Below are 144,179 nucleotides of genomic sequence, written 5' to 3'. Positions count from 1 at the left end.
CAAAAGCAAAGCCTCAAACGGTCCAGAAATTGGAAACAAAAGTCATGTGGTGGAAATGGAGTTTGATTATTGGTCATAGAGTCAACAAGTAAAAAGACAACAAACCTCTCCATGTACTTACTTACTTGTAACTTGCAACTTGCACTGCTGATGCAGTTTTTTAAACCCTACGCAACACTGCTCACTGGAATCCATTCTCCTTTATTTTATCGTTGAATATTTTGAATACCTATGCGTTCTTATGCTTTTTCTTTATTTAGTGGGAAATGTTCTTGAATGTGCAGAATTAACACCAAACACTACTTGGATTTAGTATTTTCCAGTTCTCTTCCCAAGAGCACCATTTGTTGTTGTTCAACAAGTCTAGGATGTTACATCAGTTATATCTTACAAGTGCTGTAATGATCCTGGTAATTAGAAAAGGTTATGCATTTTATGTGGTTCATTGAAACTTCTTGCATCAAGTGACCCACAAATAAACCATGAAATTTCAGTGAAGTGGCGTGGCTTTTTTTCTAAGGAATCTAACTGGGCAGTGGTGATGCAATATTCAGATTGAACTCCGTGAACTGTGTTTCTCCACCATATTGTCTAAACACAGGCAGGTAGCCACCAAAAGACATAGAGCCACAAAATAAAAAGTGTGCTAATAAGACTGTGAGCCGCCATGACTGCCAGAAACCAGCAGCCTACGCTGGCATTGATTCTGTGACCATCTGGACCTCTAATGGTGGAATGCAACCCAGTTCTTTCACAGGATATGGCACCATTTAGTGCTCTCTTGATGGGAACACAAACTGCTGGGTCAATTGCCACTCCAATAGTGCTGATTTGAAGAGGTGTACAAACGCCCTGAAATAGCCGTCAGCACTGTTTCTACTTATGTGAAAGCAATAATCAAGCAAAGCCAAAATCTCTTGCTGAGGCAGATGGGAGCAGCAGGAGACAGAGCAAGCGTAGCTGAAAATCAATAAAGACATCAAGATAGTGTCATCAAGCGCTGCAAGGAATTACAAAGTAATTGCCAGCTGGCTCAATGTTTGTCTCCTGGCCCAATATTTGTATATAGAAAACATGTGTTTGGCATCACAACCTCTTAACCACTCACTTTTAGTTTTCAGTGACAGGGTTTCATAACATAAATCTGATTCTTGCAAAAATATATCAATGCAAAATCAAAATACTCGTGGTGATTTGCTGCATATAGCGGGGCTGGGTGTTTTCTTTTGAAACAGTTTGCATTTTTATTCCACAAAAGTGGCGTTGGGAATCCACGTCAGAATGGCACTTCACTTGTTTCTTGTACACACTATCAAAAGCCAAGGGCAGAATGCAAATGGTGTAGCATGCCAGCCGCGACAGTGGTCTACCCTCTTCTTGCATCCACCTCCTGTACTGCCCCCCATTGTTTATCATTTTGCTAAAGCTTTTTGTAAGGTGTTATGGGTAGCTAAATAATGGCAAGTTCTGAGCAAACATTTTTCTGTTTAGAGAGAATCAAGGAATTTTACACGGTGAAGCTTTGTACTGAAAAAATGGAAAATACATATGGAAGGGTCCAAGGCGAGGGTACAAGGTAGAAATGGAATTCCGCACATAACTGGAAGTGCTTTCCACCTAACGATAAACTTAAACGAACCGTTTAAGAAATTACATTCTTGCAGAGAGTTAGATGAGATTGATACTACTCTGATACCTTTAAGCTAAATATGAATCTGCAGCCAGTAGCTACTTAGCTTAGCACAGAGACATGAAGTAGCAGTAAAGCCTGTTTAGAGGTATTTAGAATTCATATTTAATGATTAAAGACTAAAATGCATCACATTGGCCTGTGTGGGTGATGTACATGAAAACAGCTGTGTCTTCACTATATCCCTGCAGCTGCTGGGACGGCTGACTCACAGTGCTGTGGTTAGTCTGTACTGGCTGCTTCACCACCTTTTAAATCAGCTTATGATTATGTCTACTACTTATAACTGCATTTTTTTCAGACTTATGGCTGGCCAGCAAATAACATTAAATTTTTTATAATTGCAAGGACATTTTGTACAAGTATTAATGGTTCTAAAGGATTAAGGCTACTGACTTTGACGATCCTCAGACATTTCCTGAGGGTGACATTTTTAGTGAAATGCCTCAACAACTACTGGATAAATTACCATCATATTTCACAATTCTTTAGCACAACAAGGTCAAAATTTTACCAGTTCTTTGGTTTATGAATTAATATCTGAAAAATTAATGACGTTCCCATCAGGCTCAGCTGTACTATTTTGTGGAATGTTAAAGGGTTTGTGACCATGGTCAACGTTATATCTGCTTAACATCAGCATGTTAACATTAGTGTTTAGCTCAAAAGCATCGCCGTGCCCATGTACAGCCTCAGAGAGCTGCTAGCTTGGCTGTAGATTTTTGGTAGGTTGTTTACTGTTTAATAGGAACATTTCCATTATACTGTATTTTATTATTATGATATTATGTATAAGTACAAGTCCATTTATCATATTATTATAAGACCCAGAAACATCACGGTAGTGACAATTGTTACGTCCTAAGGTCTAGGGGTATCCTGGACGCAACATAAAGGTGTTGCTTCATACTCTTCCCATTCCCAAGCAAGGCCAAAACACAGGAAATACAATTTAGCAGTTTTTATTAGCTTCAGAGATGAGCAGTGCCCAAAACAACAACAACAACAACAACCAAAACACTCTAAGAAACCTAAAACTTTCCTAAACCAAAAAGTAAAGAAGACAAATCTCTAAACTAGGCTTCTAATTCCAAAAAACAGGGGGAAAAAGTATGCAAACAAAAAGGGCTTACTCCTACTAAACTGCTAGTAGCTGAACAACAAAGCTACAACAAAGAACATCTGTATATAACAAAACAAAAATGGCTAAAGCCAACAAAACAAGGTTGTCAATGACAATAATAAGAGTTACAAAGTTAAGATGTTCACTACACAGGTTTACTTACAAAGTCTGAGATGCTCACAACAGTTCTCTACTCCTAATGACCACAGACCATACACACAGTACAGAGGCTCAGGTTGGGAGAGAGAGGGAGTTCCTGTCAGTGGGGCTTAAAATGGCTGCTGTCATCCAGGCGACCAATCAGGAGGCATCAATCAGATCTGCAGGACCAATCCAGTGTGCCCACCTGTTCTCCATTACCTGCATACACTCACGCACACACTCTAAGGGAGGAGAACATCTGACTGTGCAGGGTGAGATAAACAAATAACAAAATATGACTCCAGGGTCAAAACGCTATGCTTAACATGTGAAAAAAGAAGCCTTTTGGGGCAACCACAGAAGGCCAATCCCCGCATCCCCTCGGTACCTTTGGCAATAGACATGTTGAAAGACCATATCTACCTGATAAAGTTGGATACCTGATCACCACACAGATGTCTTACAGCAATGACAATTGGACAAGCCCTGTATACTGTATGAATAATGAGATAACACTATGTGCCACCTGTGCATGCTGGTTCTCTGATGAAAGACAGAGATAAATAAAGAGAGAACTGAGGCTCAGCTCAGATTTATTTAGGATGGTTGTCTATATAAAGTGCAAGCTAAGTCTGTTGACATGGGGCACACATAACCCATCTCTCCTTTTACTGTCACTTTACCCACCCCCACTCCCAAATATACACTCGCAAACACACACAGAAATGCTTGGTATGTTTATAGTCCATTCATTTTGAAAGTGCAGACATAAAGACAAACACGCTTTTTACTCATGTTTTCACATTAATATGTACATTTGCACACAAATGCTAAAATGTGACAATATGGACTCATTAGCAGTGGAATTTCTCCATTTCTCTCTTGCTTTTTTGTTTCTGTCTTTCATATACATTGAGTCCCACCCACAGTTTGTTTGACAGGCCACATCAACCACAAGTGGATGTGCCTCTGGGGTATTATTATGGGATGTAAAGGATTTACATTCCCAGTTTAAAGATTAGCTCCTGCTAATGATTTAACTTAAACAACCCATAAGATAAGATGGAATAAGGTGAAATAACGCAACATAACATGAGAAGGCTCCATCTTGGCTTAACTTTACTTACAGCTTGTCTACATGTAATCTGAAAAGAGTCGCTCCTAGTGGCAGATAATTATCACCCCTCGGCTCTACAGACCATTTTAGAGTCTTTTAGTTCAGTGCTTGTATGGCTCACAACTTTAGTGTTTTATTATCTATTAATATTCTCATAGCATTCTTTTCAGCTGCAGCAGGCAACTATTTTCAAGTAAAAAGCACTAATATGCCCAGCACCAAACAGCAGACCATGAATATTGGACTTTTGTTTGGTGGACAGAAACGAAGACTCCAAATGAATGCTAATATGGTTTGTCTACTTGATTTTGAACAAGTTTGCAATATCAACTTAAAAGGTGATAATGTGTTAATAATATAGGTATAACTTATCTGTAAATCTGTAAAAACAAAAATCAGGGTCCTCTGGCTTCTCCTACAGCTCATGCCATTTGGATGAATCCACTGCTCCTCCTGGCCCCACACAGACCTTCGGTCTCATTACGTTTGATGCCATGGCACTCATATCGATGAGTGGTAAAGAGGCATGATAACAGTGGGGAACACCTTTTGAGGGGGGGCAGTGGTGTACTAGCCTCTCATACCGCTGTTAGACGTTGTCACAGCGGCTTCTGTAGCCTGGGGCGCTCTGTCCCGGGAAGTGAAGCGTTGGAGTGGCATATTTGAGAGGGCAAGTTGAAGCGAGAGGGACTGTGGTCTTGGCGATTCTCTCGCCGTGGACAGCGAGCCCTACGCACAGTGAGGTTTCCTGGGGCAACTGGTTCCTCCTTGTGGGCTGGGAGGGGCTTAGCAGAGAGATATGAGCAGCATAGAGGGACATGGGAAGGTTTTGCATTTTATGTTCAATTGTTACCGTGGTGCCGTGGTTAGCACTGTTGCCTCACCGCAAGAAGGTTGTGGGTTCAAACCCCGGTTGCCTCGGCCTTTCTGTGTGGAGTTTGCATGTTCTCCCCGTTTCTGCGTGGGTTCTCTCCGGGTGCTCCGGCTTCCTCCCATCATCCAAAGACATGCAGGCTAGGTTAATTGGTGTCTCTAAAATTGTCCTTGAGTGTGAGTGGTTATTTGTCTATGTGTGGCCCTGCGATGGACTGGCGACCTCTCCAGGGTGTACCCCGCCTTTCGCCCAATGTCAGCTGGGATAGGCTCCACATTTATCGTTACACCATCATTACCACCTGTGGCCACAGTGATTGCTGTTTACCGCCATCACATAACTTGTCTTTGATTTGATTAGAGAGGTAACAGGTGAGAGAGGGGAAATAACATACAACAAAGATTACAGTATACGTTATGCATGCGTTTAACCACATGTCCACCTGGATACCCCCATAACACAAATTAAAACATCCCATAAGGTTATAGATGACCTCATAGGATGACATCCCAGCAGCACCTTGGTGAACCCCTTTCCTTTCTGCTACTACAACATACTTTGCCAAACCCGGCTGTTACAGCGCTCTGCCAAACATCAGCATCATGGGACTAACATTCAGACGACACCAGACAGTCTTTCGTGCCATGACATCACCACAATGTCCTCACCCCACTGTTAACTGTGTAATGATGTGTGAATGGTGATACTCATGCAGGTTTGACTTCAGCTCTGTGACATGTGAAATTATCACCAAAGCCACATTTCACTAAAACATTAAATGTTGTCAAAGCAGAGAAATATTCCTTTAAATGAATTTTCAGGTCTGGACAGGTGGAAGACAGCTGTCATGATCAAAAACAGAAAGGGAGATAATGCTGCTGATGTGTCTGGCTCACTCTGAGGTTATACTGTCAGTAAGAGAAAAAAGAAATAGAGAGGGAAGAGATGGGACAGGGCGGGGCTCCTCAGACATGACTGGAAAATTTCAGGCACACAGATACATTAGACGAAGGTGGAGCTCATTGTTGGAAAGGCAGCTTTGTTGGTATTGCTCCACCCCCTTCTCCCCCTGCCCCCTCCCAATGCACACACAGATACGGTTTTCCTATATTTTCTCCACAGCCTATCATGTAATAGTAGAAACATATGCGCACTGCTGTGCTGACATGTGCGCAGCGCCTGGGTCCACAGGGAGTGTGAGGGATACATGGTGCACTGAAAAAATACTATTAATTCTTCTCCTCCTTTCCTTTTTTTCTTCCTGTTTTCCTTTACTTTATTCCCTGCTGTGTTGTTCTTTTCACTTTTGACTGGGTGCATAAAATTCTCTACATCACCCTCCCCAATTCTAGCTCCTTCCATATGTAACCAAACTTGGTGAGCTCCACTTTGCCTTTCTAATTTCTACTGGCCTGCCTCATTCTGTTTGGTCATTTCCTTTTGCTTTTTTATCAATCGTCCGTGTCTCATTTTGCTCTCCCTTCCCATTATTATTTTTCCTCTCTGACTTACATTTTCGACCATTGCCTTGTGTGTTGAAACAAGTCGCACAAAGACCGAAAGATGTTTTTAAACAGAACAAAACTCCTTGACAGCTGTGCATTTGCCTTGGCTCTTACTTTTGAGCAAATTCCATCCCACCCTTTTGCATCACTCACAGCTCCCACGTTTTCTCTTTCCGTCAATTTTTTCTCTTTCCTCCACTCCCTCCCTCCTTTCTCTTTCTTCTCCCAAAAGCTTCTCTCAACTCTCCCCTCTTTTCTTTCCCCCTACTTTATGACCCCTTCCTTCCAGATCCCTCCTCCCTCCTTCTTCTCACCTCTCTTTTGTAATGTCCCTGCTTTTATTCTCTGTTACCCATCTTGAAAGTTGGTTTTGCTTCCATTTCTGTCTTGGATGACAGAATTGTCATTTACTGTGACCATGACCCAATATCCTACTGTCAGCATGATTTATATCATTCAGTGTAAAGCGTGGTGTGACTGTGACTCCAAGGAAAAACGGGGGGAGGGAACGGATATAAACAATCAGGATAGAAAATTTGGACTGTCATATATAAAGAGACCAAGAGACCTTCAATCAGTTAGCGTAGTGCCTGTCACAGCTATGTCAGACATAGCTCGATGGCGGCTCATTTTCTCTCGGTTTTGTCTCATGAGTGTATACTTTGGCTGGGTGGGTGTTCACAAAAAAAGGGAGGATGACTCTGGTCTCTTGGATAAGAAACAGACATGCCCTTTGCTTGTTCCAGAGGGGAATGTAAACAGCAGTATTTTACAAGAGTATGTCATTATGTTCTACAGACTTCCTCATAGTGAAGTTACATGTTGTAGTAATAAGATAAATTCCAATATCACTGATGCATTGAGAAATTATATAAATGGCAAACTTCAATTGCTTGATGTCCTCAAGGAAGCTTTGAGCATGTGGTTCAGAACAATATCGCAATGAGCGTGGTGCTTAATCTGTCATTGATCACATGTAGTCATCCCCTTTTTCAGTCAAAAATATGTCTTCTATTAATTTATTCTTAATAGTTTTTGTTATTAAAATAAAGAAAAAAAAGTTCTTATGGCAACATTAGAAATTCTCTTTTTCCTTTCAGCTGCTGGAGAGGCACGTTTGTGTCTGTGCTTGATTAACAGCAGTTGGCTGGCTGAGCTCTGGCAGGGGAGCCTATTTATTGCACTATTGCAGCACAGCAATTGAGACAGTTTGGTAGCTGTTAGGAAAATTCTCTCAATCTGAAAGCTGCTTCAGGGTCTTTATGAAGGCCTCTGTCCAGTACCATACTCTGTTGCACCAGGCAGTGTAACATCACCTACTGTAGGTTACAACATTATGTCTTCAAATATCTCCCTGACTGCCACACCCCCTTGACCACATCTCATATTATGTAGTTATATGTGTAGTTATTATAAGTCATTCACTGCTGCATGCTGATATTTGAAAGCAGGACTAGAAGCTACACTTTGAAGTTATTCTTTTTTGAAAAAAGAAATATAATATATTATATCTACATATATATATATATATATATATATAACATATATTCTAACATTTTTAATATATATATGTATACATATATATATTAAAAATGTTAGAATATATGTTTTATATATGTGACAATCTCCCTACAGAGATACACCTTTTTACAAAAAGAGAAAGATAATTTTTGTTTAAAGTGGCGGCCTGGAGGGGTATCAAAAACTCTGTAAGTAGGGTGGCGGTGAGGAGAGGCAGCAGGCAGACGTCTTGTCACTGTGTGTGCTGCAGTTCGGTGTATTTCTCCACGAGTGTTCTTTAGGGCTTGCCACACTAACCGCTAGGCAAGCATGATGACACGTGTCACATAGTGATGCAGATAGGTTATGGAAGTAAAGGCTGGACTACAGTCGAGGTGTTTTCAGGCAGTTCAGGAGCAGTGTTTTCTTTGGGAGATGGTAACTCCCTTAGGGGTTAACCTTTTGACTTTACAAACCTATTACATGCACAAAAAGATATATAACACAATAAAGTAGAGGGAAAAAGAGAGAGCCAAAAAGCATAATATGACAACTTTAACCAGAAAGTGGTTGCTATATTGCGCAGTTCCTAGTTAAGGACTACTAGCCAATCAGAAGCAGAGAAAGGCGGGTCAGCGAAAAGACGGTAAACAGCTTCGATTCAGCTGTAAGCTACATGTTGCCGACCAGGTTGGCAATTTGGACTGGAGCAAGAGTTTCAGAGTGGTGAGTTATTAATCCGTGACAAAAGTATCTTTCAGTTTTAACTGAGCTCTGTCTCTACATCACAGTAACAACTTTATGTCCATTGACTGCTTGGAGGGTAGCTAGTGTTTGGAAGGGAGAGGAGAGGTGTGCTGCAGCTCAGGGTTTTTCCACCGGTGTTTTTGAGGGTGTGTCGAACTAGTCGCTTCATTGTGACGTCACAAGAAAGGGAAGTAAAGGCTGGGCTACAAACGAGCTGTTTTCAGGGAGTTCAGAACAGTGTTTTTTGTGGGAGATGGGAACTCCCTTTGGGGTGGACTTTGGGTTTTTTCACTTTGCAAACCTAGTACATGTACAAAAAAGATATATAACTCAATAAAGAAGAGGGAAAAAGCCAAAAACCATAATACCACCTTTTTAAGCTCTGAATGGTTTAGGGCCAAAATACATTTCTGATCTTTTGCTATGTTACAAACCATCCAGAGTCAAAATTAACATTGAGAAGTTGTGTTTAGGTTTTATGCACCTTATATCAAAAACAAATTCCCAGAAAACTGCAGGTCTGCTAAAACTACAACAAGGCTTTTCTTTTTGTTGCTGCCTAATATTACTAATATCTGACACTGCACTGTAACTTTTACTCCTGTTTTATCTTTTTTTTGTATTTTCTATTTAACTCTTTTTAAATGTATTTAAATGTCTTTTTATATTGCTTTTACTTTTTATGAAAGGACTTTGAAGGCATTTCCTGGTTGCAAAAAGTCAACATGGCGGTGACCTATCGGCCAAACTCGGGGCTTCAAAACAGCAGTCCACAAACCGACGGGTGAGATCATGATGACTACATGATTACAGTGAGTAATGAACAGTGACTGCAGCTCTCCAGCTTCTCAAGATTAAAGTGGTGCTACCCTGTGTAACAGCCCTCTACACCCGCAAAAAAACATATGATTCGACTATCAGTCGACTATAGGCAAGACTTGACAATTCTGATTCGACTATAGAAATCCTTAGTCGGGGACAGCCCTAATTTGGAGTGAGTAGCGGAGTATAATGTGAGTGTCTGCAGCGAAGTTTCTGGAAAAAAAATGCTATATTAAGTTACTATTAATGCAAACTGAATACTTCCTACAGGTGCAGCTTCACACTAAATGCATTTAACTGGCGAAACACATGTGGACTTATTATGAAGCTTTTAGGTGTAGAGCTGCAGACGAGAGGCTGCACACCCGCAACTTCTCAGTGTGGTAACCAATCCCTCATTGTACCCTGCTTTTCACAGACTCATGTCATAAAATCAGATTTTGAACTGTGATTGCTGTTACCACCTTTAACTACAGGTGTCTCACAATCAACCAGGGCTAAAAAACTTAAGGATTAAAACTTTAAAGGGGCTGTATGTAATTATATATATATGTATATATGTATATGTATATATAGAACAACCAATCTCCATCTATTTAGGGACCATTGTCAAATTTAGTGAGAGGTTGAGGGTTCATTACTTTTAGGTTTTGGAGTCAAGTGAGAGTCTAAATCATGCTCTTGTGGATGCTCATCTTTAACACTGTTCTGAAGCTGTGGTCAGAGTGGATGGATGTGGCCAGGATGCTGCCTGTTTTATTTTGAGCCACAGCTTTTGGTAGGTGACACTCAATTTAGGTGTCAGGTGACATCAAATTAAAATTGACTTATGGAAACACTGGGCCTGCCAAAAACATTTATTTTTAGGTGGGTCTGACCACAGCTTTAAAAAGTAATGTTAAAGTCTCTTCACTCTTGCTGCAAAAGCTGTCAGAGAATGGACTTCATTTTCATGTGTCAAAAGACATTTCTTATTTTCTACTCTATCTGAGCCGTAGGTGGATTTTTGGATTGAGCTTGTCCCTGCTCTATCTTGTCCAGCAAAGCCTCAGGTCAAGGCAGACCACAGCAGGTTTTCAGGTACACCATCCAAATCCACAGAAATGATCTTAATGCAGGAAAGTATACCTTTATTTTCTTTCAGTGCTGACAAAGTGCATGTTACTTTACATTTTTAAGCTTTTGAAAACTGTGGTTTTCTCAGGAAACCATTATGTACTTAAGTAGAAAAATCTCATGAGGGGGTGCTATTACCCTGCAATAAAGTTTATTCCGTGATTAAGCAAGCTGGTTCTATTCCAACATCCAATTATGGAGGTCACATGCAACTTTTCAATTAAATAAATTAGTCAACTGGAAGTTATATCAGTCAGTCATGGCTAAAGCAAAAATGCTTTCACTTTAGTTGCTTAAAATCCTGTCAAACATTCAAAATCTGTATTGCAGTTTTGTTTCTAATTTACCCCACTCTCTGACGTAAGGTGATAGGCATCTTGTGGCTACCTTGCCTCCATATTTGTTTTGTGTGATGTGGGCTGTTTCAGGCATGTTTTCCCCTCATTCTGAAGTTCTCCAAAGCTCCAGGACATGGTCTCACCATTTAATGAGCCTCAACATCAGCTGCCTTTTTACAGCAAGCCGTAAAGCCAAACAATACAACATCATTAGTGTATTTTTTCAGGAAATACATGGGCTTAGGATCTATTTATTATATAACAAGAAAAAGGAAGTTTGCATGTTACATGTCCACAAGATACATTAATTTCATTGTCCACAATGACATTCTAACAATAGCATTACTTTTTCTCCTCTTTTGGTTGGCAAACAACAAAATCCTCCCTTAATAGCATCATCTGGTTTTGGACAAATGTGGTTGAATACTCTGCTTGGTCAGATGACTGCATGAAAATGATTTGATTGGTGGTATGAGCTGTGCCCAATGCAAAGCAGGGCGCACAGGCAAGTGCTACTGAATGAAAGCGCCAGAAAAAACAACAACAAAAAACTTTATTTTAGTTTAACATAAAATAAGGCTCTGGCAGTCATGCTCCTTGGTAAGAACCCAATTTGGGTACATAAACCCTAACAGGTTATGTCATGAACAGCTAATTGGTTGTATATTGAAAGATCAGAGACAAACAAGGTCAAAGTTGAAACTGAATGCAACAGCAAAGCATTAAGTTCAAGCGGCACCCTTTGCAAAGGGTAGTGGTGTGACATCTCATTCCATGAGAAAATAACACATCATGCCAGTGAAAGAGATTCAATGGCTGATTACATATCGTGTTCTTACCAGTAGTAAGAACTCAGCCCTCTCATTTATTTGAATGAGGCTACTCCGTTGATGAAGCAGGGGTGCCAACACAGAGGACTCCAGCAAAAATATCATCTGTGAAAAAAGTTTAACCTCACTCAACTTTTGCTAGAACGTAATGCAACGTCATTTGGCAATGCGCTGTGTTGCCAATTGAATATGTGCAATTGAACATAACTGGTAAATTGTAGATAGATGGGCACAAATACATCAGAAAGAATCTTGTTAAAAATACTTGCACATCAAATGTATTAATTAAGTATGGATTAAGTAGCTTAAATATGGGTCTGACCTTAAAGGTACAACGTGTAAGATTAGAGTAAGAATTTTAGTTTAAAACGTTAATGGAGTGGATGGAGTTATACTTTAAAGTATAACTTTGCTATTTTTAAACATGGGCCCTATTTCTTCACATGTTTTGGTGTCAAAAGTTTTGAAATCCATACAGTAAATGGTTTCATGCCGGTGGAAACGAGGGAGAAGAGTTTGTTGTGTACATAGAGGAGCTGCTAGCAAGACTTTATTTCCAAACGCTACTTCAACACAACAAACTCCTCTCTCCAACTCTGACTCAAGTTTTCACCGTCATCTTCCTGTAACAACTCGCCTCTCACAAGATTTCAGAGCAAGAATATTCCTTGAGCGAGACCTCAGTTTCCTGTTAAAAACAAAGGGTGTCACCAGGAGTCACTCGTAGGGATCTTTTCCATGATGTTGTTAGACACCTCGAGTAGCAATGTAGACAATGCACAGTTGCACCGAAGGAATAAGTGGCAGCCACTGCAGCTGATTTGCGGCTGCCGGATGAAGCCATCTAATGCACAGATTCCAAAACATTTTGGACCTACTAGTCATTTCGACACCAAAATATATGAAAATACAACCAGGTTTTATCGAAATTACCCTTTAACCCAGGACACCACTATTCGAATCCTGTGTGAAACCAAAATTAAAGGATTTCTGGGAACTTACATAACTTACATTTTTGTGCACCATGAAAGCACCATGCTGGATACATAAAGTAATGCATGTGGGGATCAAAATGGTTTATAAGTAAAGGGGATAGTAATGAGACAGGGTCCCACCGGAGAACAGGAAGCTGGTAGTGGGGTGCAGGGCTGACAGGCCCTGTTTACAGAATCCACATTCTGCTAAACACATTAGGGCCCTCTCCCCTCAGCTATCAACACTTCAAGGAATGTTCATGCATAATGTCCGTCATGCCAACTCAGACTAATGCTCTTACACACACTCACAGACACGTTAGTAGAATGAGTACAAATATAAAGGCATAAACAAACTCACTATACATGTATTAGAAATAATATTCCCAGATATGGATTAAAAGAGTCTTGCAGATAGTAAAGGAAAGTAAATCCAGACTGTAATTAAAAGACCCAATGGGCTTGTGGGAGAGTGCTGACGTGGATGTTTTGCCTGGAAAGAGATGCTTTACAGCTTAGTCATCCCAGGCAGAGAGAGCCATATCCTGGGCAGACTGGGGACCTCTGACCCCTCCCTGGTTCTCCCCCAGGCGTCTTCCTCTCTGCCTCTGATTTACACCATGTTTCCAAAAAAACTCTTAGCTGATACGCTGGATGCCACCCCTCCTGGGAGGTCATCCCAAATCATGATGAAGAGTTGGCCCCCCCAGTAAGAAGTTGGCTCCGTGTGGAACTCGAGAGGGTCTCCTCTCCGGGAGATGCAGGCAGACCATTGGTTGCTGCTGGAAACAGCAGACAGGTGTGGGTCTGTTCCCCATAAACTGCCTCAAACGGGGCCAGAGACCCCCAGAGGAGGCCTGACACCTACACATGTGTGTAACTACAGGCATACACACACACATACACACACACACACACACACACATAACACACCTGGCTGGGTGGGCCTGCTGTTTACTGAAACAACAGGAAACATCACGCCTGTCAACATTTCAGCATTCTGATTGTTTGCTTCTCTCTTTTTGCATTAGTCTCACTTTTAAAGAAACAGTCCACCCAAATGACAAAAAACGTATTTCTAACTTACTGAGTGGTACCCAGTCTTGCAGATAGTTTAAAGGTTTTGCTGTTCAAAGCATTTCAAAATTGCATTAAGAAATTCTACGTGTCTTTCCAGCAACAGTGTCCGCATTGCTTGGAAATGCCTCCGTGATCTTGGCAGGCAGACATTTTTCCATCTCCATCAGGCCCCTAAAGTTCTCCATGCAGAGGGCTTCATTCAACCTACACCATTTTTTAGTTTGATGTGAATAAATCTGCCTATCACTTACTCTGTGTGCAGAACTCATGTCCAGATATTTCAGGATTATGGCCCATTTACTACAAATCATGCATAATTTTATTACAACTCATCATTTTGCAAACTATGCTGTTGTGTCTTAGAATTTTAAATGTCTGTTCTCTGCTATTTCAAGCATTCACTGGTTTCCATTCATCAACATACAGTGTGGAAATAATTTATCAGACTTTTGAAATTGACTTGAGTTGTGAAATCATGATTTTTTTATCCAGTGCTTAAACCTGCAAACACACGTGTGGTGGTATTCTTCAGTATTTTTCTTATTTTCAAAAAATCGCACAAAAGACCTAAAGCAACAATGAATTGATCCTGTTAGCAAGTATTGGCTGTGTATCCAAACCCTGATATTGTTTAATTGTCTTTACCATAAAACTCCACCACAAAACAAAACTATTTAAAACACATCAATTCATCATTGCACTGAATGACATGTTACTTTATTACAATGAACACAGGCAGTGTTGTTTCTTTTGAGTCAGGCCCACATACACCATCCTGCCATAGCTCACCCAACCTGGTAAGGGGTGGTTGCTCTATCACTTAGCATCTGACTAGCTTAGCTGCAGCTTAGAATGGATCCCTCTATAGCAGAACTTAGGTAGGCTCTTTAAAGGAAGCCGGATCCTTTGGTTCCTTTCCGAGAGTCGGCTCTTTCGGCTCCCAAAAGGTTCTTCAGTTAGTACCACTTCTGCTGTTCACAACATAAGTTACATTCTTATTTGTTACAAGAAATAATTATGCAAGATTCTTCATCTGCAATACAATGAAATTATCTGTCATACTGATGGTTAAAAAGTGTGAAATGGCAAGAATAGCTATCCTATTTGTACAACAAAAATAACAATGAAAATGAAATTGTATTGTTACTCAATAATTACACAACTCTATACAGGCACATACTGGACCTGATTGCTCTGTCAAAACGAGCAGGTTCATATTAGCTTACCCTAAAACTGTGGTGGGAAAAGATCGGTACATATATGACTATTTGTTTCTGTGATTTATACATCACTGGCAAACTGACCAGGTCCTCCTTGCAGGACAGGCACTACAAGTGGTTATGTTTGTCATATAATCAGTAACCCTGTTTTTAGCATCATTAATATTAAAAAATTTTAAATTTCAGAAATTCATAAAATTATCTGAGCTGAAGAAATATCTTACACTGAACTTCTGACACTGACCTCAAACCTCAGTTAAACATGTCGGCAGGAGGTTTAAAGGTAGGGTATGTAATTATATCTGTGAATATCTAATGTGCAGTATGTGTTAGCATTAGAATTAGTATTAGTGAGGGGCTGGTTGGGTTTTTTATTATTACGCTTTGACAGAGCCAGGCCAGCTGTTTCACCCTGTTTCCAATCTTTATGCTAAGCTAACTATCTCCACCCTAACTAAGCTAACAGTTTCCTGATGGAAAGATATGAAAGTGGTATGGATCTTCTTTTTCTAAGGGAATAGGTGTATTTCCCAAAATGTTGACCTATTCCTGTTAAGTTTTACCTAGTCTGGACAGCAGTGAGCTGACTCAGACCACCTGGCTGCGATGCCCCTCTTCTTCCAAATGACTGCATTGTTCTCTCAGAAGCCAATGCTGTGTTACAATTTTTCTGCTCCAATTGTTTCTCTTATGTCTAATATTCAAGGTCAATGCATCTTTGACATTTTTTCTTTCTTTTTTTTTTTGGCCACCCACCTTCTTCCTCCCTTTCTGTCTTTTATTTTTGCCATTCAATACCTTCCATCTCTCTGCGGTTTGCGCTTTCATTGCCCTCCTCCCCATCCGCTTTACTCCTCCTCTGCTCTGCCTCTCTCCTTCTCTCCATGTGTAAACGGTGGGTGAGGGGTTTGGGATGGTGGGAAAGCTGCTTGTAGGAAGTTTTTTCCCCCTCTGTGTTAACGTGTTCACCGGCTGGGCAGCACATTCTTTCCACCTCTGTCGGCCTCGCGGGTCAAGCAGAACCAAACCTCCTCCTCTTCTCCTCTCTCTCTCTTTCTCTCTTACTCTCACTCTCTCTCTCTCTCCCTCCCCTGGTTAATACACTGATCTGACTCTGCTAGGCTGCTGGAGTGGGAGCCTCACATGTGGTGGGGGGTGGGCAGACATTTTCGGTCGAATCACACTTTCCAGCGGTTTCCCCCCTTCTGTGTTTTTCAGGTGCTCTCTCTGCAAAAGAGTTTTAAAAAGAGGAAAAGGCTTTAAATATAAACACATGTGGCACACCAGTAACGTGAGTGTTTCCATTCCAGACACTTGATTTATGCCAGCTAAAACACACAAGACACGGGATAAAGATGGGGGAAGGGGGGAGGAGGGGCGAGGTTGGATGAGATAGATGAATTGTCATTAAATCACAATAAAAGCAGGCCTTTCTGAAACATGTCTTTTTCTGTCACTCACACACTCATGCACACATTGCAACACATGCTCGCACATGAGTATGAACAAATCCTCTCACAGCTGAACAGTCATTAAGACAAGATCTGGATAGTGTTGACCGTCTCCATTGTTAACATCTGTAGAGCCTGTGCAGCCAGTTTGTTTACTTTATTAGAAGTAGGATATCTCCTTCTTGTTCCCTTCAGAGCGCACACTGCCGGAGAAACTGCGGAATTAGAGCCATCATGAGACGTACTTGTAAGGCATGACTAAACTGTAGGGCTACAGGAGTTAGTCATAGGGTACTTAGGGAGACATTTCCCTCATTATGGGTTTTAACAGTTAATCACCCCTGGTAAGCACCAACATGGACACGAGCACAGACACTGACTAATCCTGATGAGAGGCGATCCAACAGCTGCCGCATAGAAACAATCAGAAGAAAGCTAGACCCTAAATACTGTGGGAGGATGGAAAAAAACACAGCCCCTTGTTCTGCGGTCCATTGTACATTTTCATGAAATGGTTTCGATTAATTTTTGGACAAGACGAGCTGGTCATGAATCTGTGATGTGGCAACACGGTGAGGTCATGACACAACTTTGATAATTGATACATCAACCTGGAGGAGCTTGTCATCCCCAGGGAGGTGAAGAACACTCACACACACCTCAGTCCTTCACAAGACGATTTGAGTCGATGGACACCGGGTCTCCCAGACTTTGAGGAACTTAGAGGAAGAGCTGTGGGGCATGAATGCCTAGAGGGGGGTGAAGATGGTGCATGTTTGTGGTTCAAAGGGTATTTGAAGTGTAGTGCGGTTGTGTGGCTGATATCTGAGGTAATTTAAACCTCTCTTTACACACACTGCCTAAACCTGAGGAGAAGTATGGAAAAGGGTGAGCTCATTTGTTTTTGCCTTAGGTCCTGGATGACGAGGGGTCAGGGGTAAGCTCTCAAGTGAAATGGGGGATGGCTGAAGGTAAAGCGGGGGTTGAATGACAAACGTTCAGCAGGTAATGAGATAGCTCTGAGTTCCTTTCTCTGCTTTTGATCTCAGTCATAAGAAAGTGAGGATGCTGTTTCTCCACACACAAATGTCTTCATAATCTACACTCAGACATAAACCCACTCAAACAAGCACGCACTTCATCATTTGCTATAATAACACATAGGAGTTGAATGACATGCATCTAACTGCCGACCAAAACTGTTTAAAGTTACACAACTTGACGTGTGATTGTAGGACGATGGGCGGTAGTTCTCCTTTAAGAGTAGGTATACCGTGCTTTTGTTTATTTTCAAAAGAAATCAAATCCAGCAGAAAAGCCTTAACAAAAGTGGTCCTTGAAAGGCCCAAAACATCGGTTCAGATGTCTCGGAGCTGAGAGGTCCCACAGATTTGCGGGGGAGTAGGTATAGAAAAGAAAAACAAAAACGTTGCTGAAACACAGGAGATGGGTAATTTTATAAAACTTTGGCTGCCTACAGGATTCTGTTCCTTCCACACGTTTGTTGATTGATAATTGCTGCCATCTGTATTTCTATGGCAAAGAGGGCACTAAACAGAATTGGTTGACGATCCAAAACAACCTGTATGCACTGCTACAAAGAGCATTAAAACAATCATTTAGCCTCCATTAGACTCAGCTTCCATTTACTGTTAACTACTTTTTTAACTTTATTTAATCCTAAAATGAACCTCATCAGTGCAAGAGCATTTGTAATTTTGGCAAGCAGCTTTGAAGCACATGCACACTTGATGATATTAGAACACAATCTGTTATCACCAATAGCAGTGTACAGCCGATATACAGTAAATGCGGCAGGGGGTTAATGATGGACTCATAAGATTAATTCACATACTGCCTGCCAAAGCCAATAAAATGATCTGTTTGGAAAATCCCCTGCCTCATCCTGCTCTCTGGCATCCACATAAAGGGATATTGATTCAATCATTGCTCAAAAAAATAAAGCTTGATCCCAATATCCTTTACAATTAAGGTTCCAATGTCAAATTTTCCCTTCATTTCTAAAGTCTTGGAAAGAACATAAAAATTAGCTGATTATCTCTCCACCGCTCGTCTAAAGGTCTTTCCATAGCATGATACTGCACTCAGCTGTAGAATGAAAAAATGAACAATTTCTTGTCCTGCATTCCAGCTGTTCTTCACTTTTGATCCCACTTTATCTGAGAGCCATATTTTATACAAATCCCATCGCAAATTCCACTGTAATCTGTATCCCCTCTTTGTTGGAGTCCTGTCTTTGTAACTGAGTTATGTACATGTTCATGTTCTTTTTAAACTCCATGTTTGATGGTGTATTGCAGGGTACACCTAAGTTAACTATTTGCATGCTGGCCCTATTTTCCTCTTTCTTAAACATTCTGTATTTATGTCAATCTGGATGACACATAAATCTACACAGCTCATTATGACCTGTGAGCACAAGAAAATCTGACACAACTATCTGTTAATGTCCTGGCTTTTTGTCATTCAAACATAACAGATTCAGGTGTCTTTTACGTTAATGTTACTTATGGCTTCATTCAGACATAATAGGGCATTGAGCTACTGTATATCTGGCACCTGGTGAGATAGAGGAAGCTGAGAGAGAGAGGGAAAACAGCGGTGACACAGAAATGTCACTAGGTCCGACCTAGTAAGACTGCTGTCGTAGCATCTAAGTAAAAGTGACTGGGATGCTTAATTAGACATGTTAAAATACCATCACATTTACGTAGAGGTGCTGACTTTTGCGACCACTGTAATGGACGCTGTAAGTGTAAGGCCCTTCCCCTATTAACACGCCACCTGTTGCCAGAATCCCTTGAAATTATGAGATCAATTTTACTTCTATGCTGATGACATCAAAATCTATGTACACATTAACACTACTGAGATGTGTGTCTAGTCAAAAGTTGGATATAGATTGATCACAACACTAATACAAAGATGTTTATCACTTCTACAATAACTAGTGTAGTGGCAAGGATAGTGAGATTCAAGTTCTTCATTTGGCAAGAGCTTCTCAGGTTTTTCTATGAGATCAACCAACCCAGACAACAGATCCTAGTTGCAATCCTGGTACTCAGTCCTTTATCCATTATTAAAATCTGCTATACTGGTGTTTTTTATTCTTATAGGTATTGCAAGTCTAAATCGGTCCCTGATGGGATGCTTGTAATGAAAACCATGCGGGCTCTTGCCTGGGCTCGGAGTACCAGGATTGAAAACTAGTGATGTAGAGTGTCTACAGAGTTCCTGCAGTTTGTGGTCACTGACTATTTATAGACTCAATATGTAGGAGGTGTAGGACAATGGCAACGTAGGAAGAGCAAGAAACTCGTTCTTCTTTAGGACAGCAGCCAATGACTCCCAAACCAGCTTATCACCATTGGAGAGTACCAGCGACAGGTGTACCAGATCTTTGTTGCCATGGTAACAATAAACGTGTGGTTAACATTGTGAAATAGTCACAATTTGGTTAGAGTTAGGCACCAAAACAATGTTGTGAGGTTTAGAAAAAGATCATCGTTTGCGTTAAAAAGTAAGTTATGTTAGTAAGTCACAGTAAGTAACTTCACACTATGGCAAATTTCTTGTAAGTGAACACCTACTTTGCAATAAATCTAATTCTGATTCTGTATAGGTGACATGACATTTGTCATTTTTGATCATCATTTTTAACATATCTGACAGGTTTGGAAAAGATGTTGTTCACTAATATTGATCAGTGCAGACAAATACTTGATCTCCTTCATTAAGTGTAGATATACTTTTAAACTAACTGACATATTGCAACATTATTTCAGAGTGTAACAGACAAAGACTATAAAATGTCTAACTACCCAGTCTTCATTAATCCTTCTCTGTGATTCAGGGATTCTGTTATTTGGTCCAAGCAGCAGTGACGGACCTTAACACCTAGAGTCTCTCCTGCTAACCCCAATTGCGTCCCCATTTGAGTCTTAGCAGACCCTTCTGGCTGGCACTGAATCAGGGCATTACTCAGCCTTCAACACCAGACAGTCGCTGCACATTTTCTCCCTCCTTTAACAACAAAATGCCGTTTTTACAACTCAGAATCCCCCCATATGAATGGAGGAGTGGAAAATAGCAGAAAGGCGGAGGCAAAGTGCGGATTGTGTTGTTTGATTGAAAACAGCTTGTTGGTCTTCATTACCATGATGTTTTGAGGATAGATGAAGGCAAGGCTGACTTAAGACTGCAGCTGGGAATTATTTTGTTCCTCGGCCTTTGCTGATATTCTCAGAGATGATTTATAAACTCACAGCTGTGTGTAGGCTATTGGACATGTTTCTTTTTGGATGGACAGAGCACTGTCATGTTCAAGACATTTGTTTAATAACTAACAAAAAGGTCAATTATGAAAATAAACTCATTTGCTGTGCACAAATAATGCAAAGTGTAGCTAACATTGCCAGTCAGTTGCCATCAACTACTTACACGTCTACAAGTGGAAGTTCAAGCCAAGCAACATGAAGAATCTTGCCCAAGTCTAGCATGACACCACTGTGTGAAGCCTCTGCAGAAGCCAAGCTCTGACACAAGTGTTTTAAAGCCTACAACACCGACTGAAGCGTGATAAATCAACAGGAATAAAATCCAATAACATGGAAAATATGAGAAAGTCTAAAATTCTCAAACAAGCGATATAGGGAAAAAAGCATGATTCCACATGTTTTAGTATTAATAGAGTTATTATATTCTTTGGACTCTAAAACTAAAAAATAGAATATTTATCAGATCTTCTAAAGATAGTATTAGCTGACATTAGCTTTTATTTAGTTGGTGCATTAAAGCCAGGTTTTATTTATTTTAACTCATCGGTTATGGCAACTTGTGGCAACTCATGCTAGTAATGGTTTCCTTGGGGAATTCTTCAACATAGGAAAGGAATTTATCACCCTGTGAGTCAGAACCTTTTCCACTTTTTCCAGACTGAAGAAAGGATAACCCCATGGGGTGGAGGCCTTGTTCTGACTGTGGGCTATATTTCACCCCTACCCCCACCACCTTTAAATGACTTCAGCCTCTTTCCTCTACTCCCCCCCAGGAGAGATTCATGACCAAGTAGGGCAGATGATGGTCATGGAAAAAATGGAGCATCAAAAGTGGAGTGCACCTCTTGTGCTGCACGGGAACATTCTAGACAAGTTTGTCATGATGGTCAGTGTAGCAGTGATCTGATGCAATGGTACCCAAAACAAGACAGGAAGAAGGAGGAGAAAGAAGGAGATGAGGAGGAGGAGGAGGAGGAGGAGGAGGAGGAGGATGGACTGGTTATGTGGCATGGCAGTGTCTGTGGCTCTGGTGGTAATGCATCCTAACTCAGCGGAGTTCAGGATCAGGGTTCTGCAGAGCACTGCACTGCTGTGGTCCGCTGTGCTCCGCAGGCCCTGCTGGAGACAACAATATCACAGGATCTGGATGAGTGGGTCACGCTACATTCAGTTTTAAGAGAGAAAGAGTCACCATCATCTCCTAAACTTACAGTACACATGGGCTTTTCTTTTCTTTCTCCTCTCTTTTTCTGACCTTCCATTTCACGTTCACTTGAGTAATATACTTGCACGCCCTTCTACAACTTGCTGCATTGCCCCCCCTCTCATATCAACTTTCTCTCTTTCCTCCTGACTGTGAACTCTCTCTCCTCCTTCCATGTCAGTCATGAAAATGATGGGGAATAAAACCAGACAATAACAGGGTGATGAATAGGAAATAATAATGGGGGGGTTGTGTTTTTGAAATAATTTCAAAATTTTGTGTCAGTTTAAGTAATTTGCATCCAGGGAGAGTGGAAGTTGATCATAAAATACTAAATGAGGGGTTAGGCTCCAATTTTGTTTGCCAGAGCATGTTTTAGTATTGGAACAAACATCTGGCAAACAGCTTTCTCCACAGTCCTTCAACCATCGACTTCCTTCTCTTCTTCCTTGTACTTGCTCCTTTCAGCCTTTCACATCTCTAAAGTTTTGTATGAATGTGAAGTGGAAGTTGAGATATTGTTTAAATATGTGTGTACCATACTTTGGGCTGTTCCCATTTGATTTGCCTTTATCAGATTTGTACGATCCAATAAATGTACTCTCATTAAAGTCAGCATGAGAACCGCATAAATCAGGAAGTCTGATTAATGCTATCTCTCTTCTTTAGCAGTTTTATAACAGTTATAAAAGGCTCCAGTTCTCATGATTTGACAGGCAGTCGCTTAACATGAGTTCAGATCACCAACTGTAACACTCAGTAAGTGAAGTGTCCCCCCCTAGTGGTGAGAATGAAAAGCAAAATCATGACAGCGCCATATCTCCTTTCGCTCTCTTGCTCTGTCACAGAATTTACAGAAGTACAACATGTAATATGCATAAATATCAAACAGACTAATAAATCTGGTGTCACTCTTTGGTTACAGGCGACTTGTAACCTGAGTGCATATCTTAAAAAAAACTGCATCGTCTAAATAAATTTAAAATTTAAAATTTAAAACCTCCCACAGTACTTCCTTGAGGAAGAAAATCATGTGCTTTTGTTCCCCAACAAAACCATGAACCAGTGTGTGTGTGTGCGTGTGTGTGTGTGTGTGAGTGTGTGTGTGTGTGTGTGGCTTTGAGTTGCTCTGCACAGGCCATGGTTTCTGATTCATTAGTACTGTGGCAAAAAATAATGTGTTTAAACAAATTGGTCAGACATCTCATCTTTGGCTATGTTCCTAAGATAAACAGTCTTTTTCCTCTTCTTTCTTTCACTTTTCCCCCTTTTCTCCATATTGCTGATGTGTCACCAGCCCCCCTATTTTTCTGCAGCTCCCCTCATCACATAGACACACACACTCGCTCTAGCGGTTCCAGATGTGCACAGGGATGATGTCATGGCAGACCGGAGGCATAGGACTCCGATCCCTCTCTTTTTCTCCAGAAAACATTCATCGCAGACGAGGGAGCACGAGGCGGAAGAGCTGAGATGATTGTTGATAAGTTCCCAGACAACATTGTGAGCTTACAATGCTCAACTCTGAACTAGTCTAGTGGGTAGGTTTTTCTGAGTCATAGCCTATTTGTCATTGAACTCCCATGGTTATCCACCATCTGACCCTATAGCCCTGGGAAAAGTGTGTCTGCATGTGCTTATTTTCATTTTTGCACATATCAAACCCCAGGACTACCAATGGTACCTGAACATCCCAAAACATATGTACATCTGTTCAGCCCTCAGCAGATGTGGCTTTGTTAAAAATTGGGTTAACTACCAATGAATGACACAGAGAGTAGAAGAGGAGGAGGAGTTGGTGAGTGTTGTGATGGTTGCTAGACTGCAGCGTAAATAAATTGCAATAGAAAAAAAGGGGCCATGTACACTCTGGTCCTCAGTGTGAGGCCTGTCTGAAATGTCTGGGGGGAAAAGGGAGATGACTCGTGAGTGATAACATGAGGTCTCCCTAACCCCATTAGAAACCCCAGCTGGACCCGAATTTGGGCCAGCTGGAAGGAATAAACTCACCTACCACCTTTGAAGGTTTCCACTGAAAATTATTTATCCATAAACTGCATTAAGGCTCCTACAACCTTGTCATACTCTTGCAATAAAAGTGTGACAGTAAAGACAAAAATTCTTTAAAGGCCTGTGTGACAACTAAAACAAGAGCAAATACTGTACCCATACTGTATGTGTAAAAATGAATAAACATCATGCAATACCAATTAAATTTACCATTTAATTTGTCTTAGTTTTCAGACACTTTACAAGTAATTGTTTTTTAATAGACTTTCTTTCCTAGTTAGGCTACATTCTGTATTTTCATATTTTTTGTTATCTATGATTTGATTATTGATTTCTGTCTTCAGTTCCAAACTACATACAAAATATAAGCAGGTTTTGAGTATGACGTATTTTTATATTGAAAATTTTACTAAAAAGGTATACTCAAAGTCAGTATGCATATTAAATAGAGTGATGCTTCATTCTTATAGCTGCAATCATCATTATGGTTGTGTCAACAATAGATCAAATGAGATGTATAATGTGAAAGGGGTCACTTTTATGGATGAAAACCCCTGACCTTCGAGTTCACGTCAGCTTTACTGAGTTTTTATTCTGTCTTTCAGCTCGTTGTTTTGAACCATTTTGGTTCAGTTTCACCAATCTGATCAACGGTGTTCACCAACGTGACAGCAGGCAGCTGTTTCAGAAAAGTGAATGTACGCTACCTACCCAGCACCTCACAGCAGACAGACAAACATAAGTGACTAGGTAGCTGGTGAACATTGCTGCTAAAAGCCAGATTTTTACCTCAGGAGTTGGTGGAGAGCAAAACAGAACTAGAAACAGAGTGAATATTGGACTTTCATCACAACTTTATATGAACGCTGTAAATAGACAACTGTTTGTAACATGTTCACCATATCAACTTAAAACTTCTCTTTGTGTAGTTTACTTATACTTGCTTTCTAAAGTTGTAATTTGATATGCATCTGTCAGTGCACACATTGTCATTTCCCGTACCATACAGTAAAGTAGGTTGATTTGTTTGTATTCTAAGTGCAAAAACAGGATGCTGTGACATATAAATGGTAAATGTTCTGTACTTGTATAGTGGCTTTCAAGTATTTCCCACCACTCAAAGTGCTTTTACACTACATCACATTCAGCCCATTCGCACACTAAGGTGCCTCTGGCATCAGAAACAGAAATACACATTCATACACATTGAATCAACAATTTAGGGTTTAGTATCTTGCCCTAGGATACATGGACATGCAGACTGGGGGAGCCAGGGAGCCAGCCCCCCACGACCCTGTACGCAGGATAAGCGGTTGGCGATGGATGGATGGATGGATGGATGGATGGACCTAATGGAACAGAGGGATCATTAATGTAATTAGTTACACCTGTGCCTCTTCCACCACGTCAAACTCTCCTCGATGAAAAAAACCCTTGAGTTTTGAATCTATTTAGTTTTAATGTAGCATTCCCATCTCCAAATTTCTTAGTTAATTTTTATTCTGTATCACTTTGACCTACGCTGTTAACAATGTGATGTAGCATCGGCACATGACTCTATTCTGTATTAGCCCCAATGTGTTTAAAACAGCTGAGTAGATTAATTTAGCACTTAATCGCTGACTTTAATCAGATTATTTCACTTTAGCCATGAAGTTTAAGTCCCTAGCCCACCCACATAAATTACAGTCTCAGTCCACATCTGAAACGCTTCTATTTTTCTATAAAAAGATCTTGTGAGGACACAAAACTTAAAACCAGGGATCCAACCAGCCCACTGACAATTGCTTTTGATTCTCTGTTGTCATTAAAAATAAGACCAAATCTTGGCTTTATTTCCCCTAAATCCAAATCCCCTCTCTGTTTTTCTCTGCTGGGTGGTTTCACTACAAAAGGCAGTGTGACGGATCTCCCAGCTGAGGCTAATCTGTCCCGATCTGTGTGGCACCTTTGCGTGCACTGTTATTCCCAGCTACAGCTCACAATCAAATTATGTTATGGTATTCAATTGATTTAAGATGTAATCTCTTGACCCCTCTGACAGGATGGCTGCTTTTTCGTCCAAAGTTTCAGGGATGGAAAAAAGGGGAGATTCTCACACCTGGCTTAAGTTTCTCGTGATAGTGAATAGTGAATAGGCCAAAATCTGCCTTTGAAGTTCAAACCTCATGGAGTCAGGCTGTAGAAATCACAACTGCACAAGCAATTGCATCAAGCATAAGCTGGAGAGCCACTGGGGCACTTTTACCATGCTTTCTTTAAGCACACACCAAGCTTCATATAAGATTATTGAAACGCCATTTAATGTCCAAACATTCTCAAGTAGCTTTGCTCCATTTAATAGCACTTTGCCTGTATTTTTAGTGGGAAGAAAAAAATCTATTTGTAAAATAAGAAGCCAGCCAATATAGTCTGACAGTTTAAGAAATGGGCCAATATCAATAGTTCACTTATTAGCTTTTTCCAATAGGCCGGGCGGGATCTGATGCAGTATTTTTTTGTACTTCTCTAAAAAGCCATTTCAACCACAAACATTTGTATTACTCACATTGCACTCTTCTCAGTTGCAATGTTATTCCATTTCAACTTAAATCACATTCACCACACATTGTAATTATAGTGTTACAATGGCAGCGTTCATAAATGTTACGCTCCTATGCTGGGAATAGTTTTTACCATAGGTTAACTTTTTTGTAGCCTCCTCATGTCATCCAGTGTGGAGTCAGGTAATTTTGAATCTTTTTACATGAACAGAATGTAAGATAATATAATAACATGCTTCTGTTTTTCTTCACGTGAGATGAGCATGTTTGTCTCCATGATTTATATGTAAAAAGTACAACAGCAGACCTCTCCAGCTTAATACAATTAAATGGTTCAGTTAAAGCTACATAGTAGACTTTTTCACTAGTGGCACCACAGAGCAAGACCAGGTCCCATCTCCTGCACACGCTTGCACAGATGCACAATTATATGGCAAAACGTGATAAATATTCCTGCCGATGGTTTTGCGCTATGCTACTGATTGACAGTTAGTGGCAGCCAAGAAACATAGCACTGGGTCAGCAAAAGGAAGAAAAAGACTGCTAGCGAAAAAACTTGTAAACAATACTTGTTCCAAAATATCCACAGCTTTGCAAATGTTTTTATGAGGACTTCATTCAAAATGTTTGTTAGACCTCAGGAATACAGACAATGTGTTTTGGTGAGAAACTGTGAATGTAAATATAACTTTTGTGTGGTGGGAAGAAAAGTCCACAGGGTTCCTTTGAAACTTCCATAAACAAAGTCAAAGAGATGGTTTTGTTTTTTTCTGATGAAATAAATAGAAATAATAATAATAGAATTGGGGTCTAACATTCATGAATTTAATCATTTTAACCTGAGTTACCTCTTCTCATGTTCAATTTTGCTTGTTACTTTGTCCACAAAAAGCCTGTTTGCAGTATATGTTTGGGTTTTGTACACGGCCCACGTTTGAGGTGCTATGAAGCCACCATTCAACACCACAAAACCTAGTAGGAGACAAAAGAAAAGGGAAGACACCGGGGAACTAGACACAGGGATCCTGCTGGCTGCTGAGGTGGAAGACAAGGAGGATGTTTGTTGTAACCCACTGATGAAATAGTTCTTAAGGCTGAGACAGGATGGAAATGCGTTCATGTTTCCTGCACTGCTGAGTAATCTCACAATGCTACTAAATCTTGACTAGGTTTGACATTTCTGACACAGAACACTGCTCAGCCAGACATTGCGCGGGGCGATTCTGGGAGAAACAAAAACATGAATCAGTTTTTCTAGGTCAGTAAAGAAGAGGAAGCATGTATTTCTGGAGACGCTTCCCAGATGGAAAAATGTGCTTGTTTTGGATTTTGCCTTTATGTGACTCTCAAAGAAGAAAGTATTAAATGGATTAATGCCGCAAAAGCTCACCTGCATTTGTAGCGAAGAAGTTTTCATTTATGTTTTGATGTCCAAAAGAATGCTGTCATATTATCAGGTTTTATTGCTGTGTAAAGTTGTGTGTCATCTGCATAAGAACGGAAGTGAACAATCTAAAGTTCCTGGATAATTCCTGAGATGAAAATGTAAGAGTGAAAATTCAGATGTATCTCAGAATAAACAAATATTTTACCAACAACGGAAGGAGGAAGTTGAATCTATCGCTCATTAGTCAGTCAAATTATTACTAAAGCTGAGAAATAGCTTGCATCATAGTTCAACGCTCTGTCTAAAGCCCTTTAGCATAGTTCAACACACATGGGGAAGCCCATTAGCGTCATTGTTGAACGCTAAATTTAGGCAATTATAAAAACAGAAGAGTCAGAGTAAGGAGGTGGGTGGGTCAAAAACAGTTTGTTTCCTGTGTGAAACAAAAAGTAACGATTGATTGTTTTTAGGTAAGTTTTGTTACTTAATTTACGTACACTAATTCACATAAGTAAAAAGCGATGCCAAGTGAACTTGACCAAGCATCTATATGTGACGCCCTGGGATGAAAACAAGTTGAATATTCTCTTGAGTAAGTTGCTTTAACAATACACGGTAACCAGACTGAGATCAAGTTAAATATGGGGAACAACAAACATGTCTCCTACTGAGGTACAGTGCGTAAACTTTTTATTTTACTTTTATGATAAATTCTGACATGCTAAACCATAGCGTAAAAGTAGCATAAGAAGAGATGATTCATACTGACTTCAGTGATGTTAGTTACACATCAACATCTATCATTAGCTGACAATTAACCACCATAAGCTACTGATCATACTATCCCAGAAGAAGCGTTTTAGCCTCTTTAAGCTAATTTGTTTGATTTCTCTGGCCAACAAATTCTGTTCTCCTCTCATCAGGTTCAGTAAAAGAGCTCTGAAAAACCCACTGTTCCCTACCTGACCAGAACAAAATGGTAGACAGACAAAGTTAGAAACTATCTGGTAAACATAGTAGAGCATTCAGCAGCTAAAGATGTCCCTTATAGGTGGAGACCAAAATAGAGCTAAAAGATGCATGTGTATTGGATTTATATTTGCCAGGTGGCAAGAAATATGACTTCAAATGATGTTGCTACATATATGCTGGACATGTAAATAGGCAACTGTTTGCTTCCAAGTTTGACATGACTTTATAATGTGACAACATATGTCAATGTTTTCTTTACTTCTTGTTGGACCCCCAAGTGGCCAAAAGCTTTGAATAAAAACCCATCTAACTATAGGTCATGGGATATTAACCTGAAGCTGATATAGTAAACACCGGTAACACTTCATAATTCAGTCTGCAATTTACAATGTAATTCTGTTGTATGAATCAATATACTTGTTGGTTCCTACTGGTGCTTAAATATAGTGGAAAATAACAAGACATTAAGGAATAAGTACCCCATAGGTACCTGGTATTCTAAGAAATACAAGTATAATTTATTTGTCAAAAGCCTTTGTTAGGCCCTTGTTCCCCATAATCTTAATTTAAATACCAGTATTGGGTATGTTATTGGTGACAATGGAATTTTACTTTGAATCGCAGACTGTATTGTAAAGTGTTACCAACATATTTTCACATTAAACTTCAAGTAAATCTTTCACCAGCAAGTTCTTGAGAAAGGTGGTGTGGAGGCTATTTGCAAAGAATTCTGAAAGTCCTGTGAGAGAATGAGGAAGAACCAAAGCAGGTATTGGACATAAAGATAAAGTCAGACAAATTCTAAATCATGTATCCAACCTTTCCTCTCTTTGACTCTCAAAGGACATAGAGTTCTAATAACAATAAGTAAAACCTCATTTAAATGTGTGTAGTCATTTGCTTTCAGCCAGATTTTCATTAGTGCAGCCTAGGGAATTCGTTCTGTGATTGGTAATCAGTTCAGAAATTGGACAAACCCGCGGTGAGAGTCATAAATTATCTGGAGAAGAGAGGAGATCTGCTGTATTTCAGGTACCTTGGGATTTCATTGGTGACAGGGCCTCTTAATTAAATTGTGTTTTTGGGTCATCCAGGGTGGAGGCCATCTCTCAGTAGTAGACAGATACTCCCTCAGAAGCTGGACCGGCATCCAGCTTTATTGTATGATTCATAAAAGCAATGCTGAGTAATCTATAAAAGCGCCTATTCGGTCACGTTGACTTCTTTGGTATTTTATTAGAATATAATTTCCCGTAGGACTCCTGAATATGGGACATTGTCCACTCAACTGGCCTGTCAACTATTTTCTTGGGAAGAAAACTGAATATAATTGAAACCGCGTCAAGCACAATAACATCAGCAACATGTTTACTGAATGTTAAAAATGCCTTTTAGGTGTTATTTGTGCCGTTTGCTTTTCAATTTACAAGGGGTGGACACCATAATGCGAACACCTGTTGGATTTAATGCAATCCAGTGAAATTCGTATTTTAACTGCATCAGAATGGTGTTAATTAAATTGAGTTTATGGTTTAGATGAAGTATTTGAAGTGGGAGAAACTTTCATGTAGGAAAGGAGTAGAGTTTTGTATACAAGCCTCATCCATTAGGGTTTTGCCTGTCTGTGTGTATCCATGTTTTGAAGGGTTAAGGAGGATCCATGCACTTAATTACCCTGGATTCGTTTCTGGCTCCATGTGAGCACGGTTGGACCATCTCTGGTTGTGAGATGAGTTCTCTGTGGCACGGCTGCTCGGAGTCAGCGGTGGTCAGATCGTCTTGACTTATGCCACAGCTGCAGTCCCACCGGGTAGAAAAAGACCTTATGAAATTGTCCAAAGATTAGAGTGGCTGGAGCAACAGACGCTCCTTTGTTCTGCGGTGAAGCCATTCCTTACACTCACACGCTGTGGTATTCACTGTGAATATGCGCCGTTTGTTTCCAAATGTCATTTTCCATAGTGGTGTGTGTGTGTGTGTGTGTGAGCTTGTTTTACTGTACATGTGGGATCCAAAAACATGGGATTCCACCATACTAATGCTGGACCTAAATGCTGTACCCGCTAGTTCAAAGGGCTTTTTGGGGGTCAAGACTTGGTTTTCGGGTTCAGGTTAGAATTAGGTTTAGGGTAAGGGTAAGAGTTAATTTTAGGCATGTAGTAGGGTCAGGGAATGTATTATGTCAGTGACAGGTCCCGTGAAGATTGTGCCACAAGGCAGTGTGTGTGTGTGTGTGTGTGTGTGTGGATCAGGTTACAGACCCGAGAAAATAGGCATTTCTGAAGTCCATCAAGACCAGTCATGCGGGTGTTTTTTTTAAATTATTGTGTCAGACGTTTGATCTCCTTTGGATTCCCACTAATTAATGTGATGCTTGTTTAGCTTCTGTTAATAGAGTGCATTCAGATCATTCAGAGAAATACTTCTACTTTCATGTGAACAGAAGTGAAGCACCGCTGAGCTTGCCACTCTGCTAGGGAGCTTTTCCTAGCTCAAGTTTTCCCCACTCAGTGGCAGCATTTTTTCCAATATAGCGCCAAAAAGTAAATGGGATCCATCATAATTTTTGCTGATGCCTGGGGAGAACAAAAAAAACAGGACAGAAGGAAAGTGAGCGGGAGAGTGCACCCAGAGCAAGAGAGATTTTCTGGTAGATTGTGAAATGTTTTATGGTCTCTGACCCACAGTTGTACGTCTTCATCTCTAATTAGCAGCAGCTAATTAAAGAGCAGAGATGAGTGGCTAGCAGTGACCAGGCTTGCTGCAGGGAAAAGTGAAAAGTATCTGCTGACACATCCCCAGGCTCAGTGTAAACATACAGCACACAGCAATGGTGTCTTAACCCCCTGCTGTCACAGCTCTGAGAAAGTTATGACTGCTGAATTTGGTACGTGACGTGAATCCATTCAGGAGCACGTTCAAAACAACCTATAGCTTATTTTTCTCCTCTCTTGAATCAATTTAGTTATCCTTTATGCTTTAAAAAAGACAATTGTTGACGATACTGGGAACTTATATTGCCAGATGGCAGCCCAACAAGGTCAGAGCGTTGTTGTGAGCGGATTGTACAGTGCTGAGTTGTCAGTTGGGTTCATAATGTGCAGAATATTATCGAAAACTGAAGCCTCAGTCCAAGTATTATCTCAGCTCAGCTCAGGACGCGGCCTGCTGACAGCATATCTATTCCAGATGGAGGAACCAGCTTCCCTCTGACCTCTTTTTTCATATTTGTCATTTGTCTTGGTTTTCAGAGACCTTCTTTGTCACACTGGCAAAATGTCTGTGGTTTCATTTTTGGAGGAATCATTGTGGATGCCATTGTGTTTGTTTCTAATATTAAAGCATGGCCTATTAATGCCATGTCTCTCTGTGACTGTGAAGTTTAACAGGCGGCTTGAGGTGGCCACTGTTCTCATACTGGATGGATTCAATATATTTTAGCTCTGAAAATATTCACCAAAGCTGAAGAACTTTCAGTGAAGAAGACGAAGCTGCAACAGGCCAGCAGCTGAGTGCTGTTCACTGTTAAAAGATGTTTACTCATTCCTAACTTGATTTGACATTGCCATCACAAACACTGTGAATAATAGACAGCCTCAATCTGCACACCTGTCCTGTATCTATGCTGTAACTTGAAAAGAGGTCCACGAGGCCCTCAGGGTCTTCTGGCTATCACTGCTTACAGGACTCAAACAGCATGGAATCGTTTTAATCGTCATTGATAATAGAGTTTGATAATATGTAGTGACAGCTCCATTCGGGAAGTTCAACTAACTTGTGGCAACAAAAAGCTTGCATGCATCAAAATAGCTTAAACACAGTTAAAAAATTCAGGGACGCTTTGAAAATAAATCTTAAATTCAGTCCAGGAAAAAAAAAAGAAAAGTTGTATACAGACCATACTGCTGTTCTACCATTACACACACACACACACACGTACAGGGCATGAGGTGACAGGCCCTAGATGCGTTTAACAGACAGACGCCAGCCCCCACCGGCCTTTAATGACGAGACAGACTGGGCTGATCTCCAGAGGTGTGCTTTCCCCATCAAGCCGCCTGCTCTCACACCAGGCCAGACAGGAAGATACCAGTAATGGAACAGACTGAAACCAGCAGGTAAAACACACTACGGTGACCAGCCAAAATCCTATTACAACCTTAAAATGCTGAAGTTTTATGATTTACTGAGAAAGATGAACAATGACTTCAGGTAAGAATGTCTGCGTTGATTTATTTTTTGTGGAGAACAGCTTAAAGAAGTTAACTGAAGCTGGTACAAATTCACTCGTTGAATCTAATATGCATAAATGCTCATGATTTCCTTCTATTTTGTCTTTATTAATTGTTGGTTGTGAAAACTTCGACTTCGACTTGTTTGTGGAGTTCAGTCTGAAGTCATCAAATTTGTGGTTTGAGTCGGACTCAATTCCAAGTCATGTGGCATCAGTCCGTTCCAGGGGCAGCTGCTGTATGTAACAAAAAAATCACATTATCGGTTGTTAAAGGTATTATAATCTGCAGCAAATTGTTCTATCAACACTTAATCAAACTCAGATTAACTCAAGTAATGTACAGCCCTTCACGACAAAGCATATTTAGAAGGACTTCACATGGATCTAGAAGTAACTTAAAAATAAAACTGTAAGAAATGCCTTCTTCCTCTCTCCTTCTCCAGGATGTTCTGTCTTTTCTTTTCCTTTTTTTGGGGACATGGAAATTGTAGTTAGTATTGTACTGTATTGTGCTGTACTGTAACAATACCTAGTACTGCAGGTGGAAAGGGATGTGTTGTCTCAGATGGAGTTCAGTGTACTCTCACTATCTACAGGTTGTTCACACTCTACAGTGCAACAGACCTTTTAACCTGCATGTTCATATCACCTGAAGCCTTCGGCATCAATACAGCCCTCCCAGCACACTGAGGAAAAAACACAACAACTGGGAGCTGGCCACAGTGCTATGAGTAATCGGTTGCACACCAGAAAAAGAAGAGCACTCTGACTGTTGTCTCTACTTCCATAAAAGTGTATGATGAGCTGTAGCTGTTTAAATGTGAAGCCACAATCTCATATCATTAGTTTGGTTTATACTTGCCTCAAGAGACAAATATCTGGAATTGAATTACTGAACATCTTGAACATGTCTCTGCAGATCCAAAGGTGCCATTCATTCAACCATTCATCAGCGACGGAATGATACTTAGTCATAAATCTGCAGAGATGGCTCTCTGATTTATTTGGGCCTAAAGACATATTTATTATTAATCTGAGCCAGGTTTAATCAATCCTGTGTCCTCTTTTAAAGAAGGCGTTTGTTGCCGTGGGATGTCCTGTTAATCTTCACACAGAACAGATGAAGTCGATATCGAACCACTCAAGGTGTAGGACAAAGAGGAATTGGCTGTCAGCCCACTTAAATCCACTTTGTATGCTGCTTGTAACAGTAATGTTTTGTGTTGTACATCCCTCTTTCTGATTTCTTCTTGTCTGTTTTTGTCTTCTTGTCATCTTTTTGGTGTCTATTTTAGCACTTTGATGCCTTCAAAGATGACGCACATGGTTGCAAATGTCTTCGTAAAGTTTAAATATTGCAAACTGTATTCATACAGTTCAAGTTTAAATAGTAATTTTACCCCTGCTAACTTTAATAACCGACCGGGGACTACAGATGGAAACGTGCCATTCTAGGCTCCTGCAAATAATGCAAAATGATGAGAAGACTGTCTTTGCCAAATAAACCAATTAAGAAAGCAAAGTGAAAAAGCTGTGAATCATGTTGGAAAGGGAAACTCACTCGCCCCACAGGATTCACTGAAGCAATTCATTATCTTTAGCCATTTGGAGGCACTCTACAGTGCAGCTTGTTGGGTTCCAGGGAGCAAAGGCCAATTAGGCTGTTTGAAAGTGTGTTTGGAGGAGGTTAGTGCTGCATCTGCTGCACAGCATGCGTCTGCATATTTCTGTGGGGCAACAGGGACTGATCACAGCTGAAGCTCAGTGGGCCAGAATCAACTGGCAATCCAGGTCTGTCTTGTGTGCCATGCAGATCAATACATGTGAGTGACTTGTCTGATGGTCAACTGCAATCTAACAACAATAGAGGGATTAGCAAGAATAATATCAGTGTGTATAATAACACACACACTGAAGAAGACTTTCACTGAGACTTTAGCATAATTAAAAGACTAAAACTAATGCCAACACAGAGGTAAGAGCCTTTTTTGGGTACAGTTTGCATTATTCACCAATCACCTCTGGTAGTTTTTTTTGTGTCAAGCCCTGAAGTAAAGTGCTGCATTGTGACTGAAAATTAGTGCAATAAAAAGAAAAGAACAAAAGGGAAGAAAAGGCACTCTTGGATTCTCCTTTGTCATTACCAAAGTTAGAACTTTTGGTGGAACATGAGTACCATCTGATGGCTAACAGTGGGAACTGCATTCAAATCATGTTGGTCCAGAGCTGATCATTTGCTTCAACCACACAGTATTTAGCCTTCAAAATTAAGGCTAGTAGTGTTGCCTTTAAAGTTAAATCCCTGAGCTGCATTTCATGACACGCCTTTGTTTCGTTACATAGCCTTACATAACCATATTGTGCCATTACAGTATGGTAAAACATGAATGTTTTCTATATACTATATTGCAGCTCTTTACCGTAGATGTAGACTGTTACCAAGTATACATGAGGTGAAAATAATAAAAATGAATCAATGAATATCTATGCAAAACAGGTTTGTGCATTGTTCGTTTTTTGACTGTATAGATCCATATAAATGTCAAGGTTATATAACCTGTCAACAATGCAGTAAGTATTATGTTCTTACCAAGTCTGTATGGTAACTACTTGCACTGAAATGATGAATAAATTTATCAATTTGTCATTTAAGAGAAAATAAATGGACAACTATTGTGAGTCTCAAACATGAAGATTTGCTGCTTTTCTGAGTTTCATGTTATTTTAAGTGGACTATCTTTGAGTTTTGGACTGTCAGACAGAAACCTTTCAAGACATCACCTTGGGCTCTCAGACTAAACAAGTAATACATTATCTTAAAATTAATGTAAAAAATATATTTGTGGCAACACATATGCAAGAGAGTCATAAAGAGCAGGGACTTTTGGGCTATTTGTGTTAAGAGAACTCTCCATATCTTTATCATCAGACTTGATCAGCCTACAAACACCAAAGTGTTTTCACAAAGCACAGAAATAATAACAGTGGATAATTATGCTTGCATTTGTTGTCAGAGATTATTGATGCTATGGGCTCTTAATTGTGTCTAAATCTCCAAGAGAATGAAAACAAAGGTACAAATAACACATCATTGACTTTCCAGGCATATTTAATTGGCACAATAAACACAATACAAAGTATTCAGTGCTCCAAAACACAAGCATAGGTTACCAAATGGAACACAAACAAAAAAGTGCAAAAACACACCATTTGGTAGACCTTACAAAGGAAAAGAAGTCTTACTTTGCAAAGCAGATAAAGTAATGGTAAGACCTCCAATAGTTAAAATAGATGTTTTTCCTTTTTAAACTTTATTTATATATTCATATATATTCTCTCTAATTCCAATGTGCCATTTCCACTGTACAGGCAGGTTATTCCGTGGTATCGACTAAAAGGTTTGTGGTGGTCTCATTGCAAAGAACTGGCAGGCAGATGGCAACTATAAAGCTACTGCTGCCCTCAAAGCGGTGATCTGCGCCTCATCAGATTTATCTTGCCATTAATGACTGAAAACAATTAAAGAAACAAAAGTGGCTCGTTTGATAGCTTGATGTATCAAGCGATGTGTGGTGAAAAGCAAACATAGTTTGTTGAAGCTTGATTCAGCAGGGATTTGATCACTCCTTCCATCAAAAGTCCAAGTGGTCAATGTGTTCATCATGCCATCATTTACCAAGTGTTTCACAATTTGCTGCATCAGATGAATTTTTTAGAATGGCTTCATCCAAAACAATGTAACTGTTACTCATATTTGCAGTTAAGGGATTTTATTCCCATTCAGGCAGAATAAGCTACAACATAGATTTACAGCTTAAAAAAAAATAAAATAAAAAAAGCTGAATCTCAACTCAACATCGTCAAATATAAAGCAAAAATATTAAAATCACGTACATTATGTGCCGTTAAACAGGGATGAATCAGTGGACATCATTTCTCTCGTCTGACAGTTTCATGATTATAAAAAGTCACAAATTTGACCCCAAAAACTTTTGAGATAATCACATCTTAAACCTTTCACCATACCACAGCTAGCATCAGCGTCATCCTTTCTCCCAGACACCCAGTTAAGGCCCACAACAGGTGATTCCGGGTCACATTTCAGCCACAAACTCAAAGGAAAATGTGGATCACAGTATATTTTCATATACATTAGACAGTTAAGTGGACCATCCTAAAAACATCATGTGTAAATCATATCGTCATAGGTTTTATTTTTTGGGTAAATTGTTGCTTGGACCGAGTGGAGGCATTTCCACAAGGCGATAAATTGTAAACTAACAACAACTTGCGTTAGACTCTCTGATCAAAACATACAATACTAACATTTTTACATACATAATGTACTGTGTACTCAAAGTAAAACAAACACACAAGACATCCATGACCTACCTATGCATAAGATCATTCAGAAAACAACATTTCGGGTCCCTATCGTCCTTTACTGACAGTTTTGAGATTAAACTGGGGAACACTGGGAGGAGGAGTTCAGTCACGCGCTGTTAAAAACAGGAAAACATGCTTTCTGAACCAACAAAGGAAAAGAGATAGGAAAAAAAAGAAGATCCACAGGCACTGAACCCAAACAGCAGCATTCAGGTTAAATCAAACAGTATGACCAGGCAATGGGGGTAAACTGAACAGAAAGGCTAGAGGCAAGGGGGCATAAGCTTACCCCCACCACCTCCTCCAGGTTGCCAGCAGAGGGGCGAGGAGGAAGACAGGGCAAGCATGCAGCACACCACAACGCTGAGAGGCCCCCGTCCCGAGCTGTTGCAAAAACAAAAAAAGGGGGGCTGCTCAGAGCAGCCAAGGGATAGCCTGAGCCGCCTGAGGAGGGAATGGGTCGTGGAGGTGAAGAGGGTGGGGGTGGTCAGAGAGAGGAGCAGACACCAGTGACAAGACAAGAATTTGTAGGATGAGTGATGGAGAGTTATGACCCATCATCATCATCTCCTTTCCTTTCAGCTGGTCCTGGATATGTCGGGGTGATCGTATTGTGGAGAAAATGTGACATTGCAAAACACAAGACCTTTAAAGTAAGACAGACACACAGGCATTCGGATCAAACAAACACACAACCAGAAGCACATAACATACAGACAGATGATTAGCACCTTCACTTCTTCCATTTCCAGTTGGGTGAAACCTGCAAATATGGAGCTGATTTTAGTGAGAGGGGTGGACATGAGTGTTTATAAAAAAAACCCTGATGCAGGTAGATGAGCCCTGGATGATTCTCCTCTGAGTGAGTGCAGTTCAGGACTCACACACATACACACCGCTGGATGAAGGTGTTTGACAGCTGGCCTTATTGTCCGTGCTGGTCCCCGTCCTTTCTCTGACCACACCCTCTGTCACGTGTATGCAATGGGGGCAAAGGTAAGGAAAGAGAGAAGTGGCAGAGCCGGTCGGGGAGGCGGGGGGCGTTCAGAGCGAGGAAGCCAACAGCCACGTTCATGACCGCGCGTGGTGCAAGCGGAGTTAGTCACATTAAGAAGCAAAGCTTTGCTGAAAACAACAAAGAGCATATTGTAGACTGTGGTTGTGACTGCTGTATGGGTGTTAAGAATGGAAAAGGTTATGAGTGCTAAAATTTAGATGGATTTTTCTTATCATCGCTTCTTACATCTTAAGTTGTGACAGCTCTGCAGTGGAAGCGCAACACTGCCGATACGCTTTATTCTTGTAATGGTTTGGGAAATTGAGATGTGTTCTAAAAGGCCGTCTCTCTCTTTTAGATTCAGGTCATCTTTCGCTTTCTCTCTCTGACTCTGTGAGCGCGTGAGGAACATGGTGGTTTCTCCGAGGCTGCTTGCCCTGCCATTCCTCAGCCAGCCTCACACTTTTAGGAATCTGCAATTCAAAAAAAAAAAGGATACGAACAAACAAACAAAACAAAAAAATGAGAAAAGTAAAAGTTAGACAGCTTTAAAGGAAAATCGAGTAAAAGACAGCAACCCAAACATTCAAATATGGAGAGAAGGAAGAAGTCCTTGTATATATGAAATTACTTGAAAATGACAGACAATACTGTGGTGTCAGCATGAATATAATCTGAACACACTGCATGTGTGAAAGATCTGTGTTTATCTGAGAACCTTTCAGCTTATTCCACTTTAGTTTTCGTCTGGCTTGAATACATGTTAGAATGCAGCCGCTTTACTTTGTCACAACATGCTGAAATCACGTCATGACAAGGACAAACATCCCACAAATGCTGCATCATGCACCGGAATGCAAACACTCTTCAATAAAAATTGACATGAAACGTGTATTTACAGCGCTGCTGATGTAAAATGGCATCCCACACTGTGCTGCGCCAGAAACAAGCCACAACAGCTGATTAAAAAGTGTGAAAGTGAGTTCAGCAAAGGCTTACGTCATGATTTACGAAAGAGATGATTTCTGAGTCAATGCCAGTCTTGTCTTATTGTAGCAGTGAAGTGAAATGACATAGAGGCCACACACACCGTGCTTTTACAGTAAATGCACAGTTCGCAGGGGTGCTGCTCAGAGACACATGCAAGAAACCACAAAGCTTTAAAGTCGTGACCAGCTCCATGTCTCAGCCCAGTCTCACCATATAGCTTAGCACAGCTAATTCTCAGTCCTTTATTCCTTTACCACTGGCCTGGAAAAAAAGGACCAGAACAGCCCAACACTATCATTATCAAAAGGTGGATTAAAAAAAAGAAAACACAATTTAAGGGGGCTATTAGTTTCTAATTTGATTAATCATTTTATTAAATGACTCCTAACCAGGGGAGAATAATTCCTTTCACAACCCTTCCATGTAACAGTACTATGATTAATCTACAGCATGCAACATCTGAGGGGCCGAGGCGCAATTTTTATTTCATTTTTTTTCTGTTTAGCCTACAAAAATATCTTTTTTATATGTATTCATATTTTACAGCAGATTTAAATTACATTTGCATGATTGCACATTGAGCATGCTTTCTTTTTAGGTACAACAAGTGACCAGAACACAACAACTTGCATGATGATTCCACTTTCACTTGATGTTCATTGCCACTTCAGATGCTGCATACATTCACTCAGCAGAGTTTACTTCATTTCTTACCATACTGCCTCAAATATTTGCCTGAGGATGTGGATCAGATTCTAGATTAATGTTAATTTAAGTGGAACACAGTTATCTGAAGTTCTAAATCCTAACAAACTACAACCAAAAAAACACCCCCAAAAAATATGTATAAAAAAACTAAAAATCAAGTACTGTGCATTTGAAATATACATGTGATCATTGTGAGTGGGGTGATTTATCCCATCAAGCCAAGCTTTGACTGGGGATGTGTCACATTTATATTTTGTACAGCCACTAGGTGGTACTGCAGTGAATTGGAGGCGAAGGAACTAAAAGCTTCTTTTCACACACTTCCTGTACACAACATCTGTCTGGCTCAGCTTGCATTCAGTGTAACGTCCTAAACCAAATGTTTTGTTCAGAGCTCAACAATAGTGAACAGTTACACACACTCACACTATCTGCCACAACTGTCCCAACTCATTTGAGGCACAAATCTGACTGGTCCTTCCCTCTGGGAGAGACAGGAAGTTTGTGAGTGTGTGTGTGTGTCTGAGCTACCAGTAACAATCTTTAATCTCCATAACTTGCCCCAGTCATACAACAGTTAATGGAAACTTACTGATTCACAGAAACAAATACACACTTGCTGAGTTAAATGTATGTCATAGCACCTTTGGCATTTGTTTCCAAAAAGACCTCGACGTAGGACGTGGGGACGTAGCCCTCCTCATCCTCATTCCTGCGCACTCGTGTCCAGCCGTCTCCTTTGTCTTCTTCTATGACGTACAACAGCTCGCCCTCCGCCACAGCGATAGTGCCCTCATTATGACCTGGAGGAGGAGGGAAAGAAAAGAGGAGAGAAATAAGAGAAAAGGGCAAGATAAGAGCATGAATTCAGCGAATAAGAAATGTCCACCCTGTACACTTGGAGGAACTACCTTGAACTAACTTCATGCAGATAACAGCTTCATTTGTAAATCAGATTTCCTGGAAACAAAGGGGAAGCAAAATCATTAGCCTACAGAGTGAGTAGGCCAACCTGCACACACACCACAGCAGTCTGGGTATCAGATAACAACATCCTGCAAAAGGCCCACAGTCCACCTCTTATGGAAGAAAGTCGTGACTTTTTAAACTCCAGTTTTGGGCAAAACTATCACACGCTCACAATCACTCTTACTACTGTGGTGTATAATATATGTGCATTTGACGCACACCACACTACTTAATGACATTTCTTTATTTAATCTGTCCAGTAATAAGTAGGTAACTTGTTTTATTTATGTATACAATAGTGGCTAATAGAATGATTGTCTCAAATTCATAAGAAAATTGGGTATAAATCTTTGTGGATATTTCTGAATTAGCAGCTGCAGGACTGCACGGTTCTACCCAACTAAATACTAAATTAATACACTGGACCAGTAGTTCCCACTCTGTGGGTTACACCAGATAATCACAGGTATACAAATGATTATGTTAATGTTCATTTTTTTCTTACTTCACTATTTTTGCTTTTTTCTTGTAGAATACTGCATATTTATCCTTAAAATGGATTATGTAAAATACTTGAGGCTTATTAGGGCCTCTAAAAGTAAAATACTGGATAGTCTCACCTATTAAGACTTCTAAAAATCCTTAAAATACATAAGATACTTTCAACTTTTCAGGCCTCTAAAATTCCTTCAAATGAGACAAAAAAATGGATGGAAAATCACTGCTCATAACCTCACGACCTCATGAGGGGGTCACAATAGCTTCATTTCAAACTGTCAAAAACCATAATGGAAACCACTACATTAGACAATTAAGAAATTACATATGATATTGTCGCAGGACTAGCAGACAAGTTGCATATACTTCCTGTTTCCTTGTTGCTGACTCTCTAATGCTCTCTCATCCAGTGCTTTCAACAGCCTTTGAGAATTTGCCAGACTTTCAAGAATTTGAAAATAGTGTTTCAACGACATGACTGTATTCCTCTCCACTCTACTCCTACACACATTTCCTCAAAAAGGTCTCGTCTCTACTCCTCCTCATTCAGAGCAATCTTACCCCCCCTGCATCCACAGACGTCCGGACCCTGTTCAACACGTTTCCAGAAATAACAGCTGACCAATGAAGGCCACGTGTACTTTGACACATTTTACGTGACGCTAGTATTCAGTTGCGTGGGGTTTGATCCTTGTTGTTAACATTTACATTACACTGGGGCTGTAGTTACCTTCAAATGGGTACAAGGCTTTGCAGGTGCCGATGGTGGGCAGGGTCTCCTCATCGTCAAACTCATCGTCGAACTCTGGCGTGGTGGAGGTGGGGATGGGGTTGATGGTGGCCTTAACCTGAGTCTCTGAATTCTGTTCCTCTGTGTAGCTGCCATCCGGGCTGCTCAAGGGCCAACACACACACAGTAAATATACTGTGAAAACATACATAGTTTTCTTCCGAAAAAATAACGTGTGTAACGTGTGTAACGTGTGTAACGTGTGTAACGTATGTAACGTTGATAACGACAGGTAATACAGATGTTTGGTCGTTTGTCAGAGTATACCATACCTCTCTCTGTCCTGCGCACAGTTGTTGCCCACTGTTGTGCTGTTCTGGGTCTCATAGATACTTCTTCGCTGTGTATCACTCTTGGATGGCATCCTTTCCTCCACCTCTGCTAACCAGCCCTGAAACACACACAGCCATTATGTATGTTTTGGCTGCAGCTTATATTCTTTTGTACGTTTGTAAGTTGAAATGTATTTCATGGATCGTGGAATTCTTTTGGTCTGTGAATCAGATGGACTTTCCAGGAGGAACACCTCAGCCTTCCACTCCAGCGTGTTTGCCATTTCTTTACAGGGTTAAACAAGGCCACTGCTCAGCGCTGGAACATGCAGCCAGACCCTCCAGCTGCATCACATCTTCTCCTAATATGGACGAGCAGCAGACGTCTTTGGAACGACCCCAGCTGGAGACGCGTGTTTGAACTCCTCATTATTTACTGTCTCATGTAAACCAAACAAGATAGCTTCGCCAACACTAACACTCAAGCAGAAATGAGAGCGCAGAGTGGCACTGAACTAACCTCAAATTTCTGAACTTCAGACTGGAGCTTCTCGATGTTTAGGCCTATTTCTGTTAGCCTGGGGTCTACGCTTGACGGGTCTCCCATCTGAGGGTTCTTTATGTAGACATCTTTCATCTTAGTTAGAGCGTCCCTGTGAGAGCAAATGAAACAAAGTCAATATAATTCTTTGAGTCTTTGTTGCACATTAACACAAATATCGCTCGTCATATCCAGGAGGGAAAAGCTCTTTAATTTATAGCTTACCTCTGGTCCATTTCTTTTTGAATGTCCTTATTCAGTTCATCTAGCTTCCCCTGCAGCTTCTTCCTCCTCTGCTCTGGTGGCAGGTGGCTGAAGTCCTCTGGTCCAGAGCCCTGAGAGAACAAAAGGGAGGAAGAGAGGCAGAAAATGAGAAAGAGGTGGAGAGAAACCATGAGTCGAGGAAATACAAAAATTATTGGTTGTGCTGCTGTTTTAACAGGGGTCTTTTCTACTTCGGTGCAGTATCTCCCTTTGCTGTAAACCCCGTGAACCAAGACTCAGGGATAAATGGATAACATCTCCATAAATGGAGCCTCCTGTTATGTTCTACTATATAATTCACCTGAAGGAGATACTGCAGCCGCTCTCTAACACACGCTCACAGAGAGTTGGATTGGATTTTTGTCTCTGTATAGACTTGAGGCCTTTCACCTATTCAGTCGCCACGCCTAATCGATCTGCTCTCTGTGAGAGCATCGAAAATGTAATAAAGTATTTGCTACATCCTATTATTGTTCTTATAGTGTTTCAGGTTGAGCTGGCTAATGGGTCTCAAGATGTTCTCTAACAACTGTGTGTTCTTAAAGGAGGCTGTGTGAGGGAGAGGTTTTTTGGCAGGCCAGTAGTCATATTTCCTGTTGAGAAGGTTTCCAGTCTGTAACACTGAACTGATGAGTCACACTTTTCTCTCTGCCTACTGCTCTACATGGAGACCCAAAGAGTTAAATATGAACAAGTAAAGTTAAATATATATATATGAAACCTCAACTCATTATTATGAAATTAGTTTTCTTACTTTTGTCGGAGTTTGTGTTATGTCATTATAGATTTCTTTAAATCTCAAAAGTCTGTTTTTGTTTCATAAACACAAAAACACAGACACAATGACCTCTCCTTTTACTTACGATGCTACACATGCTACCTACCTAGTCAGCTAAGTGGTTTGGTTTGTGGTGAGCTTGTTTTTGATACTCAACATGTTTTTCAGAGAAAGTCACGCAACTGTGTGCAGAGCAAAAACTTTTTCTTTGTGGTCTAACTGCAGATTCTGCATTCATATACAGATATCTGTTTATAGGTGGTAAGGCTGCTGAGGCGGGTGACTGACTGACCAAAGTGTTGCTTTGACCCCAATGCTAATGTGGGCATGCTGACATGTCCACAATAAACATGAAAAATGAACTCCAATAAAATCATATTACTATAAAGATAATAATGATTAATATACATTACATGATAATAAGTTGAGTTATAATAATTGATCACATTATAACTTCTTACATTAAGACCTTATGAAGTATTTCTTTCATAAAGTCTTATTTATTTGTTCAATATAGAACTTTTTGGGGCTCCATATAATCTGTCATTGAGTTTTTTAAGTGAACAAAATAAAGAGAAAGAAAATTGTATCATAGCACTGTTGCTTCAGTCCTGTCAATTAAGAAAACACGTGCATACACTGAATAGATCAAGGCCTGATTGGATCTCATTGAGATGGGGCACAGCGGCACCACAGGATGTATCTGCTGGAGCTACAGACTCACTGCACATGAGCGGGGTCGAACACAGCGGACAGGTTACCATGGCAACCTTACCCCTTCTCCCTGTGTCAGCACGCAACACTTACCAGGCATGCAACATAAGAAAGATTTGTCAATCATCATGCAGAGACATGCGCCTTTCTGAGTGATAAGCTACAGTACAGAGGTCATGTATTAGTCTTTACGTTCTCTATGTACCCCGAGACAAATGAAAACACTATTATCAAACTAAAACTATGGGCAAACATTAGGTCATTTATTGTTTGTAGTATGATACGATGGAAAATAATTTATAAATTGAGGGTTCTGTATGGAATCAGGTATACATTTACCAAAAAACTACTACGGAACATTGAAATTACAATAATCATGAAAATCGTAATATTCATTACAATGTCAGCTTAATTTGACATTTTGGGAAATGCACTTATTCACTTTCTTGCAGAGAGAACTCACATGTCTGCACGTTAATCTTGAAGTCAGTGGGCGGTTTGCTTGGCTTCGCATAAAGATTGGAAACGGGGAAACAGCTAGTCTGACTCTGTCCAAAGGTGAACCGGAAGCAGTGGCTTCCTGTTCAAAACTTTGCTCACTTGTAAGCGGTAAATTGAGATTTCAGACACTTATTAATCGTCATCTTTCACCCAATTATAACATTTTTAAACTGCGACGCAGTGCCTTGGACACTGTTGGAATTATTTTATAACATACACATTTTTATGTAGGGCTCTATATAGAGATTACATTTCACAGTCAGAATCTGGACACTTCCTAAAATGGTGCAAGGTAACAAGATATAACGTATATAATGTAAATTTTTGTACCTCTGGAGTGTGCCAGGCTAGCTGTTCCCAGTTTTAATGCTAAGCTAAGCCAAACATCAGCTGGCTGTAGCTTCATGTTTAGTGCACAGATATGAGAGTTGTGTCAACCTTCTTATTTAAGTCTAAGCAAGAAAGTGAATAAGTTATATCCCAAAACTTTAAACTTTTCCTTTAATCCTCAAAGTGACTCTTTTGATGAGGAAAATATAACTGAATAGCTGTTGTGCTGTGGAGGCCTGCCATCATACAGTTCTCTTATGTTAGCGTTACAAAGAGCATTCTATAAACATGATGAAATTGGCATGCAGTGTAAGGACATGAGTGAGACACTACTACATAAGTTCAGATTAGTATTTGTTACAAGTACATACGATCTGTCGAGACAAGAAGGACTACTGGACATATTAAGAGACGGACAGATAAAACACAGAGTAAATCTGATCACCTCAATGAGATTCCGGACGTGGGAATTGAGTGTTATCTGCACCACAGAGACCACAGACACAGTTTGGGAGAGACATGACGAGAACACAACCACATAAAAACAAAACAAACAAACAACAAAATAACACACAAATGAAACAACGACACAAATCTGGGGTCCATCGTTGTGTCACAGCAAAATTTAATTATTAACTTCAAAAATAAAAAAGAACAACAGCAAAAAAAAAAAAAAATAACGGCGTACAGAACGTTATTAACAATGTGTTACTGGGAGGACGTGACATGCGTGCTATGGTCATGCCGCTATGGTTGTGCAGTTAAACGGTCATGCTTACCAGCTTGAGAGAAAGCTTCATGGGGAGAGAGGAGAGAGAAATGGCGAGGAGCAGGAGGGAGAAAGAGACAACAGACAAAAGTCAACATCAGCAGAATATTGCGGCCATTTGTTTCATTTTCCTTTAAATAAAAATTGTTTATTTAACGCTTTGCCAAACTTCACCATTTAAGGAAAAGAGGGTATAGAGCTTAATTCCTGAAGGATTTGGATTTACATTGCAGCTGTGTTATTAAAAAAAGGCTCTTTCAGCACACTCTTTTCTAACGTGGTGAAGTTTAACATTTCTAATATGATGGATTTATGAAAAAATTAGAAATAAATTGGCAAAAAAGGCCAACCGAATGCACAAGCATGGAGAATGAGTAAAAATTAAGGGAAGACAGGTGAAAATAAATGAAAAGAAAGAAGTATGGGGTAGTGACTGCGACAGGGACGGATGTACCCTTTACTTCTTGATCCCTCTCAGCTGCCGTTACAATGACACACACGAGACAGCAGAGGGCGCCAAAAGCATGTATCACATTAGCAGATCCATACGTTGACATGAAGGCAGATACTGAATATACAAGCTGGAGAACTATTGAAACTGGCTTGTTGAAAAAAAATCTACCCCTATCCAGGTATATATATATATATATATACACATATACATATATATACATACATACACATATATATACAGTACCTCAAATGAAAGTGGCTGAATGAAGGTACAAAACAAATAAAAGTAATCATGGCCTATAAGGCGAGGATAGTAAAAAAACAAGTAAAAAGAACAAAAGACATGGTTGTAAAAGTGTTTTTAACAGCTCATTTACACCATTTGCTGAGTGATTTTTGAGAGGAACATTGCTAGGTTATGAATATAAAGAACAGAGTAGAAAGCAGTTAACAACCTTTGGCTGGCAGAGCTGGAGCAGATGACTTGTAATCCTGTTAGAGGCTCACAGGCTGGTGCACTGAGGAGCTCTACTCACTTTAGTCCACTAATCAAGTCATCCACCTGGAATGGCCTGTTACGGTCCTCGCTATGACACTGTATTATTCTTACATTTCCAGTGAGCGAAGCTTCAATTACAGAGCACTAAAAAAATGATTTAATTTACACTTCTACACACAGGGTGTTTTCTGTCGAAGTATACGTAATAAAAGTGCTTTATAAACTCTAGGTTAGGATCTAGTTTGGGCCTTGTTTATGTTTCTAGTGGTTCAGATATGGTTATATTCAAATGTACTGGTATTTGAGAAATTATGAGGTCTTGGCTCCTGGGTCTGTAGTTAAGTTTGGACATAAATCTAAGTAAGAAAGTTCTTCTAAAGAAGTAAATCTAAAAGTAAAACTAAAAATACTACTTAAGAGTAAAAGCTATTTATCACATTTCTTACAATTTAAAAATGGTTTGCTGGTTAATAGAAGATCTTAGATGACTGCAGTACAGAGACAGAGGTGCGCTACACCTTCTGTCACATGTCTTTTGTGGAATAAAATACAACTAATTAAAAGGTTGCAGAGTACATACTTGTCCCTGATTGGCTAGTCCTGCTCAGCGCATGCATGTGATAAATTATGTGAGCTGCACTTTACTGTAAGTAGCATGATAAAAATGTTTTATTCTCCACTTTCAGCGAATAATTCTTCACTCCTAAATTGTCTTTCTTTAGTGCGATGATTAGTGTGACAAATACAGGCCCTGGTCCACAGAGCTACCTGGACTCTTTCCAACCACCAAGACAGACATAGATATACAGGTATAGTATGATCCTTACAGACAGATAACATTGTTGCAGTATGGCACACCAGCACAAAGAAAGCCCTGGAGGGGTGAATTCTGGGTAATGTAGGCTGAACCCAGATCCAAAGTGTGACCAACACCTCACCTAATGTAACATCGACCTGACAGTGAGGTTTAAATAGCGAGGAGGGGTGATTGCTGAGATGAATAGCATCCTCACACCCATAATCCCCCACAGCCTCAGGTGCTTGTGACACTTTGTGAATTGACCCCTAATAGATGCTCAGTGGGGAAGCCCTGGAACAGCTGCAGGACAACGGCGAGCAACAAGAAACCTCAAGCTGATACATGTGATGTGGGATGAAGTCATCATCTTCTCCGATCATTCGCCCCGCTCCTACACGTGTCAGAGCCATGTGATCAATACCGAGCCAGGCACAGACACTAGCCTCCTTTGTGAGGACATTTCGCCTCGTTAATTGTGACGGAACAATCTCCTTGTGGAGACCGAATGTGTCACACAAAAAAATTATTAGTAATGAGGCTACTGTATGTGTTGGACGTGGCTTTTAGTAATCACACACGGCCGCACACACTCAATATTCAGTCACACTGTTTTCCAACTGCGTCCTTGCTCACACTCACAGAAACACACACACACACACACACACACACCGCTGGTACTCACTGACCCTCATCACACACACTTACAACATATTGCCTTGCTTCGAAAGCATATGTCTGCCGGCCCAGAGTCCTCTTCATAAGCTCTTTGTGACAAACGAGCGAGCGCGGGGATTGCTGCTGTGGTGGTTGTCAGAGAGAATACAGCTTTGTCAGTGAGAACTCAGAAAACAGCACTGACGTCTCAAAGCTCTTACTGTATATATATACTGTAATTCTGTATACGGCCTTAAGTTGACTCCCAAAACACATATGCTTTATCTTTTTTCCTCCTGCACAAAAACACACACGCGCGCACGTACAAAGTTAACTGTGGATGGATTTAGACAGCTAATACGCACCACACAAAGGCTCTCCTGCAGGGGTAGACATCCCTCCACGGTGCAGAGAGCACGACACCCCACCTCCACTGGCACAACTACTCTAATCCCTAATGTGATACCGTGTTCCCTTTGCAGGAGGTGGGGGAAGAATAAAATTGTATTTTCTAAGTAGGTTTTTATATGTTGCTTTTGGTTTGTTACATCTTTAAACAGGGTTTCTGCAGGACTCACCACCTTAAGTTTACAGCATATATATCTATAAATATATATATATATATGTGTGTATATGTGGCAACTCCTAATGATAAATTATTCACATTAATATGATCTGGATGTGGCTAAATTCCTATAAACATCCATTATGAGACTATGAGCTTCTAAGCTATTGTGGCCAGCAGCTAGGAAGCCGTGGTCTAGTCGTTTTGACTGAAACTCAACAAAAAAGGATTAAACAGCCTCCTACGAATACAATCCAATGTCGCACCAATCACACCTTCAAATTGTGTCCCAACACATCTCCTGACAGCCCACAATCTGATCCAAAAACCTTTTCTAACATTACTTCCTACAGCAAGCAAGAGAAAATAGTCTTTAGACTCTGGAGATTTAAAAAAAAATTGGGAGGAAACTGAATTAAAAGCTTTATGAGACTTTTTCGAGACCTGCAGATACCCCAGTAAAGACAAGCCTTCCTTCTTAAAATGAGCATAAATACTGTAGTACTGGTGACAAAGTGTTGCTAGTTATCTTGGTTCGACTAAACAGATGCAGGCAGGTTTGTGAAAGAGCTGAGGAACTACCAGCAGCTGTTCAGAGGCATTAGCCCAAACAGTCTGTGTCAGTAAGGCAGTAGGGCTGGTGTCCCTAAAAGACTTGTTCTTCTTCTATTGGATTACCCATGCACCTTCTGTTACCTTTAATATCTTATATCCATCCATCCATCCATCCATCGTCAACCGCTTATCCTGCGTACAGGGTCGCGGGGTTAATATATTATATAATAAATTAAATTAAATTACTGTAAAAGTGTACTTTAAATCAAACAACATCTATATATGTGAAAAACATAAACTGGTTACCACCACAAGACATGAAAATGTGTACAAAATAAATGTATTCATGAGATATGGAAAGAAGTACAGATACATTTAAAAAAGTTTGTAGTTCTCTAAAGGGCTTTATACTCTGATCTGATACAGTTTCTAACCTCTCATAGACTCAAAGATGTCATTCAACCATTTTAGTGTGCTACAAAATGTTACAGTAAGGTCAAACTTCAATCTTTTGAATCTGTGTACATTTGAAAACAATGCATCTGACTGAACTCTGTACATTTTTATATCGCTCTTCTTGAGAGCTGTTCCAGCACTTCCGCTTTCAGAAACGTGCACTTCCTGCTATATCTGTCCGGCGCTAGAAAAAATACACACTTCCTTTTTTTCTGCCAACATTCAATCATTTCCTCTCCTGCATGCTCTGCACTGTTGCAACTATATTGTTTGCCTTTTCAGATGTCATTTTAACACCAATTCATACAAATGTTTTCACTTTGACTAACTACTGCCCTTTCAAAACATGAACGTAAACAAAAAATGTATTTGTGAGGTCCGGAAGGAACCAGTCAGCTACCGCCCATTCCTGAGGTCAGGGAGAGCTGGGGAGGTCCATTACGGGAAGGCGTGATATGACCTGCCCTGGCCCAGCGATTCCATAACAACGCACACTGAACTTTACAGCGGTAACTGGTGATGACACCCACCAGGACCCTGGGCTGGTGCTGATAAGGCTTCTAAAATTACTCTACTGGCCTTTCCGCTCCACATAGAGTGACTCAGTCAGCCTAGCTGCCATATCCAAAACCCATTACTTTGTTCATATTGCTAGGTTTAACTTTCTTCTTTGTGTTCTTTTCCTCATATCACATGCAATAAAACCAAACAAGAACAATTCGCTCCCAGAGTGGACTGCAGAGAAGTGTGCAGGGAGCTGCTGCAGTCTCCATGCTACTGCCAAGACTGCTCAGGCGTCTTGCTGATTTCTGTCAAAGGGGGAAGGTGGGTGAGAGGGATCTGTCGTTGTGAGCACAGAGTTAACATGAAGAATGAAGGGACAGGATGGAGAGACTGCTGGTGAGTCAGAAAAGTACCATGGATTCATAGTTAAGCGCTACATAAGCATGCTAGAGAAGCAAAAAAGAGTGAGCAGCACTGTATGAGTGAAGGTAAGAGGCCTGTATATTATCCTGCTGGTATTTTAGTCTTGTAATCATAGTACCAATTTTGAAGACAGTTTTTTTTTTATAGAAAATGTGATATGGATTGCTGTAATGGGCCAATGAGAGCGCTTCTTTCTAATTGCCTACATATACTGTAGATGCGTTCATTTCCTGGTAACAGAGGTAAAGCTCAGTCACCTGCTTTAAGTATAGCATGTAGGTATTATGACCTACAAAACAGATGTAAAGCATGGACACAAATATTCTACCTTTGTCTTACTTCACCCATACAGTGTAGCAGGTACACAGCTCAGATACAGGTGTGGAGACACACACACACACACACACACACACATGTCATATTGTTGCAGGACACACACACTTACCCCTCGCCTCAGGCTCCGGAGGCAGTGCATTTTGGGTTTGGAGGTCATGAAGTCGTTGAGGCGGTGGGAGAGGGGCTCCTTTTGCTGCTTGGGAGACTGGGGGTCGTTGGGAACAGCAGAGGGTGAGGGTGGGGATGAGGCTGGGGGGGCAGGTGGGGGCTGGTGGGGGGACGTTAACAGGGACATAAGCTACCAGTAAGAGAGGGAGCCGTGACGGAGAGGAGGAAAGACATGGAATAAGAAGAAGAAGAAGGGGGCAAGAATCCAACGAAAAAAGACAAGGAAGGAGGGAACACAAAATGAAATAAATAAGCCTCCTACAAATATTAAAAAATAAACACTTAACAGAAAACCCAAACGGAACATAAAAGACAACTGAAGGAATGTCAAACCTGCTGTATAAGTTGTTATGTTGTGGAAAAAATGTCAAACATATAAAACATAAAAAAACAGTTAAAAAGAAGAAAACAATAAGAGTGAGTAGGAAGCGTAAAATGTGTTAAAGCAAGCGGCTGCACCAAAGCAAACAGCAAAGAGCTTCAGTCAAAGCACATGCAGGCTTCCATTTTGGAAATCCTTTTTTCTTTTTTCTCTTTCCTGTCCTCACCACATGCCAGCTAGAACAAGAAATTCACCACATCCCCGCGGATATCGGGAGCTGAATTTCAGGTCATCATCAGAGGAATCTAATTGCTTATCGCTGTCCTAAAACATCTGACTGCATAATTCATCAACCAGTAGTTGAAGAGTTAGAGAATGAAGCAGTGATGACGCAGTTCTACGGCACCACACAAAGCGCATGCAAGTGATTCAGAAACCCACAAGTCACTAAAAACCCTACTTCTTCAAGGCCTTAATGGTGCTTTTCTACTCAATTATCAATATAATGTTTTATTGTGGTATGTGTATCTGTTACGCTTGCATGCAAGGTGTGTGCAAGTGTGCATGTACTATAGAAATAGCTCTCTATACGGCTGTCTGTGCTCCCAAACACTTCCTATAGAAAATGAATGCCGAGTGCATCGAGCACGGACAAAAGAATCACACTGCTTTGAGTAAGTATGCATTGCTTTTTGGGAGTTTGCAAACAGTGGACACACCACAGTCTGTACATATATCGTCATTTCACTGGGGTTTCTCATCTTGCATTGCACACACTTGCTCCCAGCATTTCTCTCCCACACACACACACACACCCTGTTACTCACTCATGCTCTTGTCTAATTCAATACCAACAGTGCCACCAGTCCATAAGACGGTCAGAGATCAGTTTTGCTGTTCAGACACAGGAAACTGTAGGAGGCTACTCAAGGTTGATAACCAGTCAATGGAAAAAAAAACGTGAAGGGAGACTGTTATTTCAGATCAAGTTAATATCTGCCAGTTGAGTCCATCCACAGGGTGAAGGTTGAAATGCATTAGTGTGTGTTACAGAAGGGGGGCTCCTCGGTGAAGGTGATTGCCAGGGAGGGGGGAAAAGGGTGGCGAATAATAACAACAAAAATGGCAGTAGTAACATGAACTAGCAACAAATTTCTTGAGCTTAACAGAAAGCCAACAGATCTACACAAAAAAAAAAAAAAATTAAATACATAACCAGCGCTAGAAATGTAACAGATACTACAAATGTGACATTGAACACATATATTTGTGTAGCCAGTGTATTACAAGACAGAACCAACATTACATAATACAACCTAAAACATCCCTCCAGCCCTCCGCCCCACCCCAACAAAAATCTCCCGAAAGTGCAATGTGACCTCCGTGTGAGGGAAATCGTGTAAAATGAAATGCACTAAAACCAGCGGGCCTTTGCTGTACGTTTGACTCTAAATGAGGCTCTCTGTTATGTGTGCATTCATGCGTTACCTTGTTCTTGTTCTTAATGAAAGGCCACAGTTTGCCCTTGCTCTTGCCAGCGGGCTTCTCCTTGGCCTCTCTAGAGTTGGACAGGCTGGTTTCAGACACCGTCCTCTTCATGGCCTGGCCGTAATCCTCAAACTCCACATCTCCAGGGGGCTCGAACCCGGACTTATAGGACTCCACCACCTGCTTCGAGTCCTAGAGGGGAAGAGAGGTTGCAGCAATCAGTGACAGCCATAGACTGTACAAAAGAAGTGGACGTAGTCATCGTGACTTCACCCGTTGGTTTGTGGACTGTCATTTTGAAGCCTCGAGTTTGGCTAATAGGGCCGCCGCCATGTTGATTTTTTGCAACCAGGAAGTGCCCGGAAGTGACCATATTTGGACGAGACGGAGGAGCTAACGGCCATGTGTGGAGCTAGCTTGCTTGCTTGCTTAGCTAGGTGCATCTGTAATTCACCTTAACAGTCATTTTAACAGGGCTGACAACTTTTGTTTAGTGAACACCATTCTTAAAACTAAAGGTACTCACCAGAGAAAGTGAACAGCCAACTCCTAATAAGCTTTTTAATCGGCATTGGTTAAATTTACATAGTGCCCTCTAAATTGGACCATAGAATAATAGAATAGAATAGATATACTTTATTAATCCCGCAAGGGGAAACTCAATGTTTTCACTCTGTTGTTAATCGTTAGTATTTTACACACAGGTCTCTAATACACTCACATGCACATGCACAAACACGACCTATAGGGACAACACATGGAGAGAGTCAGAGTGAGGGGGTTGCCACTTGGTACGGCACGGGGGTTCAGGGGCTTGCTCAAGGCCACCTTCGGCAGTGCTCAAGAGGTGAACTGGCACCTCTCCAGCTACCAGTCCAGCTAATTTACTAACATCATGTTGTATTGAAGAAGACCTGAAACTAGTGATCGAGACCATAAACTCATTACGAAAGTGTTTACTGAGGTAATAAATCAGCTGAGAAGTAGGGTCATTTTACCATTATTATTAATGCATTTTGCAACCAGAAGAGTCGCGCCCTGCTGGCCGTGCGATGATGGATTGGATTCAGGTCTCAGACCGGAAGCTTCCCGCTTGGTGACAGCGCTGTCCTTGATACATTTTGCCCACTTTTTAATTTAAATATCAGCTGAAGGATCACAAAATGCAAAGCAATGACTAAAAAAGAGGGGGGCTGTCTGTTTGTTTAGACTGTCTAGCTAATCAACAGGTCTTGAGATAAGTTGCAACACAATAGTGGCCTGGTGACTCTCTTGTTTATTCGTTAGTAGTTTTTGTCTGATAACAATTTGTGAGTGCGTTACGAAAGGAAAGGGAGAAAGACTGTGGTTATTCAGTTTGTGGGCCACAGAAGAAAGAGGAAAAGACCTAAATCTGTCAGGCAGGAGTTACGACAAAATCACTGAGGTCAGGGACATAGCCAGGCTCACCAGACACAGGAAGGAGCACATTAATCAAGTGCAGTGTGCATCGGCCTAACTAAACTGATAAGGGCAGAGGGTCTGTTTTGAGCTAGGATCGGGGGTCAAAGATCTGCTGTACATATGAGAGAAGGCTATGAGAGGAAGCGAGACAGAGAGAGGGAAGGAGCATGTGACATGTTATTCCCTGTCACTGTTTACAGCAGCAGACACTCAAAGGCCGGAGTCATCTGCCTGGAGCTGGGCCATGCACACACAACTGGACACAGACACACACATACTATGCAATCCCTGGGGTCAGTCTTGTTTTTTGTCATACGGCAAGCGGCCAACACGTGACATCTCAATATATCACACGGCCCATCTTCTCTTTAAGGTGAATGCTGCCTTCCATTTCAATATCCAAATCATAAATAATAATAAGCCACAGGACAGAACTTCAGCCAACAACTGCATATTAGCTTTGTGGAAGTGCATAAACCGAAAACAGAAAGGCTCTCAGGAGCGCTATTCAACAGAAGGATTAGACTACGGGAAACACACTGATTCAACTTCCTCCTTTTTCCATAATGGGTACAGGTGTTAATGTTCCTATCCAGACACGTTTTAAAGTATGTAAGAATACTGTGCAATGACTATGATTTTCCAGCATAAAAAGGAAAAAACAAACTCTGAAATGCTCTGAACCTCTGACTCTGAAAGACCAGTGCGCATCAAGATGGCTAGCGTTGGAGAAATTCAGCTTTAGCCTACACATGACTCAGATGAGCAGTCCCAATCGGTGATCAGAATGGTAAGCGTAGTTAGCATCTTTTAATTAGCGTTAGTGGTTGTGAAACATTCAATAACACCTGCTGCGATGACGCATTGTTATTACGTAGTAGACAGTGGAAGGAAGCTCCAAAGTCCACAGGGGGTTTACATCCAAAAACTGCACACTATAACGTGCTTGCTGTCAAAACTTTCCCTACACTAGTGCACTCTCTGTACTGACAAGTCCGCTCTACGCTGAGAGCTTCAGGGTTTCTTTGCTGGTGGCATTTGCTAGACAGCAACTGGCTTACGAATTTTAGTTTTTTTTAAAGTGCCAAATTTAGCTTGCCCAGGGTAAGTCTGAATCTCAGATTTTAGTGAAGTGTACAGACATCTTCCCCCTTCAGTTGAGGGATGTGAAAACACCTATCTAGTGGCAAACTAGTACAAATGAAAGTATAAATATAAGTCAGTAAAGTCAAGGTCTGACATTTTATGGGACAACATTTTGAGTGGAGGGGATCTTTTAATGAAATAGTTTAACATTTTAGGGAAATAACATAGCCTCATATTAGCTCACTGATTAGCATTAAAGGGGAAATTATTCATGTGTTCATATGAAGCTTATTTGTCATAAATTTTTGAGGGGAATTATGGCATGTATTTTTAGGAGTCTTTCATGCATGAAATAAAACGTGTGCTTGTATCCCATTGGCTTTCTTACTATGAAGGGGAGGTCAACTCATAGATTGACTCATTTTGTTCAGCAACACTGTCCTCCCACAGCACGTTGTTCTTCACAGGTGGCTGTTTTTATTTTCATTTCCTTATGTCTGTTATGACTGACACCCTGGCTGAGAGAGCAATATGACCCATATGGTGCTGTGTGTGTGTGTGTGTGCGCACATATATCTTATTCTGTATACTCACAGTCTTGGGCTCGATGGATTCAGCGGCAGTTGTCATGCCGTCTAAACATTTCCCCACGATGGGCAGCACTTGGCGGTCCACGTCTGCAAACGTCTTCATGCACACTCCTAGCCTCTCAATTCTTCTCTCCTCCATGTCTTGAAGTTTCTGCATAAAAATACAGGCATGTTCATACATGAATACAAGATTTACTACAATGTGTTAATAAATAACAATAAGAGTTGAGTGGGCAGGGCTTGTGTTGAAAATGATACACTGTGAGACTGGAATCAAACTGTCTGAAAGAGCTGTTTGATATTGAGCATCATAATCTGACAAACCATGTGGGAAATCTCCTATGTATTTTACTTGTTTTATGTCTGACCCTACTTTTAAAAAACATCTCTAGAGAAGTGAAAGATCCTAAATATATATGGAAAGCTTCATTTTTGTATTTCAAACACACAACACTGTGATTCCAAGCTCACAATATGTCATAATTTAACACACCAAATAGTTTTGTACAAAATAACGGCACCCTTGATAATGATGGCTTGTTACCCTCACTGTTTTCCGCATGTTGAATTTATTAATAGCAGTCGACTCAGAGGTGAGTGGGGGTTGGTGGTCTGCAAACAGCATTGAGTTCACAAGCTAACTAATGAATGCACATGAATGCACAATTCTGGCAGACTTTTCAGTCTGTTGGCACTTTTAGCTGCATTTGCACACAGCGTTTTGAAAGACAGAAATGATGAACACAAACTACAAAAAATATATTTCTGGGTGGGACCTAAATACATTTGATGTATGGGAAACACTGGTTACCCAAAACAACTTGCTAAGTGCAATTATCTGCAACAAAACTAGATGAAATAGGCCACATGTTGAGGTGCTGTTGGATTTACCTGGAATATGTTGGGAATAACTTGAAAGTAATGTTCATTCTGCTCCTGGTTGAACTTCTGCAGGTAGGAGGAGTATTCGCTCTTACTGTCGGCAGCCATCTGGTGCCTCATCTGAGCTTGCTGTCGTGCCTGAAGAAGAAAAACAAACCATGGACATCAGACACTCCCTTTCCTCACTAAATCTCAGCGTCCACTGATTAACACAGACATATGGGTTACACACAGCCACACTCACACACACACAGCCAGAGCATAACAACCTATATGAGTTGACACATTTGTGCATTCGAGTGTACATGCATACACATGTACACACAAACACGGAGCTCATTGACACGCGGTCACAGGTGCAAACCCAACTTGAGCAGCAACAACAACCATTGGCATTACACTGTACTGTACGTAGGCCAGAACAAACATATAAAAAGAGACATAACAGCCCGAACTGGCTGTAAAATAGAGGGATTTGTATTTTGATTGCATGCCCTGTCTGGCATATCTCTACTGTTGATAATGTTGATTATTTTAAGCTAGTTCAGTCTCAGGGAGGGATAGCAGGCAGTCAGAAACGCAGCAGGAGCAGCCTATTACAGATCCAAGGCAAGCAGATGGAGATGAGATTATCTCAGCTAGACAGCATGTGGGGTGTGTGTAGGTGCATTGTATGTGTGTGTGTTTGTGTAGCCAAGTTCTCATATCTGTTTCCTCTTTCCATTGGATTTGAGGCCTGTCCATATGTAAATAGTGGTTTCATTTGGTCATCTATAACAAAGGGTCACCTTATGAACCCATTTGGTCAAGTGAATGCAGATGCACATAAACAACTGCAGCCATGTAACTGGGCGGGGCAGTAGAGGGAACTTAACCCTGAGCTGTTGCAGTCCTGAGGGAAACATTTAAAGGACTGCATCCAGTTTTCACCCACACACTGGAGCTGAGGCAAGAGTTCTCTCACACACACACGGGTAAGTAATAGATGACAACAAAAGGAGGACATCAGAGCAGAGACACTCGTCAGACACAAAGGCACATTATTTCCAGCACAGGAGGAATGACATTTAATACTTTGTGGAAAATGATAGTCAGTCTACAAAAAAAAAAGGAATGTGAAATCCAGGAGAAAAGCTAAAAAGCACATGTGAAAGTCCAGCTGTTTAAAATCTACGTGCGTGCCTGTGAGCATGCATGTATGGATATGTGCTATGCTGTTGTAGGTGCATGCAGAGTGCACTGAATGTGTTGGGAAATGACGAGGATGCCAAGTCACTGCAACGGTAACTTAGCAGATAATGAAACCTCGTAACGTAAGCTGCCGTGCCTGCAGCCACATCACATCCTGTTGTCATATTCTGGAAATTACCTAGTTTTACAGTTATTCACACTTCTGTACATATGCATGTCTATCTATCTATCTATGAAATACATTTCTTATGGAGGACTGGGAATAAAATGAGAATGAGGAACAAAAAGAAAATCAAAATGAAAGTTGGTATAAAAGCTGTCGCCATACGCACTATATTCAGCATTTCCCTCATTTCATTATTCTTACATCACACATATAAACCTCAGAGGGAGAAAATATTCAGCAAAAGACGTCGAGACAAGCCACTGCACGGGGGGAGCAGTTCACAGTCAGACAGGACAGGGTGTGTGTTAACAGTGACCCAACTGAGGCTGTGTGTGTCAGACTCGGCAGGCGAGTATGCGTGTGTTTATCGAGACACAAGTCGAGACAGTGTGTGTTCCCACAGATATCACAGGCTCTCTGGCCGCTGGACCTACCTTGTGGGAACTTCGCTTCAAGGCATGGAATAAAATAGATATATACAAACACACACAAACAACAAAAAAAGGATTGTTAGCTGTTTCCAGCTAAACAAGATGTTGCCATAGATGCACTTCCTGGACCACCAGGCATGTCATCAAGCAAAAGGGGAAGTTGGTATCACAGTAAAAAACAATCACCATGGAAATATTGATACTGTAAACCGCTGTCCTATGCAGTTAGTAAAGGCAGAACACCAGTGGAGGGGAGGGCACTGTGGTATTTTTCTAATGCTTTATGACTGAGGATCTCCGAAACAGGGAAATCTATGAGTGTGTGTGAGGGCTGGGGGTGCCCCAAAGAACTGTAAGTGGCTTTGTGGATATCTCGGCTGTGAATCCAAACCCCAAATTGAGGGATTTTTTTGCCAGAAGAGGAGAGGGAACAGTTAGAGGTTTGCTCCAGCTGCAGAGAAAACCACAGCACCTCAGCTCAACAAACAGCAGCTTCTTCGCATTACATGGAGACATCACAGACAAAAGCCTGGAACTTGACAATATATATGTCAAATATTGGGGGATTCTTTTTTTATTGCTACTGACAAGTAACTTAAATGAGAAACTTAATTACTTCATTAGCAGCTTCAAATCCTGCAAAATACTATTGTACAGAGAGAAAAATCCACACACAACTATGACTACAAACATGCTTAAACTCTCTGTTTCTTCACCTCTTTTCTTCTTCTATCATGCATCTGTTCTGTCCAATCCAGAACCCCAATGCTTTAACTATTACTACAACCCAAACACAAACTAGGCTGAGGTTGTGACATGTCATTCCTTCCAGTGATAAATACTCAGAGGCCCTCTAAATCATGAAGGAAATATGCTTCTGCAAAGATCACGAGCCACATGATCTGTTCTATTCAATGGCTTAGTTTTATGACCAAATCTGTAAAAACAAACTGAGCCCTTTTCTTATACTCCATTTGCAGAATTGCTGTTGATAGAATTGATAGCAAAGGTACAATACTGGAAACACACACCAATAAAGGGTCTATTAGAAAAACATAAGCAAAAGAAGAATTCTAAAATATGTGTGGGATCCAATCATTTTCTACAGTGACTGATATGAGGGAATTCAGTATTTTCTATTAAAGGTTCTCCTGAACAATGGAAAGAAAAGAGAAATGAGGTTGGTCAACAAATAACAAATACAGAGAGGAAAAAGATAATTAGTATTGGTAAACAGGGAGTGATACTGAGAAGCATACATATTCATGTGTTATATTATATATATGGTACTGTTGGCCACAGCATCTTATTGTATGGTCTGCTTGAGAGACATGCACAAGTTTCAAAGGTGTGTTACGGTAAGTTACTGTTTCTACATGAAAGCACCATAAAGAGACAATTCTCATATACTCTACATTAGTGCTTGTCGTTTTCTAATGCACAATAAAGGCTTCAAGATTGATTTCCTACTTTCACTGCAGCCATTAGCTTTTAGCTTTTACACTGTAGCTTGAAAATCAACTTGCAGGGACTACCCTGAGATAATGTATATAATCACTCATGGTAAGGGTCATTTTGTCACCTTTACTTTACTTGTTCTAGGATAAATCAAAGGCTTATCTGAGAGTGAGATATCGAAAGGCTCACACTCACCACCTCAGTCTTCTTCTTATAAATGTGGCCAATAACGTCACCACCTTCGTTATAGAGATTTAGAAAGCATGGACTCGAGCAAAGGAGCTTATATTGGGCAAGCAATGTAAGTCTCCTAAAGATTTCCAAATGAACTTCAGTTTGACATAAATCCTTTCAATAGTTTATTTCTAAATCTGTTTTTTCCCAATCTTTACAACAAAAGTGGTGAGTGAAAAGTCATCATGACCAGTAGTCAGAATGGTCACAATGGTGAGAATAAGACCCTGGATGACATTTTTCCCCCTTTAATAGATTAAAAAAAGACAAAAATATTGACATTGTATAAAGTCATAAAGTTGTAAGAATAATGTGGTAGAATAATTTAGTAGACACATTTAGTACTTTCTTGCTTGATAGTAAGTGGCTGCTCTATATCAAATATTCAATCACCCTTAAAGCACCAACAGGGACTAAACAAAGCTGAATTTTAGTGGCATGATTGGGAACTAAAAGTCAATACAAAATGGTCAGCAGGATGTAAAATCACAGTTTGAAGAATCCAGCTTATTAAAGAGCTGTTTACATTATCAACTGTTTACATTTACACAAACAGTGATCCTAACTAAATGAGAGCAAAAAAAAAACAGTACTGAATTCATGCTTCAATAAATGAAATAACTGTATTCAGACACAACATCGCTCTTGTTTCAAGACTACTTTCTTGAGCTGCTGTGCTGTTAGCCTAAGCCTATTGTAGCTCTTTGGCTGTATGTCCAGAATGCTGAAAGGCTCTTTATTCCAGCCTATATTTGCATAATAATCGGGTCTGAACTGTGTCAACTCTGAGGCTGAGCTCTGCTCCAACAGCTGATGGAGCAGTAGGAGCACGCGCTGCTGACCCATGATGCCTTGCAGCCGTGGGAGCTGTGTGGGTTAAAGGCTGAGGTTTTAGAGGGCTCTTTTAATTGGTTATGGCAACAGGAAATTACATCAGCTACAGCCCCCAGGGGGCTCTGGTCTACAAGTCCTGAGAATTGGATGATTGCTGCATGTGTTGATTTATTGAAGAGGACATATAATCACAGAAAGACCAAAATACACATTTAGATTTTTCACAGGAAGACGAAAAAGCAAAGACTACTTAGATGTATAATCCACAACTCACATAAACACACACACGCACCACCATAGACACATAGTCCTCTCTGTTGCTAAGGCCCATACAGCACAGCAGAATGTTTGGTGGCTGCTCTACAGTGATAATGAGGACTTGGTGCTGTTATCAGCTTTGTGTAGCAGCAGATCACTGTGCTGCTGAGACAATGCCAGCTTTTACACACAGTCCCTGGCATCAAACACACGGTCACTCAATCTTTGCTGTCTTTCCGGCTCAGCGGAATGAGGATTTGGGGCTGGGGTGCATGGGGGGGTGGGTGCAAAAGAAAATGTTGAGAGAAAAGGGGAGGGTGCATGGTGGGAGGGTGAGGAAGGCCAGGCAATTGTGTTGGCATGGAGGGTATAGCACAAGCTTGCCTGATGGGTGGCTGCTGCACAGGAGTGAGATGACACATACCTTTTCCACGTCAGCCTTAGTCACGTTAATGTCAGCGTCCATCTTCTCAAAGTACTGCTGTGCTCTGTCTGCCTCTTTACAGTCCCTCTCAAACCTTCTTTTACACTGAAGAAAATAGAGGAAACAAACCAAATTTAATCACAGACATTACATCAGTAATGTCCTGCCACAAGCTATAGCAGGAAACACTATATAACTTGACCTTTAAATAAGCATAGTAATAAAAGTCATAACATTTACATATACGTCATATACATTTCAACCACAGCGCTGTCTGTGACAGAGGTCAGTTCATGTCATTGACACAGCAACAGGGTCTGTCAAATTCTGCAGCCTGCGGATTAAACAAATGTTCATAGTGGTCATTTGTGTTCAGAAAAAACAACCATTCATCCAACCCTCTTTCGACCCCTCTAACGGAACAATTAGTGTTTGTTGGGCCAGCATGCACTCTGAACTATGCCTATCTGCCTCACACAATGGGATCATTGAATGCACAGAGAAGTTTGAGGGGGACAAGGCAGTTATGCATCCCTCTCACTCTTCAATCTTTCTCTCCAGGGGCCAGGCAGAGATAAGGAGTGGTATTCTGTGTAAACTCACTTTTGGCTCCTTCACAAATAAAACAGACACTCCTGGATCTGCTCTTATCTAGGTTTATGTTCTCTGGTCTTCTGTCGACGACTGAAAGTATGTGAGGATGTGAAACTTCCATATAGTATTTTCTTTCTGATTTTTAACATTATCTGCCTGCTACTCAAGGAGAGGATAACATAAGTCACACAAAAGCATCAGTAAGCTTTAAACTTACATTATTGATCTATTATAATTCCATCCTGATGTGAGAAGCTGTTCAGTATATTCATGCCATACTTATAACCATGCTCTATCTCCATTTCAAGCAAAAAGAAACGGCACATTGTTTCAGGTTTCTGGTGGAAAACAGGTCCCTCGGGCTCTGTGCATGACCCTCTGCTGATGTGCTCCCTCATTTTTTTAATGATGATATATTTAATAGTCACACTTTAGTATCATGTGGCATTGATGTTGATCGCAACACACTATCTCTGCCGTTTTATATAGGTTTTTATCTCTAAGTTTCCAATGTTAGACCTTTATGTATTTGAGGTACAATTTAATGAATACCTAGCTCAAATGTAATTAATGTAATGTCTTGTGTATGGAGTTCTCCTTGAAAACATAGAACATGACATAGATAAATACTACATTTTATGTCATGACTAAGGTTAGGTTCCGAAAGCCAGTTTCATTTTGGAAAAATAGCAAATTATCCGCATTTGTTCGCACTGACTAACAAGTCTGGATAATCACTTTGTAATACAGCTCTATAACCCCAAATGGACTGTGTGTTTTTGCAGTTCAAAAGGCCCAAAAGAGTGGCGATGTAGTGAACAGATTGTGTCACATGCAATCAAAATTTTATGAATCTCATATCGGTATTTTCACTTTATCTATTTAACAGCTATGCATTGAAATCTACAGTATTTGAAAAAACGTAGCTCATGTTTTCTCTACTAGTTGTGAACATTAATTAGGCTGCAACTATATTACAGATCTAAATAGAAACTTTGAGTTTTAGTTATTTCTAACTTTAGCTAAATGCAATTGATGAAAGCTTAACCTAATTAGATTTGATCAAGGACTCAAATGCATTCAGATTTGATTCATTATATCAAACCCAAACTGTAGTTACAGCTTTATATTACTTCTAAATACTTTGTGACTACATACTAATGAAAGTAATGTAATAAACTAATATATTTTAGTATTTCATAAACTTGGAGTAACAGCCCTCTGTCTGATGTACCTTAATTTCTGGTAAGATAATTATACTAGAAAGGAAGTTGCAGAGGAGCTTGAGTGATTGAGTGAACCACAGAATAAGCCATATATATATATATGATATAATTATTTATGACATGAGGTTATTAGATTCTAGTTTTGTCTCTCTTGATTTTAGGTCACTCTATCAACTGTGACCAATGGCAACTGCTACTAGTGTACCAAAGAAAAACTCCCGCACACTGTCTAACTTTTATCCATAATTTTTTTATTTTTTTGTCTGATGAAGGTCTAGTCCTGAAACTTTGTGTCAATATATACATATTTTGCAAGTTAGACAGTGTGTGGGAGTTTTTCTTTGCTACCTTTGACTCTCCTGTCCCCCTCCGATGCACCTGTCTCTCGTTATAGAGGTGCGAAGTTATTTACTGTTCTGAGCTGCTACTAGTGAACAATTGTGGTGTTGCACATTCATGCGGTCACTTACCGATTCCAGCTGTTTCCACGAGCTCTCAATGTGCTGCTGTGCCTTACGCCCATCATGGAAGTGCTGTCAGAACAGTTGGGGAAAGGGGAGGGGATATTATCGCATTATTCACAAGCTTAAGGGATTTTAAAGCAGGTGAACCTGACCTTGACATAGCAGGATAATAAATTTGAAACAGTTAAAGTAAGAGTCTCAACCATACCAATAAACATTATTCTTATTACCCACACTGTGATATGAATGTATTACAATAATGTGAACTGAGAAAGTAGGGCAAACTCAAATAGATACTATACTGTAGCTACATTAACAATAATGACACATAACCCATGGGCTTTGATTTGATTTGCACAAGCTCAAGCAAATGGCTATGAGTGTATCTGATTAAAGATCAACCAGATCATAGCCCATCAGTTCAACACAGGTGCACCAAGCGTTAGCTTTGCTAGCAGCATGGCTCTATGGATGGCAATGTCAGCTTATCTGTCTTTCAGCCTGTCGGTCCACCAATATCTCAATCACCTGTACCTTAAACATTAGGTACAGACGATTATGGATAAATTGTAAAGCATCATCCAGTCAAAATTTTAAAAAGACTCACCTGTACTTTGTTTTAGTACTAATTAGAAAATGTTTGCATGTTAGCACACTAAAACAAGATGGTAAGCGCGGTAAACGTTATAGCTGTTTGACATCAGCATGCAACATTTTCTTATGTATGTATGTTAGCATTTAGCTGTTTTGTTAAAGAAACAACACACACACTCTGACTGTAACAAGACAGGTACAACTGATGAGAACGTAGAATAGGAAACACAGAGAGGCTAACTGATTGTAAGAACAATGGTTGGACATGAAATGAGATGCTTAAAGTGAACATGCCATGAGATAAAACATGGAAGGAGCCAGATATTGTTATCTAGGGGGAGCAGACATGTCACAATAGAACTTGGCACTGCCGAGTGTGGCATATTAGAAAAGGCTAGGTGGCAGTTGCTGGTCTTAACTGTTTTTGTAAAAGGCCTCACTTGGCCTATCTCTCCAGGGGACCAGACCACTTGGCCCAAAGGCAGAGCACATCTCTCTATAGCTCTCTGTATGGATCACAGCCAGATCCCCAGGAAACATAGCCAATTTTAAACTTTTGTTGTTTTGAAATTAGATTATAATTACTTATAAACCATACAAATAATTCCTCCATTCCCTGTGGTCACATTAATCTGCTAAAACAATCCAAAAAGAATCTAATTTAAACAAAAATGACATAGAGACTTGACTATCAATGAGGTATCCCCTGGTTATGCAGACTGCAGAAGCTAGGGTCAGAAGCTGAGCTGAATGTTGATGCTGCCATTCAATGACAGACCCAGGCCATTATAAACAACAGAAAGCTGTTGCTTGTACGTCTCTTGAATTTCAGCCCTTTGGCCAGCACAAGGAAGTCCTCAGTATTCTATGTACTAACTCAAACACACAGCAAGAGATGTGAAATTAAGACTGATGCAGAAGGCCTAAAAGGTTAATCTCACCTGAATAACACTGGACATGAGAGTAGTTAGTGAGAATGTGCGCTGGTTTGCCTCAGGTAGTCACACTTCTCATTTCCCAAAGTTTCGAGGGAAGCTGAGTAAAATGAGGAAGTGCTCCAGTGTTTCAGAGGAACTATTTGAGCTCGAACAGAAAATGGGACACTGTGGAGCCGGTGAAGTCCTGTCGAACCAATGTATAACGAAGCATTTTTTCAACTGTTGTTAAGACCCTGACCTTCAAATTCTTGTTTGATAAGAACAAATCTTATTCAGTGATGAACTATCTCACTAAATGACGATCAGATACATCGAAGATAGCGTAAAGCCTTTCCACAACACACCGCACCAGACTGGCTGACATCATTGTTACTATACAGCATTCTTTCAACCAAATATTTGTCTCCATAACAACATATCTGAAAATATCCAGCATCTCATGCTGTCTGCATCAACAAATCTTCCATCACTATGAAGAAAAACAAACTACGCTGACACTCTTCTACAAACAGCTCCACCAGATTCACAAGATCCTGCTGGAGGATGTAGATCTACCGACCACATCATGTTTGCGTTACCAAACCAAGACACATGAGCTCACTCGCTTTCAAACGCGTTTTAAAAAAAAGAGTTTTCATTTTAAAAAAAGAGTCCATCATTGTTTGTGACTAACAGCCATCTGTGATGAAGGTACAAATGCTGCAGTAATTTAGGCAGATGTTATGCAGTGTTGCACACTAGTGTCTCTGTGTTTAAATTCAGAGGCTGCAGTGATTCACTTGGTCCTCTTGGTCCATGCAGCTTTTGTGTTCAACACAAGAAAGAGTAGACGCACCCCACCTTCCTCCACACGTCCCTCTTAGCGACAGCATGTTACTGCTGGCACCGTCAGGGACATCTGGGGTACTTCAACAGGTCGGTGCCCTGAAGCTGCCACTCTCAGTTACCCAGGCATTTGAAAGACACGGTGAGAGAGAAAAAAAGCTGGACATAACAGGCTAAGAAATTCTTGAACTTGAACTAACTGTAATAAAAATGAGATTGGAAAATATGATCATTATGCATCCAAGCACATTAGATCAGAGATGGGAGAATATTTAATAATGCGAAGCAGTATTGCTCACTTTGCTATGACTACATTTTCATAGACAAAGGAATTCCACGTTTCCTGCTCTTACGCACCTCCTGGTTCAACACAGACCACCAGACTCCCCCCAGGGCATGTAAGAGTGAAAGGACCTAGGTGTAGTAATAGATTCTGTGAAGTCTTGTTTTGACAGATTTCAATCGCTATAATTACAGACAGAATATTTCTCTGAAACACACACACAAACAATCTCAATCTTAAATAGCTACTTTCCAGTGCCCACCTGGTATACCTGACTGAGCTGTGGTGAGACAGACATGCTCTAATAGGGCTGAGTGTGACATACACTCTGTGTGCCTCCGTGGCTGTCCCCTCCACGTATATCATCATAAACAGTTTCGGGCAAAACAAACAATCCATAAACACCTTCTGCTTTTGACGAAGAGAGGAATGAAAACTTCGCTACAGCACTGCATTTGAACTTGTGTGAAGGGGTGCACTTGGACATCTGTGCGCGCACACAAGCTCCAGGTGATCTGTTAGTCATTCATTGGCGCGACCTGGTTCATAGGAATGTGCACCTGCAGTCCTGTACAGTTGTCTACACACATAATCATTAGGTACTAGAAATAGCCACAAGTCGCACAAGATCCAGAGACTAGAGAGATGATTAAACCTTACGAAAGCTCCACTGAGAGCTCATGTTTAAATCATCAGGCGACGATTCAAACAGAGAAGTTACAGCATTCTGGTGTGAGATGTGCATGCAGCAACATTGGGAACAATCAATTCTCTGTCCTTCCTGCTTCCTATTTGTCTTACCACTCAACACAAGAAGGCATGTGAGGCCACTCTGGAGATACACATTGTACTTACACTGTTACACTGTGGCTGGATCTCTCTTCTGCTTCCAAGAGACAAATGAGGGCAATATCCTCTGCCAAACCCACCTAAAGATGTTTAATAGAGCGTTATAGTTTTCAGCTGACTTTTCACTAAATGCAATGCTTATTTCCTTGGCCCTGCCAGCTGAAGATGGGTTTGGAATTTTTATTTTTTGTCTTTTTTTCTAGCTGGTTAAACATGTCACACTGCAGCAGGATAAGATAAGATAAAACTATGTGCTGTGCTGTGGGTACAAGTGGATACAAAAGAGCATACACTAAACTAACCCTCAAGCGGACTCCCTCAGTAACACATGTTGAAATACAGTATACAATAAATACAGTTGTGATATTTACATATGTTACAAATGTTACAGCAAATGGGCAGTCTCTGGAGGTCTTAGTGTTTAAGGGTCTTTATCAGACCTCATTAAAGGATATCTAAGCCCTGTGATCAGAGGCCTGGTGAGGACAGCAGTATGCTGACAGAACACCTTATTATGATTCCTCAGCACAATCACAGTGAGACTTAGGCTCTTCATCCCATATTAACCCTGCCTGCTCTTCATCATTGCCCATTATACTATTAGGCCATGAACAACCAATGCCTGGCAAACAAGTTGGCATCTTATTGAGGTCAAGATCACATTAAATCGAAAAGCCTGACCTAGAAAACCAGGTTCCAATTTTGTGCAAACAAGAATATGTGCTCTCAAATAAAATCCTTAAAAACCACATTCTTCACCTCACCTCCTGTGTCACACCAAGCTGAGCTTAGCAAGAGGTTCACTCAGGGTAACAGCTAAGTCAGGTGGGGAGTTACACATACAACCCCACATGAGAAACTTATGAGGTATTATTGTTTTTCTCCTTGTGATTTGCAGTGTGGGTTTTATCTGTCCAATAAGATCCCTATAAATCCAGGAGTGGCAAGCCCTGACCCTCCTGTAATCCCACTGTCTGGGTCTGCCTGCACATCTTTGTCTGATATAGACACAAATCAAAAAGCTACAACAGAAAGAGCACTGAGTGGTGGTTACAATTTAATGAGAATGCAACCAGAGAAAAGAAGGACAGGAAGTCATGAGCCATGACTTCTTTATGAAAACATTTCAGAATATTACACCTTTTCTAATAGCGTTAGTGTTAGAGACTTAGTATGAAACCTTTTCTAAAAAAAAAGGTAAATTTCCTTGTAGCTTGGGGTTACTGTCATTCTGAGTAGCCTTTTCAACACTTTAAACAGCTCATCGCCATCATTCATGTGTGTTGAATCAAAACTGAAAGAAAAAATAAATAAATAAAGGCTACATTTACCCTACAAGGACACTTTTCTGATTACCACTGAGGAAACTATTTGCTCAGTGCCTTTAGATGAAACGATCCTCTGTTCTGAAAAGACACTGTGAGTTAGGGGTTTGTTATGAAGGGAAACCCCGCTGCCCCGGCTAACTAAAGAATCACTGTTGTAGGTCTTCTTTAGTCAAAAGTGGCAGGCACAAACCATTCACAGTATCAGCTGCTAAAAAAATGCTGCGAAAACTGAGAAACCGCGGGGTGCAAAGGTTGTGAAAGAGAAACTATGAGGAGATATGGGAGAAGGACAGGGGGAAAAAAGAGATAAGTCGGGATATTTATGAATAAAGCAGAGGAAAAGGAGAGGAAAGGCACAGAGAAATGAAGAGGAAAGGCAGTGTCGGAGTGACATCTGATCGGTCAACGGACCCTCGATCTGGACACTAGAGATACAGATGCTATGCCAATCCAAACCAAGCCGAAAGAACAAACAAGGCCTTGAGGGGGTGGATGATTCCCTTTCCGGGGCACTGGAAATCCCCCTTCTCTCTGCATTTGCTGTGACTAAAACCAAGTTGAAAATCAATAATCAAATCAATAAAATTAGTAATAATGTGACCAAGGGCTTCCTGTATTCAGGTAGAGTAACGAACGGAGCAACATGGTTGTCACCAGTTGTGCACTTGTAATTCAACAACTCTAAAAAATGTCACTATGCATTTGAGCAGCCCTCTGGTTTTGGTTTTCCACTCCAGTTCCCTCAGCTGGACTTCCGTGACACAAGAGTCCATGCCAGCTGCGTAGCTTTCTCTCTGCCCCTTCACCAGCTCTATGGATTTAATGGGCACCACACTGTTATCTATGAGTCGTGTGCTGCAGTTCCCCTTGCTCTTCCAAATCATTTTATAATGGCGAGGAAGAAAGTGACTTCAACATTTAAGAATAGTGTGCGGTGCTCCAATCTTTTGTAAGTTGGTTTTAAAAGACAGAAAATAGCCTGTAATGATAGAGAGCCGATGACTTTATTCCATAAAAAGGACTCAGTCAGTCACGTTTTGCACTTCTGGAGAGCCTTTGGGTGTATCTATATTTACTCAGTGATGACCTCAGTTCATGCAGAATAGAGTAGGCAGAGGGAATGCGCTACTTAATTTCTTTTCAGCCAGTATGTCTCATTTCTTCTATCATTGGGAGAATGACGTTAATGTGGACAAAACTGAAACAAAGAACTAGAAGTAAAACGATGGATACAGAAGGTTAGAATATAAAACGATGTCTCACCGATTTTCTCTCAGTCTTGATCTCCTGCAGGTAGCGCGAAAGCTCGGAGATGATTTGGGACGTCAAGTTCTCCGCTATAACCTCGTGTTGACCGGCGTAGTCATTTAACTCATTAAGTGACGTCAGGAAGGCTCGACAGAAGGTGTACCTGGTGAGACACATCAAGTGATGTCAGAGAAGAAAAGAGTCAAAATTTTTCTTACTTTTTTTGTGTAAATTAAAAATCCTTTAACTTACTTGCTCTCTTCCTCTTCTCGGGAGTTCTTCTTGGGTTGATATTTCTTTGATAAATTCCTGTAAGAGCAAAGAGTTCAGCTTCATCAGACATTTCTTACAGTATCTTCCTAAGAGCACAGTGTGCAGACAGGTAGTGCACCATTCACATTATATTTCCCTGACAGCGCCCTTATGGTACTGCCAAAGGATCATCCAGAACACCATTCAATCCAGCAGAGTGCTTTCTGCTCCTGCTACTACATCCCCTTTCTTCTCTTCAGGTCATAAATCATTGCCCCCGCAGGAGTAAGCATGCAGAACCAGTCACCAGAAACATCCATGCTTTTCTTATGCAGCCAGTGCCCTTGTTTTGACTCTGGCTGTATGTTAGTGGCACCAGATGAGTGCAGTGTGAGGAGGCGAAGCAAATATGAGATGAATGGTATACAGGGTTGTGCAAGGATGAAAGAAAATATGTCACTGCACTAGATGTAGGTTAATAGGTATTGTTGAGAATAGGCTGCGAATTAACAACTCTTTTTATGGTTATACAGTCCTTCAATGTCCTTCTCTCAACCTAGCAATCATTGTGTCGTTTGACAGGCTACGGTACATCATGTCACGTGAGTTTCATCATGACAGTGTGACACATTCACCACCGCTGATGCTCTGTTTGACGGTTACTCCTTCAACAGAACATAATAACATGCACTATGTTCTGATGGACTGGGGGCACATTGTGTACGGGTAATTAAAGAGCACTGGTGAAAATGAACAACCACGTGAAAAAAAGGGATGACCACAAAAAAGACAAGCCATTTATCTTTTCACTAAAACTAGAGCTAATGTGTGCTTATTAGAAATGTATGTTGAGTCACAATCTATAATAAACACTACAATAATTTGAACACCTGTCCACTTTTCAGTTCACCTTTAAAAGAGCTGATAACAGTTGGTGGTAGTCCTTGTTGTGACATTACAGTACTGCATTTACTGACGAAATCTAAATGCCTCAGCATGTACATGTCGTAAAAGAGCATGCTAAATTCATGCTAAATAATGCACAAAAAAAACAACCTGCATATAAAGTGAGCCTGCACTCCTTCCTCTCTCTGCTCACATCCCCCACACCCCTCCTCCCTGGTGGTGTTTGCACTGTTGCTAGGCAGATCTACTGGACTATCTGTCTCCCTGTCCTTCTCACCTCCCATTTCTAATAATAGTGCTAGTTCCCCTAACTCATTCATTCACTCAGAGCCAGAGGTCATATACACTCACCTCAATAACATAATTAGGGTAGCAAATTAATTAGGAGGATTAAGCAAGCATTGTTAGGTGCATGTTTGTTTAAGTGTGTCAGGTTATGTCTGTGTGTGTCTGTCTGGAAGATGATGACTGCAACATATTGGTTGATCCTGTAACCACAGTAAAGACACACACATTTTTCACCCTCTCCCCGTCTCTTTTGTTAGCAGGACTTTATTCCTACTGTGTTATGGATTATGCCAGACTGGAATTTGGGGGAGGAGGAGGAGGAGGCATTAATGCATTGCCCTGCAATGACTAGACTGAAGCATTGTGCATGCTTACACCAATGCAGGGGAAGAGGATTATTCATGGATTAGTGCAGTACGTTTAGTATGGTCATTGAAATGGTACAAAGTAGTGTAATAGCCATAGATGACATTCAATTGGCGAAGAATGTAGGCTATTTCATACAGTTTTAAAAAATGTTTTTGCAATTGTATGACAACTGCTTAATCTCACTTATATAAGCGCTACACAAATTAATTCAACTTACTTGATCAATTACTAAATGGCCCAGTTCTGTTTGCTTTTTTCACAGTAGCATTTTGACTTTTCAGGGAACACCCAAGTGTAACTACTAACATTAGGGCTGAAACTAACAAATATTTTCATTATCGATGAATCATTTGATCTATAAAATGTCAGATAATGTCTTGTCCAAGTGCTTGTTTTGTCCAATCAACTCTCCAAAGCCCAAACGTCTTTAGTAAGTCCAAAGCAAGCTGGAAGCACAAAATGTTTGGCCTTTTTGCTTGAAAAATAACTGATTATTTTAACAGTCAATTGATTAATCTACTAATAATTTCATAACTCCAACTGATTCATTGTCAAAGTGAGCCATACCAGTAAGTCAGCATTACCTAAACCAGTGCTGTGAAACTTGCATAGTTATATGGAATGCCGCCATTATTAACATTTCTAAATACACCTGTGCCTTATGTGTTAAGACATGTCAAAAGGCCTGTTACCTCTTTAGGGAAAGGAAATCTCCCCAACAACACAGATGAGAGAATAGAGGACTAGATCCAAGGGCCAATTGAATTACTTTAGACCTAACAGCCCCGAGTTTCTTTTGGACTGAGCGTGCCTGTTGGATTAAACCTGATTTCATGAGCTATGCTGATTCCAAAGGATAATTAGTCCTGAGGTATCGCCAAGTAGCACCACAACAAAGAAGAACTGTATACTGAGAACACAGGAAAAATCTTTGACTCATGCTATCCTGTCTGTACATCCTTTCCTCATTTTGGCCTTTTTCTGTCAAGTGTGCCAATCTGTGTGTGTGTGTGTCGTGTGCCGTTTGACAGCGGGCCCTCTGTATTAATAAGCATAGTGACTAAAAACATCCGCACCATCTGTGGAGCCTGAACTTCAATAAAAGCTAACCTGCAAAGAGTCCCCCCTGTTCTTTTGTCAAACATACTGTAGACAGATGCTGGCTTATTGAATTATGGGATATCTGCATGTGTTCAAATGCAAGTACGTTTTTACAAGTACATGTTTTGAGGCCACAATATTTGTTAAAAACACTAGCAAACTAGTGAGGCAGATATTGATTTGCATTTACAGTAACCAACAGCGCTGAATGTGCATTACTTCCCCCCGCCATGCAGCTATAGAGGTCCTATTAGATGACTCTGTTGGACTGAATATGGCCGGACCGGAAACAAACACAAATGATTGATAGAAGCCAGTTTGATGTGTTCACTGGGGGGCTGCTAGCTAACTAGCTAACCACCAACCGCAGATAGAGCAGCTGTTAGCAATTAGCTACTTTAGCAACAAGTAAAGTCATATGTCCATCAGGAAACTCTGGGTGAATGTCGTGATATTATTGGATCAAATTAGTTGGTTCAAGCCTACATAAGCCCACGTCAGATTTAGTTTAATCGGAAGAAAAAAAAAAAAAAAAAAAAAAAAATTGGATTTGATTTGATTTGATTTTTTTTGTTTGTCTTGGCATTTACTGTTAAGTAGGTGCACAACCTGACCAGGGATGTGATCTGATCTAAAAGGGTTAAAAGACCATTTTTCATTTCATCTCGACTTTAAGCATCATGACAGAAGACATATGAGTGCACTGAATACTTTCTGTTCAGCATTTCTTTTTAATAAGTTTGGCATTGCCTCTTAATTAAAAAGCAAAGAATGAGAAAGACAGTAGAAAATCAAGACATCAAAACAATCTACAAATATAAAACAGCATTTTCGTGAAAAAATTGATTTCTGTTTGATATGCGTCTGTCTTTAAGTGTGAAAAGTTCATGGTTCAGGGATATGCTCTATGGGTAATGCATGCATGCAAAAACAGACTACTAGTCCTATTATCTCAAGCTGAGTTAATTCTCATAAAGATGAGTGATGTGGTCTGTAGAGGGTTTGTTAAATGGGGTTGCTATGTGAATACTGGATTGGTATTGGCTAGTCACTATGCAATAGGGGGTTGGGGTCTATACTTAAGAGCATTAGCCATATTGCCAGGCTTCTTTAAAGATGAGGATTGTGGATTTGGGGAGTATCTCCTACTGTGTTGGGATGCAAGAGGCCTTAGGAGATGGATCTTCTCCGTGCAGGACTGCTCATGCTCCCATCACTGCCTTTGAAAATCAGAGTCTGCCCCAAAACAGAGTTTGTATGGGAATAACTGGAGGGGGCGGGGCAGACACTCGTAGTTGGAGGGGGAAAAAAATCTGGGTCAGACCTGGTGTTGATAATGCTGATACCTTGTAGTCTCTATGGAAACACAGGCTCCACCCCATCCCCCCACAACCTGACTTCCTCTTGCCTGAAGCACAAGCAAGCAACAGCGGATAGCATGCATGCACGAGAGAGTGAGCGAGGCAGCCAGAGTGACTCCTTATAGACAAAAAAAAGTGAAAGATGGAGGGGGGAATATACATCCTCTTTAGCACGACTGATTTGGCACTAAACTTACATAAAGAAATTATGCCTCAATGAAGAACAGCAATGCCTCTATGAAAATATGAACATTTTGTAATAATTAATATAACACTGCTAATGTATTATTTCCCACATTCAGTCCCCCCCCGTCCCCCCCCCCCCGGGGGGGGGCAGAGGTCATGGTCAGCTACATAACGAGCTGGTAAGTAGGTCAAATCCTGCCATAGAGGGGTTTCTTTATCCAAGCCACCAGGATGGAGAGTGACCCTAATTTCCACCAGGCAACCCTGAATATGGATCATAGATCAGCTTGCGTATACTCACCTAATTTGTTTTGCATAGTTGATTTCAATCTCTGATCTCTCCTTGACAAATTTGGTGTACTTCTCCACATATTCGATCCCCCACTGTGTATGCTTCTCCAAGTTGTCAAACTGATCCTGCAGAAAGGAAGAAGAAGAAGACGTAATGTTTAAATCATTCAAATACAAGGGAGATAACAATCTGTCCTGATCAAGTATACTGAAAGGAGAGGAGGAGAAGTCAAGCCAAACAAAACATTACACCAACTTGGTGTGGATTTTATTGTACATACTGTAGGACCTAAAGCTGAATTTACATTAAATGCCACAGTAAATTAAGTTTATTCTGATATTACCACGTATCCATCTTAGTATTTGAACACAGCCTAGATACAGATTCTTACTAACTGAAATGTCTAAGAATTCATCTAATACTCCCACATTTGTTGTGACCCATCAACCAAAGTAATTGGGCATATGTGTTAGCTCATATGGCTATTCAGCCAGTAATCAGATAAAAGCATCTGACCTACTCTCATGGCTACAATTCTTACGTTAAACACCTTCAAAAGTCTTCCCATGAAATCCTTAATATCATCTTAAAGTGATGTCTGTCACAGAGGATAAGTGCGGTTCATAGTGAAAACAGGCACTCACAGTCTACACTACTGATAACCAAATACAGCTGTTGGGGCTGAACTCATTATTCATGATGTGTTCATGACTTGTGAGGAAAAAATGAGCCTCCTGTTGGCTGAGGTCACGTCTTGAAATTCATCAGTTCAGAAAAAGGATACCAATGAACACACGCACATGGCACAGCTCACATTTACTGACGATTATGTGGCTACGTCTGAACAAACTTCTTACTACAGTGTGGGTGTAATTTTAAAGAACCAAAAAAAAAAAACAACCTTGGTGTTGCTCCAACAGTCCCCCATCCTCTCCTCTACCATGTCTGGAGTCTTCTTAATAGTCCAGCTAAAGGTTCTTCTAGCATGACACACTAAGCATGTGAAGTGTCAGCTCGAACATGTTCGTCTGATTCTCTGAGCAAACCGTGAGATGTGCTCTACAACAGCTTGAAACATCTCTGCACTAAAAGCATTGACATTATAGACACAGGAAGTGGTTGTGGTGATGAAAAGTTTGAGAGTTAGGCTATGCTAGCCTACACAGTCATGCAGCATTTTGGGGTATCTTTAGTTTGTTAGAATTAAAGCATGTGGAAAATTCAGGTGGTGAGTCTTCATCTGTAGTTGAAGTCTCATCATGTCATTTTAAGTGTGATAAAGTCTCTCAAACAACTTTGAAATAGAATCCACAAATTAAACGACTTCTTTGAAGCACTCAAGGACAACAATAGAGAGTACTTTGAGCGAGAGGGACTTTCCAGTCTGCATTGTCAGTTTCAGTGAGCAATCACTCATAAACAAGCCATTCAATGGGAAAATTGCAAGATAAAACCAAACAATTAGACATTTCACTGAAATAATGAGGAAACTCTTGTTTATTTCCTTCAGTTTCTCTGCATCTAGAGACCTATCCACTGTTTTTCCTGTTTCCACATCAAGCTTCCCCTACCTTTATGCCCAAGAGCACGCTTACTCTCATACCTATTTGCCAATTAAAGTAATCAAACAACATTTACTTCATTATCATTAGTAAGCATCAACCATTCTTGGAGAAAAGCAATCAGCACACATCACTGCAGCTACATCATGCACAAACCCTCCCCCTCTAACATACACTCTTCCACACACATAACTCAGATTACCCTTTTATGCAGGGGCACCATCTTATCCAGCGTGTCTCCGTGTGGAATGTGTACCCTTTTGAAATATCCAAAATGTCCATCCAACTGGCCCACCCCCACCCCCCCTCCAAAGCAGCTCAACAAAAGGCTGAGGTTAGGTTAGAGAATGCATCCACAAGACCATTTCTCAGGTATCCAAAGCAAGTACAGATTAGTGAGAGCGTGCCTGGGTCGGGAACAATGTCCGCTGACCCCACTCCCACACAATAACAAAGAAACTGCACAGTCGTGGCAAGTAATTCCTGATTGTCTGGAAAGAGCAGGAGTCCCAAAGAACAAGGCAGGAACCGATGCAGCACACTCTGCAATCTGAGGTCACGGCTGCTCACAGCATTCAGGCTCAATGCTCCATCAGGCGTAAGGTGGAATAAGTGGGATGGGAGAGGAGGATAGTGAGAGAGAGCGGAAAAATGGAGGGAGGGGGCTTGAAAGGAGTAGAAATGACAGAAGAGGCGGGATTACACGGGAGGGGATTAAATTCTGGGTGGGGGTAGGAGGCAATCCTACACTGCTGCGACCTCATAAACTTTTCTCTTTACCATTTATAAAATATATATAAAATAAAGGTAATGGGGAGTCATTCTGTGCTCATGAATCTTTGCTAATATCAGATGGGAGAGAAGAGGCAGTTGACTCGAGTAAAATGGAAAGTCATCAATGCAATTCTCCAGCTACAAGAGAAAGAGCAGATTAATAAATTATGAGTCAAAGTGAGGGAAATAACAATACATTACGTGAAAGTGTGTCAGACGCGAGCATGCAGTCTTGTAGTCTCCATTATCTTGTAAATGGAGTGGTAGTTTGTAAAGAAAACTTTTTACAGAAAGTAAATATAAATCAACATTTCTAGTGGTATTACTGGCTATGATCTTGATTATGAAAACTATTTCCAAGACAGACGTAAAGACAAAATTTTTTCCCAACTTTTATCCCATCAGTAGGACAAGACGAATTTCAAAAATTTGTAAAATGAATCCTCTTTCCAGTTACTTGAGATAGTGTGCAGTGTTTCTGCTTTACACAACAGAAACACGATGGATATTTTACAAGCACAGACCAGGTAAAGCAACAGTGAACAGCGAACACACAAGTGCATTTGGTACCACGTTGGTTTCGATCATTCTGATAGGCTGCTAGGTCATTAACAAGCCTCCTCCACATACGTGGCACCTGCTGCTGTGAAAATGGTGGAAAAACACGAGTTCTGCATCCTTTCCACAACTTTAGAAAACAGACTGCTGATAGAGAACTTCAGCAGACCAGACGCATACAGGGAGAGAGTGAAAGAAAGTGGCGGGGCAATCGGTGTGTTTGTAAGAGACCCGAGGTGCAGGTGCATGCACCTCTGGTGCGTAGAGAAAAGTAAACTGGAGGGAAAAGCAAGGTGAGCAGATTCATGTAGTGAGTAAACACTAAAACAAGGTGTAGAATGAAGTAAAATGAAAATGGTGATATAAGAAATAACCTACTTGAAATATACCACCCTCCCACCCGTCTCCGCCACAGTTTCGGTGTGCATGCAAATCAGGGTTGGCTGAACAGTGAACAGTTACTCATATTCAAACCTGCAAAGGAATTTCTGTAAAACCTCATCCTATAGCCCACGTACTAAAGACTAATAACTCCAACTGATTCTGTCATCTGCAGCCTCTGACACCTGACCTTGTTCCTGCAGGAGGGAAAAGGTGGGGGATCCGCTCAGGAGACGAACCATCCCCACTCTGCTTGTTATTTCAGGACACAATCCCACTCACTGTGATGCATGTACTATTGTGGTAATACATGAAAGAAAATAAATAGAACTGTGCGGCTAAATATTTTTTTATTATCCCGGATATGGGAAACAGCTTCAAATGGAGTACAAAGGAGACACCTAGCAGTTACTAAATATATGTAGGTTGCCCATGTGCTGTAAGAAAACAAACACAAACTTGTTTAAGGATCAGCCACCTAACCTCCAACCCTTCCCAACTGGTGTTGGAGATTATGGTGCAGTTTAATGTATTAGACTGCCAGTTAATCTGGACTAATGCACATTATTTAGCAACCATTCTAGATCCGATCTCTTGATGGCACCCACACTGAGGGCTAGTTGACCTGCATCCCTACAAAACAGAGGCTTTATCTTTTCTCACTGTTTAACAGCAAAAACACAAGGAGGAGCATACCACAGCCTCATATTAATCCCATGTCTTGGTCATCTCCTCTAGAAGCAAGGAAAGGCTGTAAGGATTTGAATCATTGCAGCAACCACAGAAGGCAATAGAGAGCAACAACACTGCTACTAATGTTGCCAGAACAGTATCAGTAGGGGTTATAGTGAAGAAATGACACAACACAAAGCACATCTCTGGCACATTAAATAGCTTTAGTGGCACTGCTGTTGATTTCAAAGACACAAGGTCGCCAATAAACGGAGCATGTGAACGAACTGTTCTGTGACCTAACCACACATGTCAGTGCAGACAGGTTTCACATAATAACGCACCTGTCAACCGCAGAAGCAAGTTGGTTTATGATGCAGGCATGCAGAAAACACTAAATAAGAACCATTATGTCATCTCTGTTTTGAGGAAGATGAAGGCAAGAAAATGAGATCACAGATACAGAACGTCAAAAATAGACAAATCCAGTGTTTTCAGATGCAAAGCAGGCGAGTGGCAAAGTGAGTAGAACCGCTTTACAGCTAGGCTTCCCTTTTTTTAAAAACCCCGAACAAATGCTCCTGGGGACACTTCGTGTTTTATTACAGCCTTACCACCTCTGCAGAGGTCAGTTTGCTGCTCTGATGATCACAGCAAAAATCAATATGCCATTAAAAACAAAAGAGCATAGAGAAGAGGTAAAAGGGAGTTGTTTCATTGGTAGCCTGAGGGGAATAAACAGACAGCCGGAAATCGCTGACTAAGTTTAAAAGATGTAAATGAAGATGTAAAACGTCATGTAATGGACGAAAAACACTCAAATCTAGGCTAATACACATGTAGCATGGGGACAGACACCACAATTGGTAATTCTATGCAAATTCATCTCAATAAATAGATTTCTCATTAAATGAACCGACTCTAAACATATAACTGCATTTGTGTCTTCACTTTCGTTAAACCTTTAATAAGATTAATATTATTGTTAACCTCTATCACTTTCAAAAATAACAATTTTCCTGAGTGCATACATAAAAGAAATTATCTTTAACCTTCCAAAACTTGACTTTGATTTTCAAATCTAAGGCCCCATTCACACTACTGCGTTTTCGTTTTAAAACAGAGACCTTTTGCTACATTTGCACCTCCCGTCCAGACTAAAACATCGAAAACAAAGACCTAAAACTGAGAAGTTTGAAAACACTGCCGACACCATTTTTTGTTTTAGTGAAGACGAGCAAAAAGGGAGGACTTTAGAAACAATGATGCAGATCATGTTTGGCTCTCTGATTGGATCTTATAAGTCATGCAAAGCAGAAACACAATGCTACTGCCACAAGGGCTGAGGGGACAGATTATCTGCTGGAAGGAGGATAATGGACAAGAGGCCTATAGATGCTTTTATGGTTTAATTCGTTGAGCAAAGACAGTAGGTTGGTGGGTATGGGCCTGTGCTGACTGAAACCCCATATACCTCATTGTCCCACGTAGCGCATGTCTTGACTTTGAGTTACCATTGATTAGTTGTTGGAGAATGGAGAAAAAGTGGTTTGTCAGAAACTTTAACTGGAAGTTACTGATTGAGTTGTACCCATACGCCTATTTAGTCTGATTAGTAAAAAGAGAGAAGATGGTTTCTGTGTTTTTTTATGCTCTTGTCTATTAGAACCATTATGGTAAACATGAATGAGTTATTATCAGCAGTCACATTAGCTATCAAACCCCAAACTGTAGTGAGAAAGAGAAGGTTGAGGAAGGAACTGCATTCATCCAAAACTGTTCATTAGGCTGTGAGGGTCCTGCCAAGTCAAATAATAAACAAACAGCCTAATTGTGCTCGCAAAACTAGCTCTGCCTCATCGAATGCAGCAAAGTAGCAGAAAATGTCTGATGCTCTGGAGTTGTTCTTTTAGAAATTTTCCAAAGTTCCAAAATTATACCGCTTCTTACTGACCATAGTAGACAAGAGAGATTACTCAAAGAAGCAAAGCAGGGCCGCTGAAATCTACTGTCGGCCATGAGTCAATGAAGTGCTTCACTGTGTCTTGCGACAGTGGGCGTCCAGCAGCGAGAACAAATATTTTGGCGGGGCGGGCATGCCAAAGTCTCTCTCAAACACACACCGAGCTTTGTACAAGAAAGCAGGGTGGAATAATGCCTCCATAGCCCGGTGCAACCACTGTGTCAGAGAGGAGTCACAGAAAAAGGGACAGTAGCCTCACACACACACAGACACACTTGTGCACACCCATGAACAAAGAGTGATGATCATGTGCTCGACCTCTAAATAGCTGCCCTCAGCTGTTTCTCTTTGGGTTAATAAAGGTTGAGAAGGGTTTGTCAGTCCCCGTGCCCACCCACCTTAAATGAGGATTTAACACATGAATGCAAACAAATTATTTCTCCATGTGACACTGGCTCAGGCAATTTGTCAAAATATTATATAAAAAATATAAAATATAAATTATTATATACAGGCCAACCACTTACAACTGAATTGACAAATGTGAAGAGACTTTCACTATGACGATAAAGGATCAGTCATAAACTGCCTGACGTTGCTTGGTATCTAAGCAAAATATTAATCTGAAGGGAGGGAAACAAACACATGCCCTCAGAAAAATATACAAATCTACAGACACCAACTTTACGCAAAGTATGAACAGCTGTTTGGCGCAGTGTTACCTTATGCGTAAGAGCTCTTGTTTGCATGCCATGTAGATATTTATAGAAACAACACCTCCGCTGGTCTGAAATTTAAGAATGCGTGTTGGTGTATGCACACATGTATCATGCTTCTGTGCTCATTTCTTCTTCTCTGTGCGCGCCCCCAGTCGCTATTTAATTCCTCTGTCTGTCCATGTCGCTTGACAGTCATGAAGAGTATCACGTATGAGTCGTCGGTTCACTTATTGCAGGCAGTTAAGCAACAGGAAATTGCTGCCTCTCAATTGAGTCATAGTAACTGAAAGGGTGGTCAGCTCATTCACGGACATCAAAAAGAAACTTTTACTACAGCATTCTTTTAGGCTCTGCCATTGTAAAAGTCCTCTAAACTGCCTTCTTACAAGTTCTTAACTTCACAAAGTGGAAACTCTTTTCTTGTCATATTGTACAATGGTATCCCACAGACATTGTATGACTGGCACAGAGCCTTTGTTGCTCTTGTTTGACCAATGATACTGTATGTTTGAATGGAAAGAAACATTCTGCAAGAATTATATTACTTCCCAGCTCACTTACGGCACTTGTCATCTTCATCTGCATTAGCACATGCAGATACTCTTCATATGGGCTCAGCGGGGGCTCTTCCTTTTGCTCCTCTTTTTCCGATTTCACAGAACGAACACCATCCAGGAAAACGAAAAACTCGCTTCTTCTGCGCAACATGGTGACGGTTTTCATGCGACAACAAAGGAAGAAGAACAGAGCCCCAAACAAAGTTAATCCATCTCAGGGGGATTAAAATACGATAGAAGAACAAGTCTTGGTCAAGCAGAGCAGTGTTAACAGATTTAAGATCCTGTATGATGCAAAGACTGGATCCAAACACACCATATATCGTGGTGATGCCTAATCCAAGAACATATTCATCAACTACAGCACACCAAACGCATGCAGAACAAAAAGTGTAATGAGAGGGGACAACAGAAATGTTGCAACCAGCAGAGAACTTGATTAAATGACGTTATTAATCTGATTACTACACCTCCCTTCTAACTACCATTACCATCGACCAATAGGACGCCAATGCTATGTGGATTAATCCTGCTAGGCCAGCAAACACACATTAGCCATTGTTCTTGTTGATCTGTTTTTGTTCTTTTTGGAGGATAAAGCTCTTTAACTCTTATATAACACATTCTCTGGAATTAAGGAAAACCTATAACTTTAGAATAGGTCCAATGTGAGAGAACCGCAATGACACTTTACATGTTAAACTGCTACAACATAGCAAGCTTTTGGCTTCAGTTGAATTTCACCCCTGATTCATTCAGTGATCGTTTCCTTATATTGGAAGCGATCCAGATTTGCCCGAGACAGGCCATCTCTCCATATCAAAAAAGCGATCCATATGAAGATTGCTGATTTATGTGTTTGTGTAAAAACAAATATTTTTTTTTAACTCCCAAATAGCAGTATCAGTATCAGCTGGGCTATAACATGTTCTTGTCGTCCAGTAGGTAACTGTAAACTCACGGCATGAAGCGTGTTAAGGGGCTAAAGTGGTGTGTTAACACTGACCTTAGTGTTACTGTAAATGACACCCCTGCTCAGCTGTCTACCAATAGCATAGATGCTACACATGCTGTTCAGGTGAATTGCTCGCCAAGGCATTCAGGGTATGTATATGCCTCATGAGGACCTCTTCCGCTAAAATACAACCATGATTTGAACATACTAACTAAATGTTCTCTTGCAGCAGCTCAAAATAATATCTCATGATTACTATACTTCCTTGCCAATAGGTGTCAGTCTTTAAATTTAATCATACTGCAGCTGCGTGGAACTTAACTTTGAGGGGGAAAAATAACATAGAAACAAACAGCACAAGCATATAATTAAGTCTGCTGGCAGACATGATGGTAGGAAATGACAGACTACATTAAACATATTTGTATTTTATGTGTTTTACACTTGGACCCAAGTGTCAGTCTTGCTTACAGTTTCCGTTCATAAATAGATCTGTGTGACACGCTGCCTTTTTTTGTCAGTGTCGTGTAAGCTCCTCTTCTTGCAATGGCTCTTTGCTCACTAGTCAAATCTCTCCCTTGAGGATCAAATCATACCACAGTGGGCATCCATCGAGCTACGTGCCAAACATTTTTTGCATTTCTCTTATGAGTCTAAAACCACTTGTTTTCCTCTCTAGGTAAACACAAGAGTGGGGTACTCCTTGTTTCTGTTGCGGATGCATTATTTACCTACTCAACAACTAATTTAATGCAAATACTCCAAAAAGACGACGTAAGATATAAGTCATGCAGGAAATTATGACAAGTAGCCTATAGCCAAAGAGCAATGTTGCTATTTCAGAGCCTTGCACTTTGCTGGAGTAGTCTGCTGATAGTGGTTGGTGGCGTGGATTTCCCCAGACTGATATTTAGAATCAAGAGTTGTATTAGGGGTAAAGTGAACACTCCCTAACTAAGAATTATTTGCTCGAATATTAAAAATGATTGTGTAGAATAAGAAATCCCTTTCCCACAGATGAATGCCTGAGAGGCTCCAGTGATGGAAGATATCTTCTCAGATCTCCTCCTGTTACACCACACATAAGAGTTTGCTTTTTGAGTTCCTCAGTAGATTTTATTTTACTGGATGAAAAGACAGTTTGACCTGCCAACAGCCCACAAGGACTTTGAAATTGTAGCTTTATTCTCTCTTACACACAAAAGAAATGTTTTATGCTGATGCTAGAATATTTACAGCCCTTTTTTGGAGGGGGGGGGGGGTGTCATAGGATTTGAAATACATAAGTACATTAACTGTATCATCAAAATGAGCTGACATCTCTGGGTGGTTCTTTTTTTTTGCTGGCATGACTAACAGTTTTTCAGGCAGGTTCTCTGAATTGTGTGGCAGCACTTTCACTCCACCCTGACATGCCTCATCTCAGGATATGAGTAAGGACAGCACTTCTTAAGAGTCTGCCTGACGCAGCAAGCTGGTTACTTATCCCGGAAAGACTCAGATATCTCTCTGTGTTTACACTTGTATGTGTGACAGTCGCAGCCAGTGTTTATTACGCTAATGTACAATACACTGTTGGGTAACACCTACTCTGGGAGACATGTAAACTTATTAGGTTTGGGAGGAAGACTGGCTTTTTTATTGACTAAAGCCAGACTGTGCTTGAGGAAGTGATGGATATAATTTCAAATGCCATTTATTACCAAAAGCATTTACTAATACAATCAAGGACCTCCTCCCTCTCTGTCTGGCATTGTGCACATTAATAAATATCCACACACCCCAAATACCGCCCTATTATAAATAATGACATAACTAAATTTAGAAGGATATTCCAGTTAAAGGAAAAAGGTGCTGATACAATCTTTCCAGGAAGCCCCCTCAAGCTCCCTCAGACTGTCAATAATGACCAAAAATTGAGGTTAATTCTTTCACTGTAAGAGGAAAAACCTAAGCTGGGAAACATTGAAATGTTCAATGCAAACAAGCTTTTTTGACATAACACACATTATTGTGTTCATTAGTGTCAGTCTCCCTCTGGCAGCAGAGAGAAGAAAAGAAAAACAGAGCAAACAAGAAAATGTAAAGAAAGGCAAGAGTGGGATGGAGTAATAGCTGGACCTATCTTCAGCAGTTAGAATATTTTCAAGCAGTGGGAGACAAATGTGTGGTAACTGCATGGCTGCGCAAGCCAGTTTTTCTTATGGCTTTGAATCATTTCACATTTAAGCAGCCATAAAGAAAATGCTAAAAAGGTTTACATGGCACTGACCATGTCTACTGACGACATCTGGTAACCTTTAAAAAGAAAGAGATTTCAGGAAGCAAAATAACAGACCACTGCTGTCACACAGCCAGCAAGCCCACTGTTTCTTGGCCTCAGAAACAGTCCACTTACCTCATGATCACAAAAGAGCACAGATGGAGAACTGAGACAATAAAATTTATAGTAGCATCTTTAGCACCACACACATAGTTTGGTTGCTAGTTAGTTGCAGCAAACATCTGCGCTGTCACATCCATTTGCTCTTTGGGGATAATAAACAGACTGTGAAATCTGCAGGAATAAATGCATTCAGTCCAACACATACATATCATTTCTTTAAGCAGACAGTGATGTCTCTTGTTTAGTTGTTTTGTACAGGTAGACATGAGCTCATTTCAAACCCAGAAATATTTCTTATTGCCATTTGTTACACGTGTGAACACTGAGCTCAACTTTTTTTTTTCATCAAGACACCTCTTTTGAATATGTGCCACCTGCTAAGGCTCTTTTGGGTAGTTTGACATACTTCTGTCTCTCTATGTGCATGCTATCACGGCTATCAAAGCTAACGATGCAGGCAATCTCTGTGCTGGTGTGACTATTTCTCTGTTGAGGGAAACTCAATGCTGTTACAACCTAAAGAACAAATGGCACTTACAGTATGTAGTACAGTATAGCAGTAATTAGGAGAACATGGAAGGCTATGAGGCTCAGGTGACAAATATGTCAGAGCTCATGTGACTGAGACCCAACAGTAGTATCATTTCCACTGTCCAGGCAGTGATTAGAGGCTGACTTTACAAATACCAGAAGAAGAGACAATGACTAAAGATTAGAGGTTGCAACAGTCTGTGGCGACAAGGACCGAGTCACCTTTTCATGGACAAGATGACAAAATAGCTTAGATCTCTGTTATTCAGTTCAGAGGAAGAGGAAGGAGCGCACTTGTGTTCAGAAAATCTCAATAAATCATTTTGTGTATAAAACATCAAAAAACAGTGATAATACATGTTGCACAATTTCCTGGAGCCTTAGCAGACCCAGCCAGTCTTCAAATATCTTCTTTTGTACACCTAGTTCAGACTACATGACTTTGTGGTGTTCACACTACGTGGCTGATAGGCGACAGGGGGGTCACACACTATACGAGCAGACACTGACTCTGTCACCCAACGACTATATCTGGTCTCAAAACCATGTTTCGTCAAGAAAACACGCGAGAAGTGACACAGGAAATTATGCTTACCCACATGTGAAATAGCTGAAGAGTTGTTTAATGTATTTGGTTTATATCTTTATAGTTTATATATTATAAAAGAATGGGTGAAAGAAAGGATTAGCACACGCAGGCAGCTGGGATTGTCTTGGCAGAGAGAGTTGGACATGAGCAAAAAAGGTTTTGTATGAAAAATTTGCTGCCTGCTCTCATTGTCTGCATGTGGACAGATATTTAAAATGTTAGATATCTGTCTGGCGTCGGCGAACCTCTCCGATGCACCGTTGAGTAGTTCACACATAGCCATTTTTCGTGCGCCGATCGCTCGCTGATTTGCCCTCAATCAAAAACCAAATTATATAATTCAAATTACTATAATGTTAAGACAAGAAAAGTAGTAATTCCCGCATTCGAGAGGGCATCAAATGATTGACATTTTTGGTTTAAGAATTAGCTTAACCATTTATCGAAACCTTTATAAAGATAATTGCAGATAAATTTTCTGTTGATTGTCTACTAATTGGTCTCAAAATGTGTTTAAGATGGGCAATTACATATGTGCATAGAAATCCTTGTGAACAATGGTTGTGTCATTTGCATGTTATAAAACTTCATTCTTTAGCTGTACTTGTTGTTTAGTAGGATGTATTTCTTACCAAATTGAAAAGCAGAGGTAGTCTGTAAGTACAGGCTAACATAGGGCAGGACAAAACAGAAATGCTAATTTATTGTAATTCATCTGATGTCAATGTGAACCTAGTCTGCTTGAACCCCCCCACCACCACCACACGCACACAAACACACACCTCTACCCCCCTTCTCCTCCTTTCTTTCTTTCTTTCTTTCTGCTTCTCACTCCCCGGGGTGAAGTACAGATCAGATCCATTCATCACTATTTTACCATTATGGAGGTTTAAAGAAAGAGGTGAAGAGAAAATGGGCGTGGGGGTGGTATCACTGAGTCAGCAGGTGGGTGGCAATGAGTATAAGATTTAATGGGGGGTTGCAGGGTGTTAGTCGTAGTCTGACAAAGGTTTCAGTCTCTGACCCCCCCCCGATTGACTCCAGCAAACTGACAGAAGGAAACAAACTAGCTCAAGTTTCAATCCTGGAAGTGCCCTGCATGTCAAATGAACAGCAGGGGATGAGGCTGGACCCTGGGGGAGTCTGAGCCATCATGAGATTCAACAGCAGAAAACACTGAGGAAATCTCAGTCTAACACCAGGCTGTTTGGACTTTGAAACAACACTACCAGGAGATCAGCCCTGATATTGCACTGCTGTGAATGCATGACTGAAATCCACAAAAACAAGACCATGAGGTTTTGATTGAACTTTTCTGTCTGTGCCCCTCTGGCAAAGTCTGGAGCACCACTTAACGCCATGAGAGAAAACAAGTGCCGTTTAACAAGGCCTCTCCAGACAATACCACTTTCCCTTCTCAATTACATTAGGGGCGATGGCTAACAGTGCCTACAATTAAAAATGCAAGACAAACTACGTATCTCAAGCTGTCCCCAATGGCAAGACAACTTCTGGCATTCACACCTCGACTGACATTGAATAAACAAAGTAACGCACCATTTGAACAATATAACTGGCAAAAATTAGCTCACTCAGGGACCAAACATGGGCCAATTTGCCTGCTATTCTAAAGCCAATGCCGGTGACCCCTGCTGCAGTTCAACTCACCTTAAGCTGCTGCTCTTTGAGTAGAGTTTCAACCTTGTCCATGTTGCCCCATGAATACGTTGTGGGACAGGGAAAGATACTTTTACATCCTATATACTATGATTTAGTGGAAACTGTGAGAACAGTGACTTACATCCAGCTCTCAAACTAACCACACAAGAGAAGTGAAACATTCAAGGTATGTCATTGTGGAAAGGTGCAGTAGTAAGATTTCTTTTTTCATTTTAAGCTATGTACTGCTGATATTTAGACTGAGAATGTTGTGTGAGTGGCATAACCACCTGTCTGTTTGATGTCCCTTGATAAGGTAACTAACAAGGCCTGGTTAGTGGCACATCTGCTGCTTAGAGGATCAGTCCTATCTATGACATCCGAGCCCTTAAAGGAAATACTTCTGACATGGTGCGGTCTCCCTTTCTTCGAAATTTCGACAAGCACCAGCTCACTTGATTTAGAATGGTGATTTAGAGTGTAATGCCTCTATAGATAGTAATAAAATAGTCATTTATAAAACAATTTTCTGATTCCTGTTTCACTGAAAAATTGTCACATGCGTCATTTGACTTCCTTCTTCCTTGGTTGCATTTGAACATAATGTCGCTTTGTGGAAGGAGCTCGGGGTCCTTGATGTGCATGATCCATTTACTTCATTCTCTGCATGCAAAAAAAGGAATCAACTGTACTTCAAATAAAACCTTGTCATCTTCCAGTACTTTTCAGTATTTTGCAGCACAACTCTCAAAATATAGCGAGGTATACGGTCCTGAATATTTGCACGTCAATAGGAGATGGACTCTGACTCTGGATTCGATATCACAGGACACAGATGGACTCTTCTTCGTAGCAAATAGCACAAAAATGTTTGTGACACTTCTGTTGGTGACTTGTTGGTTTTATTACAGGCCAGTCATGCTCATAATTTTTATGGCAGCAAACATTCCCAGAGTCTTTAAGGAGACTGTGTAGACTATAATCAGTGGTATGATGTTGCACCAAAAGCATTCAGCATTTTGGAGTCTATCAACTGACTGTGGTGCTTTACTCACAAAGCTTAAACATCCATTTCAGCCATAACCTGCTCCACATTCATAATTTCAAATCCCAAAGACAAAAATGTTTGTGACACTTCTGTGTCACGGGAATCCAGGAAATCCAGTAAATCCAGTAAATTACTTGATCAGTATAATTTGATTCAGAACAGCTCAGCCTCAGCCTCTCTGTTGTCTCTATTGAAATACTCTATTGAAAACTATGAACCACTGAAGGGGGACAATATCACAGCAAGGCCTGTTTGCACACTACCTCAACAAAGCAGCCGTGTTCGTGAGAGGTTGAGAAACTCTGCTCAAACGTAACTTCACTTCCTGAAATATCATTTACTTTCCTGTTCACTCAGAGTAACAGGATGAGCATGAGAAACACGTGGTACCTCATCCTTCATCTGTCATGTTGCAAAATCACACTTTTTTATCTAACAAACCTCAAAGACAGTGATCAGAAACACAGAAACATCTCCAAAACACTAGATCCAGTCCTTAAAAATAACTTTACGGGAATCCAGGAAAGCTGGTGTTGAGTTGAATTTTCCTTTGACTAATTAAATATGCTTAAATGACATGTAATTTAAGATTCATGCTATTAAGTCTAATGACTAGAGATGCAGTGATTAGTCAATGAATCAATAGTTTGATCTGCAGAATATTAATCAGACACAATTATGATAATCAATTAATTGTTTCAGTCATTTAGGCTATAATGTGAAGATTTGCTACTTACCTCTGTTTTATATCAATATAAACTGTCTATCTTTGGGTTTTGGACTCTAAGGTGGAAAACACAAGACACTTGAAAATGTCACTTTGGACAAATAACTCTGCTACCTGTAAGAGCCCGACCGATAAATCAGCGTACCAATATTATCGGACTATATGAGCTAATTCCACATAAATCAGTATCTGTGTTGATAACAGCCGCTAAATTACAATAATCAAAAAAAGGAGAGACAGTAGACAGCTCTTTCAATCATATTATGAGGGGCAACACATGTGTTTAACATAACATAATCAGCTGTGCTGAAACTGCATTATGTCGTGTTATTTTGGTGAGGTCTCATTACTACACATAACAAATGTTAGGGATAACAGAAAAAAAGATTATTGGTTGATATATTGGTATATCAGACTTTAAAATCCTCGAAGATCAAAATCAGTATCGGTTTTCAAAATCCCATATCGGTCGGGCTCTACTACCTGTTGCCTAACCCACAACATCCTGGCTTTGCTCTAAATAAAAGTGTGGGTGCAGCCACAGTAACAGCGCTGATGTTGCTGCATGTTTTGCTGTTTGATCTCGTTTTAGGAAAAAGTAAATAAGCTGTGTATTCTCCAGTGGCAACAGCCACCTGCAGAGAATTGCTGTGCTCTGTCTGCTGACCTATTGAAGGGACCAAGATTAAAGCAACAAGTGTCTGGATTGCATTCAGCCTGCTAAGGGGGAAAAAGCGAGCATCTGGTTGTAATACATTATTTTCTGCAAAAGCTCAGTCTCTGTTTAAAAAACTTTTAAATGTTTTCCAGATACACATGTAAGCCTGTAGAATGCGGCTACACAGACAGCAGTGTTTCTCGGTCATACACTGATGTAGTAAAGTAAAAATACACTGACTTCATGGGGAAAATGCAAAGAATGTGGAGTGCTAGTGGTTTTCTCTGTGAACTTTGGACCAGGTAAATTACTGGAGAATACAGGGGACTGCCTCCCCCTCCTTCATTTCTTAGAAAGGAAAACACATCCCTGATCTAACTATCTCCAGACCACTTTGCTGCTTGGTAGAGAAAAAAAAGTAAAATCAAAGTAATAATATTGACTTTTCTAAAACTGCAGTTTTATGGGGGAGGGGGGGGGGGCTCAACACTGCAAGTATTGTGTGATCAGGTGGTCAGAATCGTTAGCCTACAGTTCACAACTGAGCAAAGAGAGACCCATTATATTCAACAACCATGCATTAAAAAAGCTGCTGTTGTCATTTACAATATGCGGTGCAAGGTGACTCTACGTCAACAAAATGTGACCGTTCTTGCAAGTTCAAATAGAAACCCCATGTAGTAACTTGCATATACTCATGTTTGCACTGACACAACAGCTGAAAACATACCGCCATACACATTAAATGTGCAATGAATCCTGTAACAACAAGCCAGCACCTCTGCCCGGCTGTTTGTCAGCACACAGACAGCAGAATAACTGCTTTTCCAGTGGCTCATTTCCACATCAAAATGACAACACGAACCACTGAAACAAAACCCTGACAACAGGAATTCCACTCGCCACAACTGCTTATTATCAAGTCATAGAGATAGTTTGACACAGTCTTGTAATCTTCGCTATTCCCGTGCTGTAGTGTACAACACATTGCCTTAAACGTGTGAGTATCTGTGTGTCTGAATAGGGGGAAATACCACTGCTACAGTAACTGGCTTGATAAGGGCTTTAAAAAAGTCAATCTAAGTGGGATGAAAAGTGATATCATTGCACAGGAATTTATTGTAGTAAGGTCACTGGGCCTCTACTTTGTTTTCTATTGTTGCTCACAAAGAGTGACTGGTTTTGGTAGCCTGATGAACCAAATCAAACATTAATAACATAAAAGGTAATCCTGGGTCCCCCTTCATTTGTGGAGGATAAAACTCTAGAGGTTCTGCTTACTCAATTTAAATGAAATGCAATTTGGGGTCAAATCTAACACTAACCTATCAGCCATTTCCGTTTGTAAATACAAATAGTTTATTGGCTAACGTGCATGTCAAAAGCTATTAATAAAATCACAAAAAAAAACGCTCCATACAAGTAAAATAAGCAATCCATTTATGTATTTTATAACTCATTGCAATAACTAGTGAGTTAACCGGGCACTTTAAAATAGCAGTGCTTCAGCACCATATTCTATGCAAATAAATAACAGAACTTCACCTCATCTACTTCCTTCCCCTACTGGCAGTGATAATACGACCTGACAAATGCCCGCAATTTACCTGCTAGTTAAACATAGGCTGTATGAAACCGTTACAACAAAAAAGACACAAGTGTCACTGCAACATGCAGCCTCAAAAACGTTTGCCCAGCCAGAATGAGCTATGTTATAGCCTATCCTGAGGGGGTGTGAGCAAAGCGTGGTTTGAAATGCTCAAATGTAAACTAAAATGGTTGGTTGGTTGGCTAGCAACAGTTCTCACGGATACCCTGCTATGCTGTACATCATGGTACTGACATTGAAACAAAATGCTACACATGCCACCGTTGCCGACATCAGAGTAAAAGCGCATTAAGCTTCAGTGACCGCCGCTACAAATTAGTTGGCTGGCGTCACACAGGCTAAACACCCCGCAGCGCAGCGCACACTAAGCGCCGTTTTAGCGGCAAACATGGAGCCACAGCGCCTTGTAGCACGCACGTTTATTATTTCATTTCATATGTGAGCGCCGTTAGGTCCACACTGGCTCTATAAAAGGCGAGAACAAACCAATACAAGTGCACTGAGACTCACCCATAGCTCTGACCCCCAGCTCATGGTTTCAGTACGATGTCCTCGAAATAATCCACGACTGGTATGAGGGTGTTTTCAGCACACACAGCGGCACGTGATTTTAGTCTGTTTGAGGTTTATTCGCCTGTCAACGAGCGTTTTCTGGGAGAAAGAAAAGGGGGGGAAGGCCTCCTATACACGTTTTTTTTCAGCGTCTCATCCTTCCTGATACAAGATGGCCAGGAGCTGCAGCAATCTTCAAACAGGATAGTCTCGCTATATTCAGCGCGCGGGCACCCGCTTCGACTCAATGACAGCTGCTTCTGCGCGCGCACAGACACAAAAAAAAGAGAAAAAAGGTTGGTGGTGGTGGGGGGGTGTCTCTGCAGGGTTGTCCAATAAAGCCTTTATAAATATCGGTCACTCACTCTTCCTTGTGCGTTTGAACTGACGACGAGCCCTTATTGAAATGCTGAAAGAACGTGGGGAGAGGATCAAAAAGGTCACCACCCATGGCAGATGTTTCATTGACTACTCCCCGAGGGTTATATAACTTCTAGGCAACCAACCCTACTTTCTTTTCTGTCTTTGTCTTTCTTTCTCTCTGATAAGACCTTTAAACTAATCACGACGGCAGCCTAGATTTACTCAACACTTCAGCACAGCAGCCATGAGCTTACACTTTGCACACAGGATGTCACTTTGAAGGTGTGGAGATTAGAAACTTTGATGCACCTAGAATCAGAAGGTAAAAGGGGCTGCTGAAAACCTGCTGCTCAGCGGGTGGAAGGCATAATCATATAAGTGGAGAAAGGGGAAATGTGATGGTTATCTGCCATTTGGTACTTTGCACACATGCAACAATGCGTTTTCACATTTTTGCACCCAAACCGGTGACCTTTGGATGCTCTTTTGACATAAGCATGACCTGATGTGACCTGTGATCTATTTGGAAAACTAGTTGTGGATCAAATTGAGGCACCCACCATTATTAATCAGTGCATTCACATCTTTTTTCAATCCTTGTCTTCTTAAAGTTGCTGCATCTTGTTCCTATTGATACTATTCCTTTCCTGACTTTATATGATAGCTAATAAAGTATCAAGTTCAGGATGTATTTCTATAACTACAATCCTGGGGGACTGGAGATTTGATCTGGAGAATAAACAGAAGAGGATTTTTTCTATATTCTTTTATAACATTTTACTAGATATTTTGTATAGGCCTACTATTTTGTAACGTGTGACAGCTGTCTTAGTTTGTTTATGTTTGTATTTATTGTTGTAACAGTGTTTTTAAGTGCCCTTCTTGGTCATGAGCTCTCCTGAATTATACATTAGTGTATTTATAAAACATACGTAGAACAACTGTTGATGAAAAAAATTAAAAAGGTAAACTGTCTTGAATGCATCAAATAATCATATTAATTATTAAGGGCATGTGTTCAGCTAGAAACGCACGATTTCTTTGTGAAGGCTATTGCCATTGTTTCTACAACAACACTGCCATCTTGTGGTTACAAATATACAAAATTGGGACACCACTGGAGGCACTAAGTGCAGGTGAAAGATATACAGGGAGGGAAAGGCCTTTCAGTGAAGACATGTCAAAAAAATGATCTTCAGATCATAATGTGTTATAAATAACTTTAATCACGTTGGTATTCCTTTCAAGTGCCAGATCAGATCCAGGCACCTGGAATTTTGCATGGCTTACTGAGGCTCTTTCATTAGTTACACTTGTGCTTACTGCGACAGGTGAAAATGTCTGCTGTGAGAAAGGTCGACAGTCAAATATGACTAGAGACAACAGATTCCAGCTAGATGTCCATTTTCAGTACATTTCTCAAAAGATTGTCTGCCCAGCATCATTGTACAGCCTCCAAATAGAATAACGGTATGGTCATTATATTTATATTTTTATATTTTAGTTGAGTAGAAGTTTCTTCATGGTTTGTACTTTTCATGTGTTTCAATGACACAGTATTAGAGTGGACTTAAGTTTAACATGCCTTAAAGGACCATTTACACGTTTGTCAATTTATAGTCCATTTATAATAAATCACATTAACCTAATACTTCTGTTGGCCCCTTCCCAAAGTGAACCACAGATTTTGATTTTTAAACCATTGTTCTAGGCAGCCATTTGTTCCCACACAGTAGGCCTATCGCATTCCCATTTATATAATCTATAACATTGAACATATTTTTAAAGTTGCATAACTGTTGTGTAGAAATGCAGAGCAGACTTTTAAGCCGACCTGTATCACGCAATGACAACTTGACAGGTTTAAAAAAATGGTAAACATGTTTATTGTGGTCACATTTTTTGAGTTTTCAAGCAATATTATGTATGTGTTTGGTGTGATGGCACCACTATAATAACCTGTAATTCACTGCTGTTGTAAATAAGGACAGCTGTATGCGTGCATTTGGTGTATATGATTTATGATCAAAAACTAGCAAGTTGACAACTTTGCTAACACAGCCAAACATCAAGCAAGTGTGACAACACGACAACACAGAGCAATATTACTGTCTTGCAGCCTTTTATTTCACGAAGCTCTCGCCAATGTCCGACAACCTTTTGATTGGTCACTCTCTTTTTCTCTTCTTAGCTTCCTCTGTCAACGTCCTCTTCTGTCTATTCGCCTCTGCCATTAGCTAAGTTGTGTTCATAGAGGCAGCTGAGCCAAGTTATGTTATTTATATATATGACAGTTATTTTATGGTAGAAAAGTTAGAGTGTTGCCCAGTCACTCGCCGCTAACTATAAATCTTGATGTTCTAAACGTTGATGTTAGCAATCTTACTAGATAACACACTCGGAAATCGGTAATGTTACTGCATCAGTTGCTGTCTAACTTTGTTGGCTAGCTTGCTACTCTGTCTCATGCTCAGTCACTCTCTCTTTCCCCCCCCCTCGCTTCCTGTTATGTCTTCTTCGGTCTCTCAGCCTCTGTCATGATATCCATACTGACAATACCAAGCTAGTATCTTCCAAAGAACTCAAATTGTACATTCTATACTTTTGCTTCTTTTCATTGCTAGCTTGCTGAAGAGTTGTGTTGGTTTGCAGTATGGTGCTGTAAAGCATTACGTTGTTGTCATGATAGATTTCCATTGTTACATAGTGTAGTAACAATGACAGAGAGGCCATTCAATCAGATACAAGTCAGTGTACCATTTTCACAATGATTTTGAAGCTGTTATTTTAAGATAGAATTACTACATAATGTTGCTTTAAGTATCTGCTATGGCTGTCTGCTCTGCCACCATATTTAGTGTCTGGATTCCCTTGAGCCTGTTTATCCTTGATGAACTACCTATTAACTCAATGGCAAAAAAACTTATCTAACTGTCTGTTTTACTGTCAGTTTATTCAGATAAGAGTATCTGGACTGCATAAGCAAAAAGGAGTCAGAAGTTTAAATACCAATGTTCATTCTCACGCTGTATTTTCATTTTTAGATTATATGCATTGCTGTCGTATTTGCATTATGTAACTGAAGATTTTAATTTTGTGATGAAAGCTATGCATTTTATTGTCTTTTACCTGTTAGTGATTTCAATTATAGGAATGTTACTATTAGGTCAACAAGCATTACTGAATTAAAACAATAACAGCAAAAAAGAACTTTAACAGAGTTAGAAATCATTAATAACTTTAATTTCCCTATTGTCTAGTATTAATCTATACTAGATGTATTAAAAGACCAGGGAATCATAGCAGTTTTTATTCTTGTGTTTTTAAGTTAAGGTAATAGGGCGACATTTTGGTTACATTTGTGTAACGGATTGTGCCTGTAAAGAAAACTCCCACTGCAAAAACACATCATATCATTTGATGTACCAACAGGGGGTGGACAAGGACCTTAACTGTCAGTGTGAGACTCCACTCTGCATGCACAGAACCACATACAACTGAAACCAAGTTTGTCTTAAGCACAATTTGTCCATAATTAATAACCATAATATTAATGCATGCAGTCATTTCTCAAATACCAAAATACTTGGACTGGCTCCTCTCATTGCAGGAGGAGCAGGGACTTGAACCTGGGCTCTTCCTGGCTCAACTTTAAAAGGAGAGTGAGTGAAGCCACATGAGATACTTTAGATCATGTCAACAGCTTTTACCACCTGTTTGTGGTTTACCAGATGAGATCATGAGTCGGTGCTTTTCCTCTGATCCAACACACTGCCAGATGCTGATCAGTTGACAGGTCCGCCTCTTCATTCATCCAAGTGTACAGGTCTAAATGAAACAACTCCAAATTCAACATCACTCTTTGGCCCAAGCATTCTGATACCATGTACTTTTGTGTTTCAACATGATGTTTAGCTTGAACAATTCATGGGTCGGACAGATGTCCAATGACAACAAGGCGTGTACAGAACTGAACCTCACTCTTCTCAAGGTTTCACAGTAGTTTCCAACACGGGCATTGAAGGCTTCTCAGGACTCAAAACCACTGTTGGGTCTTTACACTCTCCAGATGGAGGAGTTTGATTCCAAAGCCAACAGAGAGACCCTTAATGTGACCCTGACCCTTCAATGTCTCTTACAAGATCTGGATCCTTCCCCAGACAGTGGTTTCATTCCACATTTAGACTGCCAGTGTCCCAATAAACACTGTACCCTCACTGCTCCCTTCACCTTGCTTGCTTCATGGGGCTTTAGAAGTTTCCAGTGAGTCAGGGCCAGGATGCAGAGCTGTTTCTGTTTCACCTGGCTAGATTCAGATGGCTAATTCCTATAAGGCCTTGCTAGAAAATATTTGAATTACAAAAGCAAAGCAGAAAAAAAACAACAGCACGCATGGCCTGATTCCTAGGCTGAACACCTTTTGATTAGGATTGTTGGAGATATATCACTATTGGAAACACACTGTTGTCAGGAGACTTAATGATTTGATAAGATGTGCGGCTGAAATTAATGGGATTTCATGTTTACGGGGTGAACTGCACATTTACACTTTATTACACAAAGTGATTTGATAATGACTCATGAGCAAAGACTTTATGCAGAAATGCTGATGTGATGACATTGACATCACAGATGTAGCTTTAATTTCCTCAGTAAACTTCCCCTGAAAAGCTTGCTGTTAGCTTGTGTTGCTCTTACTAGGCAGAAGTAAAAGAGTGTGACTGCAGTTCTGGGGTGGGATAATAAGAGAAAAGGAAATGCAATGAGATCTTTGATAAATCTGTCAACTTTGTTCGTCTTAATTCATATGGACAAGTTTTGTTGCTACATCACCAGGTGGATGTGAGATTTTTTACTATTTTACAGTTTGCCTTATGCCCTTTTGTGAGATCCTCTAAAATTCACATACATATATAGAGAACATAGATCAGGTGGGTGCAGTGTTTTTTACATCTGCAATACATCCCCAACCAAAGACACACACATATCCATAAGTACAAACTGTAAACTGTACTGTAACATACTGTAACTATTTAAAACACCCCCATATCTCTTACAATACCGCAAACACACTAAGGCAAACAAAAGAATATCTCCAGCATTGATTGCTAGAACTATATTACTAAGTAAACAGTACATGAGACTTCATGATCTCTCCAAAGCAAATGGGTGTGTACTAACTGGGCACAGTCATTTGTGAACACTAGTCTTATAACAGCCTGCAGACCTGCTCGTTCCTACCTGCACAACTTCCAAGCCGCTGCAACAGACATTACTCGATCAATTCACCCTAAGCTTCTCAGTAGTCTTTACACAGCAGAACCCAAAACATGCCTCTTGCATTTGTTTTATCCAGAAGTAAACACTTTAGCTAAAATGTAGGAAAATGCACCCACAAAAGCCAAGTCAATGTTTGGCTAGAGTTAGATATAGATTACCATGGACTATGGATGACAGGTCATCTGGGGCATTTGCTCCTGATGGACCAAAGGTAAACTCAATTTCATTAAAAAACACACATCTAAAGGGAGCAAACATGAGCCTTAGATATGTGCAAATATATGTCTGCTTGGTACCAGCCTCTCTTATAGTGAATGTGTCAGGCCATTCTACTGAACCTATGGGTTTGCTGTTGTAACACCCATGACTCAGTTTGTTGACTTAAACTCCACCTTAAATATCATCATGACAAAACTTTATCTTTCAGAGGGAGAGGAGAGTTTGTGGCGCAGATGTTTTATTGGTCTGACTTCCTTGAAGTCAGTCCAACTTGAAGCTAAACTCAAATCAACCTTATAGTTTTACAGATTTGACTTTCGGAGGTAGGTCTGTCTGAAAGATGAACCAAGTTAAATTATTTAAGTTTTATAGATCCACTACCGAAACCTTTAACTGGAATAAAAACACCCTTTTAAATAATATGTTGATCCTGCAGTACCAGAGAGTATATTTAACACCCATTCATAAGTGCACCAGTGCATTTTACAAACACCCCCAAGTTGCCACAGAATAGAATTAACAGTGCTGAATTACCACCACCAGTAATAAATATAACCCCACATAATATCAGTTTGATGTAACCAACTATCATCTCTTCAGATGGGTCACTATGACAGTAATCTGAAGTATTGTGCACCTTTCTGTATTACAGCACAAACAGAGGTTTCTATTATAATATTATCCTTTGCTTTTATGCATTTTACAAAATGCAAATTAGACAGTTACTGCCTCTGAATGAGTATAGGCCTACTGATGCCAAGTTTAGAGTCAGCCAATGATTAGGATCACTACACATATTAAACCAGGATTAATGACTGATTGATCCTAATCTTCCAAATCATGTCAAGTAGATCTCTTCGCCATGGCTGAAACTTCATAGTCAAGGCTACTGGACAATGTCAGATTATAGCCAAGGATTGGATTATCACTGCTAATCCAGTTATACATGTTGCGCAGTAATCGGGTGGATAACCCTGTGGAGAGAGTGAATCCACATAGGCCTATTATAGGAGACTGAAATTTGGATGTTTGGCCACGCAAAATGTAAATCAGAATCAGGATTAGCTATGCATACAAGGAATTTGCTTTGGTATTTTGGTACAAAACAATAAACATAGTAGGTAGAAAATATTAGAAATATGAAGTATGTATTGCAGGTCAAGAATCATAAATATAAAATATGAACTTTACAATAATATTTAAAATAAATAATATAGATAAATATATACACACATCAAATATCCCACATGAGCACTGATTGTGGATTGTTGTGGGAATATTTTTAACTAATGCTTTGCCAGTTTATACTAATGTAATTTAATTTAATTTTGTACAAGCTATAAAACATTTTTTTCTCTGTTTTAAAATTATATTGATGAAACGTTCATTACAACAACAAAAATGCAAAGGATACAAATAATCAAATACATACTACATTGCCAGAAGCAATGATGAGGAGCTGCATAATATAGTCCAAACTGTCCCGACCACGAAGTGCAAAATATAACATGAAATCCAGTTTTTCTATTAAAAAAATGTTTCCAAATCTTAAGGTTAGGGTTAGGGCTATTAAACAAACGTGTTGCTTGTGGTCCAGCAACCGGAAATAGAATAAAAACACGCACACACACACACACACACACACACACACACACACACACACACACACACACACACACACACAACCGCTGACGACTTGACTCCACCTCAGGATGCCATGCCAGTTAGCAACAGATGAGCAGCGTTACATGTTCTCTTTGGGCAGCCAGAGACAATCCTTGCCATCGCCAGGAGGAGGGATAATTCTGACTGTGTAATGTGTGTCAGGGTCGCGGTGCTTCGCTCCTCTCTTGCACCGTAGCTGGGCAGTGGGTTTTTTTAGCAGCGTCCTCGTCCAAAACCGCGTGAGTTACATTAGCTGGCAGTGAGTTTCTGCGGTGGATCGCTATGGATGTGCTATGGATGATACCGCTGCTGCTGTTTCCACTCCTGATGTGGACCAGCAGCACGTTTGTTTTTTATTTCAAAAAGTTCTTCTACGTCGCCTGGATGATGTGTTTGGCCCTGATTACGATCCCCCTGTGTGTACTGAAAAGCGGGGGCAGAGACGTTGAAAACATGAGGTGAGTTTGTTTGAGTAATAAATGTCGCTCACAGCGCCGTCTGACAGCTAGCCAACGTTAGCTTGTTAGCTGGCACGGCTAGCCGTAGTTAGTTGATGTTAAACATTCAGATTGCAAGCAACGTTACCGGTGTTACGGCAACGAAAGGTTATGTTAATACAACAACACATGGGGAGCTTCTAGTCAACCAGTTTGGCTTGCATTGAACAGGAAAACAAAAAAATAAAAATAAATTAATACTTGATTTATTTTTAATCATGCATATGCTAACGTTAGCCCCTCTGATACATTGGCAGTAGGAACGTGTTAGCTGAAAACAGGAATGCTAACATTAACATTACGCTCATGTTTAGCTAACATAGTGCTTCGCGACCCAAGTCAGGGCATGTCCTGCTTGTTCCCGAGAGTAAAACAATACTGGCCTTAGATAACGGTAATTATCTCCGTTATATTTTCTGGAAGAATGTCTGCTCACTTGCCTTTCCTAAAGGCAGACGCCTGACACATAACGTTGCGCCTGGCCACTGAAGAACACAAGGCTGTCATTGTTTTGCTAACGTTATGTTAGTTGTGGTACCAGAGCTGCTTTTTAGATGAAATGGTGGAAATTATCCAAGCATAATCGTTACAACAACTTTGATAATGCAACTGACATGTGTAGCTATTTCCTCTGAGCTGTTAGGGTGAACGGTTATGGCATACCTGTGCACTCTAAATGTGCAACACAGCAATGACCCTGCAATAGAGCCTGTCTTTATGATAGAAACATCTTCACATCTGCAACCTCTACAACTCTCTAATGGTCAGGAACATACTGTAGATGTGGATATTGGCTCTGTAGGAATGACCCCTCGACCTTACCACTGGAGGAATACGTTATTTTATACTGATCACACACACTTGCCGGGTCAACTGATAGAGATGTAGTACACCTTTATTGTTAGTGTCCACGTAGTAGCAGGTAGATTTTTGTTGCTGTTGTGGTTAATCCAAGACGAAGAGGATGGATTCCTGTACAATGACTACATTCCAGTAATTACCTTGGAGAGACAGATGCCAGATGGCAAGTTCTCTCTGATTAGAGTTGGGTTACTGAATAGTTATGAGGCCCATCCTCAGTGCCATTTCACTTGGCCCTGATCCGACAGCAGCCCTGTCGGTTACAACAGCTACGACTTTACTGCCTTGCTGATCTAGGAATAACTGTTTCGCAGTCACTTTAGCCTTCGTGGTGGTGTCATGTTGCACCACTGTACCATTCTGTCAGCTCAAAGGTTATCTAGACCCGTTTGACTGTGACAAAGTGACTGAATTGTGGTCAGACATTGCACAGGGAGTGAATGGAGATGGATTTGCGTGCATGTTTTACGCACTGGCCAGCTCTTGCAGCGAAAAAACACCTCAGTGATTCATGAAGTACAGAGCAGCCTGGCACAGACATATGTGGTCAGACAGATACACAAAGGCCTGAACTCTGGGGTTGACTAGTTGCTTCACAGCTGACATAGAGACTTGAATGGAACACAGTAAACTATGGTGGGCCAGAACAGCTCTCTACGGTCAAAAGCACCCACAGAACTCAAGTCAGGGATAACGTTGTGCTTGCATTTCCTGAAACACTCTTGTTGAGTTTTCAATTTACCAGTGACACATGTGAATGGCTACTTTTGGCTACAGCTCAAACTTTAATTATCATGTGGGATCTAATGACCGCAAATGAAAGACAGAGGCTTAGTTTTCTTTCTCACAATTGCTTGGGCTCAGGTTCTATACTGTGTAATGGTTGTGGCAGTGGGAGGCTACCATTGTCACTCAGATCTAAACTGCCCTTTAAAGCCACGATAGTTTAAACTACTCATTTTCCGGTACTTGTCTTTCTGAATGAATTAATCATCTGCTTTGTCATCATGATCCCGTGTCTTTGACATCCCTTTGACCTTTGGCACCAGAAATTGCTTCAGCACTGGTATCTGTGTTTGTTGGTTAGAAACAGGTCAGGCTCACCTTTTAACTGTGAGCAGCAGAATGTATGCTGATACTCCTATATATATACTTCATAAAGCTTTAAATATAGTTTGCACACGGTCAGATTTAAGAGGGATATATTATATAATTTTAAACAACTTATTTCTCATTCATATCAGTTATGACAACATCTTAATTTCCAGCTTCTTTGCTAAAATATGGAGTTATTAAGACTTGGATCAACACAGCTTCAGCTATGCGCTCCCAGGGGCAATGCAAAAAAAAAAGACGCATTTTAAAAACAAAGTTAACCATGTCATCTACTTATTATTATATTTGAAGGTAAAATGAAGGCACCTGTACATAGTACATTTCTACCCAACCCAGTGTCTGTTGTAAATGTCCAATAAAATCTGTAAACTTGCTCCCTAGTTTAACTTTAACCTGCAGTACTTATCCCAGTGCATACACCTTTGTATCATCTCTGTAAGCTCATAAGCCTAGTTCACACTACACGATTTTAAGCCTGATTTGCCTGTCGGTGAGCTCGCCGAATGTCTGGCTGTGATTGCGGGTAAATCAGCAACCGATCGGTGGTCACCAGTCGTTATGTGCGTACTACTCAACGACGCATCGGAACAGCTCCCCGACACATTTCTGACACATCGTAGATGCCAGTCAGATATCTAGCATGCCAAATATCTGGAAGAGTTGACCGACTCCATAGGGCATTGCTTCAGCTTCAAAACAAGACTAAAATGTTATATGTAAAAATAAATAATAATAAAATGAATGAGGATTTGTTCATTTGTGACAAATCAGACTAATGTGACCAAACAGGTGCATTTAAAAATGCAAGTCCCTGCTCCTCTCATTTACAGCACTTAAGCTGCCTTTCCAGAAGAGTGTTTATGTCCAGTAAATGCTCTCTGAAGTCTTTCCATCCTCATTGAATGGGTAACAAAAATAAATTCTGCTCTTGCATCAGGGTGGAATAAAGGCTAATAAAATGTGCTAAGTGTCAATTTCCTTTCTTTTGAAACAGAATTAGGGCTGTACCGAAATTTTTATTTCGATTTTTGTTTTACATCGAAGCCTCGTCATATTTTATGACTGCATCACCAATAAACCAAACTAAATACTCAATTTAAATTAAGTGATTCATCGAATTAAAATTGTCTCAACTTTCTTTATGTAACTCATCATTTTACTTAACATAAAAACATGTAGCCAGCAGGCTAATCCCACAATCCGAACAGTCTGGTGCAGAAGTTTTGACTTTAAACAACATATGAGTGTCTGTAAAGGACGGGGCTGTGACCTGGGTAACAATATCACAAACGATTAGAGCCGAAATAGATTATTTTTTTATATATATGTAAATGGTGCTGTTAGGTTGGTGCTGGACCTCCCATTGTGTGCGGTAAGCATAAGAGCAGTGGCGGCCTTAGCTGTGTTTCACATGTTTCAGTTGAAATGGGGCCCCAACAGACGTGCACTAATTGAATAATTCACCCTCTTTAAAATAAAAGGGGGTGCTAAAACCAGGCATTTAAAAAAAACAAAAAAAAACAAAAGAAACATCAGTTGATAATAAAAGTGAGGAACGATGGACAGAAATGTTGACTTGATATAAAAACTTTGTTTGATTGTGAAGCCAGATGTAACTCTGCCGTTCTGTGTTTTCTCAGTTAAGTGTATGAACTACACTGCAGACTGGAGTCTCAGTGACACAGATAAATCCGTGTTATATACAGTCCTCTCCCCATCTGTATCCTCACTGCGCTGCATTATTATAAACGATGATGCACTGGTTGTTAGGGGTGGGAATCACCAGAGGCCCCACGATATGATAATATTGCGATACTTATGTCACGATACAATATTGCGAATTTTAAAATATTGTGATATATGGCAGTTTATTACCTTTTTTCCAACTTCACATTGTGTCCTCAAAGGAAAACTCTTTTTCTATTGGACTGAAAAAGCAACTGATTTTATTGTTATAGTACCAAAAAGTAAAATTCTCATGTACAATTTATATGATAAAAGATCGATACTTGACCTCCGTGTATCGATACAATATTGCCACGGAAAACATAATAAGTAATACTATGCTGTATCGATTTATTTCCCTCCCACCCCTACTGGTCATGGGTCACATCTCTCTCTCTGTCCAGGCGCTGTCTCTTCATCTCCTTCAGTTCTCATGCATTAGTTCCCGCTGTTGACTGTGTTGCTGCTGTGGCTGCTTTGACATTGGTGTTCAGGTTTGCTGTCTGCTGTAGTGTGAAATGTTCTGAAATTGGTGCAGTCTGTTGTTTAATAACTATTACATATAAGTTATCTTGGCCATTCAAATGAACAGGAAAAACATGAATATCGCGCACCATTTAGTATGACATCATCCTATAGATTCTAGACGGACCTTCTCTCCACACCCTGAATTTTGACTGACTGCCTGCACCCCCGTGTAGGGGAGACTGCCCTTACAAAAATATTATAGTATTACTGTAAGGAGTTACTATAGAAATACCACAATAATAATCAAAATAAAAATAGTATAAAATGAACATAGTATTACTAATTCTGTTTTTTGGAACGCACTATAGACAATTACTATATTAATACTATAGAGCTGGCTATGGTGATTATATATTTTTTTTTTTTCAGACACACTATAGAAAGTTACTATAGTAATACTGTATGGTGTGGTGATAAGACACATGCCTTTGGTGTGAGAGACCCGGCTTCGAATCCACTGTGAGACACCATTGTGTCCCTGAACAAGACACTTCACCGCTCGTTGCTCCAGAGGCGTACGACCTCTGACATGTATAGCAATTGTAAGTCACTTTGGATAAAAACATCAGCTAAATATGTAAATGTAATCATGTGTACAGAAACACTATATAATACACTATATGAATACTATATAAAAAATAGAGGAATATTACAAAGATGTAAGCGATTTACGCGCCTCGAAATTCATTTTCAATGAGAGGCGAGCGTGTAGGAAGGGAGGCGCGGGCATTGCGACAGGCGTAGCGACAAGCGGGCGTGTTCCCGTGAAACTATTGCGGTGGTGCTCGTCTCACGCACACGCCTGCCCCTGCCAAAGTTGAGTTGACTTGAACAATTGACTCTTGACAATGCAAAAACGTATATAATAAATCCTACTAATATAGCCTCGCAACTAACGTTAATTATAGTTTTACTTTAAGCTAGGCTATGAAGGAATACAGTAGCGCACAGAAGCCGTTGTCATGGTTACTATCTATAGAGCGCCTTCCGTTTACTTGCAGAGCGCTTGTGTCGGTGTCGCTTCCCGTGTGAAGCGCAAAGCGACCCCGCGGTGCCAGGCGCCTACGCAGGCGGAGTGTCGCTTCCCGTGTGAAAAGACCTTTAAAATTCTCCCAAACTTTAGATTATCGTACTCATAGGAGAGGTTTTTAGCTGCAGCTTGTTCACCGGGGGAATCACTGCTTAGACCGGGCGCACAAATTCATTGCAGTTCACCAACACACGTTACACACATCGACGTATTTCCGTAATCGATGACGTTGACTATGTTGATGTAACAAATATAAAAGTAAAGTCTGACCATTACAAGGAGATTGGTGGAGGCATTTTTAAAACGAGGCCATATAAGTTTGAGAGGGGATATGATTCACTGATGAAGAAGGGACATGACATATTTTTTGAAGTGATGATTTCTCTGGCCCGAGACAGAAGATGGGGAGTGACTCTCTTTCCCTGAGAGGGAAGGTCATTCAAGTTGGTGGTGTAACAGAAGCCACTTTTGCTGTGTTGCACAGGAAAGAAATGCTAAAAAAAAAAGCAGGTGCATTTTGTGATTTGCAATTACATTTCATTCTTGTGTGTTCTTGTTTTTATTATTTATCATTTGATAGCTTACATACTTGCTCAGATTTTATTTGCACCCTTAATTAATATATAATAATATAATGATATATATAATATTTTTATATATTTGACAGTCAGTCTAGAGGGGTATGACAACAAAGGTCCCCTGGCTGGGAGTTAAATCATGGATTGCAACGCATTTGTGGTCATGTGTGGTCACTCCCACATCAGATCGGTGCCTTTCGAGCTTCCCCACAGTCTGCAGTTAGCCACTGCTTAGGAAATTCAGTTGTTGAATAGGTGCAGAAGGAAAAACTGCAGCTGTTTGTACTATTTATGTCAATGTTCGGCAAACATAGCAAAATGGAAACTTTTTCTAAATTGAGACAACTGCCTTTTTGAAAAACAAAACAAAATGTTGTCTGTATAAAGTGATATATTGAGTGAGTGGTGATACTGCCACTAGTCCCAAAACATGAAGTAGGACTTTGAGGGGATCCAATTCTATCCTGCATACTTCCCTTTCTTCATACCAACTAATCTCAGTACAGTCAGTTTTTTAGTTTATCAACATCTTCCTGAGCGAGGGTGGAAAGATTAAGATTCAAATGTTGCTTTGTTAAGGGATATTTCAGTATATATTTTACTTTTATAGAGTAGGAACAGACTACAGAATTTATTTCCTTAGGGTTAGTCAATATTTTTTGTTGAGAAGAAATTGACATATTAGAAAAATGTATTTTCTTTAGTCAGAGCCAGGAGGTCGCTTGGACATGGTCCATTCAAATAATAATTACTTTCTAGCTCTATGAATTTGGAATTTAGCTCTGATTCTTAATAGGGAGACCAGGCTCACTCTGATTGAATCTGTTTCGTTTTTTCCTATCAACAGAAAAGCCAAGCATCTGCTGGGTTCGTTCTAATTTTTGCAGCTTATTTTTAACACACAACACGTCATTTTGCCTAGTCTTGTGCAGTTAAGGTGAGAAGTGAAAGCAGTGAAAATAGCTGTATCTCTGCTGCATCCTGTGATTGCGCACCAAAATATCTGAGAGTCATCCACTGTACCATCATTATCTGCAAGATCTAAAATCCTTTCTGAAATGTTCACAGTAGTCTTTATTTTTAAGTCTAAGGGTGCTTTCTCACCTGTAGTTCGGTTCATTTGGTCCGGACCAAGTAAAAAAAAATTATACACTGTTGCATTTAATTCTGGTCCGGCTCATGTTCACACTGCAGTTCTACAAACGAACCAAGAGAAGTAACCATGACGTTAAACAGACTTACACCTAACTTGTTGATTGGACCGTTTTGGCGATTGTCATCTGCATCATCAGAACCCACGTGGAAAAATCAAACTCTGGTGGCACTTTAATGCTTCTGATCTGTATCGCAAAGAGCTCACAAAGTAATAATTTATTATAGCCTAAGCATGATTAGTAATATTAGACCGCAGATCAACCGCAGGGCCTATTATGATTAACATAAAAAGAGGACATGTACAGTAATAATCCAGGCCTTATTAGCCCATAGTATGCTGTGGTATTGCTGTCACAAATGTTTTATGGACTTAATGAACTGACAGTGTAAAGGGAGTACTACTTGCCCTCCTTTTTTAACAGCTTTTAACTTATTAATCAAGGAAAATACCCACGCTGACAAGTATACGTTACCAAATGATTTTCATAAACATAGCCTATACATGGCTTATACAGATTAATTATAACATCGCTGAACACATTTAGCAATCAGCAGATGGATTTGCTTTGGAAATAATGCTCAGATCACATCTGTTATCATAAAATCCTGTGGTTGGTTTGTTTGCTTTCACACCACGAGCGAACCTCACCAGAGACCACCTCTTCAAGGTCTCAGTAAGATTGTTTGGTCCACTTTTGGTGTCCACCCGAGTGCGATTGCTGCATTCACACGTGCCCAAACGAAACCCACCAAGGGGGAAATCGAACTCTAGTGCGATTCAACCCAACTAAATGAGGCAGGTGTGAAAGCACCCTAAGACACATGGTGTTAATGCACCACTGTGTGGCTTTCCTGTGAGTATTGGAGAGTGTGATCTCTGAAATAATGACAGTTTGACAAAGTATCAGCAAAACGTATATGAGTGAATAAATCTGTGGATGAAAAAAAGTCTATTCTGGAATAGGGTTCGTGCCTATGAATGAAAATGAAAGCCAATGCATGTCTGTCCTCCAGCTTTTCAGATAATGGGAAATTTGTCTCCGCAAGATCTGCCGTGTTCGCCATGGCTGCTTCAAGTTCCCAGCGTTTGTCTAAATGTTCCATCCATTAAGCCTTTCTGGTCTGCTCTTAGCTTTTGGATTTTGTACTTCTTTGTAACTTGTGTGTGTGTCCAGCCGATCTTCAAATTTTGCAAGTTGTTTTTCACTGAACGTTGGTTGCTCCCTGAATGTTGAGGCCAGAATGGACGACAACACTAGCTTGAGTGCGTCATGTTTGTTGCCACTCTTTGCAGATTAGACTGATTAGACTTGCTGCCTTTCTCATAGTTCAAATGGTCCTTAATTTTACAGATGTATCTACAAATAAAGCACTGTGTGGGACAGCAGTTTAACAGCAGTGTTGTACCAGTTATATTTTGAGGCTCCAAGAGAGATAAAGAGGTTACTCCTGATCAAATGATGATCAGATAAGGAATGGAGAGCTAAGTAGCTGATTGTAGCCATGGCTGTTTTTCCAGCCTTAGACATCAACACCAGATTTCAGATCAGTCTGAACTTGGCAGCTGTACTCAGTGTGTTTGAGGTGACAAACGGTATTGTTAGAGGACATGGCAGGTTTTTGAAAGTGTTTATAAGGATCAAAGAGGAAATATCATTGAAGTGTTTGGGGAGAAAGGATCTGTTTTGAAACTGGAATTAGAAGCACGTGAATCTGCATGATGAGATTGTGACACAATCTCTGCTTGTTAGAACATTTAAACTTCCAAGTGGGAGCAGAGGTCACCATAGATGATAACAGTTCTGAACTCTGTTAAGATATATCTAAGTCTCTACAAAGGTCGAGTGTTATAAGTCCCAAAAGATAAGCCCCAAACAGAAAGGGTTTAAACAGGAAACATCAGTGTGGAAATATGTGTTTTCATGTTTCAACGTGAAACCACACCCACTGGATGCAGAAGTAGCAAGTTGTTTACTCACATATTAGCTATAATAACTTTATTATACTTTAATTCCTACTCACTACATGCAATTATTTTTCCAACCAAGAAACAAACAGTGCTAACAGGGATGTTGTACATGATTAATCAACCAGGTCTCTTGTAAAGACAGTAATGACTATTTTGTGTTGATTTAGGGCAAGTTTCAAATATCTGAGGTAACAGGCTTTATTCAATCCACTGTTACCTCCAACCTTTCGACATAGGGTTCTAGTTAATAATGTACAGCCTGCATTCTGCACTTGCATGCCTGTGAACACGAACCTATAATTATCCAGTGCTGTAATTAACCTTTTTCCCCTCAGGATTATCCGCTTCATGGTTCGTCATGTCAAGTATTTCCTGGGTCTTCGATTTGAAGTGAGCGGTTGGGAGCATCTGCAAACAGAGGGACCCTATGTCATCATCTCCAACCACCAGAGCTCCCTGGATGTTTTGGGTGGGTGCCTTGGTACTACATTTTGATACTGTCGATGTAGCTGCTGTATATTCTCCTGAAATGAACAGTGGGTTGCATTTCTGTTTTCTTTATGTAGTAATTTATAGTAATTCTATCGATTTGGTAATTTAACTTTCTCCTGTGTTCGTTTGTCCAGTGAGGTGCTGAAAAGTTTTCTTCGTAGACCCGCTGAATTTATATTTATTTGCTGCCCCTACGGGAAAATATTCATAGGCATCAGTACATCAGTACTAAATCCGCTCGCAGGTATACATTTGGCAAATCTCCACTCACCGGCCAGTAAAATGGACAAGCTGCTACTGCTCAATAGAACTAATGGGTATTATTCTGTCTCTGCTGCCCCGTGCTTCATGAAAACCAGGACAGTGTGCCTTTCAGAGCCATCACAGAGAAAACAAGGGGAGGCAGCTGATTGTAATTCTGGCCAGCGTTGACATCCCACCTCAAGCTTGTGTGAGCAAGATGCTACAACACCCGGATGATCAGTACAGAGCATGTCTACACCCCCTTAACATGGGAGGATTTTAAATGGAGAAAGCTTCAGCTGTTATTTGCCAAAATATCGTGCATGCTTTGAGTGCACTGCCTGCTAACCTGGATGAGCTCACTAAACCATGACACAGGAAATCATCCCTTGACACTGGAGACAATTAACAACTGACTGATTCCCAGAATATATTTTACTGTAGGGTTGACAGGCCTAGGCACACACAGCCTTGACCTGCCTAAACTCAGATTATGTCTTCATGAAGTTTGTTAATTTGGAAAAATGTTGTTAACATGTGACAATGATTTGTGTTGACATTAGCTTTTTCAGGGTCAGAGAATTCCTTTACACCATTTAAATGCATTAGTGCTTGACCACATGAAAGTACAGGTATCATTGCACCCAAGAAGCGTTGAAGACAGATTGTGATCTGATCGGCACAACCACCTTTTTGGAGGTGGTCAGGGACACATTGTGACCACACTGAACACAAGTGTAAATGCAATTGCATTGTCAATCTACATACAGCATCTGCTAAATACGTACCAGTCGCAGTCTTCCACAAATGAATCAAAGTTTGACGCCAGATACAGGCAGTCTGTCCATACAATGTTGTGCATGAACGCGCCTAAAGAGCGCCGTTCATTGAACATGCGGTTGAGCTATTACATTGGCACGCCGTTGAATAAAGAGGAAAACCTGGGTTTATAATCCATGGAAGAAAACAAATTGCTCTTGAAAGAGACTATTAAGAAAGTTATTATACAGTCTATAGTTAAAGGGCATTTTTTGACCTGCACAAACAAGAGGAGAATGTGGCGTTCGGCTGTTTGAGCTGGACAGAGCAATCGGATCTCAGTGTGTGAATCTAGGTGTAAATGTAATAGGGTTAACATTATCTAAATACGATCTGCATACAAGACACATTTTAATGCCAGGAGTTAAAGGGGGTCAAAGTTACCAATCACCTTCAGGTTTCTGGAGTCTACCAACCCAGTCCATCATTAAAGAAAGGCACAGCAGCATATACAGGTGCTGGTCATATAATTAGAATATCATCAAAAAGTTTATTTATATATTTCAGTAATTCCATTCACAAAGTGAAACTTCGATATTATATTCATTCATTACACACAGACTGATATATTTCAAATGTTTATTTCATTTAATTTTGATGATTAAAACTGACAACTAATGAAAATCCCAAATTTGGTATCTCAGAAAATTTGAATATTACTTAAGACCAATACAAAAAAGGATTTTTAGAAATGTTGGCCAACTGAAAAGTATGAACATGAAAAGTATGAGCATGTACAGCACTCAATCCTTTTGCCTGAATTACCGCAGCAATGCGGAGTGGCATGTAGTCGATCAGTCTGTGGCACTGCTCAGGTGTCATGAGAGCCCAGGTTGCTCTTCTGCATTGTTGGGTCTGGCGTATCGCATCTTCCTCTTCACAATACCCCATAGATTTTCTATAGGGTTAAGGTCAGGCGAGTTTGCTGGCCAAGTAAGAACAGGTACCATGAACCATGGTCCTTAAACCAGGTACTGGTAGCTTTGGCACTGTGTGCAAGTGCCAAGTCCTGTTGGAAAATGAAATCTGCATCTCCATAAATTTGGTCAGCAGCAGGAAGCATGAAGTGCTCTAAAACTTCCTGGTAGACAGTTGCGTTGACCTTGGACCTCAGAAAACACAGTGGACCAACACCAGCAGATGACATGGCACCCCGAACCATCACTGACTGTGGAAACTTTACACTGGACTTCAAGCAACGTGGATTCTGTGCCTCTCCTCTCTTCCTCCAGACTCTGGGACCCTTGATTTCCAAAGGAAATACAAAATTTACTTTCATCAGAGAACATAACTTTGGACCACTCAGCAGCAGTCCAGTCCTTTTTGTCTTTAGCCCAGGCGAGACTATTCTGACGCTGTGCCTTGTTCAAGAGTGGCTTGACACAAGAAATGCGACAGCTGAAACCCATGTCTTGCATACGTCTGTGCATGGTGGTTCTTGAAGCACTGATTCCAGCTGCAGTCCACTCTTTGTGAATCTCCCCCACATTTTTGAATGGGTTTTGTTTCACAATCCTCTCCAGGGTGCGGTTATCCCTATTGCTTGTACACTTTTTTTTTCTACCACTTTTCTTTCCCTTCGTCTCTCTATTAATGTGCTTGGACACAAAGCTCTGTGAACAGCCAGCCTCTTTAGCAACGACCTTTTGTGTCTTGCCCTCCTTGTGCAAGGTGTCAATGATCGTCTTTTGGACAGCTGTGAAGTCAGACTGAGAGACCATTTAAAGGCCTTTGCAGGTGTGGCACCAGGTGTCTTCAATATTGAACCTTTTCACAATATTCTAATTTTCTGAGATAATGATTTTGGGGTTTTCATTAGTTGTCAGTTATAATCATCAAAATTAAAAGGAATGAACACTTGAAATATATATCAGTCTGTGTGGAATGAATGTATACATTATACAAGTTTCACTTTTTGAATGGAATTACTGAAATAAATCAACTTTTTAATGATATTCTAATTATATGACCAGCACCTGTAGTTATTGTGCCAGCTGAAGAAGTTCAGCCTTCAGTCTGTTCTGTATGCGCTCCGGCTCAGTTATGTTGCAATTTCAATGTTCACTGGAAAAATTTCAGAAGCGGAGCATCTGTTCCTCATTTATAATATAGTTTAGGTTGTATTGCTGACAGTTTTTGTGTAGTCATAGATGCTCATTTAGATGTGGTAGCAGACTGTAAATTGTCAATATAGCCAATCTCACAGCACAGCTTTTAATCTGTCATGATTATAACATACTACCTTTATCTGCAACTCGGCAGCTTGGTAGTCACTGCTGGTCAACATAGTATTCAGCAGCCGCAATCAAATGTCAAATTGTACTGTTGTCTGACAACCGAAAAAGAAAAATAGGTAAATTTATTTTGTACAGTATTTGTGATCACAGAAGGATTGTGTTTGGAAGCTGCGACGGAGCCGGATCCAGCGCTAATTGGCTGTTGTCACAGTTTGAACACTCTGAGATCTCACAAATAACAATTTTCCACAAGGGGGGGAAAAAAGGGACAATCAGGATTGCTGAAGACAACATTGGTGCCACCCTGCCTACCCTCCAGGACTTAATGTCGCTCCTGGTTCACTGGAAGATAATTGGCACAGACCACTTGCAATTGGGCTACAACTTATTTGAACAAAATGTTACAGCCTGACACGTGTATCGCATCCAAACTTTAAACTTCTTCCTCCTTACTCGAGGAAGAACCACCTTTCCTGGTTGTGGTTGCTAAGACAGATTGCAGTGTAGGTTAGACAACAGTCTACAACTGTGACAAATGTAAGATTGTACCAGCTTTGTGCCGACAAAGCGTGATGGAGAATGAATTGCAGCAGTGTACCATGCAACTACACAAGTTATTCACCTTAATTAACATCATGTTTTGTAGTTTTGATATGGCACAATCAATCATAAGCTGCTTTCACAATGAGTATTGTGCCAATATGCCGACTCACTGCGCTGTATGAATGGTACAGAGCCGGATATTTGATCTGCCTCCGAGCCGGGAACGTTGATAGTAACAAAGATGGAAAGATGTCTGCGTGCAATACCACAGCTGGCATGCCGGTGTTGTGTTACACACATTAACGGTCTTTTTCTGTAACTGCTGGTTCTGGAAAGCTTGATCGCTATGTGTCCTCAACGCGTCTCAGGTGCTATGTGAAAGCACACATGGTTGCAGGATTATGCCACTAACTTTTGCAGCATATTGGTCAGATATTCTTTCCACATTTATTGCTGGATCTCTACATGGAAGTGACTATAGATTAACACACCAATCAGGACATACACCAATAAACAAATGCATCACTGGCTTCACAGGACCCACTTTGAATCACTTGGTTATAAATTTACTAGATACCATTTTAAAATTGGTGTAGAATGAGTGACAGCATGTTGTAGGAAGGTTTTAGTTTGTTTTTCAATCTACTTCGGATTCAGTTTCTCCTGTTGGTCTATCCCAAGGATGTGTGGGTGGGTGTGTGTTTTGGCACTGCCTCATTCTTCTTGGTCTTAAATCTGAGTGCTGAGGTATGTTTTCTCTCCATTAGTGCCTGTGAGTGATGAGGGCAGGCTCGAGGCCACGGTAGTGACAGCAGGGGAATAACTAGGCATCTAATTAGTGCTGAGAAAACTCGGCATAAGTCTGATTTGGCGTCCAAGTTGCCATGACAACTGCTACACCCAGCCATTAAAGCTGCTCATCCTGGAGTTGATGTGGTTGCAAGTAAGATCCCTAACATCCACAGCAGGGGTTTGGTTTTAAGCACTCTTTCTGATGTAATTTTGGTTCTCTCTGCTCCGTTTTTGTCGCCCTAGTGTAGACACATCTACTGCTCTATGTTCTGCACCAGCTGCCTTTGCACGAAGGTTAATCAAACGTGTCGGATATCATCATAATGTAAGCGCTAATAAAGTGAAATGTCTTTTCCAACATCACATGTATTACATCAGTAGACCTGATGAAATCCAAGTTTTGACACATACAGAGATAAGGCGGAAAGGCTGAAGTTTATCCTAAACAAAGCCTTTAGTTATTTGTTTTGCTACTGAATATGTTAGAGACTTCATTTAACACACACCCCTAAAGACAAGGAGTCTCAGCTGCTTACACAATCATGCATTTTACCAGGGCTAGTTTGTTTTCGGTAGAAAATGCTTTAAAAAAATGAAAAAACAAACCAATTATTATGTAATTCAGGCTTGATGGCCAATGGTAAAGCAATAAAACTGGATATTAGGATAGGGGTTACTGACAAATTAGCTAATACCTTGTTTCTTAACCTTTGAAAGAGTTATACTTCTTATTTGAACAAATGTACCCATTCTCTTATCATTCATCAGTTTTAGATTCTTAGATATTTGCTATAGAAATTCCAAAAGTTATAATTTAAGTTTAAAATGATGATAAAGATTTTCTGTTGATACTTTGCTACCTGGATAGAAGATAATCTTTGGAGATACAAGCCAAAATCTCCAATAATCTCCAAAAAAGTGAACCCCATTTGGATGTTTATGTCACTATTTTTAGTTTCAGTGTTCCTAGATTTGTATTCATTATTTATACGTTTTTCAAGTAATGAGAGATATTCGATTATCTTTACCTACCCAACACCTCAGTGTCTTACCTTTACTACCGTTTTAGCTTAGCTTTTAACTTATTCATTAGTTGAGTCTTATTTCTCATTCCCGTGGTCACATACTGCACACATTCAGGCACACAGACATGACTTTATTCAAAATGATATGTATAAACTTGGAGATAATGATTACAGCACATAAGTAACAAATCAAATACTCTATACTTATGAGAGAGCTTCTTATTCTCTGTTTCTCAGGCCTGATGGAGATCTTACCAGACCGCTGCACCATGGTTGCCAAGAAGGAGTTGTTCTATGCTGGCACAGTAGGTCTCATTTGCTGGCTTGGCGGCATTGTTTTTATCAACCGCAAGAAGACGAGCGATGCCAAAAATGTCATGGCGGACGCCGCCAAGACCATGTTGGACGACCAGGTAATCTGGCTCTTGTTGTCAAGTTTTATCACTGATGATCCATCCCTGAAGAAGAACCTGTACTTCATGGTTTTTGTTTTTTAAGGGTAGATTGTTTGACTCTTAGTTCTGGGATGATTAAACCGCTGTTATTCCTTTTTAACCCTTGTCGTTTGACTTCCACAGATTCGTCTGTGGGTTTTCCCAGAGGGAACACGAAACCAGAAAGGTGACCTGCTACCCTTCAAAAAAGGGGCTTTCCACCTGGCAGTGCAGGCACAAGTGAGTACTTTTTCTCTTATCTGCTTAAAATTCACCACCTTATGGGGGTTTGTAAGCTACCATATCCAATCTGTACATTTGAATGAAGTCAACGTACCATGTACTGTAATGCACACCCTCTTCCTGCTCATTCACTTAGCCCTGCTGGCAAAAAGAGATGTGAAGAGCCTGGCTGTAGTCCAGGAGTCTTCTGCCAACTTTTGTTTCCTAAAAGAGTGAGGGGTAATGGTGTGGCAATGTACTGGTTGTAGACACATGGGGGAGCCAGCCACCATATACGGCGCAAGGCAACATTATGATTTAACCATACACAATAAATATACAGTAGATACACAGAGGATGGCATGCAAACACAGCACTGACTCTGCCAGGGTTATATGATTTAAAATGTTCAAATGCTTTCATTTTCATATTTCTGTTTCCGTCTTCACTGAAATTGTCCTCTGTTGTGTTTATGATGCAACCCCTCCCTCAAACTCCTCACATCAAATGATTAGAGGGAGGGCAACACAGACTGACTCCAAATGAATTGGCAGCTCAGCGTTGTGCTTTTATGAGCTTTATCTCAGCATGCATGCAGGTGGGAGGTCTCTGTTCTTGAGTCGATGTTATGTAGCACACACGCAGGGTCAGACAGGTGGAATGAATTAAAAAACCATTGTATGAATTATGAGATTCAGCCAGAAACCGCAACTTGGTTCACCCCGGGCAAAAATGTTGCAGTGTGTGTATGTGTGAGTTTGTTTTTCTTGCTGCTAAAGATTGATATCAGTTTGGTTCAGATATGTGCAGAGGCTGAGAGGCTACAAAAATAAAGCTCTGCTTCTCCTTGTTAACAAACACATTAATATCTTCTATAGGGGCTCTATTGGCTCTACAGGTCAGAGCCTGCTTATATGTTACACAAATAATGTTTGGATATTAATGGACATACTAGATTTGACGTTGTGGTGTGTGTGTGTGTGTGTGTGTTGGCGCAAAGTGGCGGAATGACTTAATTTGCGGTCTGGAGAATACAGTCTGTGTTTTGGTTTTCCCTTGTTGGCTTTGCTTTACACTTGAGACTATTCCATCTCTCTGTGTTTGCTTCTGTACCCAGCCGGCCAGATTGAGTGGAAGCAGGACAGCCCCCAGGGGGAGCCACATTTGGCACAGCCAGTCCTGTTGAAGGGCCACTCGGGGGGGGCCTCAAGAGAGCAACTCGGCCTTTATTAGCAGCAGTGGAGGAGATGGAGATTGCTAGTGTGGTGCTGATTTTGTGTGTGTGTGTGTGAGAGAGAGAGAGGGAGAGAATTTAGTCAAGCATTTCTGAGCTTGTTTCTCATCTTTTGGCTTTCTAAGGAGAAAGAAATGGTCAAATGTAAAGTTTAGGAGTCATTACTTTAGATTTGTGTGCTTAACAGGAAAATTAAGAAATGATAATGATATTTTGGAATAGTGTGTTGGATCCTCTCCTTAGGTCCTATTTTGATGGCTTCCTCTCTTTGTTTTTCAGGTACCCATCATACCCATCGTTTTCTCCTCTTACAGCAACTTCTACCTACGGAAAGAAAAGCAGTTCAAATCTGGTAACTCAGCTTGATGGTCCTCGTTTTTCCAGATTTTTCCACTGCAAGCAATCCTTACTGTGTCCGCCATCTGTATCTCTGTGCAAAAAGCTAATTGATGAGACTTCTAACAGTGAGATTTTGTACCTCCGCAGGGACCATCAGATTGAAGGTTCTTCCAAAGATCGACACAAAGGGGATGACGTCAGAGGACATATCATCCCTCTCTGACAAATCCTTCAACCTGATGCGCACTGCCTTCCTGAACATCTCTGACTCCGTAACCCAGAGCAACGGGCCGTCGAGGCACTGAACAACTGAACATTAAACACACACCCGCCTCTTGTTCTCCTACCTCCCTGTTCGAGACCCCCACCCCCCACTCCCCCCGGCCCTCCCCGCTCCCCCCTGGCCAGGAAAACAACACGACACAGGTCTCTTGTCGTCATGAAATCTCTTATTGTCTAGTTGACGCCTGGTCCAGTCCACCTCTGGCCTGACCATACAGCACAGTCAGTCCCGACCCTCACTGTGTCTGCAGCAGCACCAGCAGCAGCACTGCTCTGCACGCCGTGAGCGGAGTGACGGACGGCAAGCCGAACAGTATGGATGTGTGTTGTTCTTCGTGCATGCCTTTTGGATGGCTCTGTCCACCTTCATCGTTGCTTTGTTCTTTGGCTTTGGAAGCCGGGCTTTGTTATTGTCTTACTTTATCGCCATTTTGTACTTTACCGCCTTTTTCTCCCCTTTTTTTTTTTTTTTTTTTTTTTTTTTTTCTTCTCCATCTGCCTTCTGATCCCTGGCATTTTCTCATTTCTGTTTATAAATGTCAGTGGATACAAATTTTTCCTCTCATGCTGCTTTTCATTTTTAGTTCTCTTTGGACGCACACAAACATTCAAAAGTACTACTTCTCCTTGCTACCTTTCCTTTTAGTGTGTTCCCCCCTTTTCTGCATTCCAGTATCTTGCCGAAAGACAAAAGGAGAGGTGGTTTCCACGTGTGGTGGAGTGTGTGGAGGTGAGAGGTTGACGCTGGGCGACCGTGGACTGCTATTTGTTCTGTCGCTATGAATTCTACTCTGTATCCATATTGACCCTTCAACTCAATGACCAGTGCTCCATGATATGCCTCATGATGTCAGAAAGCAAGGAATTCAAGGTTACGAGATACAGTGTAAAACAATAGCACGCATCTGTACTGATTTAATGGGCTTAAGTGGACTGATCAGTTATCAATGTGCATTATTGGTGCTTTCTTTTAGTTTGTCTCCAAAAGATTATAAATGACCTGCGTGCACCATTGAGCAGCAAGTGTCCTCTCGCTGTGTTCTGTATTTTTGCTTTCTATTTATTTCTACATCGGTTAATCTTGTTATGTTTTTCTTTGTTGGTTTTTTTTGGGTTTTTTTTTTTTTTAGAAGTGATCACACGTTTTTGCTCCCTGGACAGAATTCACAAGTGAACCAATTTTAAGATGTGTCAAAAAGGTGATTTCCTATTGTGCAATGTCAAACTGTTTTAACATTACTGTTCCAAAGTGCAAGCTACCTGCTGTGCCATGATAAAAGTCCATTATTGTCTCACTATTACCTGCTTGATCAGTCACCCACTGACTAATTTCATTTTACCAATGATATTATTTCCCTTTACCAATGATATGAGGTAGTTCCTGCTGTTAGAAAGAGGGTAAAGCTTTGGCACGCCTACCTACGATTTGTATTTGTTCTGATTAACTTGAAGACTCTCTAATTACTAACAAACCTGGCATACTCAAGTCTACATCTCAGAAGAGTTCTAAGGATTGTACCGGTTTTGTTTATCAATATGAAAGTGAATAATATTGTTTTAGTTGTGATGTCCTGATTTACTTATTACTCAACTAATAGGAGAATATTAGATTATTTAAAAAGTTGTGGAGAATTTGGCCTTATATTTGATTGGTTGTTGTTGCACATTGGCTTGTTTGGCAAGTTTACTTATGATCAATTTTATGTTTTGTAATATGTTCTGACAACAACTTCTAACCAGATAGAACTAACTGAGCTGTTTTAGTTAGCATCCAGTTCTTATATTTCACATTACTCATTGCCTTTACTCTGTTTGCAAAACCACTTATTTCGCGATGCTTTCGCCCATCAAAACACCATCTGAGAATGTATTTCAGCATTCAGGATATTTCTGTACTACTAACTGCATCTTACTGTTTAATTTTTTTTTGAAATTATAGTGGGGTTTTGTCTTGCACACAGTTAGCATCAACTCCTGTAAATGTATTTATTTGACCATAAAATGTTAAATGTAGACTGTTCTGTACACTAACCCTCTGAAGAGGTACTCCTGTGAACGGATTTATCAATACTTTGGTACTACGCCTGTAAACTGCTGTGCATAGTTGAGTACAACAGTAGTTTTAGTGATACCTGCTGGGCTGTCGGCTTTAAGTACATGTGATGGTCAAAGCTTTATTCATGTTCAAGGCCACTCTGGAATTATTCGGCCCTGCCACAGTAATACTAATTGATAAAATTCTGTATTTCTTAATTTGAACATATTTATTGCTTTGTTTGATTTGTCTGTAAGATTTGCAGCAAGTGGTTTGATCATTTCAATTCATTTATTTCCTGTTTACTTCTCAGTTATTTTGTAATACAAATGTGTGAATTGTAAAGCTTTGTATCATGAGCTTGAACAGGTGGCTAACAGGCTCTGCAACAACCCTGCTGGTTGATTTCGGGCAGTTGTTTACGAACTCATATGTAAGATATTGGGAGGGAGAGATTGAAAGTATTCTGAACCTTTTGATAAAGCACTTTTCATGCTGAGTTTGGGTGGAAAAATAAAACTGACAAGGTTTTCACCAAAGCTATTAAAGTGTAATTGGTAGTAGCTTTAAATGAATATGAGAAGCAGAGCTGACATCCTGCAGAGCCTTTTATGTGTGTGTGGTCCCTTACTGTATGTGTATGTGTAAGTATGCACACATGGTATAGACGCCCATTATAGTATCTGGTTAATACTGATGATGTAGTGTTCTTGATTTCACCAAATCTGGGTAAACGTGAATGCCTTGCAAAAGAATGAATAAAAAATAATTCTTTTTTTTTTTCTTAAGTGGTTGTGCACTGAAATGCCTGCTTTGCCTTCGTCTGTGATTAAATCAGTCGGTGGTGGAAAGTAATGTTAATACATTTTAAGGTACTTTACTTGAGTATTTCCATTTTATTGTTACTTTATACACTTTATACTTCTACATTGCCGCATTTCAGAGAGAAATATTGTACTTTACACTCGACTACAATTTATCTGATTGCTCATTTCTAGATGAATTTGAATAGCGCGAACATGGTGAAAAGCCAGTATTTAGTGTACATTATTGAGTCTCATTAATTATTAAGTGTCATCATTTTTAAACAAATGCATTTTTGGCATTTTTCTTGATTCTAAAGCAGTGATTCATTCCGTCTTCTTTCTTTCTCACACTCAGTTTTTCTGTCGAAAAAAACAAGATTGTCACAACATTAAAATACTGCTTTCACATTAATGTGTAGATGATTTTAAAAATTAATTCTGCATAATGAATACTTGTTCTTTTGATAGTAGTACAATTTTTAATGCAAAACCCTTACTTGTTTTAGAGTATTTTAACAAAGTGGTGTTGATTACTTACAGGGTTCGAGTTACGTGGGAGCTCAGCTCCCATTAGGAGGGTCTGAGCTTCCATGGTAGCAGTAAAATCATTCATCTGTGGGGGTCACTAATTCATTAATCAACATTATTTTGAATCACAAATAATGTATTTTTCATTGTAATTTGTACCTACTATTAGTTTTACGTTAAAAAGATGAATTAACTTACTAACCTAATGAACTACGCTGCGTACCGCATGACAAACCGGATGGCTGCACTTCTCTACCATCAGCCACTATCGTGCGCACAGATTTGCAGGTTGAACTCAGGAACTCAGTTGTATTGTACTGGATTCTCTGTATTGATTACTGCTTATTTGTTTAGTATTATTGGCTTTTTGATGCATCCTCCAAATAGTACAGCGCTACATATGATAATATGCTTGCTATTGTGTGCCGGCGGCCAGCAGTGCGTAAAATAACACTTTAATATTATATACCTACCATAAAGGGCAGAATTGCGTCTCTCCTTGAGCAATACATAAAATATAAATAGTCTTTGATGGCACTTATGTCCTCCACTACTGATGATAGCACATATAAGAGTTAAACAGGAGACATCCAGTGTTGTTAGCTTAAGTGTTTGTTAACTTGTATCAGTAGTATACAAGCCATTTGTAAAGATCATTCAGTAATCCTTTCATATTAATGAGCACACATGGTGATTTGATTAAGACCTTTTATTACAAAATGTTACAAAACTAGGTAAAAAAAAAAAGTCTATTGGCGCATTGAGAAATAACTACAAGTACTTATAATTTAAATAGATAAATACAGATGTCCATGTCTGCCTCAGGACAATTTGGGCTTTGACAGAGGACACAGCTGCACTGATGCAAAACAAACACAGAAACAAAGTGGCCAATGTGACCTTTGATCCCAACAGGGGGTTTGATTCAGATGTTACAGGGATGATGCAATACTGACACTGACCCTGGCACGGTTACAAAATCAAAAATTTGACAGTAATCCAACAAGAAATGTAAATGAAGCTATTGGGAAATCACAGATGATTTGTGTGACATGAACTGCGGCCGTCTCTGCAGCCATCCCCTTTCTTACAAACGCCAGCCGTCTCGGTGTGTACAACCTCTGGCAGGTTTGTGTCATCATTATTAACTTCATGGGAGATGTCTGGGAATGTTGCAGGTCATGTTCGGTGGCTAATTCTCCCGGCAAGAACCTACATGGGAGGAGAGCGGAAAGAGTTACAACACTATATTGTCCGCTTTCTTATCCAAAGTTTATAAATCAATTGCATACTTTATGGCAGTGATTGTAAAATTGAATAAAATCTGTTATACACCATGAGACCATGCTTTGATTTCATTTTACCCACTGGAATCCTAATTGAGGGGAATTCACAATTTAAAGATTGTTGGCCTAAAATTTACATAGTTGAAGATTCATGATCGGAAGTCCCATAATGTAATAATTGACCATAATGTAATAAAACCAAATGTGATAAAGCTCAGAACATAATAAAAATCTCCAACGCTGAGTTTCTCAAGGTCAGGATTCCATGTGGGAACGCCTCATATGCAACTAGATATTCCTAGACAGTGTCAAGACAAACATAAGCCATACTGAAATTCACATGACAACTTTTCTTTTTTAAAAAGCAGACAGTAAATCTTAAATTAATAGATTTGCCCTTAAATTTAAAATTTAAAATCAAAGTTTATGAAGGTATAACTGCATTAATTAATGTGCTTTAAAATGAAAAAACCAGCTTGGTTTGATTGACATCTTTACTGTTCTTTACACTAAACATTATGGCTGGGCGATATGGGCAAAAATGTTATCACGATAAAAACATTTCCTATCAGTTGATGACGAAAAATGTCAAATCATTATTTCTTTCAAGTTTAATGGCTGATTTTTGCCCCTGAATGAAAACTGAAGGCCAGATGATTAATTGTGTGGTTAAACTACTCTTTATGATCAGAACGTGACAAACACTTTCTGCCAAACAGTGGGTCACTTCACAAATCTGAGGTAGAACATTCAAAAAATATGATTAGTAACTCTTTTTTCAGTCCCTTTGCCTCAACAAAATAAACCTTCATAGAAAAATTAAGTGCTAATTCATTCGAGATTCTAATAATTTAAATCAAATATTTTTTGACAATTTGTTTATAATTTATACTGTTATTGAGGAAAATTATATTGTGATAATTATCATTATTGTTTTATTGCCCAGCCCAACTATACATGCCTATGTACTTATTAGTCATCATTTTCACTAGAATAAGCTGTCAGTGTTAAGCACTGGACAGTGTGTCAATCAAAGGCCATGTACAAGTGGATTAGTGACTTACGACTGACACGTCTAGTCAGTGTTAAACTTTTAAATGCTCAACTTAAATGATAAATGATTTAGCAAAGCTAGTGGTGTGGCTGTAGGGGTGGCAGTGTCGGTTTCTGGTCAGTAGACTTTTTGGTCCAGACTTGCTACTGACTTTGCTGATCCCCTGGCTTTTCATCTAGTGCCACCATGAGGTTGACTTTTGTGGTGTTGAATGAAATTGTCTGTACAAATACTGGATGGAATGCTTTGAAATTTAGTACAGACTTCATGTTCTCCTAAGGATGAATTGTAGTATTTGGGAATCCCATCATCATTTCAAACTTTTTGGTTTTTCCAATACTCATCTGTCTCTCAGCTGTACTTTGTGTTTAGTGCAAATTAGAGTATGTTATCGCTGCAGTGTTTAAGTACTCTTAAACTCCTACTTGTGTTATCTAATCTTGTCTTAATTAGGTTAAAATTTAAGAGCAAATGTATCATTTCACTTACAGTTTGATTTACTTTGATTGTATCATTGAACTTATAATGTCATAGCCAAAAAGGTTATTGTGTTACAAGCACAAGATTTTATTAATTTATTGGATTTTTGGTAATATGAGCTGTAATACATTTTATTTTATTACATTATGGACAATTGTTACATTTGGTCTTTTACGTGGTCTCTGATCTTTTTGAAGAAGTTGAAGTTGAATCCTGTTGCTGCTTTTCTGGGACAAAACATTCTAGTTGTGTTCAACTAAATATTGGATTTTCTCTCCTCCTAAGTGCGTATGCTTTGAACTACGAACAATCAAAGGTCAGCCTGTGGTCACTCACATGTGCCGAGGCGCTCCTCCAGAAAGCCAACCTGCTCACTAAGGGAGTCGATGCGGTCTAGTTGCTGGAAGGAGTGAGACAGTAAGGTGGTTTTCTCTGACAAGCCCTCGTCCAGCGACAACGGGAAGAAGCTGCTGAAAGGGGCCAACACCAACTGCAACTTCTGCACAGAGCGAGAAGGGGAGATGTGGGGAAAGAGAAGGAAAAGGACTATTACTCACCTTGTAAACAACATATGTGACCTGCAGCAAAATTAATCATTCATTTACCCTTTCTGCTTGTTACATTAAACATAGGCAGGATTCTAATAAAACACATAAAAAATTCAAGAAAACTGTGTAGGTCTGGCATTTCAAAGCATCTTTGATTTGGGGATTAAATTACTAGGATTTTATATCATCCCATCATACAACGTTCAGAGGTGTTCCTGGTGAGCGAAGCTGGGAGGTATCAGGGTAGGTGGCTTTTATTTGTGCGCTTGTGTTTGAACATGTGTGCGTGAGTTTTTTTTCTGTGTACCTTTTCCAGGAGCTCTACTCTATTCCTCAGGCTCTGTACCTCCTCCGTCACATTCTCCACCAGGCCGAACCTTCCACCTGTAGAAACCATACAAATACAGATATATACATCAGAGGAGGGCGACTACAGCGTTTGAATTTGTGGAAACTTAAGTGAGGAGAGAAGGGTTAGGGCAACGATCAAAGGCGAGAATGATGCGTTTACTCCTCTCTCTCTGATCTAAAGTTTATTTCTGGGAAGATTCCTTCAAGCATCCTGCCCCTCACCAATCCCTCGCCTCGAGTGATTCATGGTCAAAGAAGTGTCTCTAAACTCCAAACCAGGAAGAGGACAGCAGAGCTGCAGGGAGGCCAGGAGAATTTAGGGCACAGGGGGGAATCATGGATATGGGAATGGCCAAAAAAAGCTGATACATAAGCTGAAAGAGAGGTCACCAGAAATAGACAAGCACTCATTCATCCTTTCTCTGCCTGGAAGTGTCTGTCTGGCTCCACCCGGGGGGAATGGAACAGGCGGGACCCAGATCGGGATGCAAAATTGGGGACCCCCTGCTTTCTAGCTGTGCTTTAGCAGACAGATCTAGAGTAGCTCAATTTCTCCCAGATGTGGTCCATTACTGAGACAAGAAGTTCAGAAACAGGGTGAGGAGGAGGAGGGGGAAGAAAAGGGGGGGAGCTGGCGATGACCCCCAGCAGACAGGGTTGATGGAGTTGGAATGAGAACACAAGTGTTGGCCAAGAGAGCACAGTGAAAAAGAGAGACGGGGAGGAAAAAATGAGGAAGATGGAGATGCACAAGTTTTGTCCAACACTCCTCCACAGCAGCTTGGCAGTCAGAGCGGTGGTCTACTTTTTGAGCATTTAAACCCGTGTTTATATCTGTGATCTACATCAACATCCCTATGTGCGTATGAACAGATAATGGAATGCAGCCTCAAGCAAAACATCTCTGCTGGCCTTGCAGTTTTGTATGCGAGAGCTGAGCGATGAAACCCTCTGCTGCTTTCAACCAAGCAGAAAGATATGTCATATTTTGGCTTTTTTTTTATCCTCCCCTTTTTTTTCTTCATGTGGTTTTTCTGTCTTTTTGCTGACTCATCAATAAATGCAGGACTGTCAGGGGAGTGAACGGTTGGTCTCATTTTAGCTGAGGAGTTCCATTTTATGTGAATTTAGTCTTTCTTCAGTACAGAAACACTGATAGATAAGGGGGAGTTTTGAAGCAGAGCCTGAGAAATTTGCCGATCTCACATTTACATAGAGATATTTCATGTTCTGACAGAGCATGAGACAGTATCCCCTTTCAATTTGCAGTTTGGTGACTCACAAATTCCCAAAGGTGGAGAGACGTGGGAGAAATCGGGAAAAGTAAAGTCTTCTTTAAGGTTTCATGTTGCATTAAATCCCAAAACGCTGAAACGGATGGTCCTGGGGGCAATGACCACATTTGTAGACATGGAGGGGGGCTGTATTATTTAGTTGCTAAGTTACAGGAAGCACATAAAAACAATTTTCTGCTAAGAGACAACATTGCAACATTTTTAAGGGAACTACTGGAGTGTGCGGATAAAAATATGTCTCTATCAGCATGGGAGCTCTATTAGAGTCAGATGTTTGCTATACTTACAGGACTCATAGGAGTCAACTGAGTCATTATCAAAGACCAACTGATCCCAGTCTCACCACACGGTGCTAGACCACAAGGCATCTGTCTGGAGTTGGCACCAGTCGCAGTGCATTATTACTCACGGTACGAGTTGAGAGTGGCATAGCGCGTACCAAAAGTAATAATGGACCGCGAGGCTGGCTATGTTCTTTTCTTCTGTGCTCCAGACACTTTGCTGCTGCAAGACACAAAATTGTACTACGTGAACGCACGCACACACCTATGCTACTCATTTACCCGCATCTGTGTGACCACCCACTGTTGGCTGGCTGGTCTGAGTGGGAGAGGGAGGAGTGGCAGGGGGAGGAAGAGGAGGCAGAGGAAGGCTTTGACAGGAACGGCCATCTCCGGCGAGCCTGAAACCGTCTCTGCACGTGCATCGATAGCTGCCAGCTGTGTTCACGCACTCCTGAGTGCACGGCCGCCGCTCGCTACACTCATCCACATCTGACAGACAAGAAAGACAAAGAAGTGGGTTCATATGTGTGTTTGCTCACAGACACTTGTGAGGTTGTGCAGGTAAGTGTGTGTGTGTGTGTTTACCTGTTTGGCATTGGTGCCCCGTCCAGCCTAACGGACAAGCACACTGGTTGGGTCTTAAGCAGGTACCTCCATTCACACAGGGTTGTCCACACACAGCTGTAAGAGATATTTAAAAGAATAATTCAACATGTGGGGAAATAAGCTTCTTTGCTTTCTTGTCAAGAGTTAGATGAGAAAATTGATACCATTCTCAAGTCTGTATGCTAAATATGCAGCCAGGCTTAGCACAGAAACTGGTAGCAGGGGGGAAACAGCTTTAAAATCTGCCTACCAGCATCGCTAAAGCTCTGAAATTAACACATTCATTTTTATTTTTTTTCTTTACAAAGAACAATGTGGTTGTGGTTTAATGGTGAGTTATGTGAAATGAGGCCTATTCGCTTTCTTCCTAAGAGATGAGGGCATCAATACCACTCTTAAATCTAAGCGCTAAATCTGAAGCTACTGCCAGGAGACAGCTTCGCCTAGCATAAAGGCTGGAAACACAGGGAGCCGCCACCTCTAAATTTCACTAATTTACACATTATATATCTCATTTGTTTAAGCTGTTTAAAAAAAGGTAAAACAGACAAGTTGTGGTTTAATGGAGGGTATGTGCTGGACTATTTCTTGACTACCTCTTTTCACTGGTTGCCTGCCTGCATCCGGCCAAGAAATAGTCCAGCACACCCTTAAAACCACTGGAGTTTTTGTACTTTTATTAATGTTTTGAATTTTTTACTTTTAAGACAGAGCTCGGCTAGCAATTTCTCAGTTTCCAGTCTTAATGCTAAGCTAAGCATCTCCTGGCTGTATCTTCATATTTAGTGTACATGCTTGAGAGCGTTATTGATCTCCTCATCTAACTCTCTGCAAGAAAGTGAATGTGCATGTTTCCCAAAAGGAACTACTTCTTTAACATTTGAAAAACGCTTCCTCTTTCCTCAACAGATGCAGGTAATACAGAAATACGGTAAAACGGATCAACACATAAGCCCATCACGTGCCCCTCCAGGTTACCTTGGTTGCAGTTATGGGAGTGAAATCTCCGCCAGCCCGGGCAGCACTCTGGGTAGAAACGCAAAGGAGGTGCTGCTCTGCTCACCTGCCGGTATGCCACCGCATACACAGTCCTGTGGAGACAAAACACAGACACACATAGTTAGGGATTCCTGGTTTTTCATAATGCTGTCATCGCCCTCGTGTGTAGTTGAGCTGGTCCGATCTTTTCCAAGTTCTGTCAGACTGAGAGAACGTTGTTGAGCGATTGGGAATTTGGTGGAATATTGAAACCACGGACCACTGACTTCCAAGAGTGTGTCAGAGATGAGATAGGGATGGAGGGAGGGTGCAAGAGGCAGGAGAAGAGATGCAAAGTCAGATCTAAATTTCACTGCAGCCTGCTGAGACTCTGGTATGTTTGGTTTGCAAGGAGAGATACAAAGTGATCAACTGAGGCAAAAGCTACAGCGTGAAAGCGACGGGAGGAGTGTTTTCAGAAAACAAAAGGATCAAATAATTTGAATCAGCAAGGAGAATGGGATTAGAGACCTGTAATTGTCTGAGGCCTGCCCACATAATGAGCAAAAAGCATGAAAAGAAACTCCAAAAGTGAAATAGAATTTTTGGTGGTGAGGGAAGAGTTAAAACAAAAGGATTAAATGGAGGGAATGTAAGGGGGGACTCGAAAGCATCAGAGTTGGAGAGAGATTGAGAGTGTGTAAGTATGGTGGGAGATGCAGTCCAAAATAAACATGACCGTGGTCTCTGTGGGCAGGCAGTTCATTTCCCGTAGTTACACAAAGTACTCGATATTTAGATTCCACCCAAATATGTGCCACCATGACCCAGTTCTGTGTATTTGTGTGTGTGTGTGTGTGTGTGTGTTGGAGAAAGTCTATTTATGACCATTTCCCTTCCTAAACATGTCAAGCATTGTTTACACCTTCATATAATAAACATCTTGTGATAGCTTAATTAGAACACTGTTTTGACACTGCTATGACCCGAGTCCTCACGGAAACGCCAGCCTGTGTGGATCAGATGGTGTTTCGCCCAACAAAAATGGAGGATGTCTAATAATGTCGTCATTTGTGTTGTTGTGTGCCGGTAAACTCACTTGTATGTGCTGCAGAGCCGGTGCCCCTGGCAAAGGGTGATGTAAGGCTTGTGCATCGGCTGGACATACGACTCTGTTGTCACGACAACGCTGTGACGGAGGTCTCGGCCACACGTCCTCCTCCTGCAAAAGGAAGAAATGAGATTGAACTTCATTGGCATGAAATAAGGACTTTGAGCTTCAAAGAGCATCTGTACAAGAAGCTGTGCTGGTTTTAGATAAGAAGTTTTAGTGCTAGTAAGTCAATTCTAGAGAGATATTTGTGGCTCCCGGCTGGTTCAGAAAGCTCCAAGAACTCCAGATTAGAGTGTCAAAGTTTCTGTTTGTCACCAAAAGTCGACGTGCAGCCTAATTGCCCCTGACTGACTCGTGGAATCACTCCAGAATATGTGTCCGAGTTGAAATTTGACCTTATAGGCTCCACTTGACCTTTGGTTTGGCTTTCAGTTTATTTTGGTCTTTGTGCAAACGATCTGAAAATGACTCCCATTATGGTTATGTGTCTTAAAGTCTAGGATATAAGGGTAGAGCTGTGGTCCTGAGAGAGTGCACTCTTAAATGTTTAAATGTCATTTAACCAATTTGTATACATTCACAGTGGGTGAGAATATCAAGTCGAACGAGGAGGTCGCTAAAACAAACAGGTCTGAATGACAGCCGAAGTGGAGATCTGTGGCTGAAGGACCAAACTGACCAAATGACAGGCCATAATAAACACAGGAAGAGTATTAAGTGAGCTGTTACCCATGGTGAGTGAAGAACTGCGGCGTGCCCATCACATGAAGGATGAAGAGGGAGGAGGAAAGAAACAGCGTTTGGTACATTGTCTTCCACTTTCCCACGTTCCCTCGCTCAGGCTCTCACACTCTTCTGTATGCCAGCTGAAGGGAATAGGAGAGCAGGATGAATGGGGAGGGGGGGGTGGGGTGGTATTGGATCGTAGCCAAAGTCTGCCTCACGCCGAATGTGCACGTTATCCTCCAGCAGGATGACTCCAGCTACCTGTAAGGAGTGGAAATTTGAGATAATTATGTATTAAAAGAGCAATTTAGCACTGTTGGTCTATAAGACGGAGTGACGCAGTTCTGTCGTTACACTACAGTTCGTTTAATTAAAATGTCAGCCAAACAAATAAATTATTGGCTAGTTCAGTGATTTTTTGTTTTGTCTTGTCATGTTTTAAATCTAAAATGATCAAGTGTTTAACATTCCTATTATTTTTCTCATAGACTGAGTGTGTTTCCCTGGTGAGTGATTTTCCTCCTCAAGTCCTAAAACATGTTTATGGCCAGCAGTAAAGACGCGACCTATGTATTATGTGTGCTTCAAACTGAAGGGTTAGTTTGCTCTCTCTCATTCTAGATATTGGTTTGCGTGCCAGCTCTCAAGTGAAGACAATTGCCAATCCATGTGAAGTAAATGTTCCTGACAACACAGAGAGCCTTTTAGAGAGATATAACTTGTTGCAAGGCAGATGCGTGGATGCATCCTTGGGCCTTTCAACTGGCACGAAAGTGAAGCCGAACTGTGGACCTGACTGGTTTTAGTGGCTCTAAGTCTGAACTAACTTACTGAGTTCACTCAGCCAAATAGAGGCCATACAAGCACACAAACAGCCACATATGTAGGTCTCTAATACATTGCATGTGGTTATTGGCTTTATATACGGAGTTCTTGCCGACTTTGCAGGTTGAACTCTCTGACCTGCACCTGCATGGACTCTGAGACTATAGCACAAAGGACAGGACAAAAGGACAAAGAACTCTCCCTTCACAGAAATGTTCACTTATCTGCTCACACCATTTTGGATTATTACATACTGCATAGGATTAAAAGAAAGATCATCTGTGTGCAAGGAAGAGTGGTAAAGGAGCTCCAGAGTGCATGACAGTCAGCTTGGATCCACTCCTGCTGCGAGGCTATCCTACAGGCACGTTTTTTATCAGATACTGAACCCTCGGGAACGGGGCATTAAAGCCAGCCAGGTGTGATCGCAAGTTACAGGACTGTAGCCTGCAGGAGAGTCTCCAGTTATCCTGGAAATGCTAAGCCTTGGTTAGAAGCTTGCGTGTCTCTCTGATCCCCTTGCTGGCTTGACGCCCGGAGACTGGACACGCACATCTTGAAGCCTGTGTTCATTCACAAATCACGGCAGCGAGGGGGCCACTTTCAATACAACGTGTGTGACAATAAAGCAGCATTACATTGGCAGTGAGGAAGGTGCTGCAAGAGCAAAACAAAAAGTCTGGATACCAGCTGGGTGTGGTATAGCAGTGTCCCTACAAATATGCCAGAAAATAGCTTTTTATTCTGGATGTTATGGAAGACTCAAATCAAATCAAAATATTAAAAATGTTTTGGGATGCATAAAGTACATTACCATTATATATTTCTACACAAGGGATGTACAAGCCAAAGGTGAAGTGGTACATAGCTTAATTATGGAAGCAAGACTTAAATATCCCCCAAATATTCTGAATGTATCTAATTTTGTTTGTGCAAAAAGCACTTTGAATACAATTCATACAAAAAGGATACAAGTAATCCAGGTGAATATCTGTGATCACATAGCTCAGAGCACGTGTTTGTATCTGCATGTCTCCTGTGCGTTAATTATTCATAATGTAATAAGTTCTGGCCTACTGACACATGAGTGAATAACATGAGCAGAAACGTTTCTCACGTTCGTCATGAGAGGGCGCTGTTTTACAGCACTGCACAGGTCTGGCGATCTCTGTTTTTAAGAGCGACCTCCTTAACTCAGAGCACCATCTCTGCTATACTCTCACATACACGCGCGCAGAGTTGCACGCTCACACATGACTCAACATAAATAAAGACATCTAAACGCATTGAAAACCACATTCCTAACACTGAACAACAAGCGCGCACGCTGGACAGCCGTTAGCTACGAGCAAATATCAAGGGTGCATGCATGGATATAAAAATAATCACAAACCGTGCAATCAGCGTTCCTAAAATGAATCCCCCCCTCCCACAAAAAAAAAACAACAACACACAGTCCCACACTGCGGTAAGTAGAGAAACTCCCGCGGAACGAAAGTTAGTCCAGTTATAATCCGCTGGTGATTTCAAAGCCCAGTGATAAAACTCCGCTACAAGTCAGGTTTCCCCTGCAGCTCAAGACTGTCAGAGAACATGGGGGGTGATGGTAGGACGTCCTCCCACTCCTCCAGCTGGGTGTCCCGGAGCTCAGACTGCCTGTACTGGGTTACCGTGTGTGACGTCACTGTGCAGGCTATGTATACTTCATGATAAACTTCCCAAACTGGGTTTATCGGCTGGCTGGTGGGAAGAGAGACCGCCGCAGAGGTGCAGCTGGTATATTTAAAGGATAGGTTCACAAATTTTCAAGTGTGTCTTAAAACAACATTCAAGTATGAACATTGTAACAGATGCTGGGTGCTGTCGCCTAATCATTCCTGTCCCTACTGGCCATTAAGGGATCCCTGATCATAACATGCTTCCAATGTAAGTGATTGGGGACAAAATCAGAGGCTTCAGCTGTTTGAGTTAGTCAGATCGTAGGTATCTTCCAAAGTCTTTTTAGTATGACATTTTGAAGATTAATTTATACACTATATGGACAAAAGTACCGGCGCACCTTACTTTTACGACATCCCATTTTAAATCCACAGGCATTAATATGGAGTTGGCTGTAACAACTTATGGGAAGGCTTTCTACACGATTTTGGAGTGTGTCTGCATTTTCCCATTCATCCAGAAGAGCATTTGTGAGGTCACTGATGTTCGACGAGAGAGGGCCTGGCTTGCAGTCTCCGTTCTAGTTCATCCCAAGGCGTCCAGTACGGTTGAGGTTAGGGCTCTGTGCGGGCTAGTCAAGTTCTTCCACACCAAATAACCATTTCTTTATGGAGCTGGCTTTATGCACGGGGGGCATTGTCATATTATAAACACGAACTGTTGGAAGAGCTATTGTCTAAAAATTTTTAGATTTCCCTGAACAAAGACCATACGATTAAAAACAGCCCCTACCAAAAGGATTGGAACAGGTGTGTACACATACTTTTGGCCATATAATGTATGTTTTGGTGGAAGGATTGTAACACAAAGCAGGGAGTTTGTACTAAAAAAGACAGCAACTTTGGAAGAAATCCTCTGGATTTGGATAACTCAGACAGCTGAACCCTCACATTGGCTTCAGATAAACTTTTGAATATGTACCCAGAATAAGTAGACTTACTGTAGATTTTTATCCACCATCACTTTATGCGCATTACCAGCGGATCTCATAACGGCCAGTACAAGCAAGAGGAATGACTACAGCAAGCACAAACAGTCCCAATTTTAATATAATTTGCACGGGACAAGTGTTTTAAAACAGACTTGAAAAATTGAGAACCTATCCTTTAATTCACTGTCAAAGGAAAACTGAAGGAACCGGAGAAGCGCAGCCATACAGGAAGTTGTAAGAAAAGAAAATGAAACTGTTGCTTAAGGTCAGGTTTTCTAGTCTTAGGGAATACCAAATCATTCAACCTAGCGTCTTATGCAAATAAAATATAACTAAATTATTTGTAAAATAATAATTAATTCAAAAACCTTCAGAAAAAACATGTCAGTCAAACTTTAAATATATATAGTAATTAAGAGCTTTAATTAAATCTCTCCTCTAAAGCTATGTCCTAGGCAAGTAAGTTCAATATTTGACTAACCTCACATGACGAATAACTATAATATAAAGGTTATTCCTGTGTTTATGTCATGCTCTAGATTAGCCTACTGATGCAGTCTATCTTACATGGCCGTTATTTCAATTAAGAAAGTATTACGGACGTATTTTTAGAGGTATAGAAATCACTAATGTGCATGAGTTTAAAAAAAAGTAAAATATCCCCAAAATGAAAGGCACTGCAATACAATCTCTTTCATTGTCATACATGAGTTTGACTGTAACCCCACAGCACAGTAACAATCTGACCTGTAGCTATTAATAGGCCTAGTTTGTTGTCCAGCTCTTGTCATATATAAGTTATGCATATAAAAGTTTTAGACTATGTGTAAATTTCATATTTGTTTAGCATCTTAGCTTTGTTTAGCTGTATGTCTGCATTTGTATCCTTCAGTAAATGTGTTTTTTTGTGTGAGTATATTCAGAGCTAATGAGAATCGGCCAGTTTCATTATTGGCCAATAAAGTCGATTCTGACCTTTTTCAAAAAATAAAACAGAAAATTAAATTTTAAAATACAGTTGTACAGAACGCAATTGCCTGAACATGAACACGGCCTTTGAAAATGTGTTTAAATTTTCTTCTTATCTTTTTTAAACTTACCCTCGCGGTATGGGGTCATCAGGTGCGTGTGCGCGCGCAGGCTGAGCGGCGGCCATGGGCACGAGCCGCCGGTCCAGTGGATAAGAGGACTCTTCCATGGTGCCAGTTTCTTTTAAAGCTCTTGTTGGTGGTTTTCAAATAAAAACCTCGCGGTTAATTCGATGTGCTCCCCGTGAGTCGACTGCCTCCAAATGAAATGTCTTCGGGCGTTTTTCAGTTGCTTTTTATGCAGGGCTTCCTGTGGAACGCAGGAATTGGATGGACAATCCCAAACCGGAATTCCTGTGAGTGTTTGCCGCTGATAAAACCCCTCTCCTGCACAAACACTCTCCATCCTGCTCAAACCGAATCTGATTTTGAAGCATTTTTCTGTCTCCATTGTGGTGCAGACATCTTGAAGGGGGCAAGTGCCTTCAGCCTTCTCACCTCAAGGCCTTCTGCTGCCTTTGCAGTCTGATAGAAAACAAAGGAATCATCAGTACTGGACGGTTATTTGTATTTCCCGAACCTCACACCTAGCTTAACTGTTATTTCAAATATTTCAGCTGAAGGCACAGTGGGAGCTCATATAGGCCGGTGTTTACAGTGGTTAAGGTCACTGTGAGATCAAATCTGTTAAATTGGAGCTTGTTAAACTGCTGCAAGATTAGAACGAATTTTCTTTTTCCTCCTTCCGTTTGTGCTTCTGTTGTAGCTCAGTACAGACCAGTGTGAGGAACAGGTTGCAAATGTTTAAACAAAGACTATTTAATATTAATTTTGTCCCTCTCATCCTCACTGGCAAAGAGACAGTTTGGACATGTTCAAGCTTTAAAAGATGCTTGTGTTGATCCTGACATTAGCCTGTAACATATTATATTTATTTATTTCATAATGTGGTTAGAATAATTCTTAAAAAACATGGTAATCCAATAAATTTTTAAATTCTGAAAACATTCTTACAACAAGGTCCATTCATTATTGTTCTGGAGGCTTCAAAGAGAACAGAACAGCTGCTAAATGCACCTTGTGGTCAGATGTGCAACTGTTTCCAAATTCACAAATTAACTTTAAACCTCAAATTTTAAACGTATTTCCTTCACTGAAATTTCTTGGCCCACAACATAGCAGAATTTGAACATTTTAGCGATTCAGTAGTAAAAGAACAAACTCCTGCTCACTGTGTTGACTCACTTTATTCACATTTCGGTCCTTAGACCCTCACAGTGTGCAGGATTTTTCTAGTTTATGATCCAATGCGCCTGTCCATAAGACTTTCTGGAGTGCAAGAACTTGGTAGTAACTCAGTCAGTAGTACAAATTAATTTGAATTACCTCTTATGAAACCTGTTTTTTCGCATTTACTGGTATCATAAGATATCTGGAGTTTGTTGGATGGGGTCGTACCTGGGTTCAGATGGGGCATTAATGTGAGCCTAAATAGCTTTCTGTAGCGGTAGCTGTCATGTTAAAGACGGACTGGCTGCTCCTCCTCTGCCTTTAAGCTGAGCTTGACTGAGATCAGTCTGACAACCAGGACTCATTTGTCATTTTAAGTATGTGCAGAACCAGACCACATACGCAGACAGTTAAATGTGCATGCACACATGCACAAACACGTTTTCTGTGTGTGTGTGTTTGGTTGAGTGACTGGGCTTCAGGGGGCATGAACCAGAACTTCATTCAAATGGAACAGAGCATAAATTTATGATGAAAAATTACTTGATATATTGTCATATTTTTTTCCATGTTCAAGTTTCTTTCTCTTCTTGTTCTGCAATTATACTGCTGATGAATACTTAGTGTTTGGTGTTCTGTCAGTCTTTATTTAAGGGCTTACACTGACTTAATGTATGATCTGACCCTCCCTGCATACAAATAACTATTTTCTGTGCGATAACAAAGAGGCTACGTGCTGAGGCACCATGGGAACACTTCACTTCGGGGTCGCAGGTGACCACACAAACCATCAAGGCTGATCGCTCAGAGGGGGCACATTAGAATATAGGATGCAAAATCAGTGTGGGCTTGTTTGTGAATGCGCTGGTGTGTGTATATGTGTGTGTAAGCTTGTGTAATAGAGACTGAAGTGGGAGGGTATCTCTTTTTAAGGAACTCTTTTCATTCTTTGAAATCAAGACTTGGCCCACACAAGCAAAGTTTTGCAGTCAGTGTTCCAGATTTGTCCCAGAGAAGATGCGGGAGGGAGGGAGGGAAAAAAACTGAAGCAAAGCAGCACTTCCTCTTTGAGAGGAAACAGGAAAAGGCTGGGGGAGCAAGATTCTGGAGCCTGCTCCCTTGGAACAATAAAAATCTCACTTTGACAGGAAACGGATCTGCGTCAAAGAGGGCCTGACAGATTTTGCTAAAGGGCAGTAGCAGTGACCCTGGTTAGGGCATGAACAAGAGGGCAGATGTGCCCAACAACAACTCTAAAATACATTGAGTAAATGGAATACATTTTAATACATAGATATCAAGTCAATACTGTGTAGACAGGTGTGCAAAGCATGCATCTACATGAATGCACGGAAGATGTGTAACGTCCAACCCTTTGCAATAAATGTGAGACGGAAAGGTAGAGGACATAATACAGATTAAAGCTTTTTTGGCTTGCGTCAGTCTCTTGGTATATTTTTGTGTGAATTTGTACAATTAGTGTGTGTGTGAGGAAGCATTGCATAGCATTTACATTTGCTTTGACACAAAGTAAGTGTTATATTTGTGGTAAATGGTTAATAGCTGTGGGCTCCTTGAAAAATCTGATACAGGATCAACGTTTTTAGGATTTACACAGATGTTGACAGCACTTCTCCTAGTGACTTTGAGGTCACTGACTTATCCGTTGTTATGACAAATGCCCACCCAGAGGCTTGAAGCTAACACGATGTTTCCACAAAAATGGTTTTATCTTCTTTTGAAAAATGCCCAGGTATATGCCCAGTAGCTGTACTATCATTACATTTTATATGAATTCAATTTTCAATTCAACTTTAAAACTTTTTGTTCTTTCCGTTTATCTCCCTCTTAATGTTTTAGGTTTAAGTGTCGTTTGTCAATGTTTTACGGTCAGGATTTAATCAGCACCACTAATTCAGGAACGTAAGACAGCAGGAGGAACAATGTGTTATATAACAGCAGCTTTTAGAGATTTGATACTTTAATATGGTGCAACATGCATTGCTTTCTAAAAAAGTGAAGCCAGATGTAATGTTGACGTGATTGTGTTCGTGGTTGACTGTAATAAATAGGCAGAGATGGGTATGATGATATGGAGACTCTCTGCAGTTGTGCAACAATATTCCTACATTTCCCACACATTTCCTATATTTTTTAACTGTTATGTCAACAAATGCTGAAATGCCAAACTGCCATTGTGCCAGATTTGATCAGCTCTGCTGATTCACACGTGACCCTTGAATGAGATGAGGTGCTGCATGCTGTTGCTGCTCTGTAGGATTTCCATGCTGAGCAGCCAAACAGGACATCCTGTTGTCCAAGGCCTGCCACCAATACCATCCCCAGCATTAGACAAAGCAAGAGGCGTGCGCTTATCCAAAGCCCTCCTGGAATTGAAAAGACTTTGTGCTGGTGGTCCTGGCACTTCCTGTGTTCCCCTTCAATAGCCAGAGGTGGTTTCAAAATACATAATTCAAAACTGAGACTGAGACTTCAAAACTTCAGAATTCTTAGATATCCATGACTAATTTTGTCCTATGTGCATATTTAGTATGCGAGTGCATGTTGTAACGACCTCCTCTCCTTCATACAGTATTTCCGTCCTCCTGCTGCCAGCTCTCCTTGTCGGTCTGTCATCAACAGTGTGGAGAGATTAGGGAGTTTATACACATTCCACCAAACTCCATGTCTCAGAAACACATGTGAGTCTGATTGGTTTATTTACCATAGTAATCAAATTCTCCTGCTTTGAGACTAATGTTTGGAACAGTGCTGTGTCCAATGTGGTCCACCGTCTCTCAAGATTTGTTCTTTGAGACTTCAATAGTGTTAAGTGTGGACACTCACAGTATTGCCATGCTAATCCTGAAATATTTTTTCCAGCTTGTCCCAAAATGATTTAATGTTCTGTTCCTGCACAAATATGCATTGCCTCTGAGGTGTTACAGCAAGAAACACACATGAAGAGGAATATTTCTTATATAGGCTATTATATTTCTTGTCTATGCAATTAACCATAGTGTTGCCAACTTTTATGATGGCTTGTCAGCAGCAGTATTTGGCATTTGACTGTTTTGTGTGTTGTTTCCATGGTATCCTTAGATCTTCGCTGTGGATCATTATCCAATATTTGCAGAAATAGACTAAACAGGGAAGTGAAGCTGGCATGAAAACATGATTCATTTCAAGAATCGTTAAAAAGACATGAAACACATGTGGGTTTTAGAACTCTTTCAATGTCTAATTAAATACGTTTGATATAAAAGTGCAGATTAAGTTTTTAAAAGGGATAAATTGAAGACATATTTTGTCCCAATACATGTACTTTCATAGGTATGGAGATGTTTCACTAGATAATAATAAGCTTTGTCCTGTTGGTTGCTTTAGATGATACGTCAGGGGATCACCAAATTCATTAAGATGCATCATCTGGGGAACATGAATGGCAATCCATTTAATATATGCTGAGATATTTCAGTTAAGACCAAAGAGGTAGACCAACAGATTGACATCGGCATCATCCGTAGAGCTAATAAGAATACGGCCGTGCTAGCAGAGTGAGGCAGTGCTCACAGTCACAGCTGTGTTTTGAGCTAAGTCCTAACATCCACATGCTTAAGTGCTCTCAAAAACAATGCCAACGTGTTGATGTTTAGCAGGTATAATGTTTACACTGTTTATATATCAGTTTAGCATGTTAGCATGCTAACATTTTAATTAGCACTAATAACAAAATATAGGCCTCAGTTGTTTGCTAATAAGTAAGTATTGAACAAAGTGTAACTTTATGATCACCAAAGTCTATTGGATTCATCCTTTGGGGAACATGAATTTAGCAAAATTTCATTGCAGCTACTTTAATATTTGACAATCAATCTTTCTGTTTCTCCAAGCTAATTGTAAATTAGTGTTGTGGGTTAGGAAAGTCCTGCATGTCATGTTAAAGTTCCTGTAACTTTCTAGAATTTACTATGTAATAAGGCAGAAATGCCAAGAAATATATAGGAAACTGATGAAAAGATGAACTATTAACAACATTTCTGTCATCATGCTACAGCAACACCTGAAATTAGGGTTGACTGAAACATTTGCTTGCTTAAGAATAATTTGTGTTCAACTGAAATTAACTTGTGGGCATTAGTTCTCACAGTTACCTCCAATCCTAGTTTCTTCTGATCTTATCTCTCAGTGTGTGAACTATAGCAGAAGATGCAGGCCTCTTAACCAATATCCTAACTCCTCATAGATCGCCACATAAACTCATACGTCCTAGAAGGTCTTTGTTATTGCTTTAACTGAAAGGCTCAACATGCTTCTCTGTCTGCAGCAAATGAAGAAGCGCAAGCGGTCAATTTTATAGATTGTAGATGCATCCTAGTCTGGCGCAGCTCTGATGACAGCCACAAGTGTGTTGTCCACACCGCTAAAATAGGGGGATCCTACATCAAAAGGGACTGAGTGACATCAGGGTGGAGCAGAGAGCAGGAAGGTTTCTGTTCAGCCAGGCTGCCATCTGTTCCAGAGCTGTCCTCTGGGAAAGAAGGCAAAGGCCCATTAAGACCAAGACCACCCAACACAACGACAGCTCCTTCCCAAGACTAACCATCTAACTAACTTGCAATAAAACGGATATTTACAAGCACAATCACATCATATCATTTGCTTTATTTATAAAATTGTCAACAAAGTATTTGAATTAGGTATAATGATGGTCAAAGCACAGAATGATCGAACATTAACTTCCTGTTGAATGACGTATTGAGTCATTAATTGTTGCATCTTGTTACATTACATGACTTGTAATTTTGCACATCTCAAATATAATTACATTGTGATGTAATACACAGATAAATAGATAAATGCATACATATTTTCTTTATAATTGTAGAATAAGAAAATCAAGAGTTTTGCTTCAAATGTCTGCATTATGTCACTGCGATGACTTCTAGTATCACATATTGCCTCATCTGGATAACATCTGAAATATGTCAAATTTGTGCATTTTTGAGTCAAAATTTTAAAAGATAGCATTTCCCCTACTCAGCTTTAACACTTTCCCCTCAGCAGAGAGCAGATGTTTTTCAGCTTTGTCTCAGATGTCAGTGTAGTTTGAGAGCAAAGAGAGAACATTTAGTGGAACATGCAGGAGTGTAAGTTAAGAGTGAACTGCTGTCAGAGGAGCAGCATGACTTCTTACGCTGATGAGATGTTTATGAGAATCCAGATCTCTGTGTGTGATGAGATGCTACCCCGCTCTTTCTGTCAGCTTATAAGTTGATTCTCATTGATGTGGTGAATTGATTGTGGGGAGTGTGCAGTCTTGCAGTGCAGCTCTATAGTGAAGTAAAGTACTGTTTGAATTGTTGTATTTAGAGGAGCCATCAGTGGACCACAGAGAGGGAATACCAACCCGATGCTGTTACTTTCTCCTAAAGTCTTAATGATGGGTTCATTAAAAAGGTATCTAGCTCACTGAGTAAGCACAGATGGCCAAGAAGCAGTTATGGTATATCAGACAGAGACTGGAGGAAATTTATGTCAAACCACAGCTGAACCCCAGGAACCTCGTGCAGCAGTCTCAACATTACAGCTATTTGATCTCCTGTCTGTCTCTGGTTTTACATGAGATCCAAAGCTTCACTGTCCTTGACATCCATTTAGTATAAATGTGATCAGTGTAGCTATGGAGAGCAAATCAAGGCAAATCAAACCTGACAGTTAGTTCAGGATTTATATGAATGTGCCTGTTGAACTGAGGGGTAACACGAGGGGCATCAGATACTGTATCTCCACAGACTGGAAACACTCAAAAAATATACCCACTGTTTTTGCTTTTCCCCTAATCGTGTCAATCATTCTAATGAGAGAGCATTAAAATAGAAATCATGACCTCTCGACCTTCGATCGAGCCCAGCATGCAAATCAGCAAAATGCTTCAATAAACATGCCTGACAAATGCGCCTCTCTGACGGGGTTTACAGCTACTGCACGCTGCAGCACACAGGCTTTATGAGGCAAGTCACTCTCATAACTATGTCAGAGACATTAGCAGTGGGGCCCTAATGTGCCCACAAAGTGCGAGTGGCATTGCCCCATCAACAAACTGTCTCCAGTTCAACCGTGCTGATGGTACTGAGGAGACGAGCATGCAAGAAAATTACGAACGGCACGGCATGAAGAAATAAATGGAGGCAAGGGAGGGTGACAAAACAAGGGAAGGCAGACTGAGCTTGCATGCAAGATAAACAAGCCATCAGCAAAACAATTGTTATGTTGAATGTGTTTTTCTTTCTCCAAGTGTGTTCCACTGACATAAAAATTGTTTAGTGCAAACCCTTGATGCATGTAACACTGCCAGACTAAAAGAAGCCACATGTAGTGGCTCACAACATACCTGTGTTTATCTTGGGAAATTCGCTTTCTTGCTGAGAGTTAAATCGGAGGATTGATGGCACTCTCGTGTCAGTAAAGTTTATTTAGGATAGCAATTTTCACAGACCAATGTCAAAGTGCTTTACAAGAGTAAAATTATTAGAAATTAAACCATAAACAGTAAAGAAACATCAATAAAATATAAGCAACTACAGACCTTAAAAAACACTTGACAAATTACAAAGATTACAAACACTAGACAGCTCGAGAGTGGCAAAGGCCAGTTGAACAGCAAAGACAGCAAAACGTTCGCCAGTGACAAAGCCACCACTTTAAAAGCGCAATTGCAAACCTGGTTCTGTCAACTTCTAAAGCTCAAAACTCACAACCTGTGATAATGGGGTTGCAAGTACACATTGCTTTGTATTA

At 40.5% G+C, this 144,179-nt stretch overlaps 3 protein-coding genes across 20 annotated transcripts; 1 reads left to right on the top strand and 2 right to left on the bottom strand.

The window, feature by feature from the left end:
* Window positions 1–36,267: 36,267 nt before the first annotated feature.
* Window positions 36,268–94,205, bottom strand: LOC123981395 (formin-binding protein 1). 17 transcript variants are annotated; one of them, XM_046066169.1, is made up of 18 exons: window positions 93,865–94,202; window positions 76,016–76,131; window positions 71,504–71,560; window positions 71,267–71,414; window positions 65,193–65,255; window positions 62,903–63,007; window positions 57,916–58,044; window positions 57,029–57,175; window positions 53,906–54,097; window positions 52,037–52,225; window positions 46,694–46,708; window positions 46,360–46,395; window positions 43,553–43,662; window positions 43,307–43,439; window positions 42,787–42,905; window positions 42,455–42,627; window positions 40,902–41,060; window positions 36,268–39,032 (listed from the first exon to the last, which is right to left on the bottom strand). In XM_046066169.1, exons 1-18 carry the CDS (start codon window positions 93,886–93,888, stop codon window positions 39,025–39,027), a joined length of 1,923 nt encoding a protein of 640 aa, XP_045922125.1. In that variant the 5' UTR covers window positions 93,889–94,202; the 3' UTR covers window positions 36,268–39,024. The 17 variants fall into 17 exon arrangements, with proteins under 17 accessions (XP_045922125.1, XP_045922124.1, XP_045922133.1 ...); XM_046066168.1 differs by lacking the exon at window positions 36,268–39,032 and having other exon boundaries at window positions 39,043–41,060; window positions 93,865–94,205; XM_046066177.1 differs by lacking the exon at window positions 36,268–39,032 and having other exon boundaries at window positions 39,043–41,060; window positions 52,037–52,132; window positions 93,865–94,203.
* Window positions 94,206–101,444: 7,239 nt separating this feature from the next.
* agpat2 (1-acylglycerol-3-phosphate O-acyltransferase 2 (lysophosphatidic acid acyltransferase, beta)) lies at window positions 101,445–122,377 on the top strand. The gene is made up of 6 exons (XM_046067724.1): window positions 101,445–101,891; window positions 111,228–111,361; window positions 117,281–117,456; window positions 117,622–117,717; window positions 119,213–119,285; window positions 119,420–122,377. Exons 1-6 carry the CDS (start codon window positions 101,716–101,718, stop codon window positions 119,575–119,577), a joined length of 813 nt encoding a protein of 270 aa, XP_045923680.1. The 5' UTR covers window positions 101,445–101,715; the 3' UTR covers window positions 119,578–122,377.
* A 1,240-nt stretch (window positions 122,378–123,617) lies between these two features.
* egfl7 (EGF-like-domain, multiple 7) lies at window positions 123,618–136,411 on the bottom strand. Of its 2 annotated transcripts, none has more exons than XM_046067722.1 (9): window positions 136,221–136,411; window positions 131,649–131,906; window positions 130,905–131,027; window positions 129,806–129,918; window positions 128,807–128,902; window positions 128,501–128,710; window positions 126,599–126,675; window positions 126,080–126,242; window positions 123,618–124,135 (listed from the first exon to the last, which is right to left on the bottom strand). In XM_046067722.1, the coding sequence occupies exons 2-9, from the start codon at window positions 131,726–131,728 to the stop codon at window positions 124,116–124,118; spliced, it is 882 nt and encodes a 293-aa protein (XP_045923678.1). In that variant the 5' UTR covers window positions 131,729–131,906; window positions 136,221–136,411; the 3' UTR covers window positions 123,618–124,115. The 2 variants fall into 2 exon arrangements, with proteins under 2 accessions (XP_045923678.1, XP_045923679.1); XM_046067723.1 differs by lacking the exon at window positions 136,221–136,411 and adding an exon at window positions 133,864–134,061.
* Window positions 136,412–144,179: the final 7,768 nt, after the last annotated feature.

The sequence above is a fragment of the Micropterus dolomieu genome, linkage group LG13, assembly GCF_021292245.1.
Source record: "Micropterus dolomieu isolate WLL.071019.BEF.003 ecotype Adirondacks linkage group LG13, ASM2129224v1, whole genome shotgun sequence".
Classification (NCBI taxonomy): domain Eukaryota; kingdom Metazoa; phylum Chordata; class Actinopteri; order Centrarchiformes; family Centrarchidae; genus Micropterus; species Micropterus dolomieu.
The sequence above is the reverse complement of the archived record's forward strand: the minus strand, read 5'-3'. Positions and strand labels throughout refer to the sequence as shown.

What these genes read in the sequence shown, in the direction of transcription:
- LOC123981395 (XM_046066168.1), bottom strand. Translation starts at nt 93,888, where the DNA reads ATGAGCTGGGGGTCAGAGCTATGG. An exon ending in TCAAGACTGAGAGAAAATCG is followed by an intron (nt 65,256 to 71,266) that starts GTGAGACATCGT and finishes CTGTTCTGACAG; the next exon opens with CACTTCCATGATGGGCGTAA. An exon ending in CTGAAGTTCAGAAATTTGAG is followed by an intron (nt 42,906 to 43,306) that starts GTTAGTTCAGTG and finishes TGTGTGTTTCAG; the next exon opens with GGCTGGTTAGCAGAGGTGGA.
- agpat2 (XM_046067724.1), top strand. Translation starts at nt 101,716, where the DNA reads ATGGATGTGCTATGGATGATACCGCTGCTGCTGTTTCCACTCCTGATG. An exon ending in AGAGACGTTGAAAACATGAG is followed by an intron (nt 101,892 to 111,227) that starts GTGAGTTTGTTT and finishes TTTTCCCCTCAG; the next exon opens with GATTATCCGCTTCATGGTTC. An exon ending in GAGCTCCCTGGATGTTTTGG is followed by an intron (nt 111,362 to 117,280) that starts GTGGGTGCCTTG and finishes TCTGTTTCTCAG; the next exon opens with GCCTGATGGAGATCTTACCA.
- egfl7 (XM_046067722.1), bottom strand. Translation starts at nt 131,728, where the DNA reads ATGTACCAAACGCTGTTTCTTTCCTCCTCCCTCTTCATCCTTCATGTG. An exon ending in CAGTTCTTCACTCACCATGG is followed by an intron (nt 131,028 to 131,648) that starts GTAACAGCTCAC and finishes TTCCTTTTGCAG; the next exon opens with GAGGAGGACGTGTGGCCGAG. An exon ending in GAGTAGAGCTCCTGGAAAAG is followed by an intron (nt 126,243 to 126,598) that starts GTACACAGAAAA and finishes CGCTCTGTGCAG; the next exon opens with AAGTTGCAGTTGGTGTTGGC.